Raw genomic sequence first — 130,295 nt, 5'->3', positions numbered from 1 at the left:
ATAGATAAGTGGTTAGCCGATGGATAGGTGGTTGTCCAATGAATAACTGGTTGACCGATGGATAACTTGTTGGCCGATGGATTAGTGGTTGACCGATGGATAACTGGTTGGCCGATGGATATGTGGTTGCAATTGGCCAATGGATAGGTGGTTGACCGATGATAACTGGTTAACCGATGTATATGTGGTTGACCGATGTATAACTGGTTGACCGATGTATAACTGGTTGACCGATAGACTACTGGTTGGCCAATGGATAAATGGTTGACCGTTTGATAACTAGTTGGCCGATGGATAGGTGGTTAACCGTTTGATAAATGGTTGGCCGATGGATAATTTGTTGACCGATGGCTAACTGGTTGGCCGATGGATAGGTGGTTGACCAATGAATAACTGGTTGACCGATAGATAACTGATTGGCCGATGGATAGTTGGTTGACCGATGGTTAACTGGTTGACCGATGGATAACTGGTTGACCAATGGATTACTGGTTGACCTATGGATAACTGATTGGCCGATGGATAGTTGGTTGCCCGTTTGATAACTGATTGGCCGATGTATAGGTGGTTGACCGATATATAATTAGTTGGCCGATGAATAGGTGGTTGACAGATGGATAACTGGTTGACCGACTGATAGGTGGTTGACTGATGGATTACTGATTGGCTGATGGATATATGGTTGACCGATGGATAACTGGTTGACCGTTTGATAACTAGTTGGCCGATGGATAGGTGGTTAACCGTTTGATAAATGGTTGGCCGATGGATAGGTGGTTGACCGATGGATAACTCGTTGACCGATGGATAACTGGATAGGTGGTTGACCGTTTGATAACTGGATAGGTGGTTGACCAATGAATAACTGGTTGACCGATGGATAACTGATTGGCCGATGGATAGTTGGTTGACCGATGGATAACTGGTTGACCGATGGATAACTGGTTGACCGATGGATAACTGGTTGACCGATGGATTACTGGTTAACCTATGGATAACTGATTGACCGATGGATAGTTGGTTGCCCGATGGATAACTGGTTGACCGTTTGATAACTAGTTGGCCGATGGATAGGTGGTTAACCGTTTTATAAATTGTTGGCCGATGGATAGGTGGTTGACCGATGGATAACTTGTTGACCGATGGATAACTGGTTGGCCAATGGATAGGTGGTTGACCAATGAATAACTGGTTGACCGATGGATAACTGATTGGCCGATGTATAGTTGGTTGACCGATGGATAACTGGTTGACCGATGGATTACTGGTTGACCTATGGATAACTGATTGGCCGATGGATAGTTGGTTGCCCGTTTAATAACTGATTGGCCGATGGATAGGTGGTTGGCCGATAGATAATTGGTTGGCCGATGGATAGGTGGTTGACAGATGGATAACTGGTTGGCCGATGGATATGTGGTTGCAATTGGACAATGGATAGGTGGTTGACCGATGATAACTGGTTAACCGATGTATATGTGGTTGACCGATGTATAACTGGTTGACCGATGGACAACTGGTTGGCCAATGGATAGATGGTTGACCGTTTGATAACTAGTTGGCCGATGGATAGGTGGTTAACCGTTTGATAAATGGTTGGCCGATAGATAGGTGGTTGACCGATGGATAATTTGTTGACCGATGGCTAACTGGTTGGCCGATGGATAAGTGGTTGACCAATGAATAACTGGTTGACCGATGGATAACTGATTGGCCGATGGATAGTTGGTTGACCGATGGTTAACTGGTTGACCGATGGATAACTGGTTGACCAATGGATTACTGGTTGACCTATGGATAACTGATTAGCCGATGGATAGTTGGTTGCCCGTTTGATAACTGGTTGGCCGATGTATAGGTGGTTGACCGATATATAATTAGTTGGCCGATGGATAGGTGGTTGACAGATGGATAACTGGTTGACCGACGGATAGGTGGTTGACTGATGGATTACTGATTGGCTGATGGATATATGTTTGACCGATGGATAACTGGTTGACCGTTTGATAACTAGTTGGCCGATGGATAGGTGGTTAACCGTTTGATAAATGGTTGGCCAATGGATAGGTGGTTGACCGATGGATAACTTGTTGACCGATGGATAACTGGTTGGCCAATGGATAGGTGGTTGACCAATGAATAACTGGTTGACCGATGGATAACTGATTGACCGATGGATAGTTGGTTGACCGATGGATAACTGGTTGACCGATGGATAACTGGTTGACCGATGGATTACTGGTTGACCTATGGATAACTGATTGGCCGATGGATAGTTGGTTGTCCGTTTAATAACTGGTTGGCCGATGGATAGGTGGTTAGCCGATAGATAATTGGTTGGCCGATGGATAGGTGGTTGACAGATGGATAACTGGTTGACCGATGGATAATTGGTTGACTGATGGATTACTGATTGGCTGATGGATAGATGGTTGACCGATGAATAACTGGTTGACAGATGGATAACTAGTTGATCAATGGAAAACAGAATTACCCACGTCTTAATTTAGCCTAGATTCTTAGTATTTGTATTGTCATCTGATAACGTCATGCTGATAATCAGGTGCACAGTTTTCTCTGCCTTTAAAATCTCTCTGTTTGAAATTATGTGGAAAACAATACGGCCAATTGTTTTTTTAACAACAACATTGTCCTGTATTAGTTACATATAAAGTTGAATTCTCTGAGTCGTCGTATTTACGTCATGCTGGCTAACCAATTAGATCTTGTTATTTTTGTAGTATAGATATCCATTGTTACATTCATATATTTATATTTAGGTTAATTCATCAGTTATTTGATCTGTTTTTTTTTCAATTATTAATATATATATTTACTATAAAACCGGAAATAAAGAACACGAAGTGGTATAGTGTAGACAGAGACTTACTTTTTATATTTGCAGGTTAATCACATTCTTAAATTACGATAAAAAGATAATAAAAACAACAAATGTAACTAATAATGAAACCGTTATTCAATGTATTAACGTCATAACAAATATAACATAGCCCCTGGTGTTTGCTCGATCTACTACCTACATCTCTACATATTCTGATTTCGTTATTGTCTTTTATGTTGAGAGGAAAGCACACGAATGCTTCGTTTTCAACAAATGATCAAACTTGAGTATTTTATGAATGTTTTGTCATCTGATAACGTCATGCTGATGATCAGGTGCACAGTTTTCTCTGCTTTCAAAATCTCTCTGTTTGAAATTATGTGGAAACGAATAGGGCCAATTGTTTTTTAACAACAACATTGTCCTATATTAGTTACATATAAAGTTGAATTCTCTGAGTCGTCGTATTTACGTCATGCCGGCTAACCAATTAGATCTTGTTATTTTAATAGTATAGATATCCATTATTACATTCATATATTTATATTCAGGTTAATTTATCAGTTATTTGATCTGGGTTTTTTTCAATTATTAATATATATATTTACTATAAAACCGGAAATAAAGAACACGAAGTGGTAAAGTGTAGACAGAGACGTACTTTTTATATTTGCAGGTTAATCACATTCTTAAATTACGACAAAAAGATAATAAAAACAACACGTGTAACTAATAATGAAACCGTTATTCAATGTATTAACGTCATAACAAATATAACATAGCCCCTGGTGTTTGCTCGATCTACTACCTACATCTCTACATATTCTGATTTCGTTATTGTCTTTTATGTTGATGATGAAAGCACACGGATGCTTCGTTTTCAACAAATGATCAAACTTGAGTATCTTATGAATGTATTGTCATCTGATAGCATCATGCTGATGATCAGGTGCACAGTTTTCTCTGCTTTCAAAATCTCTCTGTTTGAAATTATGTGGAAAACAATAGGGCCAATAGTTTTTTAACAACAACATTGTCCTGTATAAGTTACATATAAAGTTGAATTCTCTGAGTCGTCGTATTTACGTCATGCCGGCTAACCAATTAGATCTTGTAATTTTTGTAGTATAGATATCAATTATTACAGTCATATAATTATTTATATTCAGGTTAATTCATCAGTTATTTGAACTGGGTTTTTTCAATTATTAAATATATATATTTACTATAGAACCGGAAATAAAGAACACGAAGTGGTATAGTGTAGACAGAGACTTACTTTTTATATTTGCAGGTAAATCACATTCTTAAATTACGATAAAAAGATAATAAAAACAACAAATGTAACTAATAATGAAACCGTTATTCAATGTATTAACGTCATAACAAATATAACATAGCCCCTGGTGTTTGCTCGATCTACTACCTACATCTCTACATATTCTGATTTCGTTATTGTCTTTTATGTTGATGATGAAAGCACACGAATGCTTTCTTTTCACCAAATGCTCAAACTTAATGCAGATTGGTGCATACAAACAAAGACAAACATGTTGAGTTTGATGTGGCCTCTCATTTTTATCGTTCTTGCATTGCTAGGACAAATGGCATATTCTCATATTTTAAGTGTATTCGATGCAGTAGTTTACAATGTTCTCGGGAGTGATAAAATACAAAAAATATGGTAAACAAAGACTTTGGGCAAACATTTAAGTTTAGCTTTGTTTGCAGTATTGTCTGGGTACATGATAGATAATGTGGAAGCCAACACCGAGGATAATCGATTACATATTTCTTTCTATATTTACGTAATTTTTCTACTTATTTTATCTTGCATACTATTTGTTGTAAAAATTGAAAATGTCAAAACAAATAGACGCGCATTTAGAGGTATTGTTACAATATTACATAACAGACGAATTTTAGAATTTTTTATTGTTGCGGTTTTAGATTTCTCTTTTCGAAGTATTGAAGCATTTTTATTCTGGTTTCGTGAAGCTGAACTTCATAATTATATAAAGAATTACTCCAGGATTGTGACTGTTTTCGAACTGTTTGTCAGAAATTTTAATGTTTACTCGGTCATCTAAACAGTTTGTACCTAGCATGCTTTGCATATTTTGTACGTTTTATATGGTACTCATTTCACACGAATGTTTAGTTCGTACTTCCAATCTAACTTCTGAATAGCATTACCTTTATTTTGATGTGGACAACAGTAAAATTACATGGTAGAATAATAGCACCACGTTGAATGTCTGGAACAATTCAAAACTACTTCATGGTCTTCACTTCGGATTCGGTAAGCATTTATATGGATGCATTTCATAGTTAAACAGTTGAATATGAGTCTGCACGAGGAAGTGTTATACATAGAAAAATGTTATGATATATTCAGCCAAAATTATTTAAAGTTACTATTAATGTTCATTTTTTCAAAGTGCTACTTTTAAAATAAACAGTGGACACAATTCGTTCTCGTCCAACCGCGTCTGTACTCTCGTGGTTGTCTCGAGTGTTAGAGATCGTGGGTTCGAACCTCGGCTGGGTAAAAAGTCTTTTGAAATGGTGTATGCTGCTTCTTCGTCAAGCTCGCGATATTAAAGAGTGACAAAGAATGGTGGAGTCGGAGTCAGAATAAGTTGTCCGGATAGGATGAATTGTCTTACTGTGGTCTTTTACCTTGTAAAGTACTAGTATCACTTTAAAATTCAGTCTCTATGTGTCGATCTATTACAATGCAAAGTTAATATTCATATTACATTCAGATGTTATCGCTCTGGATATGCATTTAATTTGCCGTTGGACGATAAATTTACAGCCTTCAATCATCATCTTCATCATCTTCTGCATTCTTGTCCATTATTTTCTGAAAATACCGTGATAATATCAAAATTGTCTCACGTTTTATTCCCAAACCTGTATGAATTTTTGCATCACAGCATAATCTTTCTCTTAACATACAACAAACACATCAAATCATAGTTTAGAGGACCTTTCAAGTAATATTGTTTGTCAATTGCAGCACAAGATCGTTACAATTATATTTTAGCCAGGAGAGTCGTATTGCTGAGAAGTAGAAAATGTTATTATTAAAATTGATGGTTTATTGATAACAAAAAGTGCATCGTGAACAAAATTGGACACTTTATATATTTCATGCGTCTAAAGAGTTTTCTAGATTTACCTTCACAAGGAACGCACAAAGCCGAATATTTGAAAGCCAATTATGTACAAGAATTGAAACAGAGTTTAAAATAAGTTTCTTCATAGTTTACATTTATGAGCGAACAATTTTAAAATGATTTTGCCCGGCATAACAAATGAGAATTAATCCTAAAACATACAAATACTAATAGGTGAGGACTGCAACAAACGACAAACACTGGCATATTATACATCTTCAGACCATCAGAAGAGAAAAAAAACCATATCAACTGCATTAGGGAGGCTATCAAACCTGAATCCCTTGGTGTTGGAATTGAATAAATTTCCAGATTTAGATATTCTTATATCAGTGTTATTGCTTTAGTTGTATAAAATTACAATAAAAGGCAGAATGAAAAATATTATTAAAAGTTAACGCGAACATAATATTTATTAATAGGTTAGGTGATGCTGATACTGGCTTTCATAAAGTCAGTATCAGTATCTTTTAGTTTTCAGAAGTATTTGTTGTCTGTACATGTAATCTATACAGGTAACCTTTGGTGTAAATACAAGTTTAAGTACATATTCCTGTAAACCACACAAGTTGTGAAAATACACTCTATAGAGAGGATCACAACATTGCCACAAAGAAAATAGTTTGTAATGGAAGGTTGAGGTCTTGAAGAAAGATCTCTCTTTATTCGTTTCGTATATTCTATAATTTGCTTTTCATTTTGTACCAGTATAGTTATGTCCAGAAATGGCCAGTAATGACTGGAAATGTTGCAATGATGCTTCATTTAATTGCAAGAATTTATATTTCAATAAATTCAGTAAAAGTAAAATAAAGGACAATGAATAAAGAACTTAATGATATATTTTGAACTTTTATTTTATTCATTTACTTAAGGATGTTTGCTTCTCCATTTTTTTATTTTTTGCCAGATTTTCGGAATCCTCTGGTTTCATCCATGTATTGTCATTAAAACATTTTGCCCACTAACCCTTACTTTTCTTTTCATAATTTTATTACATAATGTTTAAAAAGCCATATTTCAAAATTTTATAAAACTATTGTTATTTTTTCATTGTTTTTGAAACAAATAAGTACCAATGTAAAATATATGAAAAATCTAGAGAGAATTATTTCCCGCCAAATTTTCAATGGCTTATATCTCGAAAAGGAGCACACGGACCCTCCATTTTTTTCTACTTTTTTCGTTACTTTATTTATTTACTATCAATTCATAATAGTCTTTTTAAAAGCTTGTTATTTTTTAACAGAGTATCGAACATCCTTAATATTCATATTTATGGATATAAGAAGATATGGCATGTGTGCGAATGAGACAACTTTCCATTTAAGTCACTATTTATAAAAGTAAACCATTATATAAATGGTTATGAGACAGAGCCCTCATAATCATTTAAAACAGCTTATGCACCACTATTCATAGATTTTTTTTGATAATTTGTCAACTTGAAATTTATATCATGCTTTTTTCAAAAACATAATAAAAAGAATGGGTCACGGGGCTTATTTTCGTGCTACAGATTGTGCAAAATTGACAGATCTGTATAGATTATACATGGAAAACCCAAGTGTCTGCCATTGAACGTAAACTACACAATAGAAATTTGATATAAAATATGAGAAGATAGGTCTAATAATATGCTTTAAGATAAGAAAAAGAAATAATGTTTTTCTTGCTACATGATAAAATTGGTTAATTCCTTACACATTCTATTGTAAAAGTAACGCTATCTAAATCATCTGTCCTTTCTTTTGAGTTGTCTCCCCTTATGCGGCAAAGTTGGAGGAACAATTGAATCAATAGTTTGTTTTTTTTGTGTGTAAAATACAGCTATGAAAATGATAAAACATGTCAGTTTCTATATTGAAATGAAATTTCTAACACATGCATTACCTACTACTCTCGAAATTGGCACATTTTATTAAAGATCTAGACCAATTGTTTACTGGTAGTTCAAAATCAAAGATGGAGGAAGACACGCTATCTACCTTAATCAATTTACAAAACTTTATTATATCCTTTTACATTACAAAACAAAAATATGTCAAGAAAAATAACTTAAAAACACTTTGCGAAGATTACAAATAAATGCAAAGCATTCCCATATATGAGTAGAAATGAATAAAAGCAACAGTAGTATACCGCTGTTCGAAAGTCATTAATCTATTGAGAGAAAACAAATCTGGGATACAAACTAAAACAGAGGAAAACACATCAACTATATGATGAAAACAACGAAACGACAGAAACACTTAATGTAAGTGCAACAACAACAACAAAAAACGACAGTGTAACACACACATAAGAAAATACTTGGTAGTAAAAAGAGGAATATAAATTTGAATAAAAACAGGTAGTGATATCTGTTTCCATGGAATGGTAGCTATGCTACATCGCATGCAACACAGAACGGACGGCTCAGATCAATGCAAGTTATATTGTGTAATATGAGATAATAACCCAGAAACAAGTTTGTGAGAACAGAACGTTTTAAGGATAATATATCAAGTATTCTTTCAGACACAACGTATTTCTAATTCGCTTTGACAACAACGACATATCATTTCTCTGGTGATGTTACCAACCAAGAACAATTCTGCCTTAATGATTCATGAGTCAGCAATGCACACTCTCTGTCAATAAAATCAATGTATTTGCCAAATGTACTTTAACAGATAATTTTAAAAGAATGTTCGCAGGTTACATTTAACCTTTCCTTTTAAAACATGTTAAAGCCTCTCCGAATCATCTTTAGTAATTTATAGAAAATGATATATTACAGTTACCCTGTAGTTCATTCTTCGATTTATTCTAACTTCTACTGCAGAGACCGTAGCTTATACAGCTTGAAAGGCTTGGGCGCTCGAACAGTATGGTGTATAGTATGATAAATTATCACAAGTACACACATTTCAACTATCTTATATAATTATCAAGATAATCATGTCAAACAAATAGTGTGTTGAGAGAAATATTTTGTACTACGTAACATATAAACAAGTTTTAAAAGGTAAGTTGTTTTTGAATATAATGTGGTAACTATAATAATAAGAAGATGTGGTATTATTGCCAATGAGTCAGATTTCCAAAAGAAATAAAATGACATAGACCTAATAACTTATAATAGATCACCATATGTCATTCCAAAATGAGCAAAGCCAATACAACAAAGTCAGTAATATAAGGCTATGAAATGACAATTATAAGACATTCAAACGAAGAAACTAACGGCCTGATTTATGTACAAAATAATTATCACAAACGAAACAGATATATACATGTAGCAATAAACGACAAGTTTGATTTTGATCATTTTAATGAAACTATTTCAATATTTGCGAATATTTGAACACGCATGTCCTCTTTTTAGCATTTTCCTATCGTTCTATCATAAAAAATTTCTCATATAATCGAATTCTTGTTGGAATTAATTCGCTGCATAAAAAAATAATCACAATTACGGAGGAACAGTCCAGAAATCAAAACTGCGGAGGGTAATACTTAGACACTGTATTATTTGTTATAATGAATCTACCTTCATGATCGAAATAAAAAGAAAAATGGGATTGATCATCAAAATCTAGTAAAAACCCTTCAAATGCAATCTGCTTGTCAAAAGTAAAGGACAACTCCTCAAAGTTTTTTTGTTGTTGATCTCAACATGTTTGTCTATTTTTGTTTACCCTCAATTTGTCTATAGTCAGGACAAATTATAAAATAAACCATTAAGCCAGGGGTTTTGACACCAAGCATTGAGGAAATATAAATTATGTTCGTCAAAGAGAGAGGTAGATTATAATGTAAGCTGATAAAACGGCAATCCTTAAACAGTTAAAACTAAATAGAGTGATACATAAAGTTTTCGACGGTATCTAGAGACAAGTGAATAAACGAAAAAGCAGCTTCTTGGAATAAAGTGCACTACTAATGAGTGCAATGTCGTTACATCATTGTTTTAGGTATGTCATAGAAAATTACGGTTTCTGAATTACTGTGAGTTTGTGCATGTCCTATAAACAAAATAAAATGATTTCATGTAAATTTTGATAAGAGACTGGCAAAGTTGAAATAATTTTATCATCATATAAAAATATATTTCAGAATCTACAAAATGTCTAAAGAAAAAGAAGATGAAGAAAAACCGGAAGAAGAACCAGTACCAAAATTAAGAATTCGCCATTTGCTAATGCCAGTAATTATAATACTAATGACCTTTGGGAATGTTGTTGTCAGTACGGCTGAAACACAATTTGCTTACTTTGCAGTTCAAAAGGAATATAATATAAGCAGTGTCGTATCAGCGTCGCGTCAGTCATTATGTGAGGCAAATAAGTCGTCACCCTTGTTCAAACAGCAACAGAAAATACAATCCATAACTGCAAACTGGAATGCGTACTGTCATCTAGCACAAAGTGTTCCGGTTCTTTTCATGTCATTAATGGTAGGATCATGGAGTGATGTGATTGGACGCAGAGCGGCATTATTCATTCCTACCTTCGGTTTAATTTTCAAATCTGCCTTTTTTGCAATAGGTATAAAACTGGAGTGGAACATATATACCTTTGTGATAGCTTTTTTTGTTGACGGTTTGTGTGGAATGTGGATAAGCCTTTTAGCATCAGCATATTCTTTTACTGCAGATTTGACAAACTATGGGAAAAGTAGAATGTTTGGTGTAGTTTTTGTAGATATGACGCTTGGCGTTGGTATTGCATTAGGAGTATTCACATCCGGGTACATTATTAAGTTTTTAGGATTTCTATACGGATCTGTACTCATGGTTGGGGTAGGAGTTTTGCTTTGTTTTCTGATTAGTTTACTACCAGAGAGCAAAAGGTCAACAAATAAAATATCATCTACGACACAATTCGAATATCTTAAAAATGCAGTTTCTTTCTATTTCAAAAAGAGTCCAACGAGATACAAGTACATACTCCTTGCAATAGTATTCTCATTTCAAACGCTGCCTAATATTGGCCGGATCAATGTTCAATCACTTTATGTAATGAATACTCCCTTCTGTTGGAACTCTGTACTTATTGGATTGTTTGGAGGAGTGAGAAGTGTCGCTCAAACAATTGTGGGCGTATCATTGGCATTGCCTCTTTACAAATGTATGTCAAAAGACGCCATGGTTATTATTGGTTCACTTTCTGCGATTGGCTATTATGTCCTGACAGCACTTGCTACAAACGATATAATGATATTTATGAGTAAGTACTTGTGGATAATTTATCATTTACTTACGTCAAAACGTGTAAATACAATTACTAGTAATCAACATAATTACAAATGAAAAACTGTGTGCAACTATAATAGTTTGATTGAATCTAAAAAAAGATCTGCACACCAGCGACACAGATCACTTTAATAAAAAGATTAAAAACACATTTATACATTTCTAATTCCTTTGAACTAAAAAAAATCACATACTGACATATACATATGTACACATCATTATCAAAATACAATTATATAGCTTGTCCACTTTCGAAAAAACATAAACATTTCTACTGCAACATGACTTTTAGTATAATTGGTCATTGCTTTACAGTTGATTTTGTTTGTACATATCATATGTTTAATTCATTTCAATTGACAGTCAATTTCAAAAACATTATTGTTATGTACATGTAGTTAAATTTATTCAAATCTGTTCACAAATAGTACATGTTTTATTCATCAACTGAAACTCAAGCTATCATTTATATTTACATGAACTAAAACAAAGGGAAGGAAACTGTCAATAATTGAATTGTATGCGACTGTCATACAACTGAGAGGGTTAAAATTTCTATAAAACCTAGCGTAAACCACAATTTTCTACAAAGGAAAATGCCTGTACCAAAATCAGGAATATGACAGTTGTCATCTATTCGTTTGGCGTGTTTGAGCTTTTGATTTTGCCATCTTATTACGGACAATCAGTTTTGATTTTTTCCCGACGTTCAGCATTCTTTTCATTCTCCTTTTTACAATTTCTTTTACTAATGACTTACTACCGCAAAACAAAATACAACATAAAACCCGTAATGATGGTAAATTTTTAATACTGTCACATTAACACTAATTTGATTTAACATGTGTATTATTGCTTTACTATTGTATTTTCAGCTCCCGTGGTAGGTCTTCTTCTGAACTTTCCAGTTATTGTAATACGATCTGAAATGTCGCAAATAACACCAAGAGAAAGACAAGGTAATAGGTATCCTTCTGTATTGACAGTTAGTTTCCTTTCTTAATTATCAAATCAAAAACATTGTATTAATTTTGTTTTTATAGTGAATAATATTAAGATTACTTAATAAGGTTGACTCCCTTACCCCTATATTTGACAAATTTACCTAATATGTCTAGGTTTTTTTTTATCACACATCGTTGTCAATATAATGAAGTTGCATGCGACTGGGAGGTTTAGCTAACTATAAAACAAGGCTTTATCCATCATTTTCTTCATAAGAAATACTGTATTATGTCAGGAATATATATGGCAGTTGTTATTCATTCGTTTGATGTGTTTTGAGCTTTTAATTTTGCCAACAAAATTATGGACTTTGCTAGTGAAAGTTGTGCAGTTTTCTAAGAAACTTTACTATCTCCCTCATGCAAAGCTCTGATTCCTTTCACGGATTTGGCTATACTTTTTGGACCTTTTGGATTATAGCTCTTCATCTTTTATATAAGCTTTGGATTTCAAATATTTTGGCCACGAGCATTACTGAAGAGACATGTATTGTCGAAATGCGCATCTGGTGCAAGAACATTGATACCGTTAATTTTATTACTAAAGCCGGCAATGTAACTAAGGATAGGGAAAGCTAACAAATATCATCATAATGCTCATTATTTGTAATCTAAAAAGTTTTAATGCATTACAATGATATGTAGAAGTAGAGGTGTTATGGGGGTAAATTCCAATCTACAAAAGTAAAGAATTACAAAATGTATAACACAATTTGATTTTTGCTCAATTTGTGATATTATGAATTACTAATGATAATTGTTGAGGCTTTTCAGTCGAAAGATAAAAAAGTTTTTATTTGTTATTCGGAAATATTGAGCAAAATGAAAATCTTGAATAAAAAGTTTTTGTCATGTTTAAACTCAATGTGATACATTATCTGATCGATACAAATATTTAACGTTTTTATGTTTCCTACCGGTACCAGTGGTGTGAAGTATGAACTTTTACTTCTACTACTAAAACTTGAGGTTAATTATTCATTTTTGATTTCAATCGTTACATTTTTATAGGCATGTTCCAATGTATGAATAAGTAAATCAATGTTATTTCTAAGTTAATGACAATGATTTTATAAGTAATGTTATAGTCGTCATCTTTTATTAAAAACAGTATATATTAACCCAAAACATATAGACTTGAAAGCTAATTGTCACACTTGGTACCTTTATAACCATCATAATTCTAAATTCTGCATGTGAAATGCCAGTTTTATCATATTATTGCATGTGAAAGCATAGTTTCACGCAAAAGCCCTTGTAGGTTGAAATAAATTCAATACTAGTAAATGTTTTAACACATTTATGGCTTTAGTGTTATGTATGCATTACTTATGATTGTGGAATCATAGACGTTACTACAAACCATATTATATCGCAAAAATGCCAATAAACAAACTCGAAGTGGAGTCAACAAAAAATTATCATAAGGGAAATTAATGACTGACCCATTTGAAATTCGTTTTAGTATAAAGATAGTCTTAAGAATTTCTATCACGGTCTTAAAAATACAAAACAGCTACCTTTCAACAATAAAATAGAAGATTCCAGATGATAGATAGTATTCGATTATTTTAAAAATATAATTTTTTTAATAGAAATTTTGTCGTTGAACAGACGTAGACAGTATCCGTGTTGTTATAATGGTTTGAAAACCTTTCTTGACCATTAGATCTATTGGTACTATTTCCAACATCAATAAGGTAACATTTAATTTCAATTTTAATTTATGGAATGTTAAACCAAAATAATCGAATTTTAGGTGCACTTTATGGAAGTATAGCCGCCATCGATTCTGTGTGCTCTCTTATTGGTTCTGTGCTTTCAAACCTCCTATATGGCGGAACAGTTTCGGTTTATAGAGGATTCGCTTGGCTAGCCTTTGGAGGTTGCCATATAGTTGGCTTATTATTCTTCGGGTAATGTACCAATTTTATTATTGAATATACTGTATACATTATATATTGAGACATGTTACATTTACACGTGACTGCTATATGATGTAAATGTGACCCCTTATATCACCATGTCAGACCTATTCAGTATGTTCTAATAGTTTAATTTAGATTTTTTTTTAAAAAGAGTTTTGTGTAAATTTTTTTAAAGAAAAGTACATAGTTTAAAGGTCAATTTTACACATTATGTTGTTCACATTAGCAAATGCAAAGAGAGACAAAACATACCAAAGGAATATTCAAACGCATGTTTCAAAAACAAACTGACAATTCAAAACCGACGAAAAGACGACCAACAATACACATACTCAACATACAAAACGTAAGACTGAGCAGCACGAATCCCATCATAAACCAGGGTTAATCTCAGGCACCCCGTAAGGGGACGCATATTTTGCTTCACGCTTGGTACCTGCATGACACAGGTAAAATAAGTACACTAGTATGTAATTATCAATAGTTTCCAAAGGTACCAGGCTTATGATTTAATACATCAGACGCGAGTTTCGTCTAAATAAGTCTCATCAGTGACACTCAGATCAAAATATGTTGTAAGCCAAACAAGAGCATTGATGATACAAAAATTCCAAGAAGTTGTGCTAAATACGGCTAAGGTTATCTTTGTCTGGGATGAGAAAATCCTCATTATTTCGAAGTAAAAAGGAAATATTAAGGTAAACCGAAAATACATCCGTCAAGTTCGCATTAAATGAGCTGCAACATGCTTTTTGTGGCAATTGCATTTGGTTAATGTGTAAAGGCCCCGAAGATTTGAGAATTATATCTATATGCTTTTTTAAAATTATTAATAGTCTATATTGCTTTAATTGATTGCCGTTATTTGTGTACTTTGTACTTGAGACCGAACATTTTTTCACTGTATTGGAATCGGTGAATTGTCATTCAGTTATTAATAAACTGAATAAATTATTATTTGAACTCATTGATTTATTTGGTATGCTAAACTTCACTACGGCTTTTTATGAAAACAAGTTGATTTCAACTTGATTTCCATTAAAAAATTCAAGTAACTATTCAATATTCAAAATTCATAAATGCATGTATACAATGAATTGTTTCTGCTGTTAATGATACAAATTAGACAAAATATGCTGCACTGACTTTAAGTGAAAGAGACGTAAGCGCAATAACCCTAAAAACAAATTACATAGAAGTCAATCGATGCAAGAATTCAGGTATGTTCTAAATTCACTGTGTTAAAACGAACATAAAATATCTATGTGCTAAATCCTTCTAGATTTTTTTGTGTATTATACATATCTGAGCACATTCAGATATGTACCTTTATACGATAAAGGCATAATAGAAAACATAGCTAATGTTAGGCACAATTACCATCTCAATTTTAATACTAGTAACAGGAGATCAAAACATTTTTTCAAACGTTAATTTCACAGTTCATATTTTGAATTCGGAAACCAAGCACATCCTCGAAAAAAGTCCTTTATTAACGTCACAAAATCTCAATTTGATCAACAAAACCGATAAAAGACAGCAATTAAGCATCTACAAAATATATACAAAACATATTAATTCTTTATACACAGCTTTAATGTATTAAAGACAGAATTCTTCATGAAAATTAGACTTCAGTTCTAAACAAACGTACAACAATGGGCAATGCCAAAAAACGCGATATTTTAATATCGTACAAACTTTCATTATATACTGACCACTAAAACCGGTTTACAACTAATGTGAAAACACAATAGAAGAAATTGCATACTTCAAAAGCATACACGTACTAAACATAAATATATGTATATCATAAAACAGCTCGACATTCAAAGATTTAATAAAAGAATGCAGTTACTTCGACCTTACGTTCAGTATTTACATTCATTGTTTCTGTTTGTATATTTTGAATATTTATTGCGCAACAATTATATCATTGAGACGAAATAATATGCCAGCTATGCTGGCACTTATGGTAGAAGCATCGTTTTGGGACAAAGAACGATAACTCTTGCTAGACGACCCATCTGAAAAGTTTCGTCACTCTCGTTTAATCTCGTACGATTAATTTTTATTAATGGCTGCCAAAATTCTCGTTCAATCGCGATCTTGTAAAAACAGGCAGAACGGAACAAATTCGATGTTAAATACGACCATGTCGGACATGAATTTTTATTTGTTAGCAAAAACAAGAATTCAGAAATGTTGGCTACTTGTGTAGCTTATTTAAATTTTATTGTACCACGGAAATTACCGAAGTTATGACAACAACATCCGACGCCATGTTTCGTCTGTTTCAACATTCCATTATCAGTGAGGTCAAAGCAAATGTCCTTAATAATCACAGGTACTTCATTCAAAAGTCACAAAATCATAGTTAACGATAACATATTTAGCGTAAAAGTTCCGTCCAGCCATGGGAACACAGAAAAAAAACTCTGCAAGCAATATATTTCGCATTTCGTTTTACAAATTGACCATGTCGGACATGCGGGGTATACTCCGGTGCACTGGTTGACCATGACTCCTTATGTTCATCTGCCACATATCATTATTCCCCACACCAAGGAACAGTCATAATTATACAGTTGATCACGGTTATTCATGTAGTCAATGGCGAATCCAGCATTTTTCATAAAAGGGGGGGGGGGGGTGACGGGGCGCTCCAGTCATGATTCAGTTATTCCCTATATAATCATCATTTTTTCCCCCAAGAAAAGGGTCTCCCTCTGGATCCTTTGGTAGACCACAGACTAATTCAAAACTTAACAAAAGTTAAAACATTCAAATAATTCACAATCTTCTTATTCTGTACTTTCTATTAAAATGGCAAACTCTCAAGACATCTTTTCATTGATTATGTCACACCTTATACAGTCCCAGGAAATGGAAACTGTTTTGTTTTCTCTCTCTAAGTTGAATCATAAAAGGAGACTTGAGTCTAAGTAGTACATTTAGAACTGACTACTGTATATATTGTATGCTTCAATATTGTCCAAAATTGGATTTTATGGGAAGATGGAGTTATTATGATAACCCATGAGAATAAACCATGATGTGTTTATAGGGCATGTTACTTGGAAGCATGTGGGCTACATCCTTTAAAATTCAAGCTGCAGCAGTCGCCTGCATATTTTATGCATCAGTTTATCCCTGATCAAAACATTTTCACTCTACCATGTATTTTATCACTATATCACTATCAGGTTCACATTTCAACCTATTTAGCAATACACACTTATGATATAACATCACAGTACAAAAATTGTACTCAGTAACCAAATTGCACCTATTCAACAAAAAATACCTGCAAAAAACTTACAAGTTTTGTTTCACCATCATTTGACCATGTGAAATTATCTTATTATCATCTTTTTACTCTGGTACATTAATTAATAAGTGATAGATTTCTCTTAGAAGAAATTTAAAGGTCTGAGTGACTATAAACTATACAGAGAACAATACCTGTTGTATTTGTTCAATGGGACAATAGAACTGCAAACAGTTTAAATGGACAGGTAACTATCAGGTGAATCTATGGAAAGGTTCAATTGGGTTCCAATAAAATGAGCAAATTAAATGTGTTACCATGAACATCCTTCTCTTTCAAAAATAATAGTTACAGCATGAAATAAAACAAAATCTCTTTTTATATCCCAGTTTAAAGGATTTGAAATTAACCATACATGTAAAGATGTATGGAATTTGGGTACTGGTCTCATTACAGGATCATGGATTGTTTGGATGTTATTTCAAACTAATTTTTCAATGACTCTACATGGACTCAAAATTAAATTGGTATTACTCTATTGTAAACAAGGGAAGTCTACAAAATAAGCACAGAATAAACTTTTGTCTGGTACATAAAAAAAAGTTTGGTAAAAAAACTGACAATTTAGGTAAAATTAGGGTATTCTCATGTTAGCAAATTTATTTTCATGACCCCAAAAAAAAAGTACAAACCTAAAGGCAATAAAATGCTTTGCCATGCACAGCCTGATACGACCGCAGATGTATATTGAGCATATAAATAACACCAAAGTTTTTATGTCAGTTTAAATCAAACATATTTTTAATTTTGGATCCTTTAAACTTCAATATGGACTAATTTGAAAACAGGCACAGGTAGACCCACATATTTCTATTCAGCAGAAGTCTCAAACAACATGTACATATCTCCTTAATTCCATTTGATAGTAAGTCCTACTAACTATTGAAAATGTGTACATTTAATTTTTTTCTAGCTCCTCTCGTGTGAAAGCAGAACCTTTTTGGTCACCATTTATGTGTTGCATCTAAATAAGAATTGTAACACTTTATAGTGACTGAACAGGTTAAACAAATACTTCTTAGGAAACAGAAAAAGAAGACAACTTGAAACAGCACAGCCATGCCAGTATATGTATGTATAAAACCCAGATCAGAATAGCATGGACAATGTGTTAGTTCTATGTCCTTGTGAATTTATTGTTAGGAAAGTTATCAATAATTCTGCAGATAATGCAATTTATTCAAGTGTTTTGTACATTGCTGTTAAAATTTTCACACAATCAGTGAAACATTCAAACAAGCTAAACTGAATTTTTATTACTGAAAGTTTCAAACATTGACAAATGTTTTATTTACCAAATAACTCATGTGTTTCTGTGAGAGAAAAAAAATCATGTGCAATTTTTGGAATTAAAGGGAAAGAAGATCCTTTTCTCGCTCTGGTGCATGTCAATTGTGAATATATACTTACGGTTACCAAATATATTTTCTTTATCATGATACTCACATCAACATTATCAAGAAGTACATGTACATCATAGGAAAAATGCACAGACTACAGATAAAATGTTTAAAACACCATATTTTGAGTGCATCTCCTGCCAAATCTGTACTAGATGAGTATAATTGATGTAAATAAGGTAATTTTTGGAAGAAAAACCCAAAATAAAAAAATAAAAATACCCCCAATAATGTACTATAACCCCAAAATCAATTCTTATCTTCCTTTTGAGTTTTGTGTATGAACCTCCTGGTAAAATTTCATGGAAATCCATTTACTTAACTCAAGTTATTGTCTGAAACCAAATGTGTTTTTTTTAACATGCTTGTATTTCCCATTTCCATTCTCAATTTTTTTTTGCTATCATATAAGAACTTGAAAAGTAAGCTACATTATGTACATGTAACACAAAAAATATATGCAAGAAATGACATAAAACTGACTCTGAATTTAATAGTACATGTCAGATATTGATGTAGAACTCACAAACTGAAGATGATCAGAAATACAAATGTTTTTATTCGAGTCAGATTTTTTTTTACCGAAGCCATTCAGCACTATCATTTAAAATTTTTTAGTCAAAATTTAACACTAGTATTAAGGTTTATCATAACAAATTGGCAAATACAGTCTTATTATCACCTAAAAAATACTGTGTACAGACTGACATGTGCGGTTTGGGAAGTTTTTATGTTTTTAGATAATATAAAATTTAAATTTAATTTGCATATCTGAAAGATAAAATCATTTTTGGCAAAGATCTGGATTCAAAATATTTTTTTGTCCTATGCTTTTTTATTCATCAATATTTTTTTTCAAGAAAAATAGCATTTTCCATCTGAACTTATAATTTTATTTTAGACATAAACAAAACGTTACTGTAGCCTTGGACATTCGTTCTGAACATGCATGAAATATTTGCCACTGAACGTTAAACAACCAACAACCAATCAATATCTAGGACAGTATAAAGCTGGCATTTAAGGTAGCGCCTTCCTCATATTATAATTCTATGTCAATAATTTACAAACTGTATACTTACCAATAAGAAACATAATTTAAATGAATTTTTCATTATGCCGTTCGCATAGTAAAACATACTACAAGTGAAATCAATATACTCTCTTATATGTATATATATAAAAAAAACACCCCATCATCTGTTCATTTCATTTTGCTGAACATTGTAGTTCTTTAGTATACATGTGTATGTAGAACATTATTGATTTTCATATATGATTAATACAAGAAACAGTTTGGTAAAAGAGTTTAATAAATATCTTCTCTTTTAATGCAGATTGTATATGCTGACAAACAAAGAAGAAAAGAAAAAAGGATTACAATGTAGATAAAAATCATAAACACTTTAAGTTTGTAAGACTTAATTAATTGTTGCTCAGAAAATAACACAACAAGTGACACGACATATGTCAAGTTTTGACAATGTTCATTGATATTGTAATCAAACAGCTCAGTTGAAGCGAAATATGTAAAGGTATAAAATTTTAATATAAGCAACTGTGGTTTACCGATGTGCCAATCGCTTTAATTAATTAAGAATAGACATACCAATGTGGCATACGAACAAATCGCATCTACAGCAACAGTTATTTAAATGTGACATTTTGAGTAAATTTGAATTTGCATGGTATAGAGTGATGCATGCACAGCAGGAGACCCTAACCCTGTGGACACATTCGACCTTGCTTCTGTTAAGGTTTATGCAATTCCATCAGTCTTTGTTTTTAACTTGATTTGTAAAACAGATATTTGAAAAACTAGAGATAAAGGATACTACAGATACAGTTAAGTCGGCCTCATATCTTGACTTAAATCTAGAAATTGACAATGAGGGTCGGCTGAAAACCAAACTTCCGACAAAAGAGATGATTTCAGCTTTCTAATTGTGAAATTTCCATTTCTAAGTAGCAACATTTCAGCAGCATCTGCATACGGGGTATATATCTCCCAATTGATACGATATTCCCGTGCTTGTATTCCTATCATGATTTTTTTTTATAGAGGGTTGATGCTCACAAGAAAGCTATTAAACCAAGAGTTCCAAATGGTGAAGTTGAAAGCATCCCTTCGTAAATTTTATTGACGCCATCACGAGTTGGTTGACCGTTATGAAATAACCGTTTCACAGATGATATCGCAAAAGTTCCTTACGTCGTAACTACAATCCCCTTCCCGTTCATGAATGTGACCTATCGAATTAGACTATTTACCGGATTTGTAATAACATGAGCGACACGACAGGTGCCATATCTGGAGCAGGATATGTCTACCCAACCGGAGCACCTGAGATCACCCCTAGTTTCTTTTGGGTTTCGTGTTGCTTATTCTTTAGTTTTCTTTGTTTTGTCATGTATACTATTGTTTGTCTGTTTGTCTTTTTCATTTTTAGCCATGGTGTTGTCAGTTTATTTTCGATTTATGAGTTTGACTGCCCCTCTCGTATCTTTCTTCCCTATATAAAATATGCCTTTATTAACGATTAGATTATCCTGGATACATAGGTATTACATTACTCATCTATGATATATCTAAATGAAACGAAAAGATTTCAAAATAAATCGAACACTCACTGACAATACCATTAAACAAAAACAGAAAAACGATCGCCACCAAAAACCAGTGTAAACTAATGTGCTCAAGAATGGTAAACATATTCTGCTTCACGTGTGGCACCCGTCGTGCTGCACATGCTAGCACTTACCATGTAATAAGTCTTATTGGTAAGCTACATTCGAGAGGTATATCTGAATTATAACACTTGCCCTTTTCCATTTGTGTACCATGTTTTAATAAGGTGAACACGGTAACGGGAACCCACATTTCGGATCCTTTTCGTCTCGTGCCAAAGGAAAATTACAAGTCATAATCTGAACACACTAATTTTCACTATATTATTCAATTGTCAAACGAAACGAGTTTTTTACTTGCAAAATTATCTGATGTAAGGTATTCTGTTGTGGAAGACTGTATGTTCCCCATTATTTATTGATGTTTAGTTCGTTTTGCTTTGACGCATGAGCCCCATTCCCGTTTATTTACATATAAAAAGAGCATATTTAAAACAACATAATACTTGTACACGTGTTTAACAAAACAAAAGCTAAATTAAGAAAAAAACTAGCAAAAATAATTATTTCTTGCATGGTCATTATTTGCTTTCATCCAAATCACACTCATAATCAAAGAGAAGATTTTGAGTTCATTTGAAAAAAGTATCACACCTGATTTCCAAATTGTACTAGATTCCTGAAAAGTTCGTACGACTCTTGTTTTTATAAACGTGTATACCGTATTATTTTTCTTGTCAGTATGTGTGTCATTGGTTGCTGATTCGTGAATTCTTTAAATCTGTACTTATTTAGTCTCGTTGTGATAGTTTTTGCTTTGCGCCATTTTCATAAAACAATTTATCGTAAATTTGAGAGTACAACTAATGCAATTAAAGATAAAAGAGCAAAGCCTGGTTGATTTGATTTTCTCGAAAATATGTAAAAAAGTAGGTTGTATTTATAGATTATCGTTGATCATCTCAATGAGATTGATTTTCTCGCTTGAGCCGACGAAAGCGAGAAAAGCAATCGAGTTGAGATGACCAATGATAATCTGTTTATCGATATTTTACTAATGACGACATTGTCAATTTCGTGTCAATTTCATTCGCACGTGCCTCCTTAGTTTCTAGCGATAATTTTCCATCTCTAGCAAGTATCATGATATGAAAAATTATCACAAATAAAAGATCAAAGGTAAAATGCACAAAATAGCGATAAATATATTTATTTAAAAAAAAAATGTTAATAGTTTGTAATATCATTCATCCTTTGCAATTCATTCATCATATTTGTTATTTATTAAAAGTAAAAATCGCAGGATAGTATGTCAACAATTCAAGCAAGTATACTGACTGGAAAATCGTATGCTGAATTAAGTTTATCAAAAAATTAGTATACCAAACCTGATTAAGTAAAAAGTAAGTTTTTGTTTCGGTTGATGTATAAATTAAGTAGATTGTCCTTGTTTTGTACATCTAAGCAAAGTTTAAGATTGAACATTAAAATCAACATCAGATAATTATCTTATGTTCAAATCTCGTAAATCTGTCATGTATGGGTTATACATTGTACACCTCAAGTTAAAAAAACAGGCTTTTACGGTTAAATCAGGAATTCCAAACGAAGCATGGACGGATGTGTGGCTAAACTTAGCGTCTCCTGCTATGACAGAATAGTGGGCTATGCAAATTCACACACTGTCAAATTTCCATTCTAGATCATGGGACATAACCGGTTACGCTATAGATCAGAAAACTTCTCCGATACTTGGGGATCTTATAGTCCAAAAATACGTCTCTTTATATCAACTTAGTGCTTGTTTGGCTTTATAACTTTTTGATATGAGCCTCACTGATGAGTCTTATGTAGACGAAACGCGCGTCTGGCGTACTAAATGATAATCTTGGTACCTTTGATAACTATTATAATGTAACACTATAACAACGATAAGGTGAACGATTCATAATTGTGAAAATAAAATTTGTGAAGGGCGGACTCGAGACGTAAGCTCTAGGTTTTGAGTCTGCAGCTCACCACTATTTATGCAGTCCATATGCCAATATGGACGCGCGTAAAATATCAGTTGAGTTATGCGAACGCCATACTTTAGAACTGTTGGTATGTTACTGCTGGGGAAGGAGAAGTTGAATTTGGGTAATTTGGGATAATCACATGTGTTTTAGATAAGGCAATGTTTCAATTGATTCAGCTGTGGCAATTTGAATAAAACATGGCAGATTTAAAGCAATTGACTTGGATACTTGAAATTTAGTTACCCACCGAAACATTAGTTTTTGGGTGACAGGGTAAACTAACAGCAAACCACTCGCTTCTTTAAAGTATGCTTGTCAATATATATTATTTTCACTAACATTGTAAAATTAACATACTTCATTTTGAACTCACTATATAAGTATGACTCTAGAACATGGTAGGACTAAAGAGTTATCTAAATATGTATGAGAATATGACCAAATACCTTTTTGACCAATGTGCACACTCATGTTAAATCTGTTCCGTGTAATCTTATTTACACCACCGTTTAATAGATACTCTTATCACACGTATATAAATTTGTAGAATGTTTATTTATACTAGATAGACGACTTCATTACCGATATGCTTTAATCCTGTTAATTGTTCTGAAAAAAATCATATTTAGTAAATGATCATGTACTATGTATGTTATTATCATAAACTGTACGTGATAGTACAATTTATATTTACTCCACTATCAATTAGGCCATGTATACATCACAAATTTATAGCAAATAAACATTTATATGTAAATACAATATCGTTGAGGTTATAAGTTAAAACTACATATTAAAAAAAAGGAATCCTTTTGCATAATTATAACGTAAAAACGTAAGGGTTTCATTTATAAATTTGTTATGGCTAAGGCATATGCAAGAAAGTTAAAATCAGTTACCAGGTAGAATAAACAGATAAGGAGATGTGGTATGATTGTCAATGAGACAATTATTAAACAGTGATGCATATTTATAATGTATCATCTGCAAGTCATTGACAAGCAAGCTAATGATTTTATAAAGGCTTCATAATGTGACGATCAGCTGATATTTTTTATAGAAGTTTTCTTTCAGTACATGTAAACGATTAGAGAATGTGATAATTTTAGATCAAACTTATCAGTACAAGTTATACTTTGCCGTAGGCGGTAAGTACGAATCAAAGTTATCAAGCCTGGGCCAGCGTATTTCACGTAAAATAAATCCTGATGTTATGATTTTTTGTGAGATACCTATCCAACCGAGAGCAAATGACGTAGTTAGTCATGATGTGCATTTTGGTGATAACTGACCTTTTAAATACCGAAAGACGGAAGACCGAAGACAATTCTATGTTGCAATATATAAACTCATCATTGATACCCTAATTTAAAGTGTTTATACGTTTCGTCTTCAAAAGGCTCATCAGTTCCACTTGAATAAAGAAAGTTAAAAAGGGGAAATATAGTGCAAAAATGAAGAGCATTGAGGACCTCAAATTCCAAAAGAATTTCCCAGATATAGCTAACGTCGTATGTGTTTCTGATTACAACACAGCATCAGAACACAATGTTAACTCAGTTTAAAAGTGTTTTGATATTAACAGTTTATTGTACTCGCAGTTATTGAAACACGTTGAATACGTACAAAGGCCAGTGTTAACTTATAAATGAATCGTGTCTTCCATGATATACTCGTTCTTCTTAATTTTTCAATTATTCGATCCAATCTAAATCGTACATGTCATCTGATTAAATATTAAAATAAACATTAATGTAGATAATGTATTTATTAGAATTGAACAGATCTGCACAGATTTACAGATTTACAAAATTCAAATATGTACTAATTTAAACAGACTTCTTGTTGGCAAATCAAAACATTCTCATGTGATATGTCATTAACACACAAATGCACTAAGGTTTAACATACTAGTATGCTAATTTGAGTCATAGTTTGACTGTTGGGGATTTTTTTTTTTTTTTTTTGGCTTTCGAACTTTTTTCATCAAAGCGTCACTGGTTAGTCTTGTGTGGATGAAACGCGTGTCTGACGTATTAAATTTTAAACCTGGCACCTTTTGTAAGCTATAATTCGTGTGTTTCTCTGTCCTATATATTCCCCCATTTATTTTTATTGTAGTCCTATTATGTAACGTTGTCATTTTGATGTTATATTTAACATTGCCATAAACGGGAGGTTTATCATGACACAAAACCAGACTCAACCCACAATTTTTTTTATTAGAATGTCCTGTACCAAATTAGAAAAAATGGCCTGTGTTATATGTTATAGTTCGTTTATGTTTGTGTTACATTTTAATGTTGTGTTTCTGTTGTGTCGTAGTTCTCCCCTTATATTTGATGTGTTTCCCTCAGTTTTAGTTTGTAACCCGGATTTGTTTTTTTCTCAATCGATTTATCAATTTCAAACAGCGGTATACTACTGTTACCTTTATTTATACTAAATTGTCAAAGATACCAGACATACTTATACCAAATGTCATTCATTTTTTGTTTTGTTTCTGTACCATCAATCATGACAGAATCCAACAGGGCTACTAGTTAGACAGGAAAGGTTTTTCCTGTCAGAGCACCTGATATCATTCCAAGAGTTGCACATCTTTAGTTTTTGAGATGTTTTGTGAATTTTTGTTGAAAATACCAAACTCAAAGGAAAATTCAAAACGGAAAGTCCGTAATCAAATGGCAAAATCAAAAGCTCAAACACATCAAACAACTGGCATATTCCTGACTTGGTACAGGCATTTTCTTACGTAGAAAATGCTGAGATAAACCTAGTTTTATAGCTAGCTAAACCTCTCACTTGTATGACAGACTAACTGAATTATTAAATATACACTGTAAACAGACTGTTTTCGTACGTCTACACTTTGATCCTGTGGAGATACTAAATCTTATCAACAGATAATAATAAAAATTAAAACTATCAATTAATTATGTAAGCTTATTTCATGTACCCACAATGATAACTTTGGTTTAAAACAACATGTTTACTTGATATTATTGGTACATAAATATTTGAAATTCTTTGTCGGTAAGTTTTGCTGCTTTGCAATGACAATATATATTTTATTTAAACATTTATAGGAACGACATTTGCCCTGAGGCAAAGAAAAACAATAAAATCTGCATAGAAGGAAAGCGGTCTTTTTTAAATCCTACTCTTTAAATTAGTATTTTTTGCCATTAGCTTGATATACATTTTTTTATTACGTTTCTAATAGAAGATTACTGAAAGATGACCGAACAAGTGAAAAAGGGCAGACCTGCATCACAAGTCGAGGAATCAGTTCAACGTTTAACATGTCGCCATTTTCTCATGCCAATCATAATTATTTTGATGATTTATGGAAATGTTGTTCTGGGTACTGCTGAGACGCAGTATGGATATTATGCTGTTCAACGACAAAAGAATATCACCAGTGTTGTTTCGGCATCTCGTCAATCATTATGTGAAGCAAATACTTCATCTATCCGTTTCAAACAGCAACAAGAAGTACAATCAGAAACTGCAAATTGGAGTGCATACTGTCATTTGGCACAAAGTATTCCAGTGCTTTTAATGTCTTTAATGGTTGGATCATGGAGTGACAAAATTGGACGCAGAACAGCATTACTTGTTCCTACGATTGGTCTAATATTTAAGTCTGGTTTCTTTGCATTAGCAATAAAACTAGAGTGGAATATTTACACACTTATTATTGCTTATTTTGTGGATGGACTATGTGGCATGTGGATAAGTTTAATTGCCGCTTCATATTCTTTTGCTGCAGATTTAACTAAATATGGGAAAAGTAGATTACTTGGAATCGTCCTTATTGAAATAATGCTTGGGGTTGGTGTAACTATAGGTGCTTTGAGCTCGGGTTATGTTATTAAGTATTTGGGATTTTTATATGGAGCTGTTTTAGTTGTTAGTGTGGCCTGCCTTCTTGTTCTTCTTATCATATTTCTCCCAGAAAGCGTACAGACTACGGAAAAATTAACTAGTATCTCCCAGCTGGAATATCTTAAAAATGCATTATCAATTTATATTGAAAAGGATCCTTTGAGATACAAATATATTATACTGGCAGTTGTATTTGCCCTTAATGTTTTGCCAAGTATTGGAAGAGGTAACGTTCAATCATTATATGTTATGAACTCTCCATTTTGTTGGAATGCTGTATATATTGGGCTGTTTGGAGCATTGATAAGTTTTGCACAGACGATTGGCGTAGGTCTTTCCCGTCTTCTGTATAAATGTATGTCGAAGAGAGCTATGATTATTCTTGGATCAATATCTGCAATTGCTTATTACTTGATAACAGCAGTTGCTATCAACGACGTAATGCTATTCATCAGTAAGTATAAAATAATTTTCAGTTTCTATAAAATTTGAACTTTGAAACTGTAAAGAGAAGACAATTAATGTATGTCACAGGTTTCTATGCAAATATATAAACATCTATTCCAAAGGTTTTAAAAAGGAAAACTTTTGCACATTTTATGAGTATTTAGGCGGAGGTATCCGATAGTAGAAATGATGAACGGTAGATGGTAGGCTCATAAGTCAAACTAAAAACTAATACACTATGACATCATGTATTCAATACATTTCCCAGAAGCGAATTTATTTCGAAAAATTTTTCAAGGTACCAGGATTATAATTTGAAACTCCAGAGGCGCGTTTCGTCTACATAAGACTTATCAGTGACGCTCAGATCAAAATAGTTATAAAGCAAAACAAGTACAAAGTTGAAGAGCATAGAGGACCCAAAATTTCAAAAAGTTGTGCCAAATACAGCTAATGTAATCTATTCCTGGGATAAAAAAAAATCCTTAGTTTTTTCAAAATATTCAAAGTTTGTAAACAGAAAATTTATAAAAAAAACAATATAATTGATATTCATGTCAGCACCGAAGTGCTGACTACTCGGCCGTTGATTCCCTCGGGAACGAAACGTCCACCAGCAGTGGCAGCGAGTCGGTGGTTTAAAAAGTTTCAGGATTATAATTTAATACGCCAGACGCGCGTTTCGTCTACATAAGACTCATCAGTGACACTCAGATCAAAATAGTTATAAAGCCAAACAAGTACAAAGTTGAAGAATATTGGGGACTCAAAATTCCAAAATGTTGTGCCAAAACCATTGTTTATCTAGCATGTCTAGTCTTGGTGGAAAAGAAACTAAATAATAAGTATATTACCGTCAGTAATAAGCACAAGACAGTTGATCTCAGCCAAAGAATTATGATGATGTACATCTGTGTATGAAGTTCTTTTTTATTCGTTCATACGTAGTTAAGAAAATACTACTTATAGTTATTATTAAGTTTTGTGTCACCGAACGGTGCACACTAATATTAGCAATATGTTTCCTCCCTTTAAAATGCAAGAATTTTTACACGTACTCATGTTCAGTAATTGCATGTGCAGAGTTATTTATTTTCAGGTCCGGTAGTTGGCCTATTTGGCATTTATCCGATTACATTAATACGGGCAATGATGTCCCAGCTAACTCCAAAAGATAAACAAGGTACATAAATGTATGATATATAGATGTAGATATAAACCGGTATCATTATAAGATACCATCTAAACATCAAAAACTTCGAATTTATCCACTTTCTAAATTTTCTCCATTTACTTCAATTATACTGATTGATTATTGTTTATTAAAAAGAACCTTACTTTGATGATTGTTTTAAGCAACTGGTCTCGTTTGATTTTTAGATTTTTCCAGCTTACGAAAAATGAAATATAACACGAGACCACAATTAAACAATAAAACATAACAGATTTTAATGTTTGAGTATGAATTAATATTAAAACAAATTTTATTTTTAAAACCACTCCGTTGTAATAGCACAGTGTTTTCATGGAATCAGAATAATACTGTTGTTTCCTTTATTATCAAGGTTTTTAATTTTTGTAGATTGACGAAAAATTGCATTTTCATTGATATTTGATGTCGTGGTTATGCCAATCTCTGCATACAACGCTTATAGAAAATGTGTATTTCGTTGAACATTTGAATTCGTGGTTCACTTGTACCCATGTAAACCACGAAAATTGGTATCCAACGAATAATAATGAATCGACAGTACACAAAAAGTAAATACCATTAGGAACTTGAGTGTCGAGTTTCTTTGATTTTCAATAATGTTATGTTTACAGTCTATTTTTTAAGCGTCGCTTAAAAATAATTCAAAGTGTTTATACATGTATGACCTATTTTACAGGTGCAATGTTTGGAAGTCTGGGTGCTATTGATGCTGTATGTTCTTTAATTGGATCTGTGGCTTCAAATGTACTTTATGGTGCAACAGTTTCAATAAATGATTGGCTTATATGGGCTGTGTTTGGTGGCTTCCATGTTGCTGGCTTATTACTATTTGGGTAATTTATCGTTACAGAATGGGGAATACTAATATATTTCTGTAAAAATTGTCAAATTAGTAACAATGTGTTGATATACAATTGAAAACAACATTAGTATTGCCTTGATTAAATCGATAGAAATGAACCGATATTAAAATCTAGAATATCGATTAAGAAGAGAAAAAATAAAGGTAATTAATAAAAATCGAGAGAACAGTATACAATCTAAGTATGGAAGAACTGGTTGCCTAGACAGGATAAGCGTATCCTGCTATTCACGTAATTAGTGTATTATACTCTTACAAACACAACCCCGACTAGACACGACTCCATAGTTCAATACTAATAACAGGGTTTTGTTCAAGAAAAACGATGAAAAAAGGAGAAGACTATAAACTGTTTTCGGCAAAAACACCTACCAATTGCCTAAATATGGAGCAGCCAACAAAGCAATCTTGACAAGTGGTATTGTTTTTATGTTTTGCAGTGTCAAAATCAAATTCTAATAACATAGACTCTGTGAATCAACTTGCAAGGAGGAAAAGCTGAAGTGTTTACTTTGTCTCATTATTATAAATTTTTAAAATAAATCCACAACTACATATGAATACATGTAACAAAGTCCACATACCTTGCTGGACCTACCATTAAAACATTGCAATATAACTTATCTATCGTTTGCCTGTATTAAATTAATAATGCATATTACAAAAATGCAAATGTCTGATCAAACAAATGGTAAAGGAATTATTTATATTAATTATGAGGTGCAAAGTATGTCTCACACTGACAAATACATGTAAAGATATAACAGTTTTAATATTTACATATAGATGACTATGTGGTAGGGGCTTTGCTCATTGTTGAAGACCGTACGGTGACCTATAGTTGATAATTTCTGTGTCATTTTGTCTCTGTCGGAGAGTTTTTATATATATTGTTTAATAATTTAATTTTGGAAGTAACACGTCTTCTGATTGGCTGACATTGTTTTGTTTATCAGCTCATATACATCATTTTGTCATGTGACCATGACGTCATCAACGTTTCTCCATGGTTTACTCCGGCTTAAAATGGAATTTGGAATTAATTTATAAGAAATGACTGTAATATATTTTCTGTCTATTAGAAATGACACCAAAAATGTGGTGCACACTGAATATTCCGCGTAGCGGGTTATTTTAAAGTGTGCACCACATTTTTAATGTTATTTTTTCATAGACAGGCAAAATATTACAGTCATTCCTCAAATGGTTTTAAATTGCAGATTGTTGTTGTATAAGGAGGCAGCCGAAAAGAGAAAGATAAAAGACAATACTACAGAAGATGTTAAACTCGTTTATGTCGTGAAGCTGTAATGTGTTAACATCAAACTAAATTTAACATTTCGGACGAGAAATGAATACCGTATAGCGGGTTATTTTTGCGGGTTGTAAATTTTCGCTTATTTTCGCGGATCGTAAAAATAAATTCCGCCATATTAAAAGTGTACATAAATAGGTATTGATAAAAGTTTTGAATCCTCCTAAATAATAACCACCAAAATTTCTCGTAAACTTTATTCAATGAAAATCGCGAAATTGTACACCCGCGAAAATAACTTGTTATACGGTATATGAAATACGAATTGTCTCATTCAGAACTCCAACAGAAGACTGGACATCTCATGTTTGTGCATAATATCTGTAAATAATCTATGATTTAAAATTAACCGATATTTCTTGTTTAGTTCAATTTATTTTGGATTAACTTTTGATTATTTAGTTAGTTTTGAAAAGCACGTGCATTCTGATTGTCCTTCCCCTCATCCGATTCGGAGTAATGTCCATATTTCGTCTCCTTTAGAATACGGGAAATACAGATAAAACAAAATTCCATAAAAATATCTGGCTTGCAAGTATCAAAACAACAGCATTGGTCTAAGAATTAACATAAGAATTGCAATCATCAACCCACTACAATGCATTCAATGGAAAATAAAATTGGTAAAACAAGGTCACGTTTTTTCTGACAGTTAAAGACGTCCTTACGCAATATCTATCGAATGTTTTATTCTATTTTTTTAAATATGATTTATTTTATTAATTGTTATTGACTTTGAATTTGCTGTCAGTAACTGTGGGTACTCTCAGATCTGTACTTAGTGTCCTTTGTGTTGTCTGGTTTTTTTTTATTGATATTTTTCTTTCTGTGATGAGCTGAACATTTTTCAACTGATTTTTATAGTTTGTTCATATGTTGTGCTGTTACACCACTGTCCTAGGTAAGGAGAGGGTTGAGCGTTTTTAACCTTGTCACAATCTTGAAAAGCCTGTCCAAGGCAGGAGCCTTTAGTTCATTGGTTGTCCTTGGTTCATGGTTGGTGTATTTTTTTTTCGTAAATTGTTTTGTTATAAATTATTTTTTTGATTGATTTGTTTTATATTTTTCATGTCAGGGCTTTGATAGCCGACTATACGGTATTGTTGAAAGCTATAAGGTTGGCTATAATTGCTTACTTCCAATTAATTTGAAATTTGGTGGAAAGTTGTCTCATTGGCAACCATACCACATCTCCTTATTTTTATATTAGATTATACAAATCTTGGTCATGATCGAAAGAAATTACGCAAAACAAATTGACGACGAACACTCACTTAAAGGTCTTACTTGTTTATGTCTGATACAGCTTTGGGTTTCAGATGTATGGGTTTGAGTGTTCCTGGTAAAGAAAGATCCAGTAAAGCGCTTCGAGCGTACGAAATAAATAAAGTGTTGTACATATATACATCACACATAGTTTACATAAACTAATGTTTCCTTTAATCATACAATTCTACTAAACAAAATGAAATTAACAATCTTTCATTTCGCAGTTACATTTTGTGCCCCCATAAAAATCGAGAATAAAACGAAGATAACAGGAACATGCAAATTTAAGCATTGTGATAGTTTGAAGTGAATATAATGTATCTTTTGCAATAGTGCATCTCATTGTGTAGAAATGGAGATTTTCTTCTGTGCACATAACTGGTTAATACTAACCTATAATTATTTCTGTATAACACACAACCTGGAATATTCATATACGCACAAGTGTACTTTGGCCGTGCATTATGCGGACAAAAAATTGAAAACTAACTGTTTATGTCATATACTTTTTTTCTTTTTGTAGTTTTTTTTTTATACATTTCAAATAAAAACAAGTCCTCTGAGATGCAAATACAGACTCCTTTGAGTTGTTCATTTCTATCAGTGCATTTTACGGCTGACAAGAGCAATATGCAATCACTTAAAATGATGAATCTTCCATTCTATTTGAAATCTGTATTTATTGAATTGGGCGTATTGCATTTCTGCCATTTTTGTTTTACAGAATGCAATGTTTAATATGCGCTACAAGGTTATATATCATTTGCGGCAAAATTCAAAACTACATTTTGTGTCATTTTGCAAGTATAACAGATGAGTCAAAATATATCTTGGGAAATTAAGTGAATTTATACTAACTTCTGATAAAAAAAAACTGATTGTGACTCAGGATTAACTTGAAATTTCAACAGAACCAATAACGGACCAGAATCGTTCCATGCAAGTTTTAAAGACTGGTTTTATTTAAAAACAAATTAAAACGTTTTCATTTGTGCGGACGTAGTAAAGAATATTCAGACAACAACGTGCATAATAGTGATATTCATGGACACACCGGTTGAAGTGGACGAAAGATAACAGAGTGATAGTCAAACTCATAGATTGAAAATAAACTGACAACGCCATATTTAAAAATAAAAATACAAACAGACAAATAATAGCACAGAGGACACAACATAGATAACTAAAGACTAAGCATCACGAACCCCACCAAAACTTGGGGTGATCTAGCTCAGGTGCTCCGGAAGGTAAGCAGATCCTGCTCCACATGTGGCACCCGTCGTGTTGCTTATGGTATTACAAATCCGGTACATAGTATAAGTCGCTAGGTCATGTGAATTAAGACCTATTTTTTTTGCAGAAATATAGTATTCATCCGAGCGAAATGTACATTAGTATCACTGCTTAAAAGTTTTGTTCCAGAGCAGACTTATAATGTTGCTTCAGATTATAAAGCTTCGATTATGGTTTTTGTCTAACCTGAGACTTTTGTTGCAAAGGTGAGACATAGCGATCCTACATTACATCTTCGGCGTCTAAAAATATTCACTCTGTGGTTGATATTTTTTGAAATTTCATTTACTTTCTTTAACTATCCCGGATTTCTACTAAATTTGGACAGAAACTTGTTTTTCTGCCATTTAACATTATATTCACTCTGTGATGGGGATTTTCTAAACATTTTGACAACTTTCCTTAACTATCCTGGATTTGTACCAAACTTGGACAGAAGCTTGTTTATGGTCATAACATAGTATTCAGAAGTAAATTTTGAAAAAAGATCCTGTAAACCGTATATATTTTACTGATAAATAGACTAACTTTTTCTTCCAGTTAACATTACATACAGTCTGCAGTTTAAGTTTTTAAAACATTTTTTAGAGTCATACACTATCCTGTTTTTTTTTTTTTTAATTGGACAGAAGCTTCTTACAATCAAAAGATATCTAAAGAAAAATTTTAATATTTTTTCCCCATTTTGGTTGAGTCCTCGACTTTTTTACAAGCATAACTTTTTTCATACATTTCAAACGTTATATGTAATTAACTGTAAATCTATTATGTGCATTTCCCTATCACAGTGAAAACATAGACAACAGAAAAAGAAGTTGAGACACTGTTCCACAGAACACCTACGAATTTTTATTAAAAGTCTGTTCAATAAATCTACCATTTATACTATTTATTTGTATTATTGGCGAGATGAAATATTTTATTTTGGCGCAATTGAAAAGTGTAACAGGGAACTTAGACATAAATCTTGCATATGATTGATTGAGAACGATAACGTCGTCTCTACGTAGTATTCAATCATGCATGCAACTCATTCACTATATACTGGTCAATTAGTTAATGTTAACAAACAATTATACTGTCTAGAACATTGTATGTTAATGTACAATTATCAATAAAAAGTAGAGTTCCAGATCTGATGATGTGGATTTCTGTTTCTGCCGATGAAAAAGTTGATTAGATTTTGCTGTGTTAGTACTTTTAAGCAAATTAAGATGGAATATCAAAACCAACATCAGATTACCAATGTTCAAATCTCGCTAATCTATATAGGTTATACACATACCACATCTTCCTATATCTATTAGGGAATCGCCTTATAGTTTAGACAACTTTTCAGATACTTCAGGATATTTTATTAAAAACATATGTCTCTTTTATTGTAATAATGTAACATCGATTTGGTGACCGATTCGTGATGGTGACAATAAAACTTGTGACTTAGCAGACGTTGGTTTTAGCTTTTGCGCCAGGAGCAAACTACTGTTTATGCAGTCCATTTGCCAACATGCACGGGCGTAACCTTTTAGTCAAGATATGTAAACGCCATACGATAACAAAGATGGTATGTTACTGCTGTAGAATTGGAAGTTGACTCTGGGTGTGATAAGTGTGATAAGATATGACAATGTTTGAAGTGATGCAGCTGTGCTAATATGAATAAAAACAATTCAGACATGTAATTGTTATAATATATAATCTTTGACTGACATTGTAAACTTTTCCTGCATTATTTTATACTCAATATGACTAATATGTTTCTAGATCCTTGCCGGGTCAACAAATTATTTAATTTTGTATGTGAATAAGAGCAATTAAAGTGTTGATCCAGTGATATATCTCCTACTTATATCAGCTAAATTATTATAAATTGTAGTTTGATTTACATACTCGTTTATTAAGTGACTTCCAGTATACGCACAAAATATAAATATTGACAATATTTACTTATTAATACATGTGCTAACTCTTCGATACAAAAACAATATATACTTTACATATACATGATACGTTATCATTTCACTAAATATGACTACTAACTGTTCTGAAAGTAGTCATATTTAGTGAAATGATAACGTATCAGGTACATTTAATTGTGATAAATTGTTCTTGATATCACCATTATATTTACTGTCTGTGTATACATAACAAACGTAAGCGTTTGATGTGTTTTATCCCTTAATTTTGCCATTTGGTTAGGGACTTTCCGTTTTGAATTTTCCTCGGAGTTCAGTATTTTTGTGATTTTACTTTTTTTTATATAATAATAATAGCAGGTTTGGGTTTTGAATGAAAAAAGAAACATATTCTTTGAACAAAAAGAAACACATTCTTTGAACAAAAAGAAACCTTTAACATTATCATATAGGAAAAACCGCTGTAGTTTCAATTTTAAATTTGTTCTATCAATGGCATATGCAAAAAAATAAGTACCGATCACCGGGTAGAAGGAGATGTGGTTTGATTGCTAATGAGACAACTATCCACAAGAGATGCATATTCATAATACATCATCTGTGAGTCGAAAAGACGCACTGCGACTGAGTTCAAAAAGTCTTTATATTGTTTTAAGATCAGCTGATATTATTTTTTTTTAATGTAAGTTTATTTTGTGTAAACAGTACATGTAAACGATTGGAGGATGTGATAATTTTAGGTCGAACTTATCAGCTTAGGTTCATACTATGCGTTCAGTGGTAAGGACATATCAAAGAGGAACGAAATATATGAGAGGGACAGTCAAACTCATAAATCGAAAATAAACTGACAATGCCTGTCTAAAAATGAATCAAAGTTATCGAGCCTGGGACAAAGTGTGTAACGTTATATAAATAAAATACAAAACATATGACGTATATGTTAGCAACTACATATAAACTACTTTAGTCGTGATTTACTATTTTATGACTTATGCCTGATGCATGATAATGCGTTTGGGTAACCTATAGACAACAATTCAATGTTCTGCACGCACACATAAAAGAGACACGATATATAACATATATGATTTGAAAATATACTTTACAGAAACATTGTTCTGTCTTATTGGAAAAGAGGTGCGACAGATACTAGATATACAGTATGTCATAAAGAAGAAAGTGTGTTATATTGTTTCAAAACAAAAATATTTTTCAGTTAAAAAAAAGTAAAAACACAAATATATCAAACACAAAGCAAAATTGAAAACGGTAAGTCCTTATCAAATGGGAATTCAAAAGGTAAATAGATAAAGGAAGGTATGGTATGAGTGCCAATAAGACAACTCCCCACTCATGTAACAATTTATAAAAGTAAACCATCATAGATCATTGTACGGTCTTCAGCTCACACCGAACAGCAAGCTATAAAGGGCCCCCAAAAAACCCACACCACTATCATTTTCCATTTATTTCCATATCTTCGACTATGACATATTTGGTGACTGATAATCCAAAAGAGCCCCAGTAGTTGAATAGGAAAGGTGTCTCTTTTCAGAACATTTGATATCCTCAGTATTGCACAATTTTAGTTTGAAGTGTTTTATATGTTTGATGATCTGGTGTTTCTTGTATCGTCTTTTTCTTTTCTTATACGCTTGGTGTTTTTGATCCTTCGGCAACTGATAGCCATGTGGTTAGACTGGATCCCTGTGAGATACCCATATGTTGGAAAAGAGAAGATCAGCCTATGTGTTTGTCTCATTATTATTGTTTCTACTTTCTTGGAACGTATGAACTTGTTACAGTCCCTTTCGATTTAATTTAAATGTTGAATATTCACAGGTAGACAGACCGTCCTTACACGTCAAATTTTGACCCCGTAGAAATTCTTGTAAGTCATCATTTTGACCCCGTAGAGATTCTAGTACGTCAACAGTTTGACCCCTTAGGATTCTCGTACGTCAAAATGTGTACCCCGTATATACATGACCAGCAGACCGGTCTATATTTTGACCCCGTAGAGATATTAAAACTAAGTCACATCAAAAGATAATAATCAACAATGAAATTATCAAATATTTGAATAAGTATATTACATACTACATATATGATCACAATGATTACTAAAATGTCAAACAACATGCATATTGTTGGAATATAAGTTTTAGATTTTTCAGGTAGGTTTTGTTTATCTAGAATGATATATGTATTCTATCTAAACGTTTGTAGAGGGGGACGTTTATCTAAACATTGCTAAAGCAAGGCAAACAAAACAAAATTGCATACAAGGCAATCGTTATGCTCTGTAATGAAAAGACTATAATTTAGTAAAAACAAATGGTTTCATCAGTACACCGGAAGTACTAGAGCTTTCTTCCTAAATCATTAGTTTTAAACTCATGTTTATCAAATTTTGAAAAAGAAGAAACAATAAACAATAAACAAAACGATATGCAGTCTTTTTCAATCGGATACTTTTGTGTAAATTATTATTTTTTAGCATTTAAATTTTGCTTATAAAAAAATTTACAGGAAAAAATACAGGCCATCTTCAATTTAGTATAGTTATAAAGCTTTTAGATAAGTATTACTACAAATTTTTGCTATTACTATCTTTTTTAATTTCAGAATTAAAACAAAATGTCTGACCAAATTAAAAATGGAATACCAAAAGCAGAAAGTGAAGATTCAGAAAAACGTTTGACATGTCGCCATTATCTGATGCCATTGATAATCATATTAATGGTTTTTGGAAATGTTGTGCTGGGTACCGCTGAGACGCAGTATGGTTATTATGCAGTTCAACGACAAAAAAATATCACCAGTGTTGTTTCAGCATCCCGCCAATCATTATGTGAAGTAAATACTTCATCTATCCGTTTCAAACAGCAACAAGAAGTACAGTCAATAACTGCAAACTGGAATGCGTATTGCCATTTGGCACAAAGTATTCCAGTACTTTTAATGTCTTTGATGGTTGGATCATGGGGGGACAAAATTGGACGCAGAGCAGCATTAATTGTTCCTACATTTGGTTTGTTTTTCAAAGCAGCTTTTTTCGCAATAGCAATAAAACTTGAGTGGAATATTTACACATTTATTATTGCTTTTTTTGTTGATGGATTATGTGGCATGTGGATAACTTTAGTAGCTGCTTCATATTCTTTTGCTGCAGATTTGACTAAATATGGAAAAAGTCGACTATTTGGAATTATCATGATTGAATTAACACTTGGAATGGGTGTAACAATAGGCTCTGTAAGCTCGGGCTATGTGATTAAATTTTTGGGATTTTTTTACGGATCTGTTTTAATTGTTGGTATCACTTGCTTTATTGCTATTCTTATATTATCCCTCCCAGAAAGTGTACAGACTACGGAAAAATTAACAAGTATTTCACAAATAGAATATCTAAAAAAATCAGTATCATTTTATACTAGAAAGGGTCCTTTGAGATACAAATACATTATACTGGCAGTTGTATTTGCCCTAAATGTAACACCAGCTATTGGTAGAATTAACGTTCAATCGTTATACGTTTTGAACTCTCCATTTTGTTGGAATGCTGTTCTTATTGGACTGTTTGGGGCATTAAGAAGTTTTGTCCAGATGATTGTTGGTGTAGGTCTTTCCCGTCTTGTGTATAAATGTATGTCAAAGAGAGCTATGATTATTCTTGGATCCATATCTGCAATCGCTTATTACATGGTGACGGCAGTTGCTGTCGACGATGTAATGATATTTATCGGTAAGTATAAAGAAATCTAAAGTTTCGATAATAAAAAAAAAACAAAAAAAAAACAAAAAAAAACACTATTTTGTTTAATAAGTTTGAAAATATTTCAATGATGTTTGCAAAGTAAATTTCTGCATTCTTGGTGACTTGTACGGCGAATGTATCCTCAAATGAATAGGGTCTATTGTGTTAGGACAGATGTTAGTGGAACCGAAAAATATAAAACCATGACATCAAGTATTTTGTAAAGCTCCCTATTACTAAACTTATTTGAATTATCATGCGCAGTGCATATAATGAACGTTGGTGTTATTAGCAGCATCGCCTTATCGGTTTACAATTACCAATAAATGGTATATATAGTAAGATATGTTCAATTGACAGTATATGGTATTTTACCGACAGTAATTTTCACAACCAGACCTCAAAATGCAGTTGATCTCATCTAATGAAATATCATATTTTTTTATGATGAGAGATAAATCTATGCATGCTTGAACATACGTACTAGTTATTACCAATTTTCGGGAAAAGAACGGTGCACAATAATCTTTGCCATATGTTAACGATCGTTCATGGAATGAAAGGACCGTTACAGTTACACTTACATATGTTATGTATAATCTAGTAAGTTACACGTAAGCATTACATTTAAAGAGTTATAATTTATTTTCAGCTCCAGCAGTTGGCCTCTTTGGTGCATATCCTATTACCATAATACGGGCAATGATGTCCCAGTTTACCCCAAAAGATAAACAAGGTACAATTTAATAAAGCTTGCTACAATATATATGTTTAACCCGCTATTACTAAAAGGTCCAACCAAAATAGGTCTACTATTAATTTACCATTACGTCGTTGTAATAGTGCAATGTTTTAAAACTAAGGCTTTTCTACCTCAGGCATAGATTACCTTAGCTGAATTTAGCAAAACTTTTAGGAATTTTGGTCCTCAATGCTCTTCAACTTCATACTTTATTTGACCTTTTTAACTTTTTGGGATTCGATCGTCACTGATGAGTCTTTTGTAGACGAAACGTGCGTCTGGCGTATATACAAAATTTAGTCCTGGTATCTATGATGAGTTTATTTAGGTCTAACATTAAATCGGAATAATACACAAAACAGAAAAACTAACAATAAAAATAGGAAATTTATCATTAAGTTATTTCGATTTTAACTTTCGATCTTAACTAATGTTATGTGTACAGTCGCTTTTTTAAATCGTCGCTGAAAAATTCTTAGGTAACAACCATTAAACTTAAAAAGGGGTTGGGGTACGTAAAAGTATGCTTATCCCCATTTGAGAAAAAAAATCCAGTTTTTCCCCAAACCTTATAATGTTAGATATTGGGAACAAAATATTTGATTGGTAGCGTTTAGAAGAAAAGTTCGTGCTTCGCGCGAAAACTATGTCGGACTCAGACATAGCCCCGCCCCCTTGTAGTAAATTGATTGCTCCATTTTCAATTAAGCATATATTACAATATTACAGGTGCAATGTTTGGAAGTCTAGCTGCAATTGATGCTGTATGTTCTTTGATCGGATCTGTGGCCTCAAACGTACTTTATGGTGCTACAGTTTCAATATATACAGGACTTATATGGCTTGTGTTTGGTGGCTTCCATTTGGCTGGCTTATTATTATTTGGGTAGTGTATCGTTCTAATCAGTATTATATTCAAATATTTCTGTTAAAAAACATCAGATGAATAGCAATGTTTTTATGTACAATTGTAAAAACAAATACCTTGATTAAGTCGACAGACATTTACCGATGTTCAAATAAAGGCACCAGTAGTATACCGCTGTTCGAAATTCATAAATCCATTGATAGAAAAACTAAAACTGAGGGAAACACATCAAATATAAGAGGAGAAAATACGACACAATAGAAACACAACACTAAAATGCAACACACACAGAATCGAGCTATAATATTACAACGGCCATTTTCCTGACTTGGTACAGGAAATTTCAAACCTAGTCAATCAATTAGGAAGAAACAATTCAAAATTTGAGAGAATCGTATGAAATCGGATAGAAGCGAGACCGAGTGTATCGACAGGGTAAGCGTCTGCTATGCTGTCGTCAGGGTAAGCGTCTCCTGCTATGCATATAAACAGTATAATATATTCTAACAAAATAATCACATAACCAGGCTCATCTGGATGGCCTTTTACTAATGAAAGAACGTTGCTTATAAAAAAAGGTGAATAAGATTAAAAGTATTTAATGTAATAGACCATGATATACCAATTGCCTTTATAACGAAATGTAAAAATGCCATCTTAAGTAGTGGTATGATTCTAATAATGCATATTACAAAAAATACGAATGTCTTATCAAATGAATGGTAAATGTATTGTATTTTATTATGAGGTGAAATTAATCTCACTGACTAATACATTTTAAGATATAAAAGTTTTAAATTAGCATATAGCTGATAACGTGGTATGGGCTTTGCTCATTGTTGAGGGCCGTACGGTTACCTATAGTTGTTATGCTGAGTTCACACGTAATTCGAATTCGATTCGCATTAACTAAAATTAGTTTAATTCGCATTCGAAACGTTCTACGTCCTAGTAGGTAACGTCAATTCTAATTCGAATTGCAATGCGCGTCAAATTCGCTAAACTGTCCAAACGACGTTGACTTTTAATTCGAATTAACAAAAGCGTATTTCTAATGCGAATTGAATAAAATTTCGAATTAAAAAAGAAGAGTGTGTGAACGCGATTAGCGAATTCGATTCGCATTCGATTCCAATTCATTTCGAATTAAATATACGTGTGAACGAGGCATTAATTTCTGTGACATTTGTCTCTGTTGGAGAGTTTATCATTAGCAATCATACCATATTTTCCTTTTTATAATTTTTTTTTAAAATTATATATTGGTTTTTAATTTTTGTGACATTTTATCTCTGTTGTAGAGTTGTTTCATGGGAAATCATACAACATCTTCTTTCTATAAATATTTTATATATTGGTTTTGATTTCAGATTGTTGTTGTATAAAGAAGCAGCTGAAAAGAAAAACGTTGAAGACAATACAACGGAAGATGTTAAACTCGTTTATGTTGTGAAGCTGTAATGCGCTTATATCATACTATCTTTAACATTTCGGACGCGAAATTAATATATGAAAATAAAATATCCGGATTGTTTCATTCAGAACTCCAATAGGAGATAGACTTCGCAATAGCCGCATTCTTGTACATTAATATATGTAAATAATCTATGGTTTATAAGGAACGAATATGTCTTGTGTTGTTTCTCGACCTACAAGTTTCGATATATAAGTATATTAACTATATGTACAGTGATCATTGTAATAGCATCTACAGTGCAATACTCTCCAATTTTGGATTAAGATGAGATTATTTAGGAAAAAAAGCACGTGAATTCCAACTGTCCTTCCCCTTCTCGGTTCGGAGTAATGTCCATATTTTTGTCTCCTTTATAATACGGGAAATATAGATATAACGAAAATCCATAAAAAAATATTTCGCCTGCAAGTATCGGAACGTTCCTAACAGTAACAAACCAGCATTGGTCTAAGATAAAAAAACTGAGGATTCGCAATTGAAAATAAAATTTGCATCAGGTCAGGTTCTTTCTTTCAATCGGGTATGGATGTGTTCTGATTGATACTTTTGTCTTAGTCATTAGTTGTTATTGGCTTTGAACAAGCTGTCAGTTACTGCGAGTATTATCAATTCTGTACTTTTTGTCTTTTTGTTGTAAGGGATGAGGAATGGATATATACTCTGCCTTGTCCTGTGTTTTGTCTGATGAGTTGATATAAAAGCAGAAGATATGGTATGATTGCCAATGAGACAACTCTCCACAAGAGACTGACTTTTATAATTTGTTTTATGTTGTGCTGTTTCACCACTGTCCTACGTAAGGGAAAAGTTGGGCTCTCACAATGTGTTTACCACGCAACATTCTTTACTATCCTGACCAAGCAGGAGTCTGCAGTTAAGTTGTTGTCGTTCGATCATGTCTGTCACGTTGTTGGGGTTTTTTTTCTCGAAAATTAGGCCCTTAATTTTTTCAATTGAATTGTTTTTATGCCGGATCTTTTTATAGCCGACTCTACGGTATTGTTGAAGGCTCCACATTTAGCCATAGCTGCATACATCCCCTTCATTTGAACTTTGGTGGATAGTTTACTCATTGGCAACCATACCATATCCCTTTATTACTATATAAGACTATAAAAATCTTGGTCCTGATCGAAAGAAATTACACAGTAGAAATTCACGACAAATATTCATTTCGAAGTCATATGTGTTTATGTCTTATACATCTTTGGATTTCAAATGTTTGGGTTTGAGTGTTCCTGGTGAAGGTAGAACCAGTGAAGAGTCCGAACGTACGAACTAAACAAAGTCTTGAATATATATGTATCACGCAGAGCTTAACTTGTGTTTCCTTTTAGCATACCATTCTCTTAAAGAAAATGAAATTTACAATCTTTCATTTCCCAGTCACATTTTGCCCCCCCCCCCCAAAAAAAAAATCTAAAATATAACGCAGATAACATTAAATTACAAATTTGAGCATTATCATAGTTTGAAGTGAATATATTTTAACTTTTGCAACAATGCACTGTGTATAAGTTGAAAACAGGAAAAAAACGGAGGTGACGAATCGATAAAAGTCAACTTTTCTGAATTAAATATTGATATAAAAAATAAGGTTTCTCTTTCGAAAAAAAACTACGGACGAACGCGCCGATTTAAGGACGGACGAACGGAATAGACAGACAGATGTTCTCTATTATATTCTTTCTAATTTCTCTTTTGGGTCGGAATTAAAGCAAGATTTGTTTAAGATCTGCTTACCCTTCCGGAGCACCTGAGATCACCCCTAGTTTTTGGTGGGGTTCGTGTTGTTTATTCTTTAGTTTTCTATGTTGTGTCGTGTGTACTATTGTTTTTCTGTTTGTCTTTTTTATTTTTAGCCATGGCGTTGTCAGTTTGTTTTAGATTTATGAGTTTGACTGTCCCTTTGGTATCTTTTGTCCCTCCTTTGTTTAAAATGCCGAAGGTGAAAAAATAAGATCTTACAGTGACACCATTACAATAAAAGAGGGACGAAAGATACCAAAGGGACAGTCAAACTCATAAATCTAAAACAAACTGACAACGCCATGGCTAAAAATGAAAAAGACAAACAGAAAAACAATAGCACGCACGACACAACATAGAAAACTAAAGAATAAACAACACGAACCCCACCAAAACCTAGGGGTGATCTCAGGTGCTCCGGAAGGGTAAGCAGATCCTGCTCCACATGTGGCACCCGTCGTGTTGCTTATGTGATTACAAATCCGGTAATTAGTCTAATTCGGTAGGTCACATTCATGAAAGGGAAGGGGATTGTAGTTACGACGTAAGGAACATATCCGATATCATTTGTGAAACGGTTATTCCATAACGGTCAACCAACTCGTGATGGCGTCCGTAAAATTTACGAAGGGATGATTTCAACTTCACCATTTGGAATTCTTGGTTTAATAGCTTCCTTGTGAGCCGTAACCCTCTATCAAGAAAATCATGATAGGAAATGCAAGCACGGGAATATCGTATCAATTGGGAGATATATACCCCGTATGCATGTGCTGCTGGAATGTTGCTACTTAGAAATGGAAAGTTCACAATTGGAAAGCTGAAATCATCTCTTTTGTTGTAAAGTTTTGTTTTCAACCGACCCTCATTGTCAATTTCTAGATGTAAGTCAAGATATGAAGCCGACTTAACTGTATCTGTAGTATCCTTTATCTCCAATTCGATGGGATAGATGCGTTCCACATAGTCTCCAAATTTTGAATTTTTTAGTGAAAGAACGTCATCTATATAGCGGAAAGTAGAGTTAAAGGATATTGCTAACTTCTTATCTTTCTTCCTAAGAAGTTCCTGTATGAAGTCAGCCTCATAATAATAAAGAAACAAGTCTGCAAGTAGAGGGGCACAGTTTGTGCTCATTGGGATGCCGACAGTCTGTTGAAAAACACGTCCTCCGAACGTTACAAATATGTTGTCAATCAAGAAATCAAGCATCTTGATAATATCGGTTTCAGAGAATTTTTTGTTTGAATCAGAGTGATTCTTTACAAAGTATGATTTATCCCCCCCTAAGACAAGATACTTGTATCTACGTTGGCCATTCTTTTTTATGAAGCAAAGTAATACCAACTCTTTCAATTTGTCTTTTAGTTTGGAATGTGGAATACCTGTGTACAGAGTAGAAAAGTCAAAAGTTTTAATACTGTTACAAGATGAAAGAGAGTTAGATTGTATGTAATCTAAAAGATTTTTGGAATTTTTAAGTATCCACATCTGATTCACGCCACCTCTAGAATAAGCAGTTTCACAATAACTTTGAAGCCCGTCTTGATAAAATAGATGTTAATAATTTAGAAAGAGGTTTCGTGGAATAAGTAATCCCACTTTTGCACTACTGTTTTTAAATCAACATGATATATTAGCTTGAAAAGATTATCTTTTTCTTTTATATTTTGAAATAACACCACGCATTGATTATCGTATCTCAAGTTTATTTATTTTGTATTTCAAAATCGATCACCATTTATCTATAATTGACCTTTTTAAATTGAGATTTATAGGTACGTTTTGGTAAAACTTTTGGTTTACTCGTTGGTCAATAATTATGGAAAAGCAAGGAAATCTCCCTCCTCCGCCGCAGTATAGTCATGGTAAGAACTAATATACTTTTTTTTTTAAATCGTTTTATTTAGAAGATTGGTGATTCTGCAACACTCTTGATCATTAATTACTCGGATTTTTCTGCCGGACATGATCCGTGTTACACATGTATCTAATGTGTTACAGTTTAAATAAAGCCTCTGTTTGAGTTAATCGTCACTTATGAGTCTTATGTTGACGACACGCGCGTCTATGGTACAAAAGTATAACATGTTTTTTAACTTACAGAAAGGAGACTCATATATGTGTTGGTATAGTTAGCTCAACGAAAACAGTAATACAATTACTGATTTGGGAAAATTACTGATTTATTTGACAGTTTTTATTCAAATACATTACATGTGTTATCTTCAAACTGTTTTCATCACTGTCACTTTGACCGATTTTGAAATAGGAATGTTAAAGGTCTTATGAAACTAGTTTAATCCAATCTGGTGTGTAGGTGCCTTCGCAACTCAGAAAACTCGTCATTGGTAGATGTGATAGTTATTAATCAAATCTGTAAGTATATAAAAAAAATACAACTCTGCACACGAGACCACATGACACAGACATTAACAACTATAGGTCACCGTACGGTTTTCAACAATGATCAAAAACCATACCGTATGGTCTTTTTTTTTTGGGGGGGGGGGAGGATTTTTTTTAAAGGATATCTTCTTCTATGGTTTAATCAAATTCTTTCTACACTTAATAGCTAGGCATATTGTACAAACTTTTGTATATTTTGAAGACCATGCATATTTTAGTCTTTTCAAGTGTGTGGGTTTTTATCGTTTGCTTATATATTGACATGAGTTTGTTTATAGAAATTAAAAAATTTCTTTAATCCACAATTTGTGAGTTTACGATTCAAACATTGATTCGGGTAACCAAGATAAAAAAAAAGTGAAGACATATATTGGTATTTCCAGCGATAATAAGAAATGTTTTTGTTCTATGAAACCTGGTAAACATCAAGAAGATAGTAACCTATGACAATCACACTACATACTTATATCATTTGTATAAAAGTGATATATATTATACGTTATCATTTAAGATATGAAATTTATCATTAAGTCATTGTTGTCTCGCCTGCGACGTATGCGACATTTAGGACTAGTATAAAACTATTCCACAGCTGCGATGTAAATTATTTGTATCTAATGAATGTCTGTAATTTTTTTTTCTGTCTATGAACAAATAACCTCAAAAATGTGGCGCACACTGAATAACCCGCGAACAAACAGTCATTCCTTAATGTTTAATTCAAAATTCCATTTCAAGCTGGAGTATTGATTGATTGATTGTTGGTTGATTCAAAATTTGGACTGCCACTGGAAAATGAGGGTATATTGAAAATAGGGACAGAAATTTTGCCTTGCAACAGGCCACCTTAAGACCCCTCAAAGAGTTGTTGCAAGGGTTCTTAACGTACAAAGAGCGTGGCACTCTCTTTACACGAGGCATCGGATTTAACGTCCCCCTTCTGACAGGACGTGACTGTGAACTTGATACATCCCGCACAGCCAATCGGACGCCCCACTTCGGTAAGCGTTTTACTGCCGGTCGGGAGAAGACAAAGTGACCATATCTCTATACCCGTCACCCTTGGGGTGTCAAGCTGGAGTAAATCTTGAAAAAACGTTCATGACAAAATTATGTCTATGAGCTGATAGACAAAACACTGGCTGCCAATCAGAATACGCGTTTCATTCAAATTCAAATTATAAAGCTTTATATTTCGGAAGGTAGAAGACCTGTATAAGTCATTCTTTGTATGTATATACCTTATGTTATCAAGTTTCCGTCTGTGACATGTCCATTGTCCTTGACCTTATTATCATGGTTCAGTGACTGCTTGAAAAAAATCCTTTTTGTAATGAGTATATATAGGACAATTATTAGTGGATTCCTTGCAACATCTACATGTGTACATGCCCGTCAGACATATTTCATGTTTAAGCAATAGGTCAACTATACTTGGTTATTGGATGTTTGGAAGGTGAACATGTTTGTCTGGCAGTTCTCAACCGACCTTGAATTCATTTTCATTGTTAATTGGTTAATGTTAAACTTTTGTGGTTCGTTCGTTTTTTCAAGTACTGTAAGCAATTATAGGTCAACTACATTAGGTGCATGAATGATTTTGTAGTGTTCATTACTACCTGGCAGATATCATCTGACCTTTGCCTCAAATGGTTCTTTGTTTTGCAACTTATCTCTCGTCTAATAAGGACATATAAGAGTTGTTCCGATGTTAATAAATGATTATGCATATCATACTGCAGGTGGACAACAATCGACCGTGGTCATCACATCACCAGCAATGTTAGGACCACAGTTTCGGGAAGTACCATTACGAACCCAATGTACAGCCTATCATGCTGATATAATGACCTCTACACGATATGAAACTGGTACACTGACTTGGATTAGCATTGGTGCTTTGTGTTTATTTGGGTAAGAATAAACAATTGTATAACGGCCGTTTCTTTTTCTTTTTCCTATTTAGGGTCATAGATTGATTTCGCCGATTACGTATAAAAACATTATGGGTATAAGCCTTACAAGAACTATAATACAGTATAAAAAAAGAGTTGCAAGGAATAATTACATCCTGGCGTCATAATCGCGAAAACGAGGAGGGAATGAGCGTAACGGCTATTGTAAAAAAAACAATGCATGACCATCTGTAACGGATTTTTCAAAACGATCACGAATGCAGCACTGACTACTTGCAAATGCTACCGACAAAGATAACCTCTAATGTAAGATTTCTAACACACGTTTGCCACATATGGAGCAGGATCTGCTTACTCTCCCGGAGCATCCAGTTGCGTTATGTGTTTGTTTTGCCTTTTTTTTAGCCAAGTTGTTGTCAGTCAATTTTGAATGGTGAGTTTGGTTGTCCTTTTGGTATCTTAATTTCGCCTGTCTTTTTCTTATTAAGGAATAATTCCTCAAATATTGCGTAATAAGACAGTAAAATAAAAATAATAAATTCTATGTACATATATTGATATTTGAACATTGTATTGTTTTAATTATTTAACAATGGCATTGTAATGGATTTACATATGATACTGGCCCTACGGTTTAAATGTCTTTTGTGCAGGACCTGTACGTTCTTGATACTCTTCTGTAGGGGTTGTTGCATTTCTCTTATCAGTTTTTTTACTTGGAGTTTGGTTCGTTCCTTAGAAATTTTGGCTTATATCTTGTGTTCTCTTTTGATTATTATTCAGTTTTTTTTTTTGTTTTTTTTTTCTATGTAAACCATCTGTTGGAGTGTAAGTGTTTATAGCTTCCAATCCCGAGTCATGATTGTACATGTATGTATTGTCGTTGTCTGCACTTTTGTTGGTATTAGTAACAGTTTGATCATTACTGAAAGGAGCTATAGATGATTTTGTTTGACTGTCTTTGGGGATTGGTTGCAGTATTGATTGTGATATCTGCACAGAGTCTTCTGTTTCCGATTTATCCTCATTTGAACTATCGTCTTCTGTGTCGTCCCTTTCACTTAGGTGCAAATTACACTCTGCTTGTCTGTGTCCTTGTTTGTTACAATGAAGACAAACCCAGTCATTTGGACACTGTGAACATTTGTGACCTTTCTGTAGGCATTTATTGCATGAGATTTCCGCTTGATTGTGATTTTCTTGTCCTTGGTGAATAACTGTTGCTCTGTATTTACCAATAAGGATAGATCTCGGTAAAGCTTTACTTAGAGGAGCTACCATTGCGATTCTATCGCCAGTTTGACAATTTGATAAAAAAAAAAACACCATCTACTCGCAATCGTTCTCTGTACATTTTGATAACCTCGCATCCGTGGTAATCTAAGCTTCGCTCAATCTGTCCGTCCTCGGCGGAGCAAGGCACATTTTTAACACGTATTTTCAGGTAAGTTGGTCTTTCATTAACCATTATCCTTGGGTTTCTACTGCATGTACTGTAAACCTGGATAAATTTTATTCCGAATTGTTATTCCAAATGTAATGAGGGATTCTCTATCGATATCAGAATCAAAATAGATTCTCCATAAACCTCGAACACGCTGCAACCCTTTAAGATGACTGGCTGGGCATGTTGTAGCGTCAATGGTTTTTTACAGTTCTATGTTTGTTAGAAACTGGTCTCTGCTTGGTTTAGTGTTGCCAAACAAGTCGGTTTCTATATAAAAACTGGTTTTACATCCTCAACATCATAATTGGTTTATGTGTTTTGTTTTTGCAATATAGAAGAGTAAGTCTCGTTTTAACTTTTTTGGATTCGAGCGTCACTGATTAGTCTTTTGTATACGAAGCGCGCGTCTGGCGTATATACAAAATTTAGTCCTGGTATCTATGATGAGTTTATTTACCCTGTCTAGGCAACCAGTTTTTCCATACTTAGATTGTATACTGTTCTCTCGATTTTTCCGACGTAGTCGTTATAGTTTCGGTTTGTGCCCTTTGAACTTAAGGACGCTTAACTATGGCAACAGAATACGCATGCTCGAAAAGCTTTTCTGTGATTTGACAAAATGCTGTCATGGTGGGTGATTTGGTTGTTTTTGAAAAAACGTTTCGTTAATTATATCGTGATGGAAAACAAGTAAAAAACTATAAATATTTAAACTAGATCTTACAAAGATTTATATTTTTATTAAAATAATTGTTTTTCCAAAAGCTCTTTGCATCCGTGACAGATGTTTATTCGGAACAATTAGATAATGTTTAATGTAAACTTTGTTGTACGAACGTACATGACTTTTAGAACGCACCTACGCATGTGAGATTTCCGCGGGGTTTTGGTGAATGTAAACAGAAAGATACGAGGACCGAGAATACTGAACACAAACAGAGAAAACGTTATTTAAATGGTATCTTTGTACTTCTGACGGTTGTCGAAATGATAGTTTTAAACATATACTCAAATTTAGATACGTCGGATATCTTTTTTAAAGATAGTTCTTGTTATCAATTACCTTTATTTTTTCTCTTCTTAATCGATATTATAGATTTGAATATCGGTTTATTTCTATCGACTTAATCAAGGCAATACTAATGTTGTTTTCAATTGTATATCAATACATTGTTACTAACATTGTTGACAATTTTTACAGAAATATATTAGTATTCCTCATTCTGTAACGATAAATTACCCAAGTAATAATAAGCCAGCAACATGGAAGCCGCCAAACACAGCCCATATAAGCCAAGCATTTATTGAAACTGTTGTACCATAAAGTACATTCGAAGCCACAGATCCAATTAAAGAACATACAACATCAATAGCACCCAGACTTCCAAACATTGCACCTGTAAAATAGGTTATAAATGTATAAACACTTTGAATTATTTTTAAGCGACGCTAAAAAAAATAGACTGTAAACATAACATTATTGCAAATCAAAGAAACTCGAGACTCAAGTTCCTAATGGTATTTACTTTTTGTGTACTGTCGATTCATTATTATTCGTTGGATACCAATTTTCGTGGTTTTCGTTAGTACAGGTGAACCACGAATTCAAATGTTCAACGAATTACACATGCATTTTCGCAAAAATCATTTGATGATTTAGAGAGTATAAGTAACGTTCCAGTGTTGTAGGATTTCCAAGATAAAATTTACAAAGACGATAGCTTGATGTTGTCATTAATTCGGGAAAATGTAGAGATGAAAATCAAATTGCAATAGGTAAGTTAAATTGTATATATGATTTCAGATCAAACACAAAAGTTTGAAAATTAGATAGAAATAAGTATAGGTCAAAGTACGGCCTGCAATACGGGGCGTTAGCTCATGTACACCAAACAGCAAGCTATAAAGGACCCAAAATGACAAGTGTAAAATAATAAAAACTGGAAAACCACAACGGTCTAATTTTCATCAAAACGAGAAACGAAAAAAACGTTTGAACGAAACCAACAAACGGCAACCACTGAAAGCCAGGCATCCGACAGGACAGATGCAAACACATTTTCAGATAACGTGGTGTTATGAAGAGAGTATTTGGTATCTAAAAAAAAAAATACGGCCTATTGATGTAAAGGGGATTGAATTATTCTTGATAAATACTATGCAAAAATATATTAAGTATTTTAACGAACTATGCATTTAGCTTAGCTGTATTTGGCTAAACTGTTAGGTATTTTGGTCCTCAATGCTCTTCAACTTCGTACTTTAATTGGCCTTTTTAACTTTGTTTGATTCGAGCGTCACTGATGAGTCTATTGTAGACGAAACGCGCGTCTGGCGTATATATTAAATTTAGTCCTGGTATCTATGATGCGTTTATTTACAACCACTGGGTCGATGCCATTGCTGGTGGAGATTTATTTCCCCCAGGGTATCACAAGCCCAGTAGTCAGCACTTTTTATGCTAACATGAATTGTCATTGATATGGTTATATTTATAAATTTACTGTTTACAAAATATTGATTTTTTTGAAATACTAAGGCTTTTCTACCTCAGGCATAGATTACCTTAGCTGTATTTGGCAAAACGTTTAGGAATTTTTATCCTCAATGCTCTTCAACTTCGTACTTTATTTGGCCTTTTTAACTTTTTTGGATTCGAGCGTCACTGATGGGTCTTTTGTAGACAAAACGCGCTTCTGGCGTATTATATCAAATTAAGTCCTGGTATCTATGATGAGTTTATTTAAAAATAAGCGATATATAAAGATAACAAAAACAAAAACAAAGATTACACAGGAAACCATATTAATTTAACCAACATTTATTTTAATGTGCACAGCCATCTGCATGTTAATATGTTATACCTAATTAGATGAAGTTCATTAGAACCAATTATTTCGTGGACTATTAATTAATCACATTTTTAAGTGTCATTTTTAACCAATACTAGTACTCATATGTTTACACCAACATGTCTTTACTAAATACTCCTTTCCGAAAAGATAGATAAAATTTCTGGGTAAGGGAACGTCTAGGTACTGCAATGCCATACGGTTCCAGAGCACCTGAGATCATCCCCAGTTTTTGATGGAGTTCGTGTTTCTTTGTCTTTTTTTTTTCTATGTTGAGTTTTGTGTTTTTCTTTTTAAGCCACGGCGTTGTCAGTGTAGATTCGATTCATGAGTTTGAATGTCCCTCTGGTATCTTTCGTCCCTCATTTGCAATGATGACATACTAGGAGTGAAAAATCTGCCATGCCGAGTCAATGTAATGAGCCAATATTTAATACTACTTTAAGACACCAGTCTTGGTCAAAAACATTACCGTTGACCAAATGTAAAAAGTCTTCATAATCTCGATCGCCCTCTAGGAGATTAGATGCATTTTTTTCACATCTGTATCATATCATCTGCTAGGGTAACATTGCAAGAGAATTATTCTTTTATCACTGCATGTTATTTTTTTTTAAATTTAAGAGAGATGCACATGACAAGCGATGCATAATACATTTTCTCCAATATACAGACTTGTCAGCACATTCAGATATTGATGATATTCTTTCCATTAACAATCCAAACTGTTGGGTACCATTAATATAACCGCCAGAGCCAGAAATTTTAAAAAATACAGACACTGCTTGCTCTGCTTCATTTTTAAAGAATTTTACATAATATGTGTAACTTTGATATGTTAGAATGTATAACTTTCAATGCTGAATGTTAATCTATTATTTATTAATGTATAACTTAATGATTAAATATGAAACTTTGAGTTTTACAAAGATCAACTAGTATTTGAAAAGCATATCAAAATCTATAGGAGACAACGAAGTGGGAAACTTTGCCCTAAGCAAGATAGATAAAATCCTGTCCAAGGTTATACTCATAAAAGATCTGAAATTCTGTGTGATAAACTCTGCGAAGGACTGGAAAATGTCGAGTCAACAAAATCTATAAATACCCTTCCATCAGAATTTAAGGATTTCTGCAATAGAATAAAACAAAGTGTTGATGAGTAAACGCTGAAAAGATATAATTTATTTTTGGTTCCCGACGAATCCTTTAAAATTTTAACTTTAAAAAAAAGATTTTAACTTTAAAAAAAAAAAATTAACTATAACAACGGTCATATGCAATTTCATTCGATTATTCTGTGTGTGTATTTATTAAATGCTATGTCGTTGTAATTTAAGGTCAGGAGTACCGACATTTAGGTTCATTGTTGGGTTTGGAGCCGGATTTTCTTAAGAGAACAGAGGAGGATTATTCAGAGGCAGATGAATGTTTGGAACCAATCATTTCAGAGTGGTGCAGAAGAGAAGAAAACCCTTCTTTAGATCAACTTGTTTCTGCTTGTCATACAGTTAATCCAGATATCTTAAACTGTAAGTTAGTTTTCTTCTAATATGAAATTCATTATACTTTTTGTAAATTTGGAAAGTCAAAGTTATAATACATTTCAACTTAATCGGAAGTTTTCATGCATCTTAAATGGTCAAATTGCTCTTCGATTCAAATGCTTTTAAAGATCTTTCAGTTGGCAAAATAAAATTATCATGCACTATGAGGAAATACAAAAATCTGGACTTTAATACTGTCTTACATTCATAAATTTGGAGATGTCAGAGTACAAACCCTTTATCCACTTATTACTATTGATACAACTGCACACTTTTTCCAACATACAAATGTTTATTAATTTAACTGCTATACTTTCTAATGTTTTATTAAAGTGTTTAACACTGTTGTTTCCCCCTATACGTCTGTTTTAAATCTGCACTTTTGAAAAAGTTTGTACAGAAAAAAATTAAAATCACAAAAATACTAAACTCCGAGGAAAGTCTATATTCACTGGCAAAATCAAAAGCCCAAATACATCAAAGGAATGGATATCAACTGTCATATTTCTGACATGGTACAGGCATTTTATGTAGAACATTGTGTTTCCGAATTATTGTTTGATTTAAATCTCGTTTGCCATAGTCCATTCAAGTATTGAACACGGTTTGTAATGGTAACCAAGTTTCACACGATATAAAAGTATTTTTGAAATCACTGGTATTAAAGAGATAATCGTAACTGGAATTTAGACTATCCCAATATGGCGACGGAAGATATAGGTAAAATCTTTACAGTCATGTTTTCTCAAATGTAGCATGTTTTGTCAATAGTTACTCAGCTGCAAGTTTTTTTTATACCATTACATCATATTTGAATCGTAACGGTGCACTGGAATTGTCGCTTTGAAAATTGCCGTTGCGATTATCTCTTTAATTCCAGTGAAAAATACTGTATATTTAAGCTTGATATAATAAAACCCGAAAGTGCGTATGTTAAAAGTTAACCAACAAAACTGTCATAGACTATAAATAGAAGAAGATCAAAAGCATTATATGTATATTGGATATGTTAGATACTTAAGTCAACTGAAGTTCTGGGTGTTTTGTTTCCCTGACATCTCTGTTCATTGCTGTTATGTAATAACTTTTTTACAATAGCTTTTACAATTACAGATAAATATTTTTACGATGTATAATACCGGAATGTCAATGTGTTAACATATGAATGGATGTTATCATTTTTTTTCGTTTAAAGTTGTGTTTACAAAAGAGTTTTGATAAATTTACAATTAAAATTTGAAAGTTTCTTCATATGTCTGATATTATTAATTTCATGCTATTTTTTGCAGGTAAACCATTACCAAGATCACTTAAAAGGTGCTTCTAAAACATTACAATTTCCTTTACGAGGAAACGCACGAGATTGCAGTCCTTCTGCATTTAGTTTCATCGGATATACTTACATTCAAACTACAGAGATATATATTGAAACCAAAAACCAAAGACCAACGATTAGCGAGGCGTATTGAGGCATTAAGTACGAGAGAGAATGGTCTTGACGAACTTATCACTGCCTTGGAAAAATCTGAACAACCTCATGTTTCATCAGTCATAAAAGGTTCTTTATTTACCATTTTTGTTTAGCAGACAAAATTATAAGTGTCCTTCTCCGTGACAGCCATTATTTTTGTGTGCACTTTTATTGCATTCGACAGGTAATTTTCCATTCGTGATGCGCGACTCATAAACGTTTGATGATGATGGATTGCTGTTTCAGGTCAAGTGCCAAATCAATTAAAAGTTTCATAGGCTGTGGATTTTTTTTTCATATTTTCAACGGCTCCTTTATTGTAATATTACAATTCAATGACTCGAACAACTAATATCAAGTGATGTCCAATTCCCATGATTTTATAAACCTGTTCCTTTTCCCAAGAATATATTAATAAATCTATAGCCTTATTTGGCAAACTTTTCGGAATATTGAGTCCTCAATGCTTTTCTTTTTCATATTGTATTTTACGTGATAAAAATTTTTGATTCTAGTGTCTCTGGTGAGTTAGGTATAGACGAAACGCGTGTCTTGATTACAAAATTGTAATCCTGGTATTTTGACAATAAATGTCTTTGTCGTGATGCTTGCGTAAAAAAAGTTGAAAGTTTTAACCAATTCTTGTGATCAAATTGATGTACAGCAAATATAACCAAGCAAATCTTGATTTCTGTGTGCTGCAATGCATATTGTTGCTTTTTCTGTCAGAAATATTTTAATTTATTATGCAATGCGAATGAAAACGTTTTAGTATTTTCTTGAATAATACATTGTATAGAAATGTGAATTTAGACAAAATATATTATTATTATTTTTTAACATAAAATAATTATTCATTTCAGATTCAGTTACTGATTTAAGTTATAATGAAGATCCAATTGATGAGATGCAATGTCGTGAAGAGAAACCAGAGCCGTTTAAACCTGTGTCTATGCTTAATCCTATTTTTGGTAGACGACACAATTCCTTATCTAATTAACATGAATTTGACGACGGCAGAAGTTGTATATCTGAGATATCATTTGCTAGTGGATCATTAAATTTAGAACCTCAGGCAATTTTAGCTCAGATAGCGGAACTTTTACTTAAAGCTGGTTTGAAATTTTCTAAATGATAGCAGTGAAGAACATGCCATTAATAGGGCATTTTTTATCTTCGTCTTTCGAAATTGAATAGCAATGTATGTGCAAAGTCATTGACTTCATTTTGAGTTCAAATTTGTACGCAACACTACATGATATGACGACCGCATGTAGTGTTTGCAAAATAAATATTTGCCATCTCCTATATTTTTTTTAAGATTTGCCACATCCTAGTGTGAAAAGACAGAGTAGTTTATGTCAAAATAATAACAGATAGATATATGCAGGTCCAGAACGTTTTATTTACACTTTACAAAACAAATGTTCAAAGATAGATGAAGGGTTGGCACCAACAAACTTGCTTTAATCAGTTTCATTGTGTGTGTGCCTCTTCAACGTCAGAAAACTGTAATTCAGTGGTTGTCGATTGAAATTGTACACCAGTTTTGGATTTCGTATGTTGTTTTGTACATAAATTAGGTTATTGCTATTCTATTTTGAAATGTTTCACGGTGTGTTATTTGGCGTCAATTATAGCTTAATACTTGGAATTTGATTTGCTTATTATTGAAGACCATACGTTGAACTATAGATGCTTACATCTACATCTACGTCATTTGGTCTTTGGTGGATAGTTGTATCATTTGAAACCATATCGAATCTCATTATTTCAGATTAGTATCATTAAATGTTAATTAGTACTAGTATTTGTCAAATAGTTATTTAAGCGTATCAAAATGTAACACAATTCAAAATGAAAAACAGCTATAGCGTGATTTATTTACAAAACAATAAATACAAGTAGCAACAAACTACAACCACTGAATTACAAGCTCTTGAAAATTCTGTATATACTGTATATTTAGCAGGTGATATTTTATTTTTATATCGTGGGGACACTAATTTAATGGACCCATAAATTCGATGGTAAACATTTCATAATCCATTACTCTAGTGAAGAACCTCAAACAAAGTATTGAGAAAACAAAAGAGTCAAGTGTAAGTAGAAGGTAAATTATCAACAACAACAAAACACTACAAAAGTTTTCCGTCAATATATTTATTTTATTTGGTAATTCGAAATGGATGGTTTCCTTTATCAATGGGAAATAATTAACAAAGAAAAGTCACTTTAATTCAAATTCTGAATTATAATAAGGTAAGTAAAATAACTCAGCATTCCTGGAAAACATGTCTTCAAATACAACTATTTAACACAAGTGAAAATCTGGCACTGCCAACTGATGCTCTTCAAACGGCACATTTATTTTAAAAAATCATTTTCTTTTCAAGGCTCCAAAATTCTATGATACCAGAAGTATAAATAAAAACAGCTTGTATTCCTGATTTTTCCTTTGTATCGATACATTTGAAATTGTTTAAGGTAGATGGGGTGTCTTAATTATAATCTATAGAATTTTTTAATAATTTGCAAAAATGTAGTTTATACCGTCCTTTTTTTTTTTTAAATAATAAAAAGGGACTTATTTTAATGCTACAGGTTGTTCAAAATTGACAGATCTTGTATAGATTATGCATGGAAAACCCAATTTTCTGCCATAAAACGAAAACTGCACCATAGAATTTTGAGATAAAATACGAGAAGATAGCTTTAATAGTATTCTTTCGGATAAGAAAAAGAAAAAACGAGGTCACCGGACCCGTTTTCTTGCTACATAATAAAAAAAGAGAAATTCCTAACACATTTTGTTGTAAAATTACCTTTATCTGAATTATCTGCCCTGACATTTGAGTTGCCTCCCCTTATGTGGCAAAGTTTGAAAATATTGAATCAAACAAAAGTTCCTGTTTATTTGTAAAATACAACCATAAATATAATAAAACATCTCATTTTCTATATTGAAATGAAAATTCTTACACATGAATTACCTACTACTCTCACAATTTGCACACTCTATCAAAGATCTAGACCGATGTTTTCTCATATTTCAAAATCTAAGATGGAGGAAGACACCCTATCTACCTTAATATGTCTATATACATCAGTCGGTCCGAGAACACAATTATTTCGTAGTGCATTTCTTTTAGAACATAAATGAAAATAAAAAAAATCCCACCTGCGCTTTCTCAAAGAAACTTTTACAGTGTGTTGTACTACTTTTGGGACAAATTATATCAAAATTATAGAAAACTTCATCGGCTCTAACTCAAAATATGGACAATTTTATGTTTAGGGCGTCTTGAAATCTTTTGACAGCTTCCGAAGTGCTAATTTTCAACCTTTTTCAGCTGGACCAAAGCACTACTTTCCTTTAAAAATTTGTAAGGGGTATAAAAGTTAATGGCAAGTAACCCACTCTCAACACTAGGGACTATATTTGTGAACAACGAAAATCAAGGGACGACAATTGTGGTCTCGGACCAGTCTATGTAAAGGCTATCGAAAGAAGCAAAAACCCTATATGCAAAAACGTCTTTTAAGAGGATATAGTTATTTCGGTGGAGAAACCTTGAGTTATTTATCGTATTTTGAACAAGATTAGGGGAAGATGGATTAGTGACCGTTTATTGTCTAGTTGCAAATAGCTCGTGCATTATCAATACAATATAACATGACGAATAAATATTGATATAATATTACATAAACGAAACTTTCTAAAGAACAAGTTGACAGTCCAAAGAAAGATGTGTCGTATAAATAGTTATCAAAGGTACCAGGATTATAATTTAGTACGCCAATCGCGCGTTTCGTCAACATAAGACTCATTAGTGACGGCAGCCGTATAAGCCGGACGTATCGTCATGCTGACTCCGAGTCAAAACATATCGCATATGGTAGGTAGAGAAGCATTTCTTGGTTTGACCAAGGTAGAAATGGAACCCTACATTCACAAAAATTATGGATGTTTAAAGAATCAAAGGCTTGATGTTTTGCTGGCGTTTTTTTTATGCCAGATTTGGAAAATGCTCTTGATTCATATCCCACTTCTCAAAGTAGAAACTGATTGTTATATATATGCATAGTTATATTACTATAAATCATTTCAAAATATTTTGCTTTGTTGAATGAAGTTCTTATGGTAAAGTTTGGGTTTCTGGTTAAAGATATTGAGATCAAAGTAAATTTACCGGATAAGGATAATTGTATGACACACGTCGACAATAAACAAATCCTGCAAAGATTCACTTACTTAGTACAGATAAATTGTGCGATTAATTACAAAATTTTCTTTTTTGTTATTGCGTGATTTTTACATGGACCTATACTTGCATGTATATAATAATATAGTCAAAATGAAATACTAATTTTTGGATAGATATTCAAAAGTTGATTATCTCTTTAACTTTAAATTCATAGATACTTCAATGTAAAGAAAACTATCATTTCATTGAAGAAATAACCACATTTTCAAATTTCAAAGTGATAATTTAATCGAAAGTCTTTTTGCATTGATATTTTGTTTACGTTTTTTTTTTTTCAACTATCTGAACTTGTAATCCAATCAAACTGTATTCAGAATGTTTTGTTTTGCTTTGGTAATACGTCACCTCAATATCCTTGTCAGCAAGCAAAATATTCATTAAGGCTCTACAGGACAAGATAATATGTTATGACAGTGGAAAATTATCATTCTAAAGTTGTGTTTTAAGAATGGTATCTGTGGTCATTTTGATCACATAATTATTTTTGTATAACAAACACTTGACGATAGGATATTGGTGTAATGCCAACAACTAATATATATATGGAAGTGTTTAACGACCTTGACTGGCTATACAGCCCTCGCACGGTCGATAACACAACAACTAAGTATCTATATTAATGTGTACATGTATGAACTATGTACGTAATAGATAATAATCGATAACCATTATAAAATTATAATCTAAACATCCTCCAAACACAGGTCAGTACACTTAGTTTTTTATTGTATAAATCTGTCCTTTTTAAGTAAAAAGTAAAATGATAAACATACCGTGCTACAAGGGAAGTTCAAAACAGAAGTCCGTTATAAGCTTGCGAACTCGCATCTTACAAATGGAAAACTTTCATATTCATGACTTGGTACAATCATTTTCTCGTGTAAGATTTGTTGATTAAGCATGGTTTTACTGCTTTGTAACTCCTCTCACTTGTAAGCGTGATAAGTGATTTTATTGTGTGTATTATCATATATTTGGTCTATAAGCTTTTTGTCTTTATTTAGAAGTTTTGGACATTCATATAGTTTGACCACGAGCATGCCAGCATCACTAAAGAGACATCAATTGTCAAAACGCACATCTGGTGTGGAAAAAGGATACCGTTAATGTCATTAAACATAATAATAGAGTTGGCTTAGGGAGCGACCAATTAAATTTGATGGGTTGGGATTTCTTTTGATTCTAAAAAATATCGTAAAATGCAAGCATCATATCAATTGTATGTCGCGCCAACATTATTATGAATTCAAGGGTAAGATCCCTGGATCAGAAAACTTATTTTTTGCTTCTCCCTTATCAAAATATTTTAATGTCGTCAAAGTTATGAAAACTTATAATTGTTTAGCTTAGTAATTAAGTATAACTCTCCCTCCTAAAATTTAAAAAACATCTCCATAAAAAGATTTTCGGTATAAGGTTAAAAAAAAATTGAAATCGGGGGGCAACTTCGACTAGTACAAAATGTCATAGATTTATATCTAGGTAATATACGGTTGGACTAGACATACATAAACATATCATTACATGTATAAAATTGAGAATGGAAATGGGGAATGTGTCAAAGAGACAACAACCCGCCCAAATAAAAAACAACAGCAGAGGGTCACCAACAGGTCTTCAATGTAGCGTGAAATTCCCGCACCCGGAGGCGTCCTTCAGCTGGCCCCTAAATAAATATATACTAGTCCAGTGATAATGAACGCCATACTAATTTCCAAATTGTACACAAGAAACTAAAATTAAAATAACACAAGACTAACAAAGGCCAGAGGCTCCTGACTTGGGACAGGCGCAAAAATGCGGCGGGGTTAAGGATGTATGAATGGTCTGAAGATTTATGCAACGATCCTGATGGTATACGAGATATCTTTTTTACGAATACAATAAAATTATATAGTTATGAAAACATTCCTGCTAAATGAGAGATACGAGAGAGAGATATGATTTCATTATACAATGTACTGACTTTCATGAGCATGGAAAGAAAATCGATAATTGCAAGTTGGTAAATATCGATATTAAGTATGATACATAAAGGTCATTATAAGTCATAGTCTTCCGGTTATAAGTTAATCTTATTTGTTAAAGATAACAAACGTTTTACCCTTGTTGAACCCGGATACATTGTAAACCAATACTGAATTGGTGTTTGTATTTAGCTGTATGTCTGATATTGGTTATGTTAAAAGACACATATTTAACATTTTAATTATATTTAGCATGTAGTCATTTAACTAACATGACTAAATCAATTACATTAGGTACATCGTTAATTTGATGAGATAATGGATTATGAATAAATAAAGATAATACTATTGCATGAAGTGTGATACGATCTTTCCCCGCAGTTTAATTTACAATTTTAAAACGAGGTTTGCCTTGTGTTTTAAATGTTTAAAGATTAAACTGTAAAGGTCGGTAAAATGTCGTTTTGCCCGATATTTAGTGGTAGAATTGTTTTTTTTCTGTGTGGAGAAATATTTTCTCACACCGATCGAGAAATGTGAAAAAGCATGAATATATAAGAAAAATGAAAACAATCAACCCGTTTGGAAAAGGATAAATCGGATGAAAAGTAAAATCACAAAAATACTGAACTCCTAGGAAAATTGAAAACGGAAAGTCCTTAATCAAATGACAAAATCAAAAGATAAAACATATCAAACGAATGGATAACAACTGTCACATTCCTGACCTGGTACAGGCATTGTCTTATTTAGAAAATGGTGGATTAAGCCCAATTTTAAAGCTAGCTAAACCTCTCTCCTGTATGACAGTCGCCTCACATTCCATTATATCATGACTATCAATGATATGGTCATAATCATAAATAAACTGTTTATTTTTTTTTCGAAATCCTAAGGAGTGTCTATTCCAGTTATATATTGCCTTCCATTGTCTGTTTTAGTAACACCCTTCGGAATATTTTATTCCAAATACTGTTCAATTTCCTATTGTTTTGGTGAGTCTTTTGTAGACGAAACGTGCGTCTTGCGTTCAAATTTGTTATCTATTATAGTTTTATTATGTAAGTTTGGATATCTTCAAACCGTCTTATTAAGATATCGGAAGACCTTATCATAACCTCAATTAACACAGTTTGTCATCTCTTTAATGACATTTGTTTTTTTATATAAATGAACAGGTGGGTTCAACACTATGTCAGAAAAAGAACGAACATTAATGCAGGTATTTCAACTACTCAAAGTTCATTTTAAGGACTATACCAATATTTTGGATACAGAAACAAACACTTTACGAAAACGGAGAAACAAAGGTTGGCGAGAAGCAAGAAATTTAAAATGTAAAAGTTGTCCAACAAGTTCAAAATTCTTTCAGTCAACGGAGCGTACAGCATCACCAATTGATTTTCAAAATAACAAGGAAGAAACATTACAAAAATCATTTAAAGACGTAGAGGGTACAGACAACGTTCCAGTGTTGTTAGATTCCCATCCAAAAGATAACAAAGACGATAGTTTGATGTTGTCAATCGTTCGAGAAAATGCTGAAATGAAAATCAAAATGCAAGAGGTAAGCAAAAGAGTATACATTGTGTTTTAAAATTCAACGTATATGCACAATATTAATATAAAGACTTCTTTCTAAAATAATAGTTTCTGTAGAGATAAGGCTATTTGTAATCGAAAAAGTGCAATCTTGCCTTCTGATAAAGAGGGGAATAAATTCTTCCAACTACCTGAAATAAATAGTTTTTTTTTTTTTATTTAGTATATTGGCTACAGATTAATCAGCAAATACATATGTTACATTGTCAGAGTAACGTAGGGCTGCTCCTCAGTGACTTATTGATTTGGTTGGTTTTATGATATCTAAAAAGATAAAGTTTCCGAACCGTTTTTAAAAAAGTGTAAACGGATTGGAGTCTGGCTCTGGCCGTAAAATGTCTATAATGGGACCTTTTATTTGTTTTTAAACAGTTGTCGATACGTAAAGTTCATAATTATCCCGTCTGCAGTCTGTATATATCCTGTTCATTTCGTGAAAAATTACTCATTCCCCAATCGGGACAGCGTTTCCAAGCCGTCCGGTCTGTTTGATACACATGTTCGCAATGTAGTTGGTTCAATGTGTGGTGTAACACCTATATATAATAGATCAAACTGAAGTGCCTACAACACATTGAAACTGCTACTGATAATGAGAGTACTAATAATTGTACGATCTTGTAGGGCAACAAAACACCGAATGTTAAGTTCGCAATAAACATGTAGATTTCCATTGTCTGCAATCTTGATTTGTTAATGTACAACTTTGATATTGTTTTTAAATAGATCGATCAGAATTTGAAAAGTTTATCAAATTCAATAGAAGACAACGAAGAGGCAAACCTTGCTCTATGCAAGATAGACAGAATTGTTTCCAAGGTTACACAAACTCAAAAAAAATCTGAAATTTTGTGTGACAAACTCTGCGAAGGATTGGAAAAAGTGCAGTTACCAAAAACTGCAAGTACTCTTCCATCAGAACTCAAGGAATTCTGCAAGCGAATCAAACAAAGTGTTGGTGAGTAGAAGCTTAAACTGCATTTTTTTCTTAGTTCACGACTAATTATTTGTGTAACCTTTAAAAACAAGATATCACCTGTTCATCTTTGATTTCATTTAATTGTCATAAGATATTGTATATAATTTACCTAATGTTATGTTGTTGTAATTGTAGGTCAGGAGTACCGACATTTGGGCTCATTTTTGGGATTAGAGCATGATGTTCTCAACAGAATAGAGGAGGATTATTCAGAGGCAGATGAATGTTTGGAACCAATTATTTTAGAGTGGTGCAGAAGAGAAGAAAACCCTTCAATGGATAAAATTGTTACTGCTTGTCATACAGTTAATCCAGATATCTTAAATTGTGAGTTAGACATAAAAATAGAATACTATAAGTTAAAAAAATAATTCAAATGAAATACATGTTTTTGAGATACATGTGGTTCGGAAACTGAACTGAGGTTAAGTAACTATTATGTTAAGTTGCTGTTATGTTATGGCTTGTTCTCACAATAGACAGCATGTACATATATATTTAATCTTTACTGTTAAGTCCATTTTTCGTAATATACTTTTCGGTATTCATACATTCCGCCAGCGTGTTGTTGTTCTGTGGTAATTTTTATATTCTTTTCTTTAACTTTTGCGTATTCATAATATACAATGTTTTGCCATTTGATTAGGGAATTTCCGTTTTTAATTTTTCTCGGAGTTCAGTATTTTTGTGATTTTACTTTTTTTTTATATAGAACCATATTTTCTTTGTTTTAAACGTTTGACATGTTTACTTATAATGTCTGTTTGTTTTACTCACACGTTGGTGTCAATATAATGTACCTTTGTTTTGATTGTCACACAAGCATACAAGTGAGAGGTTTCGCTAGCTATGTATAAAACCATGTTCAATCTACCATTTTCTACATAAGCAAATGCCTGTACCAAGTCAGGAATATGATTTCCATGCCTTTGAAATGTTTTAGCATTTGATTTTGCCACTTTCACAAAGGACAATCGGTTTAAATTTTAGAGTTGGGTATTTTTGTAATTTACTTTTTATACAGAAAATATTTCAATTTATTATGCATACCGTTTCTTAAAATTTGATCAGTTTTTGAATAGAATTCTAGGGAATATGTTGAATTTTAATTTATCATTTCTTAAATTTCTTTTACCAAAGAGTAGAAATAAAACAAAAAGCTTTTTATATAATGTTTTTTACAAGTGTTAAAAAAATGCAGTTCTTTATTTAACAGTACTAGTTTAATGAGCATTTTATTTCATTTGTTCGACTTTTTTTCTCTCAGGTAAACCATTACCAATACCATTAAAAGAAGTGCTTCTCAAAAACTACAATTTCTTTTACGACGAAATGCATGAGATAGCAGTTCTACCGCATTTAGTTTCTTCGGGTATTCTTACATTAAAACTACAAAGATATATCCTAAAACCACAAACAAGAGACCAACGACTTTCAAGACTTATTGAGGCATTATGTACAAGAGAGAATGGTCTTGACGAACTGATAACTGCCTTGGAAAAATCTGAACAACTTCACGTCTCAACAGTTCTAAAAGGTACTTTGTTCTACTGTCTATTACTCCCAAGAAGTTACAAATGATACAATCGCTAACTCTGGTAGTAACCTGTAAAAGAAGAGCGAAAGAAACCAGAGGGACATTCAAGCTCATAGATCTGACAACACAGTGGATAAAAACGAAATAGACAAACAGTCAAATATTTCCTCGATCATGATATCTATATCACTAACGGAAAGCTGAATACTAAAATTTATGATAAAAGAACATTTACTAAATTTTATCATCGGTATAAGGACATCATTCGTAAATATAGCTCAACATGCAGACTTCTTATACGTTCAGGTATTTCACATCCAATTTTTTATGGAAATTTTCTTTATAAAGCACAAAGGTGTCAGTATTCACCTCAAAAACTAACAAAACCTTTGAATAGACTTATTAAGAAGGGATATAGTTACGATACTGTTGTCAGGTCATTAAAGATTGCATATTTTGGCGTTAATATTGATTTACTTATAGGGTCTTTGCATCGGAACTAAACACATTTATTCAAAAACCAGTTGTTGGCACGACACGGGTTATGTTCTTCTCATATATGTGATGATGGTATGATACTAAACACCTAACGGCAAGGATTGTGCCTGATGTGCATATGATGAAATCATAATCTTTCAGTCAGTTTAATTGAAGTCTGGAGCTGGCATGTCAGTTAACTGCTAGTAGTCTGTTGTTATTTATGTATTATTGTCATTTTGTTTATTTTCTTTGGTTACATCTTCTGACATCAGACTCGGACTTCACTTGAACTGAATTTTAATGTGCGCATTGTTATGCGTTTACTTTTCTACATCGGCTAAAGGTATAGGGGGAGGGTTGAGATCTCACAAACATGTTTAACCCCGCCGCAGTTTTGCGCCTGTCCCAAGTCAGGAGCCTCTGGCCTTTGTTAGTCTTGTATTAATCTAATTTTAGTTTCTTGTGTACAATTTGGAAATTAGTATGGCGTTCATTATCACTGAACTAGTATATATTTGTTTAGGGGCCAGCTGAAGGACGGCTCCGGGTGCGGGAATTCCTCGCTACATTGAAGACCTGTTGGTGACCTTCTGCTGTTGTTTTTTTCTATGGTCGGGTTGTTGTCTCTTTGGCACATTCCCCATTTCCATTCTCAATTTTAAATAATGGTACACAACATAGAAAATTAAAGATTAAGCAACATCAAAACCTGGGGGTGATCTCAGGTGCTCCGGAAGGGGAAAGCAAGTCCTACTCACACTACAAAAGTCTAAAAGTCTGAAAAGACCAGTTTTTGTCTTGATTTGCATGTACTTTTACATTCTCCAAAAGTATGGCTAGTGTCTTAATTTTTCTTGACAAATTCTCATTTATATCAAATTTGTATGAAATTTACTTGACATATTCTTGACATTCTGAATATGGTCTTAAAATTTCTTGACAAATTTTTGACATTTGAATACTGTCTTTAAATTTCTTGACATATTCTTGACATTCTTATTTTTTCTCAGTATTGCTTGACATATTCTGAACAATTGGAATTGTGTCTTAAATTTACTTGACAGTTCTCACTTTTACAAAGTCATGACCAATATTTATGATATAACTTTAATCTTTATTTCTCTTTGCATAATATACTGTTGTTTCAAGTTACACTTCTTACAACAAAAAATGAAAGTTGGGCATGTAAAATAATTGAAAATTTGGGTATCAAAATATTTTTACAAATGCAAATGTGGCTATAAAATCTAATGTATAAAATAATTTAAATGTAGGTGTGTTGATGTAAAACAATTCAAATATGGTTTTGTTAAAAATGTCATCTGTTGGAATATAAAGTATTACACATTGACAGGATGTTCCCCATAAAATTAAGGTATTAATACCCCAGAATACACACAACTGTTAAATAGAAATTACTGATTTACCTGTAATCAGCCATACAACTTATCAGTTGACCAACCATGCCACTACAATTTCAAAATTTTGTTAATAGATGAAAATGATGAAAATGATCATTTTGATGAAAAATTATAAAATTCAACACTCAAATTTGAATAAAAAATGTTTTTGAGTTGTTATAAAAAAATTAATAAGTTTTTTTAATCAAGATGAGAACACATTTTTTGATCTACATGTACCCCCCCCCCCCCCCACCTTCTTTTTTTAGCCACACAAACCTAAAAGATGAATTGTGGGGTCCAAAAGAGACACATGGTCACATTATAAACTGCCTACAAGACACCTGTTTTAGTAAAGCATATTTGACTGGCAGTTTTACGAATTGCAAAAATCTAAATGATATTTGTCAGTTTTTTCGACTTATATTCGAAGTGAAAACAATCAAAACTAAACTACATGGGGGATTTTTCAGGGTATTTCAACTTAGGTGAACCAAAAGGGTATTTTACTATACCAAATTTATCCTAGATTCTTCAAAGTTTAGTTTAGCCATAATAAAAAGGAGTATATAACAGCAATAGAATGTCATAAACAGTGCAGAATAAGTCTGTACACATTTCAGGCGAAATTTATACTGTTGAGAAAGTGTCAAGACATATTTAAGACTGTCAAGATTGTGTCGAGACATATTCAGACATTATTTAGAATGTCAAGAATATGTCAAGACATATTGAGACATTATTAAGAATGTCAAGAATATGTCAAGACAGATCGAGACAAATTTAAGACAGTCAAGAATTGGTCGAGACTAATCCAGACTCTTGTCAGATGATACAGGAAGTGTCGAGAAATTTTAAGACAATGTTCATACTTTCAAGACACTTGTCAAGAAAAATCAAGAACCTTATTAGACAAATTAATACTATGTCAAAAAATTTTAAATATTATTTAGACAAATTAAGTCGAGTAAAAATTCATGCAAATTGAGACAAAAACTGGTCTTTTCATACTTTTTGACTTTTGTAGTGTCAACATGTGGCACCCGTCATGTTTATCATGTTATTGCAAACCCGGAAATAGTCTAATTCGGTACGTCGCATTCTTGAAAAGTGAACGCGATTGTAGTTACGACATAAGGAACATGTCAGATATTCCATAACGGTCAACCAACTCGTGATGGCGTCGGTATATAGTTTACGAAGAGATTATTTCAACTTCATCATTTGAAACTCTTGGTTTATTACCACCCTTGTGAGCAGCAACACTATTTCAAGCAAATTATGATAGGAAATACGAGCCCGGGAATATCGTATCAATTGGGAGATATATACTCCGTATGCAGGCGCTGCTGGAATGTTGCTAGTACATAAAAATGGAAAATTCACAATTGGGAAGATAAAATCATATTCCGTCGTAAAGTTTTGTCAATTTATAGATGTACGTCAAGACATGATGTAATTTGCATTTAAGAATTTGAACAATACAATTTACACAGCACCTGTTGCGAGTTTCGACAAATGATTTCTTTTCAGTGATACTCAATGCCAACATGTTCGAGAAAACAAAACCTCTAACAAACATTTTAGCGCAGCGAAAATGTAATTTAAAAAGTAATAATACCATACAAAAGGGATATGCTTAGAGAATACATATAATTCTTTGATTTCAAAAACCGTCCTAAATATAAAAACAGCAAATCTCAATCGAAACAATTTCAGTGTTTACCAATGTACTTATCTCAGAGGCCGGTTATCTTTTCGAGTACTAAGATTCCACCATCAGTGATATTAAGTCAGTAGTAACAATGACATTTACGGAACTTATTTAGTGACGCAGATGTGCTTTAAACAATTGATTTCTCTTAAGAATTTCCCCAGGCCACAATGTTAGAAAATCCGAAAGTTCAAACCTAATACAATTAGTAAAGAGCAGATATAAATGAAAACCTCAAAATGTACAACCAAACCACGGACACAATATCAGTCTCCAACTTCATATGTTTACCTCAGTCCTATTATAGCAAATTTCGATAAAATAGTATACGGTTGTTAATGCAAGTATCGAAGCACTGAGCCGGTCTATCATTCGGAGACTTACAGTCCATCATCAGAAGTATCGAGGCAGTGAATATCAAATATAACTTATTTTCCTAGCCACTAGGTGCTGTTACTTCTTCAGCCAATTATTTTTTTAATGTATCGTTGTTCGTCATTACGTAATTAATGATACGTAAGCATATTATCTTCTAAGTATACAACATATGATTTTTAATAAATAACTTAAGAAATCATTTTTGTGGTAATTCAATTACACAAAATAATTATGTATTTCAGATGCAGTTCCTGATTCAATTTTAGAGGAAGATCCAATTGGTAACATTGAATGTTATAATGCAAAATGTACACCTAGTAGGTACGTTTCCGTGAATAACCCTCTTATTAGTCGAAGACATAATTCCTTCTCTAATGAAACTGATTTTGACGACGGCAGAAGCTGTATATCTGACATCTCATTTACTAGTGGCTCGTCAAATTTAGAACCTCAGGCAATTTTATCTCAGATAGCTGAACTTCTACTAAAAGCCGGTTTAAAACTGGCTAAACAATAACAGCGGAGAACGCAGCTTTAGCAGGGCCTTAATTGCTTGTATTGCAATTGATGAACAGAGAATCGACTTAATATAAAGGTTTCAAAAGAAAACTAATTAAGTTCAAATTCAAAGTGGACTTCGCATGATATGACGGTTTTATTGTAAATTGTATTGGAAATCAGTTATTATGTTATATTTGTAAAATATATATTTTCGATTTCTTATTTTCTTTTTTTCTTTTTTTATATCGCAAACATATTCGAAGAGACAAAACAGGTAAAGAAAAATGATGAAATTTTGAGCTATAGATAGGTCAAAAGCATAATTGTATTTTTAAATACCATCTACAACACCAGAAACATCTGCTGCCCGCCACATTCTGTGTGTGTAATGCGATACAGGAGTCGATCTGTAATTATTCGAAGATAAATGAGGCCGTTGGTTTTCTCGTTTCAACTGTTCTCCGATGTGTTCTGTCGGGGCCTTTTTTTTAATATATGATATAGGGACATCTTCTATCTATGGAAGTAATGATACATTTGTTTCTGTGTATTGTCCAAACATGTGCGTAGTTCTATCAATACATTTAATTTGTCTTATGCAGCAATACGTATCAAGACCATCGAAAGATGCAAACACCTTTAAGTTTATCAAGTATCTTCTGATTGTGTGTTTCCCTCAATTGAGATACCTTTAAGAACTCATCATATAATTCTGAACGAGATTTTTTGATACAGTTGAACGTTTAATTGCAAATAATACCTGCAAAATCAAGACGATTTCATATTGATGAAGTTAACGTATACCATGTTCTGTAACAGTATTGAACACTTAGATGATTGATAACTTAATTTCGCCTGGTTGGCAAACAGGTAAAAGTCTTTGGTGTGATCCTGGTAGGATTAATTGAACCCCACGACAGCATATTAAACTATAACGAGATACATAAGATGTAATTTGTTGTAATTGTTTTCAATGCCAGATCTACAGAATGCTCCTGATGTAGATCACAACCAAGTTTTTTATACTTATGAATTTCTAGTCATGTCTACAAACCAGTAGCTACTACATTTAAGAGTGATTTTAAGCATAGTTTGTTCAAACTCAACTGCATTAATACAGAGTAAGAAATGTACATAGGGTGTCTCTCTCTGCATGTTAAGAACTCTTGCAATAAATCTTCGAGGTGAACTGTTGCAAAACTTATAAATTTGTACATTTGGCATACCAAATTTCTTGCCTTTTAACCAGATTGACCCCTATTTCAGGACCTTCTTATTGAATCATTTGTTAATTTGTTCTCGTTCTACACATGCGTGAAATACCTGCAATAATGAGTAAAGCAAACATCAATCAACTATCAATAAAACATTAGTTATTGTCTTCGGTCACCGCCAAGGAGTCAGCAAAACAACAACACATATCAATGGACAACTAGTGGTCAGCATACAGTCTTAAACACTAGATAGATGTTTATACAATAAAGAAAGCTCTAGTCTGAGTTTTAAATAAAATGTCACGACTAGATAGAGTGTATACTGAATTGTGTATGACTGAAGATCAATTTTAGTCGTAAGACTGATTGTACAATATTATTGTCAAATACAACTTTTATAACATTCTTTCTAGTCGAATCATTATTCTACACCAAAATCTACAATAAAATCTTCTTAATTTGTGACAAACTTATAAAGTGATGACATATAAGTACAACATTACACTGAAATGTAAACACCCGCATAGTGAACCATCCGGTAAAATTTAAACCGCATCAAAAGTACAACATGTACAGAAAAAAAAATTGCAAAAAGAAAGAATAAGTCTCATTTGTCAGAAACTTAATTCGAAGATTTCCGTAAAATGATAAGAATTTAAACATATGAAAATAACAATAACCACTTTAAACATGTCATTGAGCACATTCGGGTTGATCAATTGCATTGCCTGGTATACTAGGATTTTATTGCGTCTACATATCTGCAGATATTATTGAAATATCTTTCATAGTTCGTATGTTTTCTTTCTTTGGTGACGTTTTATAAAAATATTGAGTCCGTTGAATATAGTATATCACAATAGGACAAATACATGTTATCAATGCGGGGTTCACACATTGCCGATTATTGCTCCCGTTTGAGATCAGACAGCGATACGACACGAAAAGTGAAAAAGTCGAATTAGTATCTTCAATTATCTGGAATGTCCTAATATTGTCTGAACGCAGTCGTTTTAGTTCGTAACAGATTCCTACTGGTCGGGAAGGGTCCGAATAGTTCGGCAAAGCATCCCGACAGTTAGGTGCGTCCCGTAACATTCGGGGAAACTCAGCCGATTTTGTCTAGTCGGATTACAATCGTGCCTATGTCGTGACAGATTCTGCTGTATCGGATCGAATTCCTAACAATGTTCTGTGTATTCGGGACGGTTTCCTGTGGAACGGGAATGATCTGGAGAAATTTTTCATTGCTGTTTTTCTGCCGATTGAGTCCAGATTGCATCCAGATCTTGTCGATTGCAAACCGTTTTTGCCGAAACCGTTCCGAAACAGTCCCGTTATTAATTCTAAATTCGTCAATGATACCCAGAGTCCCGACAATTACATAATACAATACGACTGAGACCAGACAAAGCCGTTTGCAATGCGATAGAGCAGACCGTGATAGGATTACGTTCCGACAGTACCTGATCATCCCGAGTATGTCGACAGATTTCGAACGGATGACTTCCGTCAGCGTCGGTTCACTGCAGTCTTGTTACTATCTGATCTCTGTCGGATTGCATTCGGTAGAATCGGGACGCAGTCGTGACAGACTCGGTCGAATTTTACCTTGCGAAAGATAGAAATCGGGTTAGAAGCGGATTTAGAACGGGATTATCGGGATAAATTCGCTTGGAAACGGTTGAATATCGACGCTTCCTGAACAATATCTGATTGTTGTCGTGATTAAATATTTTCTTTTACAAATTTTAATTAAAGTTTGAATTTCCATCCACGATTCATAGGATCTTGATCAGACTTTTAATAAATTTTAATCGGGAATGGTCCTGTCAAGGACGGCAGTAAAAATCGTGAATGTGTGACCCCAGCTTAAGATGACCACAACCAACCAACATCGGATTGAAAGTTACTTGATGGAATATTTTTCCCCATAGGAACTTATGTAAACAATTATTTCATCATTGTATAGGGTATTTTTCTTTCTTTGGTCATTAAACAAAGGAACTGTCCAAAGTAGAATATTTTTATAACCAATTACACATAACAGACATACCAAGTACCAAGTATCAGGAATCTCCGTGGAAAAATTGACAGTTTGTCGAGGCCGCACGAACGCTCCAAATTATGGACTGACAAACTGACTGACTGAAAGTCAGATGTTCACTATTATATTCCTTCGAATTCCTTTGTACCGGAATTATATTTGTTTTAAATTCTTTTTTCAATGCGGAAGGTGACAAATAATCCCACTTTTGCAATACTGTTTTTAAATCAACATGACATCATGCTTGAATAGATTATCTTTTCTTTTATATTTTGAAATGACATCACACACTTCTTATCAGATCTCAGGTTTATTTATTTTGTATTTCAAAATCGATCACCATTTTATCTATTGACCTTTTTAAATTTGAGATTTGTAGGCACGATTTCGTAAGACTTTTGATTCAGGAAGTTTACTTGTTTATCAGTAATTAATTATGGAAAAGCAAGGAAATCTCCCTCCACCGCCGCAGTATAGTCAGGGTAAGAACAAAACAAAATTAAAATACAATTTTCTAATTTTTTTTCGTGTTATTCAGAAGAATGGTGATTCTGCAATACTCTTGATCATTAATTAATCAGATGTCTCTGCTAGACGTGATCAGTGGTACAATGTATTAATACCTATTTGTTATTTGTTATCATTAAGTTAAAATAAAACCTCTGTTTGAGTTAATAGTCACTAATGAGTCTTGTGTAGACGAAAAGCGCAATAAAATATAAGATGGTTTTTAACTGAGAGAAAGGAGCCCCCTATGTCTTGGCACATGTCACAGAAATTAACAACTATAGGCCTTCAATAATAAGAAAACCCATACCGTATGTTGGTGTTTTTGGTTTTTTTTTCGGGGGATTTATTATTGTCTATCTTTAAAGCATATTATCTTTGACATTATTATTAGACTTGGTGAAGGGGGCTTATAATTCCCGCTTGACATATTGTGTAGACAGTTGTCATGCATTGTCGAAGCAAAAATATATATATTCACTTTAACAGACTTTTTTGTTGTCCTTTTGTTGCTGATAATAAACTCATCTTAGATATATAATTATTAATATGAGTTCGTTAACAAATATTAACATTGTTTAATCAACAATTAAAATAAGTTTACATTTCAAACATTGATTCGGGTAACCAAGACAAGAAAGTGAGGACATGTTCAGTGATAATATGAAATGTGTTTTGTATTATGACTACCTGGTAAACATCAATAAGATAGTAACCTATGACAATCAAACAACATACTTTTATCATATGTAAAAGTAATATATCATTTATGATATGAAATTTGGCATTAATCAATCATTGTTGTCTCGCCTGCGACGTATGCGAGACATATGTACAGTGTATAGCTATTTGGCGGCTGCAATGTAAACCATATGTATAAAGCTTTATATTTCGGAAGGTAGAAGACATTTATGGGTCATTCCTTGTCTGCATAAACCTTATATTACCAAGTGTTTGTCTGTGACATGTCCATTGCTCTTGACCTAATTTCCATGGTTCAGCGACTGCTTGAATAAAAACTCCTTTTTTTTGTTATGTGAATTTCTTACATGTAATGAGTATATATAGGACAATTATTAGTTGATTCCTTGCATTATGTACATGCCTGTCAGACAGATTTTATCTGACCACGACCTCATTTCACGGATTAGTGATTAAGGTTAAAATTACATGATTATGTCCGTTTCCAAGAAAAATAAGCAGAGGAACAAATACATGTATGTGTAGTGTATGAAATAATTGTAAGGGGTACATGACAGTCTGGCATCATTCATTTAACCTTGACCTTATTTGCATGGTTCATTGATCAATGTAAAATTTTATGTTACGTTCTGTTTTGCCAGAACTACATGTACAATACCGCAGTCCCACTAGGCCACGATCGCACTACGATCTGTAAAAAAATACAAATTTTGATGATCGTAGTACGATCGTGTAGATCGCAGTAATGCCCGCGTCACACTGTCCCGATTTTTATATACGATGGACACCTGAATGCGAAAATTGTAAGTTCGTACGAGGTTGGTCCCGATCTCGTTAAAATACCAAAAAGTGACCGAAGCAAGTACGACGAATAACGAAGTCTATACGATGGTGCCGAAATTATATACGATAGCAAAAGATGGACATACGAAGGTTAACCGAAGACGGGTATTTAAGCTTCATATCTCAGCCGAAGCCTACACGATGGATCACGAAGGCTACACGATGGATTACGAAGGCTACACGATGGATTACGATGATGGCGCGATGGCCATACGATGTCTAAAAGATACGAACAGAATTTCGACAACATATCGTTTCTGTACAAGTCTGCCATGCATGGCGGGAAATCGATCTTTTTGTCTAATTCTTATAAAACTTAGTTTATTATCCCCTCGCCTACTACATGTAAGTTGTGTGTAGATAAAATTGTTATGGACACTCTAGAACAAAAATGCTCAAAACTTGGTATGGTGTTACTCGTTAAGAATATCTTAAGCGCTATTGACTTTAAAGTTCAAAGGTCAAGGTCACAGTGGCAGTTGTAATACAAGGCAATATCACCCTTGTGGACACTCTAAAACCAATATGCTTCAAAACATTTTAACCACATTTGGTATATTGTTCCTCCTTGTAATGATCTGACATTTTTTACGTTCAAGGCCAAAGGTCAAGGTCATGCAGATGGACTTGTTTTTTCTCCTTGAAATAGCATAATACACAGGAAATTGGTTGCTCATTTTTTTACCTGCTGGTTCTAAAGACAATATTAAAGGTATTTCCAGTTACTGAATGTTTTGGTTGATTTCTAAAAAAATAGTTTATGTATCAAATATGCATATTCAATTTACCATTTTCTGCATGTGTCATATACAAATATAGTGTCCATATTTGTCCCCAATATGTTACATACGAGGGGATGCCACGCTCGGCATTGCCTTGTTTGAACTGTAAAATGTATGCACTAGTCTGAATAATCACCAATAATTATGCCCATGTTTACTGATCTATCTTAAAGGTAAGGTAATGGGTTCGTTGATCCCTTTTATTCAAAAAGAGCTCTTTCCAGGAGAATATCATAATAATATAGACAAAAGGAAGGATGTGGGGAAAGCAACAAATGCGACAAAATATGACATATAGAAAACAAAATGGTTATGGAGTAAACATTCGTGTGACAACAACTCAGACGATACATAAAAAATCAGAATAATGAAGAAAAAGTTGGTTTCCCTATATACGTGTACCTGCAGTGTTGGTGTACGAGGCGCGTTTATGATTGTCATTATGTAACTTGATATGAAAAATTGACAAAAAATAATATTTTACTTGTAAAAGTAAATCCTGAGCCTGTAATAGCTGCTCTTCTTGTTCCATTTGAATTAATAGAAACAACACTGTCGTCTTTCTTGTTCTCATAGAATCATATGATATGAGCTCCATGTTTTGTGTACGTCTTTCTTAATTGTCGTATTAGACTGACCAGTGCATATCGCACATGGCACTTTACATGTATTTTAGCGCGAAAATTAATTTACATTTAGCTGGATTTATTGCCGTCGTAGTCCCATCTTGTCACCTTCGTACTTTTATTCGATGGCAACACGACGGGATTACGAGGTCTTCACGAAGTCGTGTTACCATCGTAAGACCTTCGGGTATCTTCGTGATTCATTCGTGTAGACATCGTAATGTGAAAACTGCCCGATGGAAACGATGGAAACACGAATGCAATACGATGTGCAAGGATGCATTCCCGGTGACATTACGATGATGAGGATGGTGATACGAACTCAATACGAACCCTTTACATCGGACGCACCTTCGGGGATTTTTTAACATGTTAAAAAATTTAGAACCCTTCCCGAAGTTGTCCCCGAAAGCTAGAAAAAGTGGCCGATGGTTCTACGATGGTTAAAGATGGCACTACGAATAGCCCGATCTGGATACGATCAGTCCCGATTTTGAAAATTTCCATAATCGTGTTTCTATCGGCGTAAAAATCGGGACAGTGTGACGCGTGCATAAGGATGTATCACGGTTGTGGTAAGGCCTTCAAGATCGTGATGAGCGTGGCCAACTTTGAACATGTTTAAAACAATCGTGGTGCGGTCGTGGAAAAGGCAGGTCGTAGTAGAAGCGTAGTGAGAGCGCACTAAGATCGTAGTAAGATCGCTGTACCATCGTAGCGAAAGCGTGATTCTATTCGGAGAGACTGCGCTACGATCTCACAGCGACGTTATTACGACCTCACTACGACCATCACGTTCTCAACGCGAACCAACTACGTTTTCACTACGACTAAACCACTCTGTTCACGACCCTAGTACGATTCTAGCACGCCCTTGTCGTCCTCATCATCTCTTCGTACGACCTGACTACGTTCATACTACGACCATCATTCTCATTGTCATTTTCACATAAAATATATTAAATTTCTCCAGGTTTTGTATGAAATTAGGATTTCTTGTCCATTTTCACTAACGGCTCAACCATCCTACTCGTTTTTATATAGAGTAGACCGTTTGTTTTCCCGTTTGAATGGTTTTACACTAGTAATAGTTGGGGCCCTTTATAGCTTGCTGTTCAGTGTGAGCCAAGGCTCTGTTTTGAAGGCCGTACCCTGTCCAATAATGGTTTACTTTTATAAATTGTTACATGGATGGAGAGTTGTCTCATTGGCACTCATACCACCTCTTCCTATTTCTAATGACACATATGTGTCATCTCTGCTATCGTTCACTAAAATATCGTCATTTGAGGTTTATGGACCAGCAATAGGTTGTAATTTAGGTTGGATAGGTCGGTCCGACATCTCTGCTTGATCAGGATTCGTTACTATCAGAGCTCCCTCTGACTCTACATCACCCCATACCACCACGCCCACGTGTTCTAGTAGATTTTGGTGGCATGACTGTATTGTTTCCGAGAAATCTAGGTATTAATCAGAAATAGAGGGAAATGGACTGTATTGATATTAAAAACGGTGTTGACGTTACTGCTGAGAACGTAGTAAATTCACGGTCTGAACGTAGTATAATCGCTATAATCGCAGTAGAAGCGTGGTAAGATCGTGTTGCAATCGGATAACTCGTGGTATTGTCGTAGTGAGAACGTAATGCCCTTAGAAAGATAAGCGTAGTGAGGTCGTAGAATAAGCGCGGTGAGAACGTGGTATAATCGTAGCGGGATCGTTGTAGAAGCGTAATGACGACGTAGTAGAATCTTGAAAGCAACGAAAATTTACATTTTCATGCCGTTCATACCGAGACCTTACCACGATCTGAATTTGTTTTAGATCGCGTTGAGCGTAGTGCGATCGTGGTCTAGTGGGACTGTGGCCTAGTGGGACTGTGGCTTAAGCAATAGGTCAACTATACTTGGTTATTGAATGGTTGGAAGGTGTGCATGTCTCTGTATCAACCGACCTTGACCTCTTTTTATTAGTGTTGTCAACGAATAACCGGTTATAACCGGTTAACCAGTCGAACGACCGAATACTGAATACCAAAAACACTAACCGGTTAACCGGACTTTTTTTTCAATTTTGATAGATTTGATATAAATTTGTATTGAAATCAATAAATAGTTATGTTTGATTTAAAAAAAAATGTCGTCGTGGTAATTAATTTGACAGATCTATTGTCTAGTATATTGATTGCTATTGTTAATCCTAAAAACATAAACTTTATTAGAGCTCGGGCAGGATCTTAAAGAAACATAATTAGTATACATGTTTTTTAACAGTAACTTTAAATCATTGATGCGATTAAATTTTACTAATTACTTTATTATTTCGTTTTTGATCTAGTATTGTGTAAACCTACATCTAAATGTGCAACCTCCGTAGTTTTAGACTTAGTCTTATTTTAAACGAAATGTTAACTCAAAAATTGTGAAATGCAAAAAAATGTGAATGTACTCAATGTATACGTGATAGTACGAGTAACATACTTAAAGAAACAAGCAAACAAAGTAAAGAAACATGTCGTACGGTGACCTATAGTTGTTCATTTCTGTGTCATTTTGGTCTCTTGTGGAAAATTGTCTCATTGGCAATCATATCACATCTTCTTTTTTAAATGATTAATCATTTCAAATTGAAACACTCCACATTATTTTCGGAGACAACAAGAGAAAAGAAAAGAATTTCAGACATATTCAATTCTACGAGATCAAGATTTTTTTTTTTTTTTTTCAATCTGAAGTTGGTACAATCGCTATATAGTTGATACGGTGTATTTGGAAGTCAAACTTCGCCAGGAATCCTCACAGACAAGCCTTATAATGCCAAAGGACAAACTTAATTCCATAAGCGTAAATTTATGACTAGGATGAAAGGTTGTCAAATTGACACTCATACCTCATCTTATCTATGTATAGGGTACTATTGATAAACTTTCAAACACCAACTTAAACTACCGATTAACCGGTTAATCGGTCGAACGATTATCCGAGTAACCGGTTAGGAAAAAGTGTACGATTTGACAACACTACTTTTTATGGATCATTGGTCAATGTTAAGTTTGTGTGATTCATTCTTTTTTCAAGTACTGTAAGCAATTATAGGTTAACCAGATTTAATGCATGAAAGGATTACGAGGAGTTGATGACTACCTGGCAGGTATAATCTGACCTTTGCCTTAATTTGTTCTTTGTTTTGCAACATATCTCTCATCTAAGAACATATAATGTCAACAGTTTTTCAGATGTTTAAACTAAAATATTTGTACATATCATACTACAGGAGGACAACAATCAACCGTGGTAATCACATCTCCAGCAATGTTGGGACCACAGTTTCGGGAGGTACCAGTCCGAACACAATGTCCAGCCTGTCAAGCTGATATAATGACCTCTACACGATATGAAACTGGTACACTGACCTGGATTAGCATTGGCGCTTTATGTTTGTTTGGGTAAGAAAAAAACATTTGTATAATGGACGTTTCTCCTTTCCTATGTATGGTCATAGAAGAGGGGCGAAACATACCATGCAGAGGGACAGTCACATATTGATTTCGCCGATTACATATATATACATTATGGACAAGAACCTTACTAAAACTTTATAACATAAAAAATAAGAGGATAATTACATTCTGCTCCCCTACTAGCACGCATCAAGTTGATTAAGGCAAGTTAAAACTTGTGGTGTCATAATCGCGAAAAAAGGACGGAATGATCGTTACGACTATAGTAAAAAAAACTCATGGCCATCTGTGACGGATTTTTTTCAAAACGGTCATGAATGCAGCACTGACTACTTGCTAATGCTACCGACAAAGATAACCTCTTATTTAAGATTTCTAACACATGTTTGGAACATATGGAGCAGGATCTGGTTACCCTTCCGGAGCATCCAATATCACCCACAGTTTTGGAGGGGGTTGTGTTGCGTACTGTTGGTTTTTTTAGCCAAGTCGTTGTCAGTCAATTTTTGAACCATGAGTTTGGATGTCCTTTTTGTATCTTTTGCCTCTCTTATAGTTATTTAGGAATATTTCCTCAAATATTGCGTAATGTTAAAAAAAGACAGTTAACAAATTCAAGCAATGTTAATACATATACATTAATTGACTTAAAAGTATATTTTGTATACAAGGTATCTTCTTGAAAACCGAAAAATTAAACTTGAAAGTATAACGCTCAGACGTCATTGCTAGAAAATGTTTTGACTAGAATAATTGTAAATTCCCTAAGCACTTGCATAGCCAATTCTGTTTTTATACTAATCAAAATGCCAACAATCTCCAAAAGTTTATTATAGCCTATATTGATCAAATATGATGAAAAAGAATACATAATTAGTTATTTGCTCATTGTTGCTATTCCTCTTATTGGTATGAGATGCGCACAAATGACTTGCATGTATGTGAAATCTAAACCATATCATATGATTTTGATCAATTACTTTTTGCAGATGTTGGCTTGGGTGTTGTCTCATTCCTCTCTGTGTAGACCCATGTAAGGACGTCGTGCACTCCTGTCCTAACTGTAAGCAGATGGTTGGAAAGTACAACAGGATGTGACGATCGTTGTTCAATGACACGTGACATCATACTTTAGAAATGCATGTTTACTTATTAGTTATTAGTTGTCGTGGTCTTGTTTAATGTCAATGAATCATAAAAATAGATCTCTTTAAAAGAATCATTGCTGTGATATAAATTTTAATCAATATCTGTGATACAAACATTTTAAATTATTTGTGTTCTTTTCTTACTGTATATGTTGACGTCCTTTGTTATATATTTTGTAGATACAATGTATGTTAAATGTAATCCTATTGCAAAAACATGTGTACTATTTGCAAAGACTAACCTTCCACTCTGTCTTCAAAATGAAACTTATAACGTATCAATATATATACATCATACAAAATATATTGTTAGTAGTACTTTATTTCTTGATATTTTTCTCTCTGTAATGTTTCTACAATGTATTAGTCATACAACTTCTATGATCACGAGCACGCACTATATTTAGTCCTTCTTTTATTACTGTAACTGAAAAATAATAAGTCGAGTAAGGCAATATGCATTGACAAATATACAATATGTCAAAATCTATGAAGAACTTTAAAAGAGAGAAAATCAAATTAGGAAAAATCAAAAAAACAAAACCCATAAGTCGAATAAAATCAGACAAAACTATACTATAACTGTGTCCAAAATTCAGCGAACTATTGGTGGAGCAAAGGATATTGGATGTCTGTAAATATATAACTGTTGTGTGACGTTTTTTACCAATTACAAATATAGAAATGGGTCTTTTTTTCATTTTCAGCAATGCTTTACGGTGTCTTTTTGTTACTATAAGAAGGTCCTCAAACTGGTAATGAAGACATTTTGTGTCTTAGATTTCAAAACTTGTTCATTCTTACAACATTGGATTTGTTTATCTTACAATAGTATTGGTCATTGTTTGCACCTTTTTGTGTCTTTAAGTATTTCAGATATGAATACCATACGTAAACCTACCTTTCATAGTAACCTAATAGTACCTTTTCCCGTAACGAGGCTTAGATCTTTTCCCTGTGTATCCGTATTCTGGGCTGGAATTTTGCGGTTCACTTTTGTACCTAACACATGAGAAAATATATTTTTCTTTTGAATCATAAACGGCGGAAAGACGTTCTATTTCGTATATTTATACCTTTGAACAAGAGAATGCAGAGTACATAGTACATGCACCATATACATGTAATACAGTCTGTATAACCCAACTTCCGGGTACATTTTTAAAGAATCAAACAGCAACGAACGAAAATAACTTTATCGTTCTGGAGAATCTGTTATCACACAGAAGGCATAAAACTTTGCTCAGTGTTAAGAGCACAAAAATCATGCTCGAAACATGAAATCCAGCAATTTGATTGGTTGATTTTCGAGTCCGAGTACAAAAACCATGCTCGGAAGTTTTATGACAGTGAGGCCTGCATGGTTTATTAGTGGGGTTTGTTTTGCTCAGTCTTATATTTTTTTCCTTTTTGCCATGGTATTGTCAGTTCGTTTTCTACTTATGAGTTTGAATATCTATTCTGTATCAACAATCACACCTCTCTTATAAGAGTATATTAAGATGGTATTTGGTAATTAGCAGGTTTAGTCAACAAATGGAAGTGTTTAACGACATTGACTGGCTATACAGCCCTCGCACGGTCGGTATTTTCAGTTTTAGGTTTAGTCTATCGAACAAGAAAGTTATTTGAAATTAAATTAGGTGTTAGTGGAAGGTTGTCTACCATCGACACATCGTCTTTTTGTGGTTTGTTCATTTGGAATATATATAACATACTTTTTTTATTGGTTTAAATGAATTTTTCAGTGCCTCTATTGATGATAAATAACTTGTCCTTTTGTGCTATTTTTGTTGTACTGCTAAGCGATTATATATATATATGTCTTTTGTTATTGTAGCATTTTATTTGTTCCTTGTCTTACTGCATTCCAAACTTCCTATTTTGTACATTTTCAAAAACATAAATTTACCAGTTTAATTTATCAGACATTTCTTTAACTTGCAATCGTGCGTTATTCCTCTCTGCTCGGTACCTGGCTGCATCACTCTCAATCTGATTCATATACTGACTGCCGGTTCCTCTAAATAAATTCATAACAAATGTGGTCAAATCAATAGATTTGTGAAAAAGTATCTTAGACTTTCTAATGGTATTAGTTTTATAAGAAACAAATAAGAAAACAAAAACATTTATATTTCGAAGAAAAGAACTATAATTCATTATATTTCTGCAATATTGTTAACATGGTTTCATAAATTATAATAGGAAAACTTATGATTTTATTTATCTAGAATTTCAATTATTATATTTATCGTGTTCTTTTATTAGGAAACTTACTTGTTCATTGCGTGGCATATGTTTTCATACACGCCTTGTAGATGTTCATACTGCTTACGTAACTGATCATATTCTCCAGTTTTGCTGTTAGGTCTGTTAATTCTACATTATTAAATACGAAAAAAAAAAATTACAAGAAAAAAAAAGGAAATCATTAGTTGTCGTGCAAAGCATTCCCTATTTGTAATTTAAAGTGACTGCACATGTCCCTTTGGTATCTTTCGTCTCTATTTATAAGGGTAACAAAAACATGAAGTATGTATCTGACATATCCAATAATCTTTCACATATTTCAGCTCAGCATTGTTAATTAAGCTGCTGAATAAAAATTCATTGAGAAAAATGTAACGAAATATTTTAGGTTAATTCGACGTTTTTTTAAATCAAAATAGTGGCAAAGAGGAAGTTATTGCCTGGCAAATCATAAAAGTGTTGTTTCTGGTGCATCGGTTTGATGTGGTTGACCAATGATGAAATTATTCTGTTCAGTAGTACTCCATAGAAACGTGCTCCTTAAAAACATCAACCGAAAAAAATAGCATCGGCAAACAGAAAGAAGGGATTAAACAGAAAAAAAAAAGTGCTAGCATCAATTTCAAATCCTGGCCATCACATATGATCTTAGTAATCTGTGTTCACTAGTATTATTGTAAATCGTGCTTTTTAAAAACTACAGCAACACGTATAAATATGGTATGTTACTCGAAAAAATGTCTTACAATGCTATGCATTTTATTTTACTGACAAATTGTGCATATAAAGTACTATCTATAACATTATATCATAAAACATACTGCTTTCCACTTCTTTCGTTGTCCTTACAATATTTGAACCAGTAATCTCTGTTATCTTTATACCACTGAACTTCTTTTTCTAACCTCCCTCTATAAAATGACAATACAATTGTAATTAAGCAACTTACTCCTTCAGAACGTATGCGTTTTCTTTCGATTTCTATAGGGCACACAACATTGGTACATGTATTGACGTTCAATGTTTCATGATAAGAATCATAAACAATAGTGTATGCTGCTTATCATACGTAAACAAATATGGAGCACTGTAAGGCCTTCGTCAATGACAAATTACATACTGTATAAAAAAAAAAATAGACAAAATTAGATCCGACACAATGTAATTACGATTCGAATAGAAGAAAAGAAAAAACACACAACGGAAAAAAATAATATATATTTTAATCACTTATAGTTTTTCATTAGTTAATCAATAATAACCATCATCCATTAAGATGAGAACACATTAACAATTAATACAACAGGTACGTCTTGAAATAGGAATCGACTCGGATAAATGGCGATGAATATAGAATACCACTTGTAAAATGAGGGTTTATTAAAAATGGCTCGAAATTTAGCCTTGAAATAGGCCATCTATATAGATTCTTACATTGATACCAGTGGATTCTCGGATTTATCCAATCGAGATAGTTAAATTATCAATTTTAAAGTCCGAGCCTTGGCGAGAACTTTAAAATTTATAATTCAACTATCGAGATAAGATAAATCCTATAATCCACGAGTAACTATGTAAGAATCTGTTTCTCTAATGATTGTTTTTTTTTAAACGAAAATCACCTTCGAGTGCCTTTCACATTCCACGAAGTTGTCAACTTCAATAACACCTGTTAGCATATTTTGATTCATCCAGTTAGCTAAAAAGGTTGTGTCCCTTAAAGTCATCCAATGATCTTTTGAGATCACTGGCAACCACACGTTGATTAAATTTGTTTATACAATGGGTTCGGAAAGGGCCAAAGTTCCATAGAATTAGAGAAACAAATGTACATATCTCTTTTCAATTTTTCTTTAACGTACATAGAACGTTGAAATATCCCTATACAAAGAATGGGAATTAACGTTCCCAACTAGACGGGAAATGGCTGCTATTTCATAAATCTCGCAAAACCAAACGGACTCTATATGTTGGCAAGAGGGTTTTTTTTTCTACTAGTCGGAGGACTGAGACCAAGGTGACACTAGTTCTAAACCCCAATCGATTTTAAGATATAAAAAAAGGAAAAAAGAGTGATTAAACAATTTACTTACACATCTTCTGAAAGATGATTATTTTCTTTTTCCAATTCCATTATTTGTTCTTCTAAATCTTTTATAACCTTTTTCGTATTTCTATCAATTACTGGGGAGCCTTTCTTTTTTCCCTTACTGAAAAAACATAAGCAATAGACATTTTGCTGCACTTAAAACGCAATTAAACCATTACCAGAGATTCTCTTCGATGGTGCTAGAAACAAATATATAAAATATATTGCAAACGTCGAAGAGCTCATAGTATCTTAAAATAAGTAAAATAGTTAATTAACGTGTCACAAGCAACATTTAATTTACATAAATATAAACACATACAACTTCAATATATAGACACTACATACATGTAAAATCATAAGTGAAGATGAAAAAAAAAAAAATTAATGTTACAACATGTCTTTGCTTCATACCATAGCTTAGTAGATGTTTTGTTGTAAAAAATGTATGGTGCATTGACACTGTATCAAATGAACAATTCAATTTTCACGAAAAGGGTTAAGCGCAAATAAAATCAAATATTTTTGAAATATGCAGAAGATCTAAAATAAATGTAGGATTTTAAGTTCAATAGTTTTATAAAATCATACTGAAAAAATCATTTTTGCATAAGATTTTTCAAAAAAGTTATAAATATCCTTTCATGAGTATTTTGGTAAAGTTTAAGATTAATATATTTCAGAAAACATTGGAACAAAATTGACATATAAGTACTGGAACATTTAGTTAAAGCTTCAACCCTGCTTTATATACATGTCTGTACCTTTTTATGTCAGTCGTCATGTAGGGATATGACTCGATAACACAGTTAAATTATTGTTATTTTGGGCTTTATATTATTTAACATTGGAACTTCTGTTTTCGATGAACCGAATGATTGTATCAGCAATGTGTTGTGTTATACATCAGCAAATAAACTTAGTTCAGTTTTAAATTAACAACTTTAATTCATACAAATATTTCAGTAAGCAGAAACCATTATTTATGTATGTATATTTGTGTTCTGTTCTTTATTTCGCTTTCTTGTCTGCATTGTTTTCGAATTTATTTTGTTTCTTTCTTCCGATTAGTGTTGATGCGGTTATGTTTCTTCTTAATCGTTTAATCAATATATATATAAATCATGTTAATTAAATAAATGCATGCGTTATTTTGTTCTTTGACTCGGCACACAAAGTATGTTTTCCCCTGTGCAAGATATAATTACGTTTACATTTTTCTTTGTCAAGCTTATTTTAAACTTAAATCTTTAAGTGTTTGCGAACTTACCTTAAGCTTGTCTTTCTATATACTTCATCTTCTTCATCAAAAGTTAACTGTTTTATGCACTGATCTTCCTGTAAAAATGTATACAAATGAATTACATGCATTTTTAACCTGGAATCATTAGTTCCAGGTTCAAAATGAACATTAAATATGTTAATGTATATAACCTTATGATTATTTTTTTGTGTGTGTCAAAAAACGTTTAAAAAAGGCATTACTTCAATTAACACAGTTAAGTCACAATCGAATTGCTGATTGTTCTACTAACGCCAAATTTCACTGCTGCTTTGGTCGCATAGTAAAGCACGTGATAAATTCCAAATGAGGCCATACAGATTCCAGTCTGTACGCAAATGTTGGTAGCATCAACGTCATTTGCAAAATCTGCGATATAGCATCATGTTATCTGAGGCGGCGTAAAGCAAACATCAATCAATCATCATAGACTACGGTACAGTCTACATTGTTGTCGACATTTTTATTTTTGAGATTTTTAACTCAATAATAATAATAATAATAATAATAATAATAATAATAATAATAATAATAATAATAATAATAATAATGATAATAATTATAATAATAATAATAATAATAATACTTTATTCAGAAGCAATACAGCTTATAAAAGAGGGACGAAAGATACCAAAGGGACAGTCGCACTCATAAATCTAAAACAAACTGACAACGCCATTATAAAATATATTACATTTTTACTTTAAAGTATATATGATAGAAATTAACCCAAATATCAAACATTCTCTTATTATACATTAATTACAATATATCTGAAAAGCTAAATATATATTTCGAGTAAAACTTGTGTATGACAGATATTCCTTCCCTGTGCGGCTCTTTTACTAAAATAAAAAAACAAATGCAAACAAAAAGTCATGTTATCTCCAGTGACAATGCAAAAAGTCTATCGTGATAAATCAGGAAATGTTTTGAATATTCCAGCACCCTAGTGAAAGTTTCCCTTCTGTCCAAACATTTAGATTCTCACAAGTGAAGAGGATTCCGATTGTGTCCATGTTGCATTTAAACATTTCGGCACCGATTTGCGTATCGGACTTCTACCTCTCGGCTTAGCTTTTTGAGGAATAGGTTTCCGTCTTTCCTGCAAATATTGTATAAATGGTTCGTAATTGAGTTTCATGTCATGATCATGACCAACTTTAAAACAATCTTTTTAATACACATATAACATGTATAAATAAAATACATTAGAAGGAGTTTTTTGTTTCAGGGATGACATTGTTTTTATATGTTTGTCTTATTTCATCTCTACTTCTATCTTTGAAAATTCATTCATCTCACGATCAATCTCAAGAAACTGTGGTACAATGTAGTTAGAAATTTATTTAAGATTGTTTTTTTTTTTTGAATATTGCTCTGATTTTAAAAAAAATCTCTGAGAAACCGATTCTTCCTCCTTATACCCTTTTAATAATTTCATTAGTGTAAAAGGAAAATACAATTTATAAATATGACGCTTTCTAAGCACTTTTAAGTTTTTAACCATCAGGAACGTTGAAAACTTCAAAAAGTTGAAGTACTTTAATACGAAAAGAGATTTATATAAAATGAAACCAAAATAGATCTACAAAGATAGAAATGTAAATATTAGTGTTTTCTCTATTAAAAGATTTAATACATTATTTTAATAAAAGGTAAAAATTGTTTTTTTAATAGTCATGTTTCCTGCATGATTCGCTAATTCAGCTAGACTAAGTACTCGCCTGATCTTTGACTATTTCATTACACACAAAATAAATCGAAAGTTATCTGCGGTCAAAATGTTTAATGTTACTTCAAAAAATAAAATTTAACAAAATCTATTAATTAAACATTTTTTTACATGTATGTGCTTACTTGTGACACAGATCTTGCCCTGACTCTGGATGGTGATTTCGCCGGTGACCTAGAAACTCTTCCTGTAGTTAATTGACCACTGCTGGCGAATCTGCTGATCGGTCGTGGTATATCTATATCTTTCAGAAGCTCTACAATTTCGCTAGTTGATAGTTCCTGAATTATAAATCAAATTTGGAACCATGCATTTTGATACTACAATTTATCACATACATGACATAAGTTTAAATGCTAGGTTTTTGTGCCCGCAAAAACTAGATACAGGTTTTAGTTAAAGACTTTAGATAGAAGATTTTATCTCAAATATGTTTAGGTTTAATATAAAAAAAAAAGTTAAGATACAAGGTTTCAAGCCAAAAGTTTAGATGCAAGGTTCATGCCCAAAGTTTAGATGCAAGGTTCATGCCCAAAGTTTAGATGCAAGGTTCATTCCCACAGTTAGATGCAAGGTTCATGCCCACAGTTTAGATGCAAGGTTCATGTCCACAGTTTAGATGCAAGGTTCATGCCCAGAGTTTAGATGCAAGGTTCATGCCCAAAGTTTAGATGCAAGGTTCATGTCCAAAGTTTAGATGCAAGGTTCATGCCAAAAGTTTAGATGCAAGGATCATGCCAAAAATTTAGATGCAAGGTTCATGCCCAAAGTTTATATATTAAGTTTTACCAAAAAGAAGTTTTATTCTGATGATGTATTACTGTTGCGTCAAAAATAAAATCCTAATTTTTGGTTGTGTGCAAGATGCATTGTTGATGAAGGTAGTTGTAGAAATTGTCCCTTGATTAAGGTAGTCTATCGCTGTGATTGTCTGCTTGAAGCTGAATATTGCAAAAAATCTAATTATTCACATAATTTTTCTAATTTTTTTTTATTATTTCTTTAATCAATTATAAAAGTATTAATTTTCAAATACGCAAATAAATTAAAGTTAATAATCTCGTTCTACCTTTTTATATCATGGAATAATTATTTTAAAAAGATTAAAAAACTTACCGAAAATTTACACAGCTTATGAATCATTTCGAAACATTTTGAATTCATCTTGTCTTCCGGTCTGTCCTCCTTGACTAGTGCATTCTTCTTTGGTGCATCTAGATCTTGCATCAAAGACTCGACATCCGAATGCCAAGCCCACAGGTCTTTGCGTAACCGACTTAATTTAGGAAAGCATTTCTTTCGCTGCATAGACATGGTGTGACCTTTTGAAAATGAAAGACACCCACAATTTAATATATAAAACTTGTGGATTTCATTTTATTCATATAAATGAAATTTAAAGGGTTTTATAAATTCATTTATAAATTTTACTCTACATATTTAAACTTGATAATAACAAACGAGGTTTTGATACGTTTACATTCAGAAGAAGGGAAAGTGGTATTTCGATATTCATCTTTAATAATAACATTTTGTTTCTTATGTATAAAAATGCTTACCTTTCACTAATCCGTATCTAACTTTTATTCTTTCTTCCTATTTAAGGTTATCTGTCCATCTCGTTTGTTTTTGTGTAAAGTTGTGTATTGTCTTTTATTGACATATCTGTTTACCCTTTAGAACATGAAATTTAAAACGTAACAGAGTATAAGGTTCTAACTTTTTAGTTTCAGAATTAATTCTTTTTAATCAATTCAGTACACCAAATCAAGCATGAATTAGTGTATTGTCTTATAACATAAGACACCACTAAGTTGAACAAAAATTAAATAAATGTCGGTTTTTAAATGAATATCAACGTACAAATTGTCACAAAATAATTTAACTTTATTTAAAAGCGAGAATTTGTATGAAAAACAACAACAAAGAAAGAGTAAGAGAACACAAAGAATCAATTTCCGAGTGATTTCAGTAACCAAAATTGTCTGTGGTTTTTGTTGATATCATGTGTAAGCCAAAAAAATGTCCCATGAAATTTTGTCTTGAACTATATTTCACACTTCATCTGTGAAATATCGTTCATGGGACAGAATATCACATTTGTAAACTATAAAGTAGTGTCTTTCTTGGTGAACAAATTGTCCCTAGTACTTGGACATAATTTCATGGATGTTTTATAAAAATATGTCACAAGGGACAATTTTTCATAGTGTACATGTAGCTATTTTTTTCTGTCCCCAAAGAAGGGAAATTATTTTGCAATCATTGAATGTATTAGCACCACGATCTCTTGTTCTAGAGAAATTGGAAAAAAATCAAAAGAAAATGCTTAAGCAACTAATGTTACTACCAACTAAACCACCAGATCCCGCAATTAACGGGCGGGAATACTACCAGTTGAGGCACACATACACTTACAGGTGATTACCATCTTCATAAATGTATGTACCCAACCCAACAAAACCTTATAGAAACAACTAGCAAGGAGGCAATTGTGCATCAAGTCAATTAATAGTAACAGCTGGTTTATTGAAGTAAAAACAACCATGCTAAAATACGATCTAGAAAAATGCAATTGAGTGTCTAGATATTCAGAAGAAAAAGAAGAACAGATTGCATTGAGTGTCAGCTAAAAGCAAAAGATCTTACTTTGCTGAACATTTTGCTGTTTACTGTGTATCTCTATCTACAATAATATTCAAGATAATAACCAAAAAACGGCAAAATTTCTTTAAAAAATTACCAATTCAGGGGCAGCAACCCAACAACTGGTTGTCTGATTCGTCTGAAAATTTCATGTCCGATAGATTTTATCTTCATGATCAATTTAACCTCTTGTCAGATTTGCTCTAAATGCTTCGGTTTCAGAGTTATAAGCCAAAATCTACATTTTACCCACTATGTTCTATTTTTAGCCATGGCGGCCATCTTGGTTCTTTGGCCAGGTCATGCCACACATTTTTTAAACTAAATACCCCAATTATGATTGTGGCAAAGTATTGTTAAATTTGGCCCAGTAGTATCAGAGGAGAAGATTTTTGTAAAAGATTCAAAAAAATTTACGAAAAATTGGTAAAAAATGACTATAAAGGGCAATAACTCCTTAAGAGGTCAACTGACCATTTTGGTCATGTTGACTTATTTGTAGATCTTACTTTTATACAGTTTTTATATCAGCAGACCAAAAATAATCTATATAAACTGCCCAAAGTTAAAAAAAATCATAAAACTTTTCTAAACTTCACATGCAAATGTCACAAAAGCTCAAGTTAAAGTTTTAATGTATTAAAATAGTGTCCTTTATAAAATTGTTTTGTTATAATTGTTAATTTTCATCATTTTCGTTTATTGGTGGGTGGAACTGTTCGACATACGAAAGTATGGTTACCCTATAATGGGTGTAAAGATAAAGAGAAAAAATCTTCTCAGCATATTAACATTGGTTTCCTTCCCCCTCACTTTCATTCCCCTTGTGATATCCATTGCGAAAGACCAACATTTGTTTACGAAAGCTCATACAAAACTAAAAATGGGCAACATACACACTGTTGGTCCTAATGAGGCAATGATTATATCTGGTATGTAATTTATTGTTTTTTCTATGCATTCGTATAGATTACACTACAACATCAAAATAAAATGTTTCATTGTTTGGCAGGTCGCGTCTTCCGACGTTACGTAATAGCAACAACATCTTATTTCGACCATCTATGATTCTATCGACTTTTTACGTTTTAAAATGTGATACGTAACACTGATTACTGAATCAATGTAAGTGTTGGGCTACTCTTTCACTAAATAACACCCATTTGATCTTTTGCATCCTTTATTTTTTAAGTAAACAATTGTGAGGTACCAAATGGGGTGTGGCATGTACACAAAATGTACATGTAACACTAATATTTAAGATAGGTGGAGTAGTCCCAGTTGGCATTCAGTTAATCTTTATAGAAATATTAAGATTTCAATCCTGTTTCTGGTTTATTTACGAAAGCTAAATACATGAAATAATTTAATAAGCAGTTTTTAAGCAGTTTAGCTGCTTTATGCGAGCACCCTAGATTTATGTTCTACCCAATAAATGCTGAAATATGTGCCACTTTTATTATCTGGCTGGCTATCATGTTATTTATAACTAATTGGACACTTTTGTCATACTTTTTATTCTGGAATATAAAAAATATTATCATAAAAACGTTAAATGGTCGTCGATTTTCCCAAAAGTTTTGAAGTTGCACATAGGAAGTAGTGCTCGATAGAAGTCCTTCTATAGTTTATTATCCCCTGTGCTGTTGGCTAAGATGCCAAAGAACAATTGTATGAAATATTTGGTCGCCGAAAATCTGTAAAGATGAGTCGTTTACATTTCCCAAATTATGGCAAAAGTCGTATGAATATTGTTTGTCATCGATACGTATTACATACGTCAGTAGTCTATTAATAAGTTGGCAGCAATTTTAAATTACATATAAGACGAAATTTACGTAGCTTTTAAATTGAGAGGATTCTGATGATCAGGGCTTTCGGTGGCTTCAAGTGCTGGCTACTTCACTGACAAAAATATAAATTCAAAAAGATATAAAATATCTTTTTCAAATGTTTGCAGGCAGCCGAGAGACATATTGTCGCAAAGTCGCGGTCACGATAAACAAGGGTGAAAAGTCAGTGATTACCGTGGGCTAAGTAATAGTTCACATGAATTCAGGTCACTGATTGGTTGTCTATTTAAAGTCAGAATGCATCGTTTCTTTTCAAAGATAACAAGAGAGACGTTCCGGTGGTCATTGGTACTTTGGGGGCCTCGGTTGGTCAAAGTTGTCCCCTACTTTGACCTGGAGATCAATCTTCTGATATCTCTCTGGTTTGTCTGTTTCCACCGAGTGGCCCGGTGGTTCTCTCCGAGTACTTAATTCGGCTTCCTCCACCATAATAACAGACTTCCTGGTGTCCTACACGCTCCCTTGGACGGTGTTGGGTGGGAATTGTTCTGGAGGTGGGATAATATTGTAAAGGACACATCTCCATTAATCCTTAGGGAGTGTACATGGATCCGCTGTACCCTTGCAGTCAATCAAGGGGTGCGTCTTAATTGGCGGAATCTCAGTACATACATTAAACGATAACAATAGAGACGTTCAGACGGGCATTAACTCGTTGGCCTTTAAAACGTGAAGACAATCAGATTGGATGACAATCTTATGTTATGGAATAATATCAGTCAAATTAAAGAAAGTGTAGTAGATCATATTGTTCAGAATCTGGAAAACAGTATCTTTTGAAGTTCATTTTTCAAAGCCCACGTGGTGTTCAGAGAATCAAGGTCAAAAACGAAAGTAGAATATTGTCGACTCAACCTCAAATAAATAACATTTCCAAATGATTTATGTATCAGACTTATTGAACAGTTTACAAAAAAAAAGAAAATCAGAGGATATATCAATTTTCTGTCAATGCTTGAGAAATAATTGTATGATTTAAATACGCGTAACAGTCTTTAGAGAGAAGAGGGGGGTCATTAAATTGTTTACAAATGCACGTAGTTATGCAAAATAAATCCATCAAGATTTATAACAAACCGGATTATTATATAAATAAAACTCCATTAGTAAATGAATTTTAAGCATAAGGTAATAAAAATAAAAACGATAACATAAAAAAAAATGAAATATCTTTGAGATTTCTATTTCTTTTTTAAATTTCATACATAAAAAATGGTCAGTTGAAAGATGAAATTAGGTGTCAGGAGATTGCGAAAATGCAGGATTTCATGCTCTATTTATGCCAGAGCTTCTGGGGGCCTTGAGGGGCCCCCAGACCCCCTGCCTTAAAGCACCAAGCTTACAGCTTGGTGGGCGTCTGGCTTCGCTGAACGCATGTTACAGCTGCCTATAATTTTAATTGAGCCTTCTACTTCAATTTCATGGGAAAGCCCTGCATTAGTGGGTCCTCACTATGGACAGGTGCATACAGAATGTGGCGGCTTAAACATCTTAACTGGCACAAAACTCTCCCCTAACATAGGACAGTGTATGTGTATAATCTCAAACATTTAATCTTTATAAATATAAATTGGAAATAACTTTTGAAAGTGGAAGGATTGCATAACATAGACATTACTGTACAAGCAATGTACAAGCATTATTTGATACTTTAGAAATAGCTGAGAACAATGCCTGAGATAAATAATTGACTAATTCTTTACACTATTCATCTGAACTTTGCCAAGTTTGCCTTTGGGTTTTTGATTAACTGCCTATAGCACCCTTTGGTGCTTTGATTGTAGGTTGTGTTTTTACCAACTTATTTTCAGTAGTAGTAAGAAAAGAGAACATTTATTTAGGCCATTTGTGTCATGTGGTACAAGGTATGTGCTAATCTGATGAGTTTAGCCATTTTCAACTGATTTTTAAAGTTTGTTATTATGGTGATATGGCATAAATGTATGATGGCATTTTTAACCCTGCCAAATATTCTACATGTATGTGTATAGTAATATGAGGCAGGCATTACCTGTGAAAGGGGACAAAGTCTGTATGAGTTATTTTTTTTATATCTTCAAAATCTGTTAAAAAAGAACGGGAATACCATAACGCTTCCGAATTTGGTTCTGTTGTTAGGGATTTAACTTGCAACGTTATTTAAGTTATTCATATCAAAGACAAAGAATTATTAAAATTAAAATTGGTATTGTGTTTCTTGAGTTCCTATATTATGTATATTTTACAAATTACTAGACTACTCAAAGTTGCATGACAACGAGAGCGGAAGAAGGAAGCAGATTTCTGCATTCTATGCAAATGCAGGAATTAAAAAAAGTGACAAAAAAAAAGTTAACGACTTTGAGTTCATTAGCATGATAAGTACAATAAAAATTTCGGATGTTTTTTCATTTTTTTTCATTTTTTTTTTTTTTATTATTGATTTTTCTACTGTAATAGAAGACTTTGTCCCCTTATAGATTTGTTGTTGAATTACTGGTGATGATGTGTTTTTTTCATTTTATGTTTTGTCATAAATCACATAAATCACATAAATCATGTTAATCATGTAAATCAGAATGTTGGTTGTTTCATATTTTCAGTCAGGGGACTTACTTAAATGAGTGATTTTTAAATCACTTATTTGAGTAGTTAATTTGAAGTTTTGTCACAAATTATGATTTTGTAGTTTTATAAAATTTTTAAACACATACAATGTAGGTTTTAAATAATATGAAAAATATGAACTTTTTGCTTCTTTTAAGTAGCAAGGTTTATGCCCTTAATGCTAACAATTAGCTTCAAATTCTATTTTACAATGTAGTTGAAAAAATGGCATAATAATGGATGTGCATAATGAACTGATACTTTCTTTAAAGATTTTTCCCAGCAGTGGGAGTATTTTTCCTGTAAAGTTCAAGGTTCTATCTTTCAGATTATGTAATAAAATTCTACTGTTCGCGATAAAAATTTCACTGATAAAAATTTCACTGTTCGGGGGTGTTGAAATTAATGGGGGTTATTAAAATAATGATACTTAAAGAAGTGATTTTTGGGAAGGAAATTGAGGTATGATACTTAAACAAGTGATTTTTATGTCATTATCCTAGATTCAGTACAGGTTCATCACCTGGCATGACCCGGTCATCCTATCAACACAGATGTTGGTTCTGATAATTTTAGAATCATAATTAGTCCCTGGATCATTAGTATTCTATATTTAAAGCTTCAATAAAATTAAATCATTTCTTCTAGTGATTAATTTGTACTACTTAAATAGGTGATTATTAAAGAAAGACAACTCTTACTTTCAACCTTGATGGAAGTAATGTTACTTGAATCAGTGATTTAGAAAATCACTCGTTTAAGTAAGTCTTCTGACTGATTTTGTTCATGTTGTTTATAGCTGACTTTAAGGTATGAGTTTTACTTATTGTTGAAGGCATTATGGGCTGTCACCTGTATTTGCATTAAACCATATCAATGGATTACGTTGAACTGATGTCAAAATTGTCATGATTGTAGTCATAAGGCATGTCCTCATTTAAGAAGATAGTCAGTCTGTGGTATTGAAAAATAATGTGTTCTTCTTTTCTCTGGACTACTTTGCTCTAATAATTGGCTTTTAATTTATAAAATGTCAGTCCTTGTAGAAGTCTTTATTTCATCATATATTTTCATGGACAATATATACATGATATATGAAGATCTCATTTTTCTGTGATTTTCAAAAAACTCCTCATTAGAAAGCCTGAGTGGGCAGGGATTGGCACATTCTTTGAATAGGTACTGGTTCATGTGACTATTAAAAGAAATATATCACTAGTCCTTCTTAATGTATTATAGTCCCAGTACCACTGGAGCAATTGTTTAAAGGCCTTGTGCAATTACTTAACATCATTGCCCAATTAATTTCTCTGTTGAAATACAAATGTACATGTAGGGAGATGAAAGATTGAACTCTAATTAATAGTAGCAAACTCTAAGAGAAAATTTGATTCAGACATGTTTTTAACTACCACAACTTAAACAAATTTAGGGGTTTAAAATAAAATTACTTTAATACAATTAATATTTAGATAATATTTTAATTGACAATTAAAAAGTGATATTGGATCATTTATATGGAATCAAAAGTAAAAGTCGACTTATTGGTCCATTGGGCTGGCTGTATTAATTATATAATTATACATGTTACATGTATATATGTACAAATGATGTAATTCAATTATATTTTGTACAAATTTATATATTCATGTTGATTTACACATGACATGTCACTATAATAAACAATTTACTTACTTTCAGTTTACTCTACATGTACAATTAATTTTTGAAAAGATAAAGGGGAGATTATTTAGTTAAAACTTTTTTTATTAATAGTGGATGGGAAACAAGTTATTGAAACTTATATTAATCTCTTTCCACTGAGGTTGGGAGTGCTGCCTTGTAGCGGCATTAGCCTCCTCTTTTTTTTCGAAATTTATATAGGTGTCTTTCAAGTAGAAGAGATATGGCTCTCTATTAACATGGGTCAGCCATTTATTGTCCCCTTCCGACAGACTAGCATTGTTTCTCAAGACCATACTCGCAAATGATGTCAAGGGAGAACAAAATTCAGTCCCTGAAATTTTCTCCTTGGGGATCGAACCAGGAACCTTTGTGTTAGTAGTTAGTTCGATACCCTAACCACCACACCACGTTTCTCCTATTAAAACCTTGAAAACAAAATATTATACCTAAATGTTACAAAATAAATTGTAGTCTTGTAATAGTATATGATTTCCTATATCTTCAACTAAATATTAAAATAAAAATTACTGGTTTAAGTTTTCCACTGTCTAATAGTGTCGGTGCTAATTTAGATTTTAAGATGTTGTAAGTAAATTGTTGTTGACTATTCAAATCATGTAATAATAAGTCAAATTGGTTTCCATCATCAGTCAAGACACAGTAGTCTTTTTTGCACCTGATCTAAAGGAAAGCAAAAATCAGAAAATGAAATTTGGACTGTCAATTGCAAAGGTAGTCAACTAATATGTTTATTATAATTCATGTGCATATGTTCAATTTTATTGTAATTCATGTACAAATGTACAATTTTATTGTAATTCATGTGCATATGTTCAATTTTATTGTAATTCATGTACAAATGTACAATTTTATTGTAATTCATGTGCAAATGTTCAATTTTATTGTAATTCATGTACAAATGTACAATTTTATTGTAATTAATGTACAAATGTACAATTTTATTGTAATTAGTGTACAAATGTCCAATTTAATGTACATGTTGTAATTCATGTTAAAATATATACAAATAGAAATTAGTTTGTATATTTCAAGTACATTTAGGTGTAAAACATGCCTTCTCTTCACATTATCACCATAGTTACATGTATCAATACCACTATAAACAATATGTATAAACTCAGCTTTTTACTTACAGGTGGATGTTGTGGGGCCGATGATCAAAGAAAACTTATTGTTGGAGGATGGGGTTGGGCTTGGTGTCTTGTGACAGATGTCCAGAGGTAAGCACTTAATACATTGTTGGAGGATGGGGTTGGGCTTGGTGTCTTGTGACAGATGTCCAGAGGTAAGCACATTGTTGGAGGATGGGGTTGGGCTTGGTGTCTTGTGACATATGTCCAGAGGTAAACTCATTGTTGGAGGATGGGGTTTGGCTTGGTGTCTTATGACAGATGTCCACAGGTAAGCACATTGTTGGAGGATGGGGTTGGGCTTGGTGTCTTGTGACAGATGTCCAGAGGTAAGCACATTGTTGGAGGATGGGGTTAGGCTTGGTGTCTTGTGACAGATATCCAGAGGTAAGCACATTGTTGGAGGATGGGGTTGGGCTTGGTGTCTTGTCACAGATGTCCAGCGGTAAGCACATTGTTGGAGGATGGGGTTTGGCTTGGTGTCTTGTTACAGATGTCCAGCGGTAAGCACATTGTTGGAGGATGGGGTTTGGCTTGTAGTCTTGTCACAGATGTCCAGAGGTAAGCTCATTGTTGGAGGATTGGGTTAGGCTTGGTGTCTTGTGACAGATATCCAGAGGTAAGCACATTGTTGGAGGATGGGGTTTGGCTTGGTATCTTGTCACAGATGTCCAGAGGTAAGCACATTGTTGGAGGATGGGGTTGGGCTTGGTGTCATGTCACAGATGTTCAGAGGTAAACTCATTAAAATATATAAGGGGGTATGCCTTGGTTCAGGGAGATAACTCTTTAAATCAGTGATGCGTTTGTAAAAGTCAAGTCTCATCAATGTATTTTAAGCATTTTAAAACCTAAAACAGATTTGAAATAATCTATGTACATTAGAAGCTTAGAATTATGTTATTTCCTTCAACCTAGGTCTACTTCCTTAAGGCATACTAGTAGTTTCTCTAGTCAATAATTGAAGAAAAAAACGGAATATTTGAACAAACTAACAATATGCCACTCAATTGATTCGAATTCTTTGTTTTAAGTCAGGTAAATTCTATATGTACTATGACATGTTTGTGGTGGCCGAGAATTAATTAATAGCTTTTTTAATCAGGATAAAACATAAAAAACAAATCTGAATGACCCAAGCAGATTAAATAAATCGTGAAAATTACTCATTAATTACATTAAATAAAAGGATTGAGACACTTAAATTCATGATAATTTGATGTAAAGCAGACGACCTCATCAGATAAGGTTCAGAACTTATTTTGTTCCATGAGGGATTTCATATTTTATAGTGTTTACATTTGTAAATATTTGTGTAGACTGTTGATTTTATTAGTGCATGATTTGTATCTTTACTTATGTACACGTATAATTAAATGTGCTATAAAAAAAAACCACCAAAAAATAAGATAGAAAAAACTATCAATAAGTGTATTATCAAAAAAAAGTTACACTGTTCAAATTAAAGTATCTAGTTTACGCAAATCTCATACCGTATTCCATGCCTTATAAATTTATGACGACACATTCGACCTCAGATGAGTCGTATGCTGTAGTCCAATACCTGCAACTTCGATGCAACAAGGTTTGACTGTGCATCATTGTGCATGTTTTGCAGTTAATTTGTCATAGAACAAGTCTTTACTTCTCTGAATGAAAATCCATTTATCTACCCTGGACAGCTTTATCAGTAACATTTATATACCACACCTTCTTATTTTATATGATTTTATTTTTTCTTACAGCCTATCACTAGAGGTTATGACCTTGAACCCTGTTTGTGATAGTGTAGAAACATCTGAAGGTGTACCTGTGGCAGTCACCGGTGTAGCACAAGTCAAGGTCATGAGAGATGTATCTTTTTTAGAGAAGGCGTGCGAACAGTTTCTGGGTAAATCTGTGAAGGAAGTTGAAGGAGTTATTTTACAGACTTTAGAAGGTCATCTCAGAGCTATTCTAGGTAAGAATTGATTTTTTGTTTCATTTTCATATTCAGGTTTATAGACCTATATAAGAAGATTTGGTATGATCGCCAATGAGACAACTCTCCACAAGAGACCAAATGACACAGAAACTAACAACTATAGGTCACTGTACGGCCTTCAACAATATGCAAAGCCCATACTGCATAGTTAGCTATAAAAGACCCCTAAATGACGATGTAAAACAATGAATGAATAACAAATATGGAACACATAAACAAACGACAACCACATAAACAAACGACAACCACTGAATTACAGGCTCCTGACTTTGGACAGGCACATACATTCAGAATGTGGCGGGTTAAACATGTTAGTGGGATTTCAACCCTCCCCTAACCTGGGACAGTGGTGTAAAAGTACAACATACTTTTAGAATGAACTATAAAGATCAGTTTAAAAAGGCAAAACTCATCACTATGTCTGTTTTCTACCTTTCTCAATAAGTATGTCTATTGAGTCTATAGCTATATTTTCATTCTAAACTGTAAAATATGGTTCATTTATTTGTTTTGAAAAAGATCATGAGAACTATTTATTCATTATGAGTCATTTATTTCTAATTACATGTAGATATAGGAAGATGTGGTGTGAGTGCCAATGAGACAACTCTCCATCCAAATAACAATTTAAAACCATTATAGGTCTATGTACGGCCTTCAAAACGGAGCCTTGGCTCACACCGAACAACAAGCTATAAAGGGCCCCAAAATTACTAGTGTAAAACCATTCAAACGGGCAAACTCCAAAGCTGGAATATAGTCTGAACAAATGCTTTTAATCAATTTATATGGATGTAAATTATTCATAATACCATGCTATCTTTGAAAATTTCCTACTAACATAAACAAATAATAGATGGTAGGACTATTTTAATCAAAAATTCAATTATTTACAGGTACCCTTAGTGTAGAGGCAATCTATCAGGACAGGGACCAGTTTGCTCAACTTGTAAGAGAGGTTGCTTCCCCTGATGTGTGTAAGATGGGTATTGAGATAATGAGTTTCACAATCAAAGATGTTTATGACAATGTTGAATACTTGGACTCATTAGGACGAGCACAGACTGCTAACGTTAAGAGAGATGCTGATATTGGTGTCGCTGAGGCCAATAGAGATGCTGGAATCAGGGTTAGTCTAAAATGATATTAGTGGCAAAGGTGGATCCAGGGGGCACTGCGGGGCCTGGCCCCCTCTTTGGTGGGAAAAATTTTGTTGATTATATAGAGAATCACTTAAGCTTGACTGGAGTGCCCTCCCTTTTAAGATCAGTCAGCAGGACCCCCCTTATAAAAAGTTCTGGATCTGCCACTTGGTGGGTTAAATAGAATGTTTTGAACAAACAATTCCCTTCTTAATAATAATGAATTGATCATAATATTGCTCAAATAATTCAGAAAAAGTTATGGTATAATTGAGATTTTCAAACAAACCGTGTTGAATATATAGGATCTTATACAATTATTCTTTAGAAAACCTGGAACTCGTAAACATTTAGAAAAATAAAAATAACTTACCCCTGCTCATGTCAAAGGGAGATAATCCAGTGCGATGAAATCAAAGGCATTGATTGAATGATGTGATACTTTTAAGGTGGTAAATAACACTACAGGGAGATAACTCTGTAAAAATCAGCTGCATGTTTTAATCACATTCTATTGTAAAGGAAATATAAAGCTTCTCAATGATTCATTTTACAGGAAGCAGAATGCGACAAAAATAAAATGGACACCAAATTTTCAGCTGATGCTAAGATTGCTGATGCAGCACGTAATTACAAGATGCAGAAAGCTGATTTTGATCAAGAAGTTAATGCAAGAGTAAGTCATATGTTATCAGAATAAGCACTACACTGTGGATTCATTAAACATTTATTTTCGTGGATACTGATTTTCCTGGATTGAGGATTACCTGTCTATTTAGGGGATATTTGATTTCATAGTTTTTCCAAAGTCTACATTCAAACCTACAAAAAATTTACAGTTCGTTGTTCATTTAAATTCATGTTTCACCTGTAGCCATGAAATCCATGAAAATTGATATCCAACGAAAAATAATGAATCCACAGTAAGTTTTTAAAAAACCTATAGCAACAGCAAAAAATAACAGTGTATACTACTCAGAATGAGGTTAATTTGCAAGGAGCAAGGCAAATTTTAGATGCAGTAGCTCTTAGGTCCTTATGATATTTTTATGCAGTTCAGCTGCATTATGCGAGCACCCTAGATTTGTGGTCTACCCAATAAATTCTGAAATATGTGCCATTGTTATTATCTAGCTGGCAACTATGTTATACATGTATTTAACTAATTCAACACTTTTTTTTGTAATACTTTTAATTCCGGATTACAAAATATATGACTAAAAAACCCTTAAATGATCGTCGAATCCCCCAAAAGGTTGAAGTTGCACATAGGAAGTAGTGCTCATAAGGAATTCTTATGCAGTTTATTATCGCTTGTGCTTTTGGCTAATATATCAAAAATCAATTGTACGAAATATTTAATCGCTGAAAATCTTTAAAGACAAGTAATTTTAGCATATTAATCTATTGCAATAAAAAATCATAATATCTAATAAAATTTGTAGATTTAGCTAACAAAGTCCTTATATTTGTATAAAGTAACATTCGTTTACAGTGGAAAATTGTTTTAACATTGAATAAGCTACAATTAAAAATTGCTTGCTGGTCCCTCTCTGTGATTACCATTATATTACGCTGGTTCATTTCCCAATCAATCTGTCACCAAGGGAAGATAAATAAATCGATTTTCGTTCATAGTCTTTTTCAAAAATGATGAACGGTTCTTTATATTGGTATGTAATCATTTTAAACGTTTCAAATTTATGAAATTATATTCGTACATCAATGTTTTTGATACACCAATAACAAAAACTGAAATATATTGAATTGATACATTTTGTAATTATTCAAAATTATATCAGAAACCTAAACTTAATTATAAAATAATGAACCTGTTAAGGGGAGAGAATACTCGCATAACTTTTTCGAATTGGCACATAATACAATGAAATGTCACTCTTGCATACAAATGGCACATCAATACAATTAATTATCTGCGAAATCGTCCCCCACCTTCAATGATGATTCTAAATTATAAATATAACCAAAAGTTGTTAATCTATAGAAAGTTAAGACTAATGAAAGCTAACCCAATGTAAAAATATTTCTTTGCAATTTTTTAAAACTTCCTCAGAAAAATACTCGAGCCACTTGACTTTCATAGCTCAAAATTAACGTTTTTACACAATATTTGAGTAAAGTAGTTGAAGATTATTCGCTTCTCAAAGTGTAAGACGCAATAAAAATCGTATGCTTGCACCATCCTACCGAAATACGGATTTAATTAAGTCCTGAACATTTCGACATTTCTTCGTATATTTTGAACAAAACCGGTTTTAACCAAATCACAAGTACGTGTTAAGATCCGACTAAATACCTATTTTCCTATATGGTCAGGTAAAGTTGCTAGTAATTTAGATTTCCCAAATGGCAAAAGTCGTAGGAATATTGTTTTTCATCAATACGTAGTACAACTACGTCAGTAGTCTATTATATAATAAGTTCAACTGTTCATGCTGTTGGCGGCAATTTCAAATAAGAAGACGAAATTTTCGTATTTTTTCAATTTGGAGGCAGGGGTTCAAATTAACGGTGGTCTGAGGTCCTTGACCTTCCACTTTTGACCGGGATACTAGCCACGCTTGACACAGTTATAGTAGTCTCAGTTCCACTTGAAAGAAAATAAAAAATAACTTTGCAAACCTTTTCGCCAAAGTTTCCAAATAAAACGATTTCAAAACTTATTTTAATCATTATTATTCATGACAGCAATGTCCATTTTGTTCAATGGCTAGCTATATACAGAAAATCGTCGACAAAAAAATGTGTCAATTCGAGTAAAATTGGATAAGGGTAAGTCCGGGTTTTGGCGATCAACAACAAAAAAAAAATCCAGGCAGGTGACAAAATACATCTATGCATGGTAAATGAATATAAACATATATCAATATAGAATTGAAAACCAAAACAGATATATGTACATTGTAAAAGAAAGAAAAAGCAGAAAATATTTTAAACAGAAACTAAAAATTACTTTTTGACAAATTTTAATGTCAAAATCCAATACATTGTGACACCTGGGAACAGTATATCTAACAATATATATATGTTCTTGGTCACAGTATAAATTTTCTTTATCAGTGATAAATGTTGATAATGCATGTAAGATGCTTTTTAAGTGTAACATATTACTGCAATTTTGAAGGGGTATTTTTTTCTCAATTTTGAAGGGTCAGTTAAAGTAGCTGGAAGATTCTTTCTTTATTTTCACAAATAGTGCAACTACTAGATTATATAATACCTGAATGTAGGCAAATCATATGATATATAGGTGGAGTCCTTTGGGCCACTATCCCCTCCTGTTTGATAACTTTGAAACGGATGAGATCCCCACATTTCAACCATATACATTCATGTATTGGACTATATAACTAATCAATATAGGGGGAGTCCATGGGGTCACCCATCCCCTCCTGTTTGGGAACTTATGAAATGGTCGAGATCCCCACCCCTGAACACAATATATATTCAAGTATGGGACAATATGATAAATAAAATGAAATATAGTGGGAGTGCCTGGAGTCACCCCACACCCTCCTGTTTGAGAACTTGGAACAGTCAAGATCCCAACCCCTAAACCATATATATTCAAGTATGGGACAATATAATAAATAAAATAAAATAAATAAAGGGGGATCCCCACCCCTAAACCATATATATTCATGTATGGGACAATATAACAAATCAAATGAAATATAGGGGGAGTCCCTGGGGTCACTGTACACCCTCCTGTTTGAGAACTTGATAATGGTCAAGATCCTCACCCCTAAACCATATATACTCATGTGTGGGAATAATATAAATAATCAAATGAAATATAGGGGGACTGGGGGAGTCCCTATGGTCACCCCATCCCCTCCTGTTTGAGAACTTGGAAATGGTTGAGATCCCCACCCCTAAACGTTATATGTTCATGTATGGGTCAATATAACAAATCAAATGAAATATAAGGGGAGTCCCTGTGGTCACCCCATCCCCTCCTGTTTGAGAACTTGGAAACGGTTGAGATCCCCTCCCCTAAACGTTATATATTCATGTATGGGTCAATATAACTAATTAAATGAAATATAGGGGGAGTCCCTGTGGTCACCCCATCCCCTCCTGTTTGAGAACTTGGAAACGGTTGAGATCCCCACCCTTAAACCATATATATTCATGTATGGGTCAATATAACTAATTAAATGAAATATAGGGGGAGTCCCTGTGGTCACCCCATCCCCTCCTGTTTGAGAACTTGGAAACGGTTGAGATCCCCACCCTTAAACGTTATATATTCATGTATGGGTCAATATAACAAATCAAATAAAATATAGGGGAAGTCCCTGTGGTCACCCCATCCCCTCCTGTTTGAGAACTTGGAAACGGTTGAGATACCCACCCCTAAACGTTATATATTCATGTATGGGTCAATATAACTAATTAAATGAAATATAGGGGAAGTCCCTGGGGTCACCCTACCCCCTCCTGTTTGTGAACTTCAAAACCAATGAGATCCCCACCACTAAACCATATATATTCATGTATGGGACAATATAACATATCAAACGAAATATAGGGGGAGTCCCTGGGGTCACTGTACACCCTCCTGTTTGAGAACTTGGAAATGGTCAAGATCCTCATCCCTAAACCATATATACTCATGTATGGGAACAATATAACAAATCAAATGAAATATAGGGGGAGTCCCTGGGGTCACCCTACCCCCTCCTGTTTGTGAACTTGGAAACCGATGAGATCCCCACCCCTAAACCATATATATTCATGTATGGGACAATATAACAAATCAAATTATATCATTGAAAAAGCTCTAAATTATCTCCCTTTGGTAAAAATTGTCATTTTTTTTGCATTAAAAATGAAATATCTTTTTTAACTCATCCATGACCTATATTTGTTATTATCTTTTCAAATAAGCTGTACTTAAACTATTGTAAAAAGGTTTACTGTAATTTAGTTCTTTTTTTATTTCAATATTACCTTTTTTACTCCTATTAGTTCAACAGAAAAAAAGTACCTTAACAAAAAATGAATGCTTCTTTCTAAGGCAGATTGTGAGCCTAAATGAACCATGACCCCATATTTTAATTTTATTTTTCTATTAATTATAGGATAAGGTTTATTCATAGAAAAAAATAGCAAAATCCTATATTTAAAGAAAAATGATTTATACCTGCAAGGCCCTTAATTAGTGACAAATAACACAAGAGTTGTTAATCAGTCTTGGTAATTTTATAACCTTATTTTAGTTAGTACATTAAAGTTCCGGTCAAGATCAATAAATAAGACTTTATTTAGGTAAACAAATCAGATAACATGCTTCACAATTTTTCAATACTTTATATATGCAACAATATCATTTTCAGCCAAAATATTTGATTGGGATTTAAGAATCCACCAAAATAAAAACCGCCAAAATTTTTTGTAGACTTTTTTGCCTCTAAATCGAGAAATTTTACACCCACTAAAATAACCCGCTATACAGTTTATTAGAACAAATAGGAATACTAACTATTATACTAGACATGTATCAGGGCTCACACTACTTCAGAATTATAGGGAGAAGTGACTTCTCTTTTTGAAACTGATAGGGAGAAGTGGTGAGATTTGAAAGAGAAGTGCTCATTCGCACGGTGCGCTACAATGTTTGGATTTTACAATAGTATAAAGGGCCATATGTAAATAATGTTCTTTTTATGTTGTTCAATTCATATGAGTAAAAAATTACAATTAAAGTAACATTTGAAATTAAAAGTTGATTAAGTTTTACTTATAAGGTTCTTGTGAGAAACTACCAACTAAATATCTAGCACTAAAGAAAAAAAATTTATTTTAAAAAATGTAAAGAAATTATAATATATCAATTACAATTTAATTAAAAATTATCTTGTGTATGAAATTCAGTGTTTCTCATAAAAAAATATAAAAGTTATTAAGCTGGGCCATAATATATTGATATTAGTATAATAGTCTCAGAGTTAAGCAACTTTAATCAATAGTTTGAAACAATCCATAAAAAATATAGGGAATTATATACACCAATCAATTAGATGTAACCAAAAGTCTCATAATGCGTGTGGAATGCGTAATTTTCCCCTTTGGAATCAATATTCTTCTGTCAGCTGTTCCATTCGTGCGTCCGTAGTAATTATTGTCAAAGTACGGATTTCGGTCATAGCTGGTCCGGTTCAGATCCGTAGTTTAGAAATCGGTCAATGGCGGACGAATGCAAGAAAATTTACAAAAATAAACGATGTTTGACAAGTTATTTGGAAAGGAACATGACGGTTTTAATGCAATAAATGGATTAAACATTTCCTGGAGGCAACTTTTGTCACGTTTAAATGAAGTAACAAACTTATTTTGCTGCCGAAATTAAGGTTGATGTACGTTTTCGAGCAACAAGCACCGGAACTTGCGAAAATGCACGAAGTGATAAAAAGTTGTATTTTTATCAAATAACCTGCTAAACACTGCGAAGACAATGCTTCAACCTCTTTTCTAAAGATAATGAATCGTTTATGTCTGAATTTCTTTAATTATTAGTAAAAAATTGATGTTTCATCAACTTGGTAAAAATTGAAAATGTCCGATGACGGAAGCGACTGAAAGCGACTATCGTCAAGAACAGGGCGACTTGTTTTCGCTTTTGGGGGTCGGAGAAAGCGAAGTGACGGTCGGGAAGGCGACTTCTTCGCCCAAGTCGCCTAATAGCGTGAGCCCTGCATGTATTTGAGATGTAAGTCTTAACAAAATGAAACAGAATGTCAAATTATTACAATATTATGGAAAAGTTATAAACCTAAGAATTAATCAATTGTTAAAATTATTAACAGAAAGCTGAAGCTGAATTAGCCTATGAACTGCAAGCAGCTAAAGAAAAACAGAAGATCAGAGCTGAAGAAATAGAAATTGAAGTAGTAGAGAGGAGGAAATTAATTGATGTGGAAGAAAAAGAAATTCTGAGAAGGGAGAAAGAATTGATAGCTACTGTTAAAAGACCTGCTGAAGCACATGCTTATAAGATGCAGTTGATAGCTGAGGGAACAAGGTAAACTAATGTGTTATGGAACAAGGTAAAATAGTGTGTAATGAAACAAGGTGAAATAATGTGAGATGGAACAAGGTAACATTATGCTGAACGGAACGAGGTAAACTAAGGCTTGAGGAAACAAGGTAAACAGAATATTGATCCTGTAGATTACATTTGAGGAAAAGAGGATGTGATTGTGGTTAAGACAATTAGAATACTGTATAGTGGGTTATTTTTACAGGTGCGTAATTTTGTGATTTTCATTGAATAAGGTAAACGAAATATTTTGGCAATTCCAAACTTTTATCAATACTTTTGCAGGTGCTCTTTTAAATTGGAGGAATTTATTTTGGCGATATTGTGTAAACCAGGGAGAAAAGCTAAAATTTAGAACCCAGAAAAAAACCTCACTATACAGTATATAGCTTATAATCTACATCTGTTAAACAGATACTCCATGATAGTCAGAAAACTTGTAACGATTTTATGATAAATTGAATACTTACTACACAGTCTTGTTTTATACATAGGACACAAACAGTTGAGGAGGCCAGAGCCGACGCTGAGAAGATTCGATTGATAGGTGCATCTGAAGCTGAAGCTATTGAAGCTGTAGGAAAGGCGGAAGCAGAAAAAATGAGATTGAAAGCTTCAGCTTACAAACAGTATGGAGAGGCAGCCATGTTGTCTTTGGTCTTGGAAACACTTCCAAAGGTAAGAGAAAGTTGTCAGTGTAAAAACATTATTTTGTTAAAAATTGTACATTAAAAATGTATTCATGTTAATGAACATAAAAGTAGTCAAAAAAAGAAATTTTTAACATGATCTGAAAATAGTAAAAATATTTTATTTTTTGAATTAAATTTAGCAGCCAGAATTTGTTGATGAATTGATTGTGTCTATGATGAAAACTTGTAAATAAAAGAGTATGACTCCTTATGAATACTTAACATTTTTTTTTCATTGAAAATTATTTTTAGATTGCTGCAGAAGTATCTGCTCCATTATCGAAGACAGATGAGATTGTGTTGGTTGGAGATGATAGAACAACAAGTGAAGTCAGCAAACTTGTTAGTCAGCTCCCACCTGCAGTTCAGGCTCTTACAGGTGTTGATCTTTCTAAGGTTAGTTTTCTTACTTAGCCAATTGGTTAGTCAGCTCCCACCTGCAGTTCAGGCTCTTACAGGTGTTGATCTTTCTAAGGTTAGTTTTCTTACTTAGCCAATTGGTTAGTCAGCTCCCACCTGCAGTTCAGGCTCTTACAGGTGTTGATCTTTCTAAGGTGAGTTCCTTACTCAGTGAAGTCAGCAAATTGGTTAGTCAGCTCCCACCTGCAGTTCAGGCTCTTACTGGTGTTGATCTTTCTAAGGTTAGTTTTCTTACTTAGCCAATTGGTTAGTCAGCCCCAACCTGCAGTTCAGGCTCTTACTGGTGTTGATCTTTCTAAGGTGAGTTTTCTAAGTCAGCCGTTTGTTATTCAGCTCCCACCTGCAGTTCAGGCTCTTACTGGCGTAGATCTTTCTAAGGTTATAAGTTTTCTTATGCAGTCAATGATACTTTAAAAATGACTAATATTATAGGTTATCACTGGTCATCTCAAAAAGATGGCTTTTCTTGCTTGAGCCGGTACAGCGAAAGTGAGAAAAGCAATCGAGTGGAGATGACCAATTATAATCTGTTTATTACTGTTTTACCTATATTGATGTTGTTAATTTTATTGACAATGGCACATACACCCTTAGTTTCTAGCAATAATTTTTCATATCACTCTATAGCTACTGTGCTGAGAAAGGAAATTATTTGTCAGTAAGGTCAAAGAAAGATTTCATGAAAAGCGAAAAAAATCCATACCAATACTTGACAATCTTTAAGAGAAAGTCAGTGAATTAAGATTTAAAAGTTGTATGAAAATAAGAAGATGTGGTATGTTGCCAATGAGACAACTCTCCACCTGTGCAAATGGTGTAAAATTAAACAATTATAGGTCACCATACAGCCTTTAAAAATGGTAAATACCCATTGTACAAGACTTAGATACATAAATATTTTACAACTTTACTCAGGTAAACTTACAAATACATGATAATTATAGCTTGAGCAAAACAAAGCACATTCACAATTTTTTGTTTAAAATAAACCCATATCAAAATAGATTAGAGAAATCAGTCTTAACATTTTTGGGAATAATGACAGATTGTCATGTTTCTGATTGGAGTTGAGTTTTTATTTATAGAGCGTGTTTTCCTTACAAAAATGCATACAATTGCCACTTAGCCATGGCGTTGTCAGTTTATTTTTGATTTATGAGTTTGACTGTCCCTCTGGTATCTTTTGTCCATCTTATATTCCCATCTTCAATACACACTGTATTACATTTGTACACGAATTGCACATTTAACAAAAATGTTTAAGCTTAAACGATTTGTATCTTGTTGTTTTATACACACAAAAAATATGACACCTTTAATAATGTTTCAATAAGAAAAGTTACAAAATTCTTCTTTACAAGGATTAAACACATTAGGGACAAACTGTGTAAAAATAAATAATAATGAAAGATAAGTTATAATGAGATTTGCACAAACACTGGACCTACTCATGTACTTTTTGCATATCTAAAAATTAAAACTTAACCAAAATATAATTATTCAATTTCAGATGTTATCAAAGATACCAGGAGCTACTTCTTAGACTGGTTTCCAGTCCAGTTATACACCTCTTTATAGTGACTTCATTTAATGAACCATAAGACATAAGACTTTTATATGTAACTTATTTCACTTTTATTAAGAAATGACTATCTTAATTGTTTTAACTATTATCAATTTTAATGGTAAGAATAGCTTGATCATAAATAATATACAACTTGTGTTTTTGCATATGTATGGAGTTTTACTGTAAGCTTTAGTTCATTTTAAATACTTTGACCTGTAAATCATGCCTGTGTGTGACTTACTTTTAGAAAATATGATTTTTTTTATTTTAACATACTTGAATTGTATCAAATATGAACAGTTTCTGATTACTGGATCAGAATTTTCCTGATGCAATTATTAACATACGTGCTTTCATAATGCATGTTTTTACAAATGTTTAGCCTCACCTGATGCAAATATTTACAATTCTTCTCCATAGGTTCCTTTGTTTAGTTTATCACTTATGAAAAATAAATTACTTCATGGATAGGGGAATAATTGATCAAAAATCTAAAGAACTTTTTATTTGACTCTTAATCTACCTCTAGCAAAATATATTATATCTAATAATTTCTGAATAATATAACTAAGTATATACTGGTCTATATGCCTGATTTTAAACCATTGTTGTGCATGCAATTTATATGTATATATCTATTTATAACCTTTTGTGTAAACATACCTGTTTTATTTGTATATAACCTGTTCACAATGTACATGTACATGAACTATGTTGTTAAATTGAGATGAAAGTCAAAACTTACTTACTGTGACTAACGATATAGCCATGAGTGGTCTAAATTAGTCTTTTTTATTTAGATTTTAGTGTCAGATTTATGCAGATAGAGCCTGACCAATTATCTCAATTTAACATTTTTAGTGATATTTTTAACTTTGTACTATGTTCCAATGTATCTAGCATTATTTTAAATTATTGACAATCATTTTATTCATAGCACCTGTCAGTAGATACTAAGTAGTCATCACATTTTGTGTTTCTGTGTCTTTTCAGTCAAAATACATACAAATGTATTGTTTCGTTTTGTAGTGTTTGTCATGTTCTTATTAGATTGCCTTCTAGTCATAATTTCATTCATCTTCGCTAGCCAATCTTGAAGAGAGCGGGAGTGGATCGTAACCCTTGGCTAGCGAAGATGAATTTCATTTTGTCCATGGACAGAAATAATTGTTATTTTTTTTTACACTAAAATGTACTGAATCAAAGACTGCATTTATCAATCTGAAGTTGACAAAGTAAAACTACTGATTATGTTTTTGAGTATGCAATTCTTACTGCTTTTGAATAACATTTGTTTTTTAATATGCAGATCTCATTCAAAAACAGATAATTGAATGGCAAAGTTAATCATTTCTTACTTGATTCTATGTATTGAACTGCAGTATTGAATATATCATTTATTAATGTTAACTTTTGATAAGCAATGATGGATGTTTTGTCTTTATTCTACAAGTCATTTCTTTTTTGGCCCACCAGGTTTTTAGGAAAGGAATTTTCTAAATTTCCCATGATAAATCAATAGAGACACCATGCTGTATTGTTTTATTACTACACTTGTTAAATAAATTCCACAGTCCTTTTAAAACCTCTATGGAAATTATGTACTTACATAGTTTTAATCCTGAACTATAAGTTACTTTTTAAAGAGAATAAAAAAGTCATGATGATATAATTGCGATCTGGAGATCCAGAAATGCCTTGAATGCTTTGTAGTTTAAGATTATTAATATCATGGATGACATTCAGCACTTTTTTGTACATTAGAGCACAAACTAAATATAGTATCATCTTAACTGTTTTAATCCTTAAATATGTTACTACTTATATATATGCTTCTTCATAAAAAAAAAGTATATTTAGATATAACATGTTTAAGAATTGTGAAAATCAGGCTGATAATCATTGGATGTTTTTTAAATATGCATATTTCATTCAAAAACATAATTTCCATAGAGGTTTATTAAAGGTTAGTGTAGTTGAAAAACTCTAGCTGTTTTAAATGTTCTAATGGTACATGTACGGATCTATCATAACAATACGATTGTGAACAGACTGAATGTTAAAATGTTGTATGTTTTAATTTTTTTATCTGATTATTATCTTCTACTAGTATCGTATATGATTTCCTCAGGGAAGATTAGTAGTTGTAACTTACTGTGTTTACCCTCTTTTGATAAAGTGTGTATAATCATTATTATAAATAAACATTACTATCACTTGAATTGTCTTTGGGGTAGCTACTTTATTCCATCACACTTCTTAGTAAATGATATATAGAAGTAAACATTTTTTAAAAGCAATACATGATCCATTTCGAAGTATTAACTGCTGAACTGAATCCATCCATTATATTATACTTCAATGTAATTTTCGATATGTTAAACAATAAGTACTTAAAGTTCAGAGTTTTAAACATTGCCCAAAAAAAATATACATTCATAAAAATAGATATAATAAAACAAGGGATTTGTTATATTTTAACAAAGGGATTTACTGCAGGGTACCAGTAAATATTGAGCTTTGACTGATAATTACATTTATGTAAAGCCCCAGATCGCACCACGCTCACCGCGATCTAAAATAAATTCAGATCGTACTGAGGTTGCGGTATGATCGTAGTGTGATCGTGGCCTAGTGGGACTGCGGTATAAGTAGATATCCATAGATATTTAATTGAAATTCTCAAACATGTGGAATCCAAAAACATGAAAAAATAAATGTATATCATAATTAATAATACAAACAAAACTGTAATCTGACCCATAAATGTAAAATTATCACTTGAAAATCCATGTACAATTATTAATTCTATACAATTTAGCTGTTTGTGGCAGCTCAGTCGTACTTGTATAGTTGCTAAATGAAAAATATATCGTAATGTCAATGTAGCTGTAGCGCTGACACTTTTTGTCAACAAAAAAGGACTGAAAGTTATCCCAAAGTAATGTTAATGAGTGTATTTTATTATATCACAGTAAAATTAATAAAATTATGATAATAATGAAATGGATTGTGTTCATGATATTGCACTGTTGAATGGATTTGCATAGGTATCATTCACGGTTGCAAGATTATTTAATCAGCTTTGCTTTCTTCACATTTGGTTAAACTCAAGCCATTGCTCTCTTTTATAGAACACTGTAAAATTTTCAGAAATTTTAACCAACTGAAAATGTAAAAAAAATATCCCCTTAACAGTTGCACACACACACAAACACACACACGCATTCATTCACACTCACATACTCATATACATTCAAATGATCACAATTGCATATTTATTGACTTTCAACAATTCCTTTACACAAGATGGGTCCATTCCTGTTTAAATAAACAGCAGGCCATACAACGTAGTTGACGTAGTCACCATGTTTTCTGAATGTTGAAAAAGAATGTTGATCAATAACATATCCATATCTGAGGTCAAAGTCCAAAAAAATAGAAGGATTCTGCACGTTCATAATCCAGCAAACCTCAGCACATTTCTTTATATAGTCTGTCGCAGCAGTCCCAAAATTTTGACCTCTTGTAATTCGTTTAGTACACAGCTAAAAAAGAAATTAAGGATCTTCTAAAGAATAGGTATGTATTTTAATACCATATGATCTATTACATGATTTCCTCTTGTTTTTTTGTGTGTTATTTTTTTAAATTATAACCTCCAAAATATTCAAGTTCAAGATCAGTAAAAAAAATCTTAAAGTCGACTATTTAAACATGCTTTATTTGATCGCAACCAGAAACAAAACAAATAACAAAATAGTTATCGCTTCAGTTTATTTTGTGGTTTGAAAATAAATATTAATCTGTGTATGCAAATGTTATCTCGATTGCCACTCTCCTTCCGCCCGCACTACCCAAACAAAAATTCGTGTAAGTATAATGTACTGTTATCATCAGCGACAAGCTTAATAGCACCGCACAGAGGTTCACTCCCAACAATGGTCTCTTACAACGTTGTTAGCTTTCTTTTGTGCTTCTGTGTGTATTTAAATAGAACTTCAACTTCCATACCATCGCTCGGGATATTTTATTGTTACTCCAAGTTGCAATTTCTGGAGTAAACTCACATGCTCAATTAAAGGTAACATCAAGCACGCGCTTTCTGGAGTATACTCACCTGCTCAATTAATGGTAACGCCTCCTTAGCTGTTTTCTTCTGATATGTTCGAATGTACTTTTTACATTTATCTGATAATGATACCACAGCTTGCGACTGGAATAAAGACATGACAAACGATGTATTCAATGTTAAATAACTTGTTTTGAGTTAAATAATACTTTGTATCTAGTTTGATGTATTTTACCTAATCTTTTTAGCTATTTTGGTCTATAAGTTTTTATTTCTAATTTAACTGTATCCCGGAGTTTTAATTTTATTAATCATAGTTACTGTAGCTTATGACTCTTTGAATACTGAGAACTTACTTTGACACAGTTTTAAAAAACATAGCGTAGATCGCACCGTTTTAAGGATACATCAACTTTAAAGTAGTAAAATAGCCAGTTAGACAGCTCTCAACCAGAGACAAAGGAAATATAACAGCTATAGGTCATTACACAATGGCAATTGTGTTCTTTCGATAAGGGAGCTGAGTTATTGAAATAATATTGTATTGGCAGAGACATATAATACATATATTGTATTATATGTCTCTGGTATTGGTAATGGGAAAGATATGCAAATGATTTTTTAACTCATTATTCGGTTTGAATACTTACTTGCATAAATTTGAAGAAACATTTGAGTGTATCATCTTTTATGTTTTTTCTTTGTTCTTTTGTTAATGCCACGCATGTAAAATAGCATTCCTGTTAATTAAAAAACACATTTTTAGAATATGAATTAAAAGGATTTTCATGGTACTTGCATATGAAATAAGAACACAAAAACAAACAAAACACATAGACTATCTAAAACTGTCTGTTGTATTTTCTATTCTAAAAACATCTATATAGAAAAATCGGTTAAAATAATTGATCAAATATGAATGCTAAAACAGTCTAATCAGATGTGATTTCATACCATGTGACATATGCATTGTCTTTTATTTATAAGGCTAACTTGTGCTATGAAGTTATCAAAGGACAGAAGTAATATAATACATGTATAAGTATTCCAAAGCTAGCTTTAAGTAGTGTGTCAACAAAATCTTTTTTTATAATCATAATACCTTGAGCCATCTTCGTAATAATTCAATAGCATGGTCATCTGTATATCGTTTAGTGAGTTCAGTAAAACAATCATTCCACTCGTTATTGAACACAGACTTAAACACTTCAGTTAAAACTGCTGGTGTGTTTGTTTGTTCTGAAACAGTTCGGTCTGTGGATAGACCACCACTTCTGTCCGTCACTAGTCCTTCCGCGCTGTATAAATGAAATAATATACTTTTGAAAAAACAATGATATGGCAATGTCACCAAATGATCACTGAAAAAATATGTGCGTTTGATTTAACCTCATTAAGGTGTAAAACCACCATTGATTATCCCCTATTAGTGTTTGTTCAATTTGCACTTTTCAAAAAAATGTGCAGAAGTTATCTTTGTTTCAAATACAGAAATACTTGGCATGAGTTAAGTTTGATCCTGTCCAATACTATAGAAAACATTTCACAGAACATTTCATTGGATAAAATAAAATAACGTTCACTGGAAGTTAACCAATCAAATTTCTCCCCTTATCTAACCTGTATACAAGGTTTAGGAACCATGTGAACTCATGTTTACAAAATATTGTATAGAAACCCTAAATCTATAATAATAGTGATTTGAAATACATAAGACATATGTTTATTAAACAGAAATGTTTTACTGCAATAAAATGTAGGATGAATTTCCTACAACTGTCACGTCAAGGGAATATTTTGTTCGACCTCTTTTCGTATACAACCGGATGTGACGTACCCTGATTTGGTGGTATTACACATAAAATATATATTGATTGATTGATTGATTGTTTTGTTTAACTTCACTTTCAGAACTATGAGCTATTTTGTGGGGGTCATTTTTTATAAGCAAATAATTATATAACACAGGAGTGCCTGGAGAAAATCACAGAATTTCTTCAGGAAACTAACATTACTTGTCAATGAAGATTGGAGTCGTACGGACCGGACATGCCAAGTGCTGGGGTCACCTCACAGCCTCGGTGTTGACACGCTTAAGTTAGATAAACTACTACGACCACTAGGATATCGAGACCAACGAGACCACAATCTATCGAATTGTTGGACAGGAATTTATCGAAAGGAAATAAACTTTGAAATCTCTCTCTATATATATATATAGCTAGAATATTAAGTATAATATATACCAATTAATTCTTTTATCCATTTAGTTTGTATAATATAAACTTCATAATACGAGAATAATAAATGTTACATTTAGTACCAACATACATTTGTAGTCCACTTTTGACTGTTTTAAATGAGATCCTAAAAGAAATACGTTCTTAGTAATCATAAAACATAAATGTAGTACCTGCTTCCAGGAATGTCAATTTCGTCCATATGTTCAGCTATCTGTTTGTCAAGCTCCAGGAGCTGATCAACATCTTTATCCATACTACTGTCTCGTTCATTTACTCTGAAAAATGTTTGGCAAAACTTTTAGGAAATTATGGTCCTCAATGCTCTTCAACTTCATACCTTTTTTGACATTTTAACTTTTTTTAATTCGAGCGTCACTGATTAGTCTTTTGTATACGAAACACGCGTCTTTTGGATATACAACATTTTATTCCTGGTATCTATGATGAGTTTATATCGTATAAATAACACACATATATATATAGGTAAAATGTTGCTCAGAAAATATACAACACTATACCAGTTAATTTTCACTCTATGAGTTTCACTGTCACTCCTTCCGGTATATTTCGCGCCTCTTTTAAAGGAAAGGGAACGATTTGGTGGAAATATAAAGCATACAATTTAATATCATCTTAAACAACTGTCGAACACATGTTTTTCAATAAAAAAGAAATTAATTTATGTAGATCTTTTATGGTAAATAATTTCTGAAACCTTAGTCAAACCCGTGGCTTTCTATATGACAAATAAAAAGAAGATACATTATGATCATTGGCTTTCGCCGATGAATAAATTGAAGAAAGGTGGACGGTATTGGGGCTACGACAAGTGGGTCAAACACGACACGTATCCTTGGTCATGTACATGTGTAAGACGGTAATGGTCAACTAAATTATGTTTGCATCTGTTAAAATTCAAAGGATGATCTCACCATTACCAAGAATAATACTTAGGTCAAAAACGTTATTGGAGGTAGGACTATTTGTCTGTTAAATCATAATAGGAAAAGCAATCCCTGTAATGCATTTGTTTTCATTACGACAAACCATTTCGGAAAATAGACCGATCTATCACGATTAATTTAAGCCGATAGAAGTTATTCAAATCTTCTTTTTGTATTTCATCAATGTAAAAAAGAAGTGAATAAAAAATACTGTGACATAATAATACCAATACCTACATATATTTTGGAGGAACATTTGACTTTTCAAACTTCCTTTTCGTTTCTCTCATTTCGTCCTCTATCAGCTTCCGTTTTATTTTCTCCTTTTCTAGAGCTTCCTACAATGCATAAGAAAAATTAATGAATCTATCAAGCTGCCATTATCGACATTCCATTTGGGGTAACGAAATTTCTGACTTAATAATTTACCAGTAATACATAAATTACGTTCGTTAAAATCAAAAACGTCACAACAGACACAAAAGAGCGAACGAGTTGTGAAGTATAAACACCGTTAGTTGGTGTCAAAGGATCATCACCACCCAAAAATGGAAAATCAAACGATTGTGCTAATAAAAAAATGATAATCATTTGCAACATATTTTTACGTTTATATACTGTAATCGTGTAGATACTCATATTGTCGTGTATTTTCGGAGATCAAAAAGATAACATACTCGAGAAATGGTTGTGTTGATGTTTTGATGTTTTGGTCCATCGAGCATGCTTGACTCTCCTCCGACGCTTTCATATAACTCTTCAATTTGAAGCCATTTCAAAATAAGGAACACAATATTTAAGCAAGCATATGTTAGTAAACTTATTTTCTATTTACATAACAATTGTATTTTTGTAAAGTTTACCTACCAGTAGATTGATAGATTTTAACATTTCCATCTCTAAGGTTTTCCTCAGCTCGAATTCAATAGCCCTCGTCTCGGGAGAGGTACTCCTTTTGATTATCGTTGTCGTCTGCCTTTCCTTCAGTTTTTTATACCCAGCACTTTCCTGAAAACAGACCTTATAATCATTAGATTCTCTTATTCAGTAGTTTCTTTAAAGAAAATTTTATTGGTTTTGTGTTTACATGTGTTCTATATAAATATTTGCATCACTCAAGTAACGAATGTATACTGCTTAAATAACTTCAATATTTAAAACTTTTATGTGTAAAGAGGAAACATAAATGTATCATCCTCTAATGATACGATTAGACAAGGATGCATGAGTCGTCTGTGGACTGCCGAAGCTAATGATAGCAATTCTCTTTATTTTATTTGTGACATAAACACGCGAACGAAAATAATTTGTATCAATTCAAGATTGCAGACACGCAACTGTTTTTTTTTTTTTTTTTTGGGGGGGGGGGGTTGCACTGTAGTTTAGCATCAGTTTAACTTGAAAGTTAGAAACAGTTGGTATATACTTCTTCTTCGGGTGCCGTATACGGTGCAGGGAATGCTTACCCTTCCGGAGCACCTGATTTCACTCCCGGTTTTTAGTGGAGTTCGTGTTGTTTCTTATTTATTATTTATAACTGTTGATGTAAATGTCCTTTGGTTTTTTGAGTCTTTGTTTACTCCTTGGTTTTGATTATTGTTATTGTCTTCTTACATATCAATATAATATCAATGTCAAATAATGTATTATTACTTACAAGTTTTCTATACATCAGTGTCAGTACCTGTTCGTACGACTCATAGAGAGTAGAGTCTGGGAGTCTGGACCATAAACGTATAGCATAGTCTACTTGTTTAATCCATGACTTCATTTCTTCATTGAGTCTATCCAGTTTACACTTCAGTTCATATTTGAATCTACTCATATTTATCTAATTTCTCAAAATCCAAAGTAGATATATCTCGAATAACTATAGTTTTATTTGTCAACAATGAATAAGTAAAAACTGCGTTCAAGTACGAATCATTGTTGCGTGAAACAATTTGAAGGTAAACGTCAAAAAACATAATAAGTTTCAAAACAACTTAAGCATGCAAACTGTCTTTTAACATTAATAGAAATATGTGTAAAATAACCAAACATAACGGTAAAATCAATATGATATCTTCCCCCAAAGTATTGTTAAATATACAATGATGACCTTTATCGACCAATGATGCATGGTGACTCTTTGATGATAACATGTAAATATCAAGTGTTCAAGTATCAAATACGAAAATATTTAAATCTTGTCAATATAGATCTATACCAATTGATCAATTGATCCGTTAAACCGTTGAGACAGGTAACAATACATTGGTTTCACTTTTGTAAACATATGAACATATGATTTATTCATATATGAGTACTTAGTAATTGATTTTATCCATATTTGTCAGTCATTATTATTAGTAGAGGATTATATATTGTTTTAAGGATCTTATTCTTTTTCATATCGCTCATTATAGTATTGAACATTCAGAAAGCAATAATTTAACGCTATTAAAATTATGTTTTTCAATATTTTTACAGTATAAGGTATGGGGAAAATCTGTATTTAGAACTTTTTTTTGTCATCTGCTTGACCAAAATATTTGTTTTCATAAAATTGGTGGATCAGAATATTTTTTCAGAAAAAACCTTGACCCCTCACCCTGAAGTTAAATGGTCGATCCCTTAATATATTAAATATAAGAATTAACACATATACAAACCTATAATCAAAAATGAATGGGAAAAATATTATGCGTCCTTTTAAACCTAATAACCACTTAAGCATCTTAAATAATAAACATATCTGCTGTACCACGCCTGATTGTATACATTGTATGAAGTTTACAAAACATGGTTTGAATTATATAGTTACACTACATTCCCAATGATATGCAATTACTTATTGTGGCAAGGAATGCTTGGCTAATAAAACTTTTCTATCAACGTAAGTTATCTTCTGGAGGTATGTTTGTGCTATGTGATGGTCCAATTTTAAGTTGTATTCGTTAATCTACAAAAACCACAAAAAGAGATAAATTTAGAGGGTTACTGCTTTCACATACAATTGAACTATTGATCCAAGGTTCCAAATTGCCTAAAATTAAATTAATAATTTATCTGAAGCAGCCTCGTTTCCCTTAAGCCGGTACAAAAACTAGATAATGTGTTCATCGTTTTATAAAATTCTTTATCAATGGTTTCAAATAAAATTTTCAACAAAGGAATACAAACGCAAGTTTTATTAATTTTTTGCACCTGAAGCGCTTTTTTCACTTCACCTTCTTCAGGAACTCTCAATCTTAAACAGGCTATGGGGGCCTCGGTAGTCGAGTGGTCTAAGTAGTCGGACTAGTGTGTCACTAGCCAGTCAACACTCAAGCTGTGATTGCTGACCTCAGGAATATTATCCCAGAAGAATAAATCTTCGTTTCCATAATGGTTTAGTTCCTGTTGACAACCATGGAAATATCTTACACTCTAAGAAAACGAATGACACAGCCCTGAATATCATCAGGAACAAGCTTACTATAAATATTGACCTGAATGATATCAGAAGGACACATGTTATAGGCAAGGAAAAAAAGGCGGGTCCTAGTTATAGTCAGGTTCATATCATATACAATGAAACATTTGGTCTACAAAATTAAAAATGGACACAAATGGTATTTTCATAACTAAAAACCTGCCACAATATAGAACAAAACTAGCCAAAAAAAACACCCTAGCTGATATGCAATACAAATATCAAATCAGTGTTACTAGACTGCCGACGGTCCAATATTCTTCATAATTTCTGACAACAACAGTATGCTTATTATCTAGAACTGACGAGACGTCGGTTATCTCGGACCTCTACATTAAATGCCTGCTGCTAATTGGGTTTACACGAACAACGTATAGGACGTAAGTGTATTTTCTATATATTTTCAGATATAAAATGTGCGTTTTAGGTTGTAGCAATACTGCTCCATAGGCTTACATGCAATACAGCTGATCGTTGAAAATAAAAACATTACAAATGCTACATAGAAAAAACCTTTCATGTTCATATCATGTATGTACTAAATGTGAAATTGTGATTTAATCGAAAAATAAAGTGGGTCAAGCCACAAAAAATAAAAAGGTACGTAAACCTGAAGAACCTTTTTTTTCTACTTTCTGTTTTCTGTTTTTACAAGGCTTCACCACTTCCAGTAAACATGATATCCTTCCACTTTCCTGGATTGATATCCCCCAAAAGATGCAAGATTTTTTTTAAAGTCTATATATATGTTTCAATTCAGCTTAAACCTATAATCAAACAGAAAAAATTTGGTTCAGAAAAAAATTCAGAATAAAAATGCACTATTTTGTTTCACTCCATGTTTTGACATGCACCGGAAACTGGAGTTGTAATACAAGACTGGTACCTTTAGTTGCAATATGCTTAAATTGTTAAAGATAACTTTGATTAGGAAGAGAATGCGGTTTTACTGGATAACGCAAAGATTCTTAGCGTTGTCACGGAATTGTTTTACATGCTCTCTTTACGTTCGTTAAAATGCAAGAAAGCTCTAAAATGTACATTGTTTACATTACTAATATTGTGTGCATTCTGTAAAATATAAGACTATTGTAGCCTGTAATGTTTTATCTTTTGGTATGTCTAGAATCCGAACTGGATTTTACTATGGTGCATGTTAATGTTAAGGCTTTTAATTAATATATATCTCATGTATCATCAATTTATGAAAAATGTTTTCATTTGCTGGATGCTATTAATGAATTTTCCCTGGATGGTGAATGTATGATTAACGGTAAAACCCAACTGAAAATTAAAACGTTTAATAGAAGTAGTTTTATTGATCTAATACAAGAAACGAGTAGAATAACTCCAAACAAGAAGCTATACTAAATTACGACGGAGCATATAGAGGTAGACTATAATCTTGAAATTACTGACAATAGTTTGGATTCCTGCAGTCTCGAGCTCGTTAATTATGTTGTGCTTTGTTTATATTTTCGTTTATCTTTTTGGTCATTTTTTGTTTTTTTGCAATGGCGTTGTTGGTTTATTTTTGACGTATGAGTTTGGATGTGCCTTTGATATCTTTCGCCTCTCTTAAATAAATTATTTGTTGATTGTAAAGTTAAAACTATCTTCACGTCTTTTTGTTGAGATTAAATATTCTTAAAAGAAAGGATGCAACAGCTAAAATTAAACACATGGTCACATTAAAGGAAAAGCTTGAACGCGCCTAACTGGGAATTTGATATAAACATCAGTAATAAAAGCGCTGTTTCGTTGTTTTTTAGGGGGGTGTTGCTGTGCATGTATTGATTATGGATGAATTGTCCATATCCTTTGTTTTCTAAAATGTTCAATAAGCTTTAGTGATGTTTTACGGTCGAGGTCATTTAATTCAACGGTTGGTGAATTATTATAATTATTCAATGAACTTTCGATTGCTTCAAATATTTAGTTAAGAAAACTGAATTTGTCAACGATTTTATCTGAATATTATAATACGATCAAATCAGGAAAAGGTATCATAGCTGTGCATATTGAAGACGAAAGGGAAAACAACAATGTTTCCATTAACCTATTGATTGATATATAAGTAAAAGAGGGATGAAAGATACCAGAGGGCCAGTCAAACTCATAAATCGAAAATAAACTGACAACGCCATGGCTAAAATGAAAAAGACACACAGACAAAGCGATTACTACTTTGTTGTCCGTACAAAAGGCATTGGTTATCAGATTTCCACGTTGGGGTTAAAAAGACATCTGAACAAAGCAATGTCTTTTCGAATAGTAATTGTGGCCATTGTGTGCATATATCTTTCTTATATACCAAGTATGATCTATGGAATGATGAACTTGTCACGTGGAGATAAAAGAGGGACGAAAGATACCAAAGGGACAGTCAAACTCATAAATCAAAAACAAACTGACAACGCCATGGCTAAAAATGAAAAAGACAAACAGAAAAACAATAGTACACACGACACAACATAGAAAACTAAAGAATAAACAACACGAACCCCACCAAATACTAGGGGTGATCTCAGGTGCTCCGGAAGGGTAAGCAGATCCTGCTCCACATGTGGCACCCGTCGTGTTGCTTATGCGATTACAAATCCGGTAAATAGTCTAATTCGGTAGGTCATATTCATGAAAGGGAAGGGGATTGTAGTTACGACGTAAGGAACATATCCGATATCATTTGTGAAACGGTTATTCCATAACGGTCAACCAACTCGTGATGGCGTCCGTAAAATTTACGAAGGAATGATTTCAACTTCACCATTTGGAACTCTTGGTTTAATAGCTTCCTTGTGAGCAGCAAACCTCTATCAAGAAAATCATGATAGGAAAAGCAAGCACGGGAATATCGTATCAATTGGGAGATATATACCCCGTATGCAGGTGCTGCTGGAATGTTGCTACTTAGAAATTGAAAGTTTACAATTGGAAAGCTGAAATCATCTCTTTTGTCGCAAAGTTTTGTTTTCAACCGACCCTCATTGTCAATTTCTAGATGTAAGTCAAGATATGAAGCCGACTTAACTGTATCTGTAGTATAATACATGTTGCTTTTCACAAGAGCATTCGGTTATTCGTCGGATTTATAAGCCTATTGACTCAATTGAAGGTGACCATACAACTACCTCGATTTATCACGACAAGGAGATTTATTACGACGAGGAGCAAGTCTTCGTCATTTTATTTAACGACCGGGAATCTAGTAAGTAGTCTGATGATGATTTTAGGATATCAGATAAATCTTTCAATTGATTTAACTCGCTGTTGTTGTCTGGTAGTGGAACGGGCGAGTCTGATTATTGGTTATTCGATGAAGATATTTCGAATCACTCACTTATTTAGATCACTACCAAGAAACAAAGAGGTGGCGGAAGATAGGTTACTGATTGTAGATTCATGTATAGAAATATGGCAACTGGGTCCTTTTTTTGATGCGGCTTAGTGGGTGCTAACGAATAAATTATATATAAATGATTCGTAAATGAAAAAAAAATCAGATGTAGTGTGCTTTGTATTAGATTTGAATGTAAAAAAACCATGATGATCTTTAAATCAAACAAAAGGTGGTTAAACAGAGACGATGTTGTCATATAGTGAGATGAATATTAATATTAGACTTCGATTATATACGTTTTCCTGTTTTGCAGAACGTTTTGCATCGCTTTTAAACATCGAGAAAGGGTGCTTGCAGACACGCCTGCGTTCCAAAGTCGTCAATACTATTTATAAGAAGACCCATAAAAACGACTTTTTCTAAGGCGTTCGTAGTTCGCAAAATGCGTTCAACTCTGCGCAATGAGTAGAAAATAACAGGGAAAACACATTTTTCGTTTTTATTGATGTTCGCTCACTATTTCGATTTTGTTCAAAGATTGCAATAACTTGATAGTATTTGAATAAAAACAAAATAAAAAAGCAAGCAAATGAAAGGTTTGTGTCCTTGATTGTGAGCATATATCATATGAAAATTGGCTGAAAATTATTCTTTCTATATATGTTTACATTTGACATTGGCACCTTTATTTGTTCAAAGAAAATGAAAAATAAAAAGGCTGTTTATAAGACTTTTAAACAAAGGCTTTCTAAAGTATTATATATGCAATAACATTACGAAAAGAGCAGAAGAACGTGGCGAGCCAAAAGTTTAATCACTACATGGATAGATCCAAGGATTTCCGTATATCTGACAAAATGTCAAAAGCATGTGATTCAAAAAAAAGGACAGAAGATATTGATAAGAAAATAAGCAGAAGAAAAACTGACAAAAATAATATTGACGTAAAGAGAAACAACAATACACAGGTCCCTATGGGGAAATTCGACACGGAGCAACACAGTTATCAATGACACAGAACTTTTTGGGATTCGAGCGTCACTGATGAGTCTTTTGTAGACGAAACGCGCGTCTGGCGTATATACTAAATTTAGTCCTGGTATCTATGATGAGTTTATTTACAGAATAAATTATCTGTCAATTTGGTGTTTTTTCTCAACTTAATAATTTAAAGTTATTTAGAGACATAAACACGCCGAGGTTAAACACTAAATATATGTATATACAAAACATGTTCATTTACAAATAAAAAAATAACTTGTGATTTCGAATTTAAAAACACTACCTAAATCGTGGTTCGGCGACCAATTCTGCTGTTTCCTGGCACTTACAGATAAGTGTTATGTTTCCGGACAATACACATAACTATATAGTTTTATATTTCAACTCACCCTGACATGCACTCGTAGTTGATGGAAGTTAGTGTATACTTATTGACTGATCATGAGTAGAATAGAGTGTTTAACCTTAACCCCCGAGATGTAACTATTGTCATGAGACGTAGTCATCCAGTTTAAGAATTACACTTTGTTTTTTCACTATAGCGTCAATAATTGGACCTGCAATATCAATATCCATCTCCGAATCGGTGTTCAGCTCATCTAGTTTCTTGAAGAATTTCGTGACAGCGGCTCTATTTCCAGCTCGAATAGACTTGATTCTCGACGAATCCATCTTCTCTCCTGGTCTCGGTACCAATCTCGTGATCGTATAAGTTGTAGTTGCGTTGTGTTTTGAATAGAGAAAAAGATGTCTATACAAATGGATGATTTAATGCTGGTAAGATACAATGACGTTAATACATAGCAACCATGACGTTACATATAGAGAGCGGTAACGCGTGTAGGTACATGTACGAATCCCGCGTAATGTGATTGTCTCTATTTATCCTCGACACAGGGTCATGCCACACATTTGTAGAACTAGATACCCAAATGATGATTGTGGCCAAGTTTGGTTTAATTTGGCCCAGTAGTTTCAGAGGAGAAGATTTTTGTAAAAGATTACTAAGATATACGAAAAATGGTTAAAAGTTGACTATAAAGGGCAATAACTCCTAAAGGGGTCAACTGACCATTTCAGTCATGAGACTTATTTGTTAATCTTACTTTGCTGAACATTATTGCTGTTTAAAGTTTATCTCTATCTATAATAATATTCAAGATAATACCCCAAAACAGCAAAATTTCCTTAAAATTATCAATTCAGGGGCAGCAACCCAACAACAGGTTGTCAGATTCATCTGAAAATTTCAGGGCAGATAGATCTTGACTTGATAAACAATTTTACCCCATTTCAGATTTGCTCTAAATGTTTTGGTTTTTGAGTTATAAGCAAAAAACTGCATTTTACCCCTATGTTCTATTTTTAGCTGTGGCGGCCATCTTGGTTGGTTGGCCGAGTCACGCCACACATTTTTTAAACTAGATACCCAAATAATGATTGTGGCCAAGTTTGGTTTAATTTGGCCCAGTAGTTTCAGAGGAGAAGATTTTTGTAAAAGATTACTAAGATTTACGAAAAATGGTTAAAAATTGACTATAAAGGGCAATAACTCCTAAAGGGGTCAACTGACCATTTCAGTCATGTTGACTTATTTGTAAATCTTATTTTGCTGAACATTATTGCTGTTTACAGTTTATCTCTATCTATAATAATATTCAAGATAATACCCCAAAACAGCAAAATTTCCTTAAAATTATCCATTCAGGGGCAGCAACCCAACAACAGGTTGTCAGATTCATCTGAAAATTTCAGGGCAGATAGATCTTGACCTGATGAACAATATTTTTCTCTTAATGCTTTGGTTTTTGAGTTATAAGCCAAAAAGTGCATTTTACCCCTATGTTCTATTTTTAGCTGTGGCGGCCATCTTGGTGGATTGACCGGGTCATCGGACACATTTTTTAAACTAGATACCCCAATGATGATTGTGGCCAAGTTTGGTTAAATTTGGCCTAGTAGTTTCAGAGGAGAAGATTTTTGTAAAAGTTAACGACGCCGGACGATGACAGACGACGGACGACGGACGCCGCCAAGTGATGAGAAAAGCTCACTTGGCCCTTCGGGCCAGGTGAGCTAAAAAGTATATTCAAACATCTTTCTATAGGTTAAAATTTTAGGTGTTCAAGGCCACAATCATTTTATCTAAATCGTGACTATTTTTCCGTTCTCTTAACAACATAACTGTAAACATTAAGAAGTGATATGGGGTATAAAGGATGGTTGCGAAATACTTTACATAAAGTCATATGATACTTTTAATTCAAAAAGGTAATATGTTTTTATACAATTAAATGACTCGTTCTACTATAAAACACGTGCAGATAGAATTTCTTTTATCTAAGGTTGGATTTCTTTCTAACCAAAGTTTTGTAAGCGTTGTGTGGCGTTTGTTATCGTTTGTTAAACGCTAAAAAAAAGTAAAAACAAATACATCGTTTTATCAGTGTGTTTTTAACCTGTTTTGAACTTTCAATTATGCATACACATGGTGTTGATAAACATACTTATTACGCGTAAAATGGCTACTGCAGAAGATGATTCAGACAGAGAGGATATCGCCTTTTTACCTTTTCTATGCGTAGATAACTTCATTGACAGTTCATCGTTTTCATTTGATGAAACTTCTGGAGACAGTGTTGATGAAGCTCTTTTATTAAAAACAGCTAAAGCAATGATAGAAAGGAGCGCATTACCTAAAATTGAATCTTTTGTTGATATTGTTTTAAGTTATGACAATCAAGAATTTCGTAGAAATTTCAGGCTATCAAGGGGTACGTATTCATTTCAACATATTAGAAAGCATAATTATTTCATAACATTTGATATTTCGCAATATTTTGTTCAAATTATTATTTTTTTTACGTGATACATATAGCAGTGGGCACATTTTGTTTTCATCTCA

At 32.9% G+C, this 130,295-nt stretch overlaps 9 protein-coding genes across 13 annotated transcripts in view; 7 read left to right on the top strand and 2 right to left on the bottom strand.

Annotated features, from left to right (window-relative positions):
- The first annotated feature begins 8,957 nt into the window (after positions 1-8,957).
- On the top strand, positions 8,958-20,483 carry LOC139487014 (lysosomal proton-coupled steroid conjugate and bile acid symporter SLC46A3-like). The gene is made up of 5 exons (XM_071272035.1): positions 8,958-9,037; positions 10,129-11,240; positions 12,142-12,225; positions 14,030-14,186; positions 20,267-20,483. The coding sequence occupies exons 2-5, from the start codon at positions 10,139-10,141 to the stop codon at positions 20,319-20,321; spliced, it is 1,398 nt and encodes a 465-aa protein (XP_071128136.1). The 5' UTR covers positions 8,958-9,037; positions 10,129-10,138; the 3' UTR covers positions 20,322-20,483.
- Positions 20,484-26,655: 6,172 nt separating this feature from the next.
- LOC139485627 (lysosomal proton-coupled steroid conjugate and bile acid symporter SLC46A3-like) lies at positions 26,656-33,152 on the top strand. Its single transcript, XM_071270247.1, has 4 exons — positions 26,656-27,920; positions 29,013-29,096; positions 29,803-29,959; positions 31,209-33,152. Exons 1-4 carry the CDS (start codon positions 26,816-26,818, stop codon positions 31,297-31,299), a joined length of 1,437 nt encoding a protein of 478 aa, XP_071126348.1. The 5' UTR covers positions 26,656-26,815; the 3' UTR covers positions 31,300-33,152.
- A 4,718-nt stretch (positions 33,153-37,870) lies between these two features.
- LOC139485626 (lysosomal proton-coupled steroid conjugate and bile acid symporter SLC46A3-like) lies at positions 37,871-42,780 on the top strand. The gene is made up of 5 exons (XM_071270246.1): positions 37,871-37,961; positions 38,413-39,532; positions 40,197-40,280; positions 41,016-41,172; positions 42,525-42,780. Exons 2-5 carry the CDS (start codon positions 38,425-38,427, stop codon positions 42,613-42,615), a joined length of 1,440 nt encoding a protein of 479 aa, XP_071126347.1. The 5' UTR covers positions 37,871-37,961; positions 38,413-38,424; the 3' UTR covers positions 42,616-42,780.
- A 3,406-nt stretch (positions 42,781-46,186) lies between these two features.
- Positions 46,187-82,306, top strand: LOC139485625 (lipopolysaccharide-induced tumor necrosis factor-alpha factor homolog). 2 transcript variants are annotated; one of them, XM_071270245.1, is made up of 3 exons: positions 46,187-46,248; positions 80,846-81,017; positions 82,022-82,306. In XM_071270245.1, the coding sequence occupies exons 1-3, from the start codon at positions 46,203-46,205 to the stop codon at positions 82,128-82,130; spliced, it is 327 nt and encodes a 108-aa protein (XP_071126346.1). In that variant the 5' UTR covers positions 46,187-46,202; the 3' UTR covers positions 82,131-82,306. The 2 variants fall into 2 exon arrangements, with proteins under 2 accessions (XP_071126346.1, XP_071126345.1); XM_071270244.1 differs by lacking the exon at positions 46,187-46,248 and adding an exon at positions 74,461-74,591.
- Positions 60,648-71,070, top strand: LOC139485623 (uncharacterized). 2 transcript variants are annotated; one of them, XM_071270239.1, is made up of 6 exons: positions 60,648-60,994; positions 63,436-63,824; positions 64,586-64,817; positions 64,974-65,165; positions 66,106-66,375; positions 70,590-71,070. In XM_071270239.1, exons 2-6 carry the CDS (start codon positions 63,450-63,452, stop codon positions 70,862-70,864), a joined length of 1,344 nt encoding a protein of 447 aa, XP_071126340.1. In that variant the 5' UTR covers positions 60,648-60,994; positions 63,436-63,449; the 3' UTR covers positions 70,865-71,070. The 2 variants fall into 2 exon arrangements, with proteins under 2 accessions (XP_071126340.1, XP_071126341.1); XM_071270240.1 differs by having other exon boundaries at positions 60,954-61,816; positions 62,104-63,824.
- On the bottom strand, positions 82,255-91,248 carry LOC139485624 (uncharacterized). 2 transcript variants are annotated; one of them, XM_071270241.1, is made up of 11 exons: positions 91,099-91,248; positions 90,656-90,861; positions 89,665-89,820; positions 88,796-88,909; positions 87,793-87,860; positions 86,527-86,643; positions 85,255-85,344; positions 84,461-84,562; positions 84,093-84,203; positions 83,082-83,182; positions 82,255-82,607 (listed from the first exon to the last, which is right to left on the bottom strand). In XM_071270241.1, the coding sequence occupies exons 2-10, from the start codon at positions 90,851-90,853 to the stop codon at positions 83,095-83,097; spliced, it is 1,044 nt and encodes a 347-aa protein (XP_071126342.1). In that variant the 5' UTR covers positions 90,854-90,861; positions 91,099-91,248; the 3' UTR covers positions 82,255-82,607; positions 83,082-83,094. The 2 variants fall into 2 exon arrangements, with proteins under 2 accessions (XP_071126342.1, XP_071126343.1); XM_071270242.1 differs by lacking the exon at positions 88,796-88,909 and having other exon boundaries at positions 91,099-91,215.
- A 1,727-nt stretch (positions 91,249-92,975) lies between these two features.
- Positions 92,976-115,338, top strand: LOC139485640 (flotillin-2-like). 2 transcript variants are annotated; one of them, XM_071270266.1, is made up of 9 exons: positions 92,976-93,117; positions 99,467-99,551; positions 101,207-101,421; positions 102,342-102,574; positions 103,144-103,263; positions 109,421-109,635; positions 110,148-110,331; positions 110,598-110,741; positions 112,276-115,338. In XM_071270266.1, exons 1-9 carry the CDS (start codon positions 93,069-93,071, stop codon positions 112,306-112,308), a joined length of 1,278 nt encoding a protein of 425 aa, XP_071126367.1. In that variant the 5' UTR covers positions 92,976-93,068; the 3' UTR covers positions 112,309-115,338. The 2 variants fall into 2 exon arrangements, with proteins under 2 accessions (XP_071126367.1, XP_071126368.1); XM_071270267.1 differs by lacking the exons at positions 92,976-93,117; positions 99,467-99,551 and adding an exon at positions 99,708-99,790.
- LOC139485641 (uncharacterized) lies at positions 115,275-121,604 on the bottom strand. The gene is made up of 8 exons (XM_071270268.1): positions 121,249-121,604; positions 120,459-120,599; positions 119,829-119,929; positions 118,818-118,922; positions 117,507-117,702; positions 117,055-117,144; positions 116,453-116,548; positions 115,275-115,880 (listed from the first exon to the last, which is right to left on the bottom strand). The coding sequence occupies exons 1-8, from the start codon at positions 121,414-121,416 to the stop codon at positions 115,611-115,613; spliced, it is 1,167 nt and encodes a 388-aa protein (XP_071126369.1). The 5' UTR covers positions 121,417-121,604; the 3' UTR covers positions 115,275-115,610.
- An 8,148-nt stretch (positions 121,605-129,752) lies between these two features.
- The window catches only part of LOC139487013 (uncharacterized), a 2,171-nt gene continuing 1,628 nt past the window's right edge, over positions 129,753-130,295 (top strand). Inside the window, exon 1 of the mRNA XM_071272034.1 lies at positions 129,753-130,164. Coding sequence (XP_071128135.1) covers positions 129,879-130,164 — 286 coding nt within the window. The 5' untranslated portion in view covers positions 129,753-129,878. The remainder of the gene's footprint in view (positions 130,165-130,295) is intronic.

The sequence above is a fragment of the Mytilus edulis genome, chromosome 8 (assembly GCF_963676685.1).
Source record: "Mytilus edulis chromosome 8, xbMytEdul2.2, whole genome shotgun sequence".
In the NCBI taxonomy this organism is placed as follows: domain Eukaryota; kingdom Metazoa; phylum Mollusca; class Bivalvia; order Mytilida; family Mytilidae; genus Mytilus; species Mytilus edulis.
This window is presented reverse-complemented; position numbering and strand designations above follow the sequence as displayed.

Excerpts from the sequence above, each read along its gene's own strand:
- LOC139485623 (XM_071270239.1), top strand. The coding sequence starts at position 63,450 with ATGTCAGAAAAAGAACGAACATTAATGCAGGTATTTCAACTACTCAAA. Across the intron at positions 63,825-64,585 it reads TGAAAATCAAAATGCAAGAG|ATCGATCAGAATTTGAAAAG; the intron begins GTAAGCAAAAGA and ends GTTTTTAAATAG. Across the intron at positions 65,166-66,105 it reads TAATCCAGATATCTTAAATT|GTAAACCATTACCAATACCA; the intron begins GTGAGTTAGACA and ends TTTTTCTCTCAG.
- LOC139485626 (XM_071270246.1), top strand. The coding sequence starts at position 38,425 with ATGTCTGACCAAATTAAAAATGGAATACCAAAAGCAGAAAGTGAAGAT. Across the intron at positions 40,281-41,015 it reads TACCCCAAAAGATAAACAAG|GTGCAATGTTTGGAAGTCTA; the intron begins GTACAATTTAAT and ends ACAATATTACAG. Across the intron at positions 41,173-42,524 it reads GCTGGCTTATTATTATTTGG|ATTGTTGTTGTATAAAGAAG; the intron begins GTAGTGTATCGT and ends TTTTGATTTCAG.
- LOC139485640 (XM_071270266.1), top strand. The coding sequence starts at position 93,069 with ATGGGCAACATACACACTGTTGGTCCTAATGAGGCAATGATTATATCT. Across the intron at positions 99,552-101,206 it reads CTTGTGACAGATGTCCAGAG|CCTATCACTAGAGGTTATGA; the intron begins GTAAGCACTTAA and ends TTTTTCTTACAG. Across the intron at positions 110,742-112,275 it reads CAGGTGTTGATCTTTCTAAG|ATGTTATCAAAGATACCAGG; the intron begins GTTAGTTTTCTT and ends ATTCAATTTCAG.
- LOC139485641 (XM_071270268.1), bottom strand. The coding sequence starts at position 121,416 with ATGAGTAGATTCAAATATGAACTGAAGTGTAAACTGGATAGACTCAAT. Across the intron at positions 119,930-120,458 it reads TAAAATCTATCAATCTACTG|GAAGCTCTAGAAAAGGAGAA; the intron begins GTAGGTAAACTT and ends TATGCATTGTAG. Across the intron at positions 115,881-116,452 it reads CGTTACCATTAATTGAGCAG|CTGTGTACTAAACGAATTAC; the intron begins GTGAGTATACTC and ends TTTCTTTTTTAG.
- LOC139485627 (XM_071270247.1), top strand. The coding sequence starts at position 26,816 with ATGACCGAACAAGTGAAAAAGGGCAGACCTGCATCACAAGTCGAGGAA. Across the intron at positions 27,921-29,012 it reads CGACGTAATGCTATTCATCA|GTCCGGTAGTTGGCCTATTT; the intron begins GTAAGTATAAAA and ends ATTTATTTTCAG. Across the intron at positions 29,960-31,208 it reads GCTGGCTTATTACTATTTGG|ATTGTTGTTGTATAAGGAGG; the intron begins GTAATTTATCGT and ends TTTAAATTGCAG.
- LOC139485624 (XM_071270241.1), bottom strand. The coding sequence starts at position 90,853 with ATGTCTATGCAGCGAAAGAAATGCTTTCCTAAATTAAGTCGGTTACGC. Across the intron at positions 89,821-90,655 it reads ATAAGCTGTGTAAATTTTCG|GAACTATCAACTAGCGAAAT; the intron begins GTAAGTTTTTTA and ends TTTATAATTCAG. Across the intron at positions 86,644-87,792 it reads TATAGAAAGACAAGCTTAAG|TAAGGGAAAAAAGAAAGGCT; the intron begins GTAAGTTCGCAA and ends ATGTTTTTTCAG.
- LOC139485625 (XM_071270245.1), top strand. The coding sequence starts at position 46,203 with ATGGAAAAGCAAGGAAATCTCCCTCCTCCGCCGCAGTATAGTCATG. Across the intron at positions 46,249-80,845 it reads TCCGCCGCAGTATAGTCATG|GAGGACAACAATCAACCGTG; the intron begins GTAAGAACTAAT and ends ATCATACTACAG. Across the intron at positions 81,018-82,021 it reads GGCGCTTTATGTTTGTTTGG|ATGTTGGCTTGGGTGTTGTC; the intron begins GTAAGAAAAAAA and ends TACTTTTTGCAG.
- LOC139487014 (XM_071272035.1), top strand. The coding sequence starts at position 10,139 with ATGTCTAAAGAAAAAGAAGATGAAGAAAAACCGGAAGAAGAACCAGTA. Across the intron at positions 11,241-12,141 it reads CGATATAATGATATTTATGA|CTCCCGTGGTAGGTCTTCTT; the intron begins GTAAGTACTTGT and ends TTGTATTTTCAG. Across the intron at positions 14,187-20,266 it reads GTTGGCTTATTATTCTTCGG|ATTGTATATGCTGACAAACA; the intron begins GTAATGTACCAA and ends CTTTTAATGCAG.